The sequence below is a fragment of the Pelobates fuscus genome, chromosome 2, assembly GCF_036172605.1.
Source record: "Pelobates fuscus isolate aPelFus1 chromosome 2, aPelFus1.pri, whole genome shotgun sequence".
NCBI classification, from domain to species: Eukaryota; Metazoa; Chordata; class Amphibia; order Anura; family Pelobatidae; genus Pelobates; species Pelobates fuscus.
Genome location: NC_086318.1, coordinates 155,301,050 through 155,431,054, shown reverse-complemented (window position 1 = coordinate 155,431,054; position 130,005 = coordinate 155,301,050). Strand labels below are relative to the sequence as shown.

General features: G+C 42.8%; 3 protein-coding genes across 4 annotated transcripts; 2 read left to right on the top strand and 1 right to left on the bottom strand.

Annotated features, from left to right (window-relative positions):
* The first annotated feature begins 21,981 nt into the window (after positions 1-21,981).
* Positions 21,982-35,408, top strand: CAPN10 (calpain 10). Of its 2 annotated transcripts, XM_063442867.1 has the most exons (14): positions 21,982-22,038; positions 22,972-23,040; positions 23,851-23,981; positions 24,094-24,225; positions 27,282-27,478; positions 27,655-27,845; positions 28,163-28,304; positions 29,051-29,217; positions 29,632-29,855; positions 30,702-30,904; positions 31,918-32,167; positions 32,562-32,749; positions 32,841-32,886; positions 35,217-35,408. In XM_063442867.1, the coding sequence occupies exons 3-14, from the start codon at positions 23,856-23,858 to the stop codon at positions 35,241-35,243; spliced, it is 1,893 nt and encodes a 630-aa protein (XP_063298937.1). In that variant the 5' UTR covers positions 21,982-22,038; positions 22,972-23,040; positions 23,851-23,855; the 3' UTR covers positions 35,244-35,408. The 2 variants fall into 2 exon arrangements, with proteins under 2 accessions (XP_063298937.1, XP_063298938.1); XM_063442868.1 differs by lacking the exon at positions 22,972-23,040 and having other exon boundaries at positions 21,991-22,038.
* A 1,845-nt stretch (positions 35,409-37,253) lies between these two features.
* Positions 37,254-80,229, top strand: LOC134585652 (cytochrome P450 2J5-like). Its single transcript, XM_063441106.1, has 9 exons — positions 37,254-37,478; positions 44,988-45,150; positions 45,690-45,839; positions 55,918-56,078; positions 60,530-60,718; positions 71,734-71,875; positions 72,263-72,450; positions 79,127-79,268; positions 80,051-80,229. Exons 1-9 carry the CDS (start codon positions 37,254-37,256, stop codon positions 80,227-80,229), a joined length of 1,539 nt encoding a protein of 512 aa, XP_063297176.1.
* Positions 80,230-86,207: 5,978 nt separating this feature from the next.
* LOC134586226 (cytochrome P450 2A3-like) lies at positions 86,208-125,635 on the bottom strand. The gene is made up of 10 exons (XM_063441723.1): positions 125,614-125,635; positions 119,732-119,925; positions 117,965-118,127; positions 115,537-115,686; positions 114,052-114,212; positions 107,165-107,338; positions 96,260-96,401; positions 90,979-91,166; positions 87,594-87,735; positions 86,208-86,513 (listed from the first exon to the last, which is right to left on the bottom strand). The coding sequence occupies exons 1-10, from the start codon at positions 125,633-125,635 to the stop codon at positions 86,335-86,337; spliced, it is 1,515 nt and encodes a 504-aa protein (XP_063297793.1). The 3' UTR covers positions 86,208-86,334.
* Between the last annotated feature and the right edge of the window lie 4,370 nt (positions 125,636-130,005).

Here is a 130,005-nt window from a genome sequence, read left to right as displayed (position 1 = left end):
CGTACCATTACATATTGAAGAAGCATATATTTTGGAGTGTCTTTTAAGAGTAACAATGTAGTGTAGTAGATACTAATGTGAATGCTTGCATCCATAATCCATGAATCGGGTCTATCAGAGTCTTACCTTTGACAAATATTCTGGTATGACAGTGGGCTGGTAATGGGTAGATTCACTGTAATTCACTGTGTGAAGCCAATAATGTGTTACTTAACATGGCTATGTCTATCTTTTCAGTAAACATGTTGCATTAATAAATACACTCCTTACTATTGGCAGGTCTAACCTAATTTGCTTGATTATCAAGGCATTTGAATGTTTGTGGCCAAACTGGTTAAAAACAAACAAAAAAAAAGTGTAAACTACTCTGGATCCCAGTTAGGTGTGAGCATAATAATGAATGAAAGGATAATCACAATGCAATATAGTCAATTTTTGGGACAAGTAAGCAATATAGTATGGTTTTTTTTTTCTTTTCCCCCCCTTGCAGATATAGGCAGTAGACACCTGAGGGATCTTCAGGCTCTATCTTCTGCAGAACAGGCAGCCTAGTATTGGAGAGAATTTAAAGTCTGCTTCGGGTGCTAGAAGTGATGAAATGGCATGTAGGTGAGCGCTGGGCTGCTTCCTCAATGGAACACAAGTCCAGGTGACATTGTGTTCCACTGCAGGATGCTACACACTTCAGTCAAGCTTTCTGGGTGCTTTGGCCCCAAATTCAAACCAGAAATCTTTTTCCATCGCTATTTAAACCCAGCAATGATTTTGAGGCCTGATGTATGTAAGAAAGTTATTTGTGTGCTCCTTCCAACATACTGTGAGGCTTATTATGGTATGAAAGTAGTATTTTATACACTTAATAATGTAACCTATTTGTTCTTGTGTTTAATATTATGTTGTACTTTTCCTGTGCTTTTATGTATGTCCAATAAACCAAAATCCAGTGGAAAAAGGCAAAGGGTGGGCTAAATCCAAGCATTTTAGCTTCCTCCATTTGCAATTAGTCATTGTCTGATAGACCCAAATAAAAGTTACACAACCCATGAATAAAGAAAGCTGCTGATGAAACCTAAAGAGCAGATTTTTTTCAAATGTTTTACTGGTTTCAATTGAGTGTACAGTAGACATCCGTGGACATATGTCTGCAGGTCTACAGTCTGAACTGAATTTCGGGCACACCAGGAACTTGTACTTCTCAGTAGTACAAAACACAGATTAAGAAACCGTATACACACAACAAAATAAAACCTCCTCATTTGATTGTCCAGAAGAGCAAGAAAAGAAAATGTAAAGTTGAGGATTCCATCTCAGAATGCTTAGACAACTCCACATTAGATTCAAAGTCTCTGGATTATTCTTATAAAACCAAATTTTTTCTTAGATGATAATATACATTAATAAAGGCGGTCTCAGCCATGATAGAGGTATAGGAATCATCAACAAAAAGCTAAAGCCTTCCCCCTTGCATCCTAATTTTAGGAAGAAAATGACAGGCACCGTCTAAAGGATCATTCATCACCAACCGCTTAAAAAACATATTTCCTCTGAAAGAAGATTTATACATTTATGTTGTGAATGTAGGAAGTACACTAAAAGATGGACATGAAGAAGCTTGGCTTAAAAAAAAAAAAAAATATGTGAAAACTACACTGGTCAGTCTCATTAGAAACCACAAAAGGAAGCAGTGTACTAATTCACTTGTAGAATGAAGGTTTAGCTGTTGAAGAAATTTAGGTAATGTCATACTTTTTGAGTGTTGCTCTTACAACAGCCAGATAATCCATGGTTTGATTTTTGGTGGGTGAAATGGAACTTAGCTGTAGATTGCAACTGTAATAGGCATGCAAATCGGGACATATTCCTTTCTTAGGCTTGTTACTTTAGCTGAACTGTCCTGGAAAAATAGAACTTTATGGTCTTGATACATAATGTTGCAAACTGTGCAGTATGGTTGTTTTTGTCAGCAAAGTTTAAAATGTGGATAATAACTGGTCTGGATCTGGTGCTAGTGCTGCCTTCCTTTGGAGAGCCAGGACTCTCCCTCTGCTTGGATTAGAAATTCGGGAACAAGAAATAGCCAAACGAATAGCTCGCCTCCTCCCCAGTAACTGGGCAACACACAGTTCTGGGAGTACAACTGATTTTATTCTGGCCACATACCACTTTTATGCACTGACTCCTAACATGGGATCTCCACATCCAAAATTCAAGGGTTTTTCTCCCAGAAGTCTCTCTTTCTGAGAGATAATTGAGAAAACTATATAACTCAATTATCTCTCAGATACAGGAAAACATACAATATTAAAATTTATCACAAAATACATTTCAATAACATAGGAACCCCATGAAAGCCATATCACCGAATAACTTGGGTCTGAGCGCCCACTTAGTCGACTTAGCGCTCAGATCCCTTCGTTGGTTTGGGAACGCCATTTGAATGAAGTTTTGACCAGTCGGCCACGAGATGGTGCCCCAAAATAGTTCCATAGAAAACAAGACAACGACCGGTTATCTTTCGGGGGTTCTCACACAAACACCGACAAATGCTCCCCCTGGCTGTTAGGGAGCCAACGCCCCCCTGTTCGGTAGATCCTAGGTCCTGAACGCCGTTCGTCTAGTCGGTCGGGAAGTGGGACAGGCAGCGGTACAATCTTTGCCCGGGTTCGCAGATACACAAGGCCGAAAATAGTTCCAGGCGTTCAACCAGGTACCTCTGCCTGCGTTCGGAAGACAAAATGGCCACCATGCACTGGACCCACATGCGTTCGGTTATACAAACAGTGCCCACCAAAGCAAAGCACTCCCGTTAATCACCAATTTGTGGTTAACAGCCAGGGGAGATCGCGTTCGAGGAGTTATAAAAGGGGGGACCACACACCGTCCATTAGGGAGACGAACAAGGGGGTACGGACAACTGAACACCAGGGAATGGAGTTTGTTACAGTGCTCTTATACATAGTGGTGAAGAGTGATCCTCTTGATTACTTTTTCTTTGTTCCAGGGCATGCAAATGTTACAGTTTGTGCTGTAATTTTTTGCTATTAATGGAAAGCTTAAAATTGTTGCCAATGGAAAGTTTAATATCATAAAGTTTATGATTTAACATAGGCTTTAATGTTGTAAGCCTTTCCGGTACAATGGAAGAAGTAGGTCTGGAGGATATAGCTGGAAGAAGAGGAGTTGAAGATTCTGCCAAGTTTCTAGCTTGAGTCATTGAGTCATTGAGCCATCAGAATCCGTATCAGAGGTTGATAGCAGATGATTTGTTAATCTTCTGGTTTTTATTTATTTTTATTTTGTGACAATTTCTTCATATGCAAGTATTTTTCCTTTGTAAAATAAATTAAAGTAGACAGCATGCCGGAATAACTACAGTTACATGGTAGTAATCCTAAATAGCACACTGGAATAGACCCGGTCCTTTATGGTGGCATTGGTCACATGAGAAATGGGTAGGGCGGAGCCACAGAGGCAGTGGCAGAACTACCAAGGAAAGATCACTATTCTTGAACAGCACTGGAAGAAGGTTCTTCAGCCAAATGCATTTTCTTTTTATCATACTTATCTACTCTGTTACTGGAAGGTAGTGAGTGGTACCTATGTTGGACTATATAATTTTGATATTTCCACTACCACTCTAGTATAGTACCCAGAGATCTTTTATGTATATGTTGTTTGCTTTTAATGTATTTTGTACCAATAAAATATATTTCTGGTGGAACCATCTAATGTTCTGTATCCCAGATTTTGAAAAGTGGATCCTGTAGCCATAAGTGGCAACTTTGAGCCCTTTTTACTTTGCCTGGTATGACTATAGGTCATGTGAGTGACATTTCAACCCCATCCTTCTGCTAAACATGTTTTTGTTTTTTGTTCTGTTTCAGGCATTATATACTGCGTTGTGATATCCGCGTATATTTAATTAAGTATATGTTGCACTAAGGGTTTTTGATTCTTACTGGTGTATATATGTTGTTTATACTTAACACTATTAGTAAAGGGTCATGGAGTTATGCCCACCTTGCAAAACCGCTATTTAAAAATATGGCAATCTAGTTAACTTAGCACAGCACACACTTGGTAAGGTAGTCCGAGCTCTGCCACCAAGTTACTATGGCAACTCTCTGGCTCACTATGTGTGCACCGGACCAGAAGAATGTTTTGTAGTCTGCACTCTCTGGAGGTGCAGACTACATACTCTTTCACTGAACTACAAGGAATGTGGAAAAGTAAACAGGAGGGAGTAAAACACAATTTTATTAAAGGACACGGATGGGCCACCGAGGCTCCGCCACAACGAGGTTCCAACCTCCGGAACCCAGAGTACCTTCAGCATTCCTTCCGACCAGGGGCAGGTCGTGGCAACCACGTGGAACCACGGGATCCCCCTATGGCTGTTGGCCTTATGGTGTTATTTTCCATCACACACCCTTTCTCTATCATATGTGGGGGGCAGATTATCCCATTTTCTCGATGCATGGCACAAACTAACATCAGATGTTTGGGTCCTAGAGACCATTCTAGGTTATCACATCGAATTTGTACAACAACCGATCCAATTCTCACTACCACATCAGCTTGGTTTTTCCCCACGAGACAAAAGTCTAGTATCAGAAGAGATTCGCACATTAAAAGAAAAAGGTGCGATTTACCAGTTTCTGGCTACCGCCCCCGGTTTCCTAAGTAACATATTCTTGGTACCCAAGAAAGGTGGGGGTATGAGACCGGTAATCAACCTTCGACCCCTCAACGCCTTTGTCACATACCATCATTTAACTACATACACTGTATGATACACTGCCTCCAGGACCTCCTAAGACTGGGAGATTGGATGGGGAAACTCGATCTCCAGGATGTGTATCTCACAATTCCGATCGCCAAAGAGTGTCAACACCTACTTCAATTCCAATGGGAAAAGACTACGTGGCGCTTCCGATGCCTCTAGTTCGTCCTGTCCTCAGCCCTGTGGTGTCTCACCAAGTTGCTGAAGCCGGTGGTCGCCCTCCTTCGCAGCAGGGGTGTCCATATGATCATATACCTTGACGACATGCTAATCATGGTCCACGACACTCAGCTACTCTCCTGGAAGCTGTCCCTCCTTCAAAACCTAGGTTTCCTAAACAACTGGGACAAGTCAATCCTGCATCCTTCCCACACCATAGAGTTCTTGGGATTCAATATAGATGCAATTTACGGAACGCTCCGTTTACCTACCACAAGAATGAAACTCATCAAGAAGGAAATCCGGCGGACGCAGGAACTACCAGTCTTGACCCTGCAACAACTCGCAAGGATAATCGGCCTTCTCTCTGCCTCATACAGGCGATTTTTAACAGGATCCCTCCACTACAGAGCCCTGCAACAACTTAAGGCCACACACCTATGCTTGGGTCAATCTTACTCAGATTCTGTTCCTCTTGATTGCTCAGCAAAAGAGGAACTTGCATGGTGGCTTCAACACATGGAAGCATGGAACGGCAGGGCAATCTTCAGAACCACCCCTGATCTCATCATTGTCAGGATCGGGACAGGGATCCAACACGCAGAGTACAAACAGTAGCCAGATACGTATACCGGACCTTAGAATGGCCGGACTAACGTAAGTAGTACCGTATAGAATGGTCAAAGACAAGCCGAGGTCGAGGGTAACAGAAGACAGGTAAGCGAGAGACAAGCCGAATCAAGGGTAACAGAGATAAGCAGAGTAAGGTAAACAAGCCGGGTCAAAACCAAAAGGGATAATAGAATACACAAGCAATGAGTGACTAGAACAAGCTAGAACCACGACAGGGCAATGAGCTAATGAAAGAAGCTCTGTTAAATACCCTGTTCAGAGCAGTAACCACACCTCCGAGACGTCCTGATTGGTCCTGCAGCAATTGACTGACAGGTCGATCCGGGGGAGTGTCCTGATGATGACTTCCTGCCTAGATGGTGTAAAAGGCAGTCACTCCCTCGCGGCCGGCCTTGCATGACCGGATAGACCGCGGGGAAGGGAGTCATCAGACCGTTTGGATGGTGGAACAGCTAAGTCTCTACCTCTTTCGGAGGTAGAGACCACAGGTACCCTGACAGTACCCCCCCTCTCAGATACGCCCACCGGGCGGAATGAACCGGGACGAGATGGGAAGCGAGAGTGATACGCCCTGCGGAGACGGGGAGCATGAACATCCTCCTGAGGTACCCAACTCCTCTCCTCAGGACCATATCCCTTCCAATCAACCAGATATTGTACTCTCCCCCGGGAGATTCGAGAATCAATAATAGAGTTGACCTCATACTCCTCCTGACCCTCCACCTGAACGGAGCGAGGAGGGGCTATTGTGGAGGAAAATCTGTTACATATGAGTGGTTTCAGCAATGAAACGTGAAACGAGTTCGGAATGCGTAAGGTATTAGGAAGAGCTAAACGATACGCAACCGGATTGATACGGGTCAGCACCCTGTAGGGTCCAATATAATGAGGAGCGAACTTCATGGAGGGCACTTTTAAACGGATGTTCCTCGTGCTCAGCCATACCCTATCACCTGGAACAAAGACCGGAGCCGCCCTTCTACGTTTATCAGCGTGTTTCTTGACCAACATAGAGTTGTGCACAAGGATTTGTCGAGTTTGATCCCACAACTTCCTCAAATTGGCAGCATGAACATCAACCGACTGCACCCCCTGGGAAGGAGAATCCGAAGGAAGAATAGACGGATGAAAACCATAATTCATGAAGAAGGGGCTTGAATGAGTAGAATCGCAAACGAGATTGTTGTGTGCAAACTCCGCCCAAGGAATCAAACCGACCCAATCATCCTGGTGTTCAGAAACAAAGCATCGTAAATGTTGTTCAATTTTCTGGTTGGTACGTTCAGCAGCTCCGTTAGACTGAGGATGATAGGCAGAAGAAAAGTTTAATTTAATACCAAGTTGAGAGCAGAAGGACCTCCAAAAGCGGGAAACCAATTGGGAGCCTCTGTCCGATACAATTTGAGAGGGTATCCCATGTAGGCGAAAAATCTCCTTGGCGAATATCTCTGCCAATTCGGGAGAAGACGGAAGTTTAGGCAGGGGAATGAAGTGTGCCATCCTAGTAAACCTGTCAACCACGGTGAGGATAACAGTCTGTCTTTTAGAGATAGGTAGATCGACAATAAAGTCCATGGCCAAACAGGACCATGGTTTCTCTGGAACCTCCAAGGGTTGCAGGAGTCCACATGGAAGCGTATGGGGTTGTTTGGTTTTAGTACAAACTTCACATGCAGCGATGAACTCCTCAACATCCCTCCGTAAAGTAGACCACCAGAAGTCCTTAGAGATCAAGGCGTAAGTTTTGCGAATACCAGGATGTCCCGCCATCTTGCTATTATGTAAACACTGTAAAAGTTCCAGTTGAAAAGCAGGAGGAACGAAATGACGACCCGCAGGGGTCTGTTTAGGTGCGAGATGTTGCAACTTAATGATCTCGGCCAGTAATGGAGAATGAATCCTGAGATTCGTATTAGCAATGATATTGCACTTCGGAACTATAGAAGAAAGAACTGGTTCAGGTACAGTAGAAGGTTCATAGTGGCGAGATAATGCATCGGCTTTAGAGTTTTTAGAACCAGGTCTGTAAGTCAGTACATAATTGAAGTGAGTCAGGAATAAGGACCAACGAGCTTGTCTAGAGGATAAACGCTTAGCCTCCCCAATATATGACAAGTTTTTGTGGTCTGTCAAAATCGTAATAGGGTGTAGGGTCCCCTCCAACAAATGTCTCCACTCCTTTAAGGCTTTAATGACTGCTAACAGTTCCCTGTCTCCGATGTCATATCTGCTCTCAGCCCCAGAAAGTTTCCTGGAAAAAAAAACCACACGGGTGTAATGGTTTATCTACCGCTAATCTTTGTGACAGAACAGCACCTACTCCTGTCTCAGAGGCATCGACCTCGAGTAGAAACGGCAAAGTCGTATCAGGATGGACTAATATTGGAGCAGAAGCAAAAAGTTCTTTGAGCCTCTTGAAAGCAGCGAGAGCTTCAGGAGACCACGTCTTAGTTTCTGCCCCCTGTTTGGTCATATTGGTAATGGGCGCAATAATAGACGAGTAACCCTTAATGAAGCGCCTATAATAATTGGAGAAACCAATAAACCTCTGAATAGCCTTGAGTCCCTTAGGTAATGGCCAATCTAAAATAGACTGGAGTTTGTCAGGGTCCATCTTAAAACCTTCCCCAGAAATCACGTAACCAAGAAAATCTATCTGAGACTGATCAAAGCTGCATTTTTCCAATTTACAGTATAGACCATGTTGCAGAAGTTTCTGTAATACCGCTCTGACCTGTCTATGGTGAGTCTCAATCTCCCTAGAGTGTATCAGTATGTCGTCTAGGTAGACAATGACACAATCATGTTGAAACTCCCTAAGTACCTCATTAATCAGATCCTGAAATACTGCAGGAGCATTGCAAAGTCCAAACGGCATAACTGTGTATTCATAGTGACCGTACCGAGTATTGAACGCCGTCATCCACTCGTGTCCCTGCTGGACTCTCACCAAATTATATGCCCCTCTGAGATCTAACTTGGTGAAGATTTTGGAGCCCTTAAGACGATCAAATAACTCGGTAATAAGTGGAATAGGATAGGCATTTCTGACAGTTATTTTATTCAAGCCTCGGTAATCGATACAAGGTCTCAGCGTGCCATCCTTTTTCTTAACGAAAAAGAACCCAGCCCCGGCCGGGGAAGAAGACCTCCTAATGAATCCCTTTTCTAAATTCTCCCGAATATACTCCTCTAGAACCAAGTTTTCCTGAACAGACAAAGGATATACATGGCCCCTCGGAGGCATAGTCCCAGGTAGAAGCTTAATTTTACAATCAAATGGCCTGTGTGGCGGCAAAGAATCGGCATTCTTCTTGTCAAATACTGCCTTTAAGTCTAGGTAAAGGTCTGGTATCTGTCTTTCTGTGGACTGAATAGGAGTCTCAGGTATGTTAACATTAGCTAATGGAGAAACCTTGCATAAACACCTATCCTGGCAACCCTGGCCCCACGAGAGTATCTCCCCTAACTCCCAATCGATAATAGGGTTATGTTTCTTCAACCATGGGTACCCCAGAACTATGGGAACGGAAGGGGATGAAATGAGCAAAAGAGATAAATTCTCCACGTGTAGGATACCAACATTTAAACTAATGGGTATGGTTTCACGAAAGATAACAGGGTCTAGTAGTGGTCTACCATCTATGGCCTCAACGGCCAAGGGTGTCTCCCTTAGCTGGGATGGGAAATTGTTCTTAATAGCAAAGGCTTGGTCGATAAAATTCTCAGCAGCACCGGAATCTATCAATGCCATAGCCCTTACTACTTCCTTCTCCCAAGTTAAGGAAACTGGTAGCAGAAGCCTGTGATCTTTATAATTAGGAGTAGAGGACAAAATAGAAACACCCAAGGCTTGTCCTCTAGAGAGACTTAGGTGCGAGCGTTTCCCGGACGGTTAGGACAGTTCGAGAGTAAATGACCCTTGGCTCCACAATACATACACAAACCCTCTCTTCTCCTGTACTGTCTTTCCTCCTCAGAGAGGCGGGTATAACCTATCTGCATAGGTTCAGGAAGCAAAGATACCGTGGAGTCAGGACTTGGAAAAGCGGGGGCTAACCTAAAAGAAGGTCTCCTGTTCCTCTCTCGAGTGTTCTGTCTCTCTCTTAAACGTTCATCTATACGAGAGATGAACGAAATTAAATCTTCTAAATTCTCAGGGAGTTCTCTGGTAGCAACCTCATCAAGGATTACTTCAGATAGGCCATTCAAAAATACATCCATATACGCCTGCTCATTCCACTTGACTTCTGACGCCAGAGACCTGAACTCTAGTGCATAATCCACCATTGTTCGGTTCTCCTGTCTCAGGCGCAACAGTAATCTGGCTGCATTAACCTTTCTACCTGGAGGATCAAATGTTCTTCTAAAAGCAGCTACAAATGTGTTATAGTTATACACTAATGGGTTATCGTTCTCCCATAGTGGGTTGGCCCATCTCAGAGCTTTCTCAATAAGTAGGGTGATAATAAATCCTACCTTTGCCCTATCTGTAGGATAAGAGCGGGGTTGCAATTCAAAGTGGATACTAATTTGGTTTAAAAAACCACGACACTTCTCAGGAGCCCCACCATAGCGTACTGGGGGGGTAATGCGAGAAGAAGCACCCACTGTGGCTACCTCTAGACCTAAACTGACAGGAGAAACAGGGGTATTACGTATCTCCTCTGGTGGGTTATTGGCATGAGATAATAGAGCCTGTAGCGCAAGCGCCATCTGATCCATTCTGTGATCCATGGCTTCAAACCTAGGATCAGGAGAAGCCAGCTGACTGTTTGTACTTGCAGGATCCATTGGCCCTGTCGTAATGTCAGGATCGGGACAGGGATCCAACACGCAGAGTACAAACAGTAGCCAGATACGTATACCGGACCTTAGAATGGCCGGACTAACATAAGTAGTACCGTATAGAATGGTCAAAGACAAGCCGAGGTCGAGGGTAACAGAAGACAGGTAAGCGAGAGACAAGCCGAATCAAGGGTAACAGAGATAAGCAGAGTAAGGTAAACAAGCCGGGTCAAAACCAAAAGGGATAATAGAATACACAAGCACTGAGTGACTAGAACAAGCTAGAACCACGACAGGGCAATGAGCTAATGAAAGAAGCTCTGTTAAATACCCTGTTCAGAGCAGTAACCACACCTCCGAGACGTCCTGATTGGTCCTGCAGCAATTGACTGACAGGTCGATCCGGGGGAGTGTCCTGATGATGACTTCCTGCCTAGATGGTGTAAAAGGCAGTCACTCCCTCGCGGCCGGCCTTGCATGACCGGATAGACCGCGGGGAAGGGAGTCATCAGACCGTTTGGATGGTGGAACAGCTAAGTCTCTACCTCTTTTGGAGGTAGAGACCACAGGTACCCTGACAATCATAGAATCTGACGCGAGCACAATCGGCTGGGTTGCTCGCTGTGGTTCCACCTCTACAGGTGGAAAATGGTCCTCACAGGAAAAGAAGCTTCACATCAATGGCCTGGAACTCCTAACGGGGTCATTTGCCCTTCGGAGCCTCCTCTGAGACACAACCAATTGTTCCATCCTACTGCGCATGGACGATATCGCTGTCGTTTCCTACATCAACCACTTGGGTGGCACGAGATCCACAATACTCACGAACATGGTAATGGAATTTTGGCACTTCTGCCTGAATCACAACATATTGATACAAGCGGAATACCTTCCCGGATTAACCAACATCGTAGCAGATTGGAATTCCAGGCATCTACAGGACAACAGTGCCTGGCGACTGAACCGCACAATATTCCTGGGGCCCGATGCACATCAACCTCTTCGCCTCCCGATTAAATTCTCAACTTCCCTCATTCCCTCATGCGCTCAAAAAATTATCTGCAAAATTGGCTATGCTCCGGTGTTTAATTTCCTGTAAAAGGGTGTCGGACGTTCGATCTCTGGATATCGACGCACGTTCCTTTACTCCAAACAGTGTTATGTTTATTTTCATCAAACGTACAAAGTCGAAGACCACTTCAGTCTTCTACCCATCTTTTCCTCACAATACTAACCTCTGCCCGGTAGCATGCCTCAAAAAGTACGAGCTATAGACCCAGCCATTCAGGAAACCAACAACACAGGACCTGGTTTTGGCTCTGAAGAAACCTCATCACCCAGTATCCACAGTGACTCTGGCATGCTGGGTGAAATGGATAATGTCAGCTGCTAACATCGGCACATAAGTCTACGGAGCTCATTCTACTAGAGGCGCTATAGCTTCCAGTAACGTGAATTTGGGAAAAAAAAATCCACGTTACTGGACGCTCATGCGCAATGCCTGTAGGCTCATACGTCCTTTTGAGGAGGTGACAAACCTAGTCAATCGCACCGAAGGCACCATCAGTGACATCATACCATTTGTTTTCTTCCTGGAGCGTGCCCTGCGAAGAGTGCTGGATCAGGCCGTAGATGAGCGTGAAGAGGAAGAGGAAGAGTTGTGGTCACCATCACCACCAGAAACAGCCTTATCAGCATCGCTTGCTGGACCTGCGGCAATGCTGGAAGAGGATTGTGAGGAAGAGGAGTCAGAGGAGGAATGTGGCTTTGAGGAGGAGGAGGTAGACCAACCACAACAGGCATCCCAGTGTGCTCGTTGTCACCTATCTGGTACCCGTGGTGTTGTACGTGGCTGGGGGGAAGAACATACCTTCAGTGAGATTACGGAGGACGAGGAACGGGACATGAGTAGCTTGGCATCCAACCTTGTGCAAATGGGGTCTTTCATGCTGTCGTGCCTGTTGAGGGACCCTCGTATAAAAAGGCTGAAGGAGAACGACCTGTACTGGGTGTCCACGCTACTAGACCTCCGGTATAAGCAGAAAGTGCCTGAAACGTTACCGAATTACCGCAAGTCGGAAAGGATGCAGCAGTTCCAAAATAAATTAAAAAGTATGCTTTACACAGCGTATAAGGGTGATGTCACAGCACAACGGGAATCTAACAGGGGAAGAGGTGAAAGTAATCCTCCTCCTCCCATGACCACGCCGGCAAGGTCAGGACGCTTTACAGACGTGTTGTTGATGGAGGACATGCAGAGCTTTTTAAGTCCTACGCATCGCCACAGCCCTTCGGGGTCCACCCTCAGAGAATGACTCGACCGAGAGGTAGCAGACTACCTCGCCTTAACTGCAGATATCGACACTCTGAGGAGCGATGAACCCCTTGACTACTGGATGTGCAGGCTTGACCTGTGGCCTGAGCTATCCCAATTTGCAATAGAACTTCTGGCCTGCCCCGCTTCAAGTGTCCTGTCAGAAAGTACCTTCAGTGCAGCAGGAGGTATTGTCACTGAGAAGAGAAGTCGCCTAGGTCAAAAAAGTCTAGATTACCTCACCTTTATTAAGATGAATGAGGGATGGATCCCAAAGGGACTGACAGTGGGCGATACATTCGACTAAAAAAGACCTGATGAGGGGGACGTAACAGGGATTAAACTGATAAGAATAGTACTACTTAACACACCACTCCTATCTGGTGGCACATTAGATTGCACGCGCAGTGCCCCAAATTTGAAGTAGGAGGACCGACCAAGCATCTTTTTCCATCTCCCGGTTCCTAAAATCGATGCCATATACACGTCCCCTGATAGGGGACGTAACAGGGATTAAACTGATAAGAATAGTACTACTTAACACACATAATAACGCAGAGAGAGGAGTATGAAGAAGAGGAGTCAGAGGAGGAAGGTGGCTTTGAGGAGGTGGAAGACCAAACACAGCAGGCGTCCCAGGGGGCTTGTTGTCACCTTTCGGGGACCCTTGGTGTTGTAAGTGGCTGGGTGGAGGAAGAGACCTTCAATGACATCAGTGAGGACAAGGAACGGGACATGGCTAGCTTGGTATCCAACCTTGTGCAAATGGGGAGTATGCGGTTGTGCAAATGGACTGTTTGCGGTTGTTTGCGGTGCGTTAAACTGGGAGTTTGGTCTGTCACTGTGAAGCGGGCGTAACCCTTACACTACCTGATCGATACAACATCATACCTGATGTTTTAAAGCACGTTATTCCAAACAATTTAGGAATGTTAGGTGATTTATGCCCTTTATGGATTAAAACCAGACTCTGCATCAACTATGTAATTTTCCATGGGAGTTTTGCCATGGATCGCCCTCCGGCATGCCACAGTCCAGGTGTTAGTCCCCTTGAAACAACTTTTCCATCACTATTGTGGCCAGAAATAGTCCCTGTGGGTTTTAAAATTCGCCTGCCTATTGAAGTCTATGGCGGTTCGCCCGTTCGCGAACATTTGCGGAAATTCGCGTTCGCGAACGGAAAATTTTATGTTCACGACATCTCTATTTATCGCACTTTATAGAATTTTACTTATAGACATTGTCTGTAAACTACTATTATTCTCTTTTCCTTTATCTAACTAAAAGATTTTTAGTCCCTCTCTATGATGAGGACTTTAAAAAGGGATCTGACTAACAGTGCCTTATTTTTCTATCTTGATGGTCCTATTGAATGAAATGCGCTGCCTTTATGTGGTGATATCACACACTCACTCGGTTTTTGGAGGTAGAGTGGCATATAACATCAAACATGTCCCCATGAGTCCAGCAAAAAAAACAAATCATTAGAAGTATTCGGTAACCCACATTAAAGTCCAGACAAACCATACATGCCATTGATATTGGGTGGGAAGACAAAGCGTACAACTTACCCGTCTTTGGGTGGGCTAATACTCGCCTCCGTGTCCTTCATAAAATCATGACTTTACGTCATGTAATTGGTAAAATCAGGTAATTTTATTAAAGGACACGGAGGCTCATATTAGGCTAGTTTAAAGCTGTGAGATAACCATAGAAGAAATGTGTTCTGCTGGACGAAAGTAGAACTCTTTTTATGTTGATTCTCAATACCAATCAGCTGTGTGGAAAAAAAATTTCAATGCCGCCAACAAATTTCTTCCGTTGTCACAAACCACTTTGCCGATCTCCAGTTGGTGCGGAGTCAGCCACTGATCCACCTGTGCGTTCAGGGCGGACAGGAGTGGTGATCCGGTGTGACTCTCTGCTTTCAGGCAAGTTAACCCCAAGACAGCGTGCCACTGCCGTATCCGGGATGTGGAATAGTACCTGGGGAGCTGGGGGGGTGCCGTTGATGTGGAGCAAGACGCAGCAGCAGAAGAGGACTCAGCCGAGGAGGTTATGGAAGAGGATGGAGTAGGAGGCGTAGAGGAGGTGGCAGCAGGCCTGCCTGCAAGTCGTGGCGGTGTCACCAACTCCTCTACAGAGCCACGCATTCCATGCTTGGCAGCCGTCAGCAGGTATACCCAATGCGCAGTGTAGGTGATATACCTGCCCTGACCAACCGCTTCACTTGTATCTGACAACTCAGCAAAGGAAGCAGCAGCGGGTACAACATCATCATCATCATCACACAGTACGTCCATGTGTGTAATGCTGCCTGACTGAGACATATCCCTGTTATCTACATCCTCTGGCAATAATGGTTGCGCATCACTCATTTCTTCCAACTGATGATTAAATAACTCCTCTGACAGATCAAGTGAAGCGGCTGTGGTGCTAGTGTTGGTGGTGGCGGCAGGCGGGCGAGTGGTAACTTGAGAGGTGCCCGAAGCTAAGCTGGAGGAGGATGGTGCGTCAAGGTTCCGAGCGGAAGCTGTAGAAGATTGGGTGTCCTGTGTTAGCCAGTCAACTATGTCCTCAGAACTTCTCGAGTTCAGGGTACGTGGCCTCTGAACACTGGGCATTATTCTAGGGCCAAAGGGAATCACAGCACCACGACCACGACAACCCCTGCGGGTCATTTTTTTTTTGATTAGTGGTACTATGCGTTCAAGCTACTGTGACAACAGATATGAGTGGCACTGTGCACTGGCAGAAGTTGGCAGAGTAGACGCTGTAGGCCTGACACACACACGCTTGCAGACAACTAACTGCTATTCAATCTATTACAGTCAAAATTATTATTTTTTTTTTTTTAAATGTACACTACTGTTACACCAGATATGAGTTGCACTGGTGTGACACTGTGCCCTGGCAGGCCCTGAAACGCACATGTGTGAAGGAAACTGACTGCTATTATATTACAGTCAAAAAAGTTTTTTTTTTTTTTTTAAATGCAAGCTATTGTGACACCAGATATGAGTGGTGGCACTGGGCAAGTGGGCACAGTATACGCTGTGAGCCTGACACACACGCTGGCAGGCAGGCAGGCAACTGCAATTAGATTACACAGGAAAAAAAAAAGCAGACTGATGTTCTAGCCCTAAAAAGGGCTTTTTGGGGTGCTGTCCTTACAGCAGAGATCAGATGAGTCCTTCAGGATTGTAGTGGACACTGAATACACTAGCCTAGCTATCGATTTCCCTATTAAATCAGCAGCAGCTACACTGTCCCTCCTCTCACTAAGAATGCAGCTTCCGGGGGGCGGGGCCTAGCTGTCATGGAGGAAAGATGCACTTCGTGTGAGCTCTCTCAATACCTCACTTTAAGCAGCTATCAACAAGCGAATTTCACCCCAGAAGGGGATGACCCAGCAATGTTGCTCCTACCTGACCGACCCGACATGCTTAATAGCGGTCAGCAACTCGACAGAGTCTTACTTACCTCCGCGTGGCAAGTGTCGCGAGGTGCTCACCGGGCGGGAGAGGCGGCCGATCTCCCGATCCTGGGATGCCCAGGAGCAGCTACTTCCCGGCAGGAGCTCCGTTACCCCCCCCCTCGGACCGGTGGGGGTTATCCTGGTCCACCCCTGAGAGGCTGTCTGGAGCTAATGGACGCACAGAGCACAGCCACCCAGGCTGACATACTCATCTGCGACTCTCCCAATATGGCGGCAGCCGCGTGTCCTCCTGGTACCAGCAAAGCATGGCAGGATATTGAGTCTAAGCTGGATAGACTCTTTAATCAATTTTGGAAGCAAATAACAAGCAGGAAGCCCCAACAAGCTCCACCACAGCCCCAACAAGCTCCACCACAGCTAAGCGAAGCAGTCCCCATTAAAATCCACCAACGCAAAAGGCGTTGAAGACGGGACTGGAGGCACAAACAGAAATGCAGAGCCTGCCCCACGTCAAGCACTCGCCTCCACCTTAAGCCACGACAATCCCGCACCGGACGTGAAGCACCACCGGGACAGATCCGACCAACCGACAAAACAAGCTTCCACCACTTCAAGCTACGAACCCGGCACTCAGCCAGAGACTTGCCTTTGTTGTTCCAGGTATCAGGGACTCCCAGGGTCTGCACCTGGCGCCCAGAAGGGATCGGATGAGCACAAGCAGTAAACAGCAGCCTGCCAAGCATGTCCCACTATAGCTGATCCTCCACACCATGCCTTTGATCACATGAACTGCTCTCTGCACATTAACTAATCGTAAAGTAGCAAGTGTTTAAACATGTCATTATTTCACCTCCTAAAGAGTTTATTGTCGTAGTTCCTTACATGCCTTTACCTTAACCGTTCATTTATTATGTTATTCACTAGTCTCATCTCATGGGGCGACTCACACTTGATTTATAACTAGTGGTGGAGCTGCTGATATAAATACACAGTTGATAACGTGCAAGCTACACCCTAAACATGACAGCCATCTTTCACAACAATGAACTGCTATATACTCATACCCTCAGTGCAACTAGCCATGATATACGCACGTTCAGCCTAGCATGCTCAAATATAACACACTTTCGTAAAAAAAAAAAAAAAAAAAAAAGAATGCAGCTTCCGGATGAATCTAAAATGGATGCTGTCCAGGAGGTGGGAGGGTCTGCTGCTGATTGGCTGGAATGTGTCTGCTGACTGTGAGGTGGCGAGGAATGTGTCTGCAGACATCCATGGCGAGAGCGAACAAGCTATGTTCGCCAGGAACTATTCGCCAGCTAACTATTCGGGACATCTCTAGCGATAAACATCAAATGAACTTATGCTCCGTAAGAAACAGAATCATAGGACTAGCCAAGAATGCCTCTGTGAATCCTCGGCACACTGGCCAGAAAGCTTTTTGATGCAATTCACCATTCTGGCTTAGATTTTGACGTGAACCTCTCCATCCTTGTGACCCTTTATGACAAGTCTTACCTGCATTATATTTTGGAGCCACAGCTGACTGTGGCTCATTCTGGGACTCCTCTACTAGTGAGCTGTCTTGGGGGGTACTGTTGCGACCTCTGGCTCTTCAGGATGCTGCCAGATACTTGTCATTTTGGCTTGATTTCTGACATGGACTGCTCTCTCCCGGCGTCCTTTTATGACCAGTCTTACTGCATCATATTTTGGAGCCACAGATTTGTTGGTAACTTCCAAGACCTTTGCACACGTTCTGGCTTCAAAATGTGACAGACCAATTAAGATGACAGATCAGCCATCTGGTTGTCCATTGCCCTATTGTGTTCTTACATAGCCCAGAGAGTGTGTTTTACTAGTCTAACTGATTTATTTGGTTACCAACTTGACTTGTTTATCATTGTCCCAGATTTCTGCTATCCTCAATCTTAGCTAGTCCTATAATTTTTTAGATCTTAATATTTTTTATTAAAGAAGGGTAGTCGTTTAATTTTGTGTATTTCTGTGTTCCCTGACCTCAGCTTCTGCTAGAAACTATTCTGTTTTTGTTTTTTTCAGTTTTCTGTCCTTAACATTAAGCCTGGCCATTCTATTGAACAGGAATACGTTTTCTATACTGTTTGTCTTAGGTTTGCGTGTTGGTGTTATATTGACAGCGTGTAATGGCTCTTCCTGTGTAAGTAGTCAAACCGTTTGCTAATGACTTCTTACCTGGGCACCATGAGACCTGACTGCTCTCAGTTCTGAGCTAAGCACAAAGGTGCAAGGCTTAGCTTACTGGCTGAGAGCAATCAGTTATCACTCTCAGCGAATGAGCTGTCCCTGCAGAATTTAGCTAATCAAACTAAATTCTGACTCCTATTGGCAGAAGTGACGGGTGCCCGGAAGTAGGTTGTGTGGCCCTGGGTGTCCTTTGGGATCCAGGTAAGTTTTCAAATCATTCTAAAACAGTGTAACAGGGGATTTGATCAGTGTGATCATGCAGAGCAGGTCTTGGCTGCTGCTGCAAAATGATGCCCTGTTTCTGTCATTAGCGGACTGGTCTGAAACTGAGATGGGTAAGTTGTGGGGAGGGTGGGCAGGAGTAGTTAATGATGCTTTGAGTGTTTCTTTAAAGTGTGAAGTATGAGTAATAATGAGTATTTGTAAAAATGGTGATCTTGGTAATATATTTCTATTATATGGGTAAGTGGGGTAGTTGGCAGAGTATGCCTGTGTAGGTGGGCAGCGAGTAGTAGGTGGCAGAGGATAGCACATATTCATTGAGTAACTAGGACATATGCCTGATGGGGACGCCTATTCTGCCTTTGGAAGGAACCCTCCTTATTGTCTACCTGATGTCTGCTATTTGCTGAGCCCGCCTGACTCTGCGATCTGTATTCAGTCTGAGAAGTGCATTGTCATCAGACTTAACACAGCGAGCTGCAGGAGGGAGAGGTTTGTTCTCATAAACGACAGATACACAAACCCATACTGTTTACTACTACTACTATTACACAGGTTGATACACAAACACACAATAGACATGCACTTGGACATATTGCTACACATGCACACACTCTGGGTGTGTGTACTGTACATATAAGACTTTTTATCATGTTTAATCCTTTAATGACCACATGACGGTCTATGCCCTCGCACTCACGCAGAGCGGGGTTTAACGCCCGTTGACGATATAGACCGTAATGCATTAAAAATACCAGCAGGGTTAAATACCTGGTTCGAAGGAGCCCCAGTTATCATTGGATACCTGAGGGTTCCTACTTTTAGCTGGGAACACAATTAGCGGCCTCAGACTGAGAAATGAGCTACGTGCAGCATTCAGCGTGAGTGATACACATGGCCCATTAAATCAAAACGCTCCTAAATAACCTGAGAGATGTACTTTTTACAAATACATACTTTTGTGTAATGGTTTTGGATTCTGTGTGTAAAATAAAAGTTGTAATCTCACAATGCCACATTTGCCTTTTTTCAAGTTTGGGCTTTAAAATCATAATTCATTCCTTGCAATAATTGTTTTATAAGTTTGTAAAGTGAAGTGAAATCAAAGACATATTGAGCATTTAACAATCAGGACTAATTATAGAATCTATTTTGTGCAGCACTGATTCAGAAAGTGCCCCCAGTGGCAGTATGAGGGACTGCCACTAGAGGTGTTCCTAGGCCAGGGGCAACACTGTGTCGAAATAGGATTGTGATGTCCCGTAGCGTGCCGGTCCTATTTTTCTAAAATTGATGTGTGTATGTTGCCATATTCTGCTTGTGTTATTTATACTGCAGTTGCTTTGTATCGTATTTGTGCGTATATGAGCTATTATGTTGTATATGTTCATGAGTTGTTTGAGGTAACGTGTATGATACCTATGAATGTGGGCTATGTATACGGGCTGCTTATGGAATTGTGCGTGTGGATGGATTTGCCACATTGTGTGTTTGGTAGTGTGTGTATGTGTGGGTCTGTTTGGGGCATTGCATGTGAGAGACTGCATCTGTGGTTGTGTGCATGAATGTGGAACGCTAGTGGTGTTACGTTTTGCACGGACTGTGCGTGTGTTTGTGTGTGGGCTGTTCGTATTATTTGTATAAGGGGAGTGTTATTCTGCATTTCTGTGTATAGCTAGCAGTGTGGATGGCTTCCCTGGGGTCCAGTGGGGATCGGGTTGGCCAGGTACAGGTCAAAGACAGGAGCTGCAACAGCAGCTGCGGACTGCTCTACTCCAGTGTGAATTCCTATTCACAAGTGCTGGAATGAAGTGATCTGAGATCACTTCCTCTATGTGCTGAAATGTGTATCCTCTCCAAGTCATTAAAGGGGCACTGTAGTCACCAGAACAACTGCAGCTTAATGTAGTTGTTCTGGTGAGTATAATCGCTCCCTTCAGGCATTTTCATGTAAACACTGCCTTTTTCAGAGAAAAGGCAGTGTTTACATTGCCCCTAGGGACACCTCCAAGTGGCCACTCCTTAGATGGTCACTGGAGGTGCTTACTGGCTGCGTGGAGACACTGAATTTTTCTCATAGAGATGCCACCTATAGCTGTGTTCCTGACTCTATACCCTATAGTGATCTTTTAAGGTTTTGAGGCAGACGTTTGGCAACTTGAACCTTCAGCTCCCTCCACAGATTTTCTATGGGATTAAAATTATAAACTGATCATTTCTTTGTCCGTGGACAATCGTTCAAAATCAGCAGGGGATAAAATAAATTTTCCCCTCACTGTAGTTTCACTGGGACTTCTGATAGGCCAGAGCCTGTTTGGCTTTAGCAGTCCAGAGTGCTGTGCAAAGACACCGCAAGTGCCGTGCATGCCACATGTGCCTACCCCTTTCCTAGGCAGTAATGTAAATACTGCTTTTTCTCTGAAAAGACCGTGTTTACATTATAAAGCCTGCAGGGACATGCTGTAGACACTAGAACAACTACATTATTATTATTATGTTATTATTTATATAGCGCCATCAAATTCCGCAGCGTTTTACAATGGGTATTAAAGGGATACTCCAGGCACCAAAATAGTTTTATCTAAATTAGGTTGTTATGGTGCCTGGAGACCATTTTATCTCAGTGGTTAAACCCTTTTGGAATGGTTTAACCCCTAAGATGCTGCCACCAGTGAAAACACACACCCCCACCGCAACCACCCCCTCCTGAATTTTTTGTCAGCTGACGCTCTCAGGCAATCATTGACCCATTCACAAAACCGGCTTGAAAAATGTAAGTTTCTTACCAAGCCAGTTTAGGGAATGGGGAGTCACTGATTAAATTGCCTGGTGGCACTTCGCACTTCCTAACACTTAAACCGTTTAAGAAAAGTTTAACCCTTGAGTTAAGAGGGCATCCTGGCACCATAACATCTTTATTTATATGAAGTTGTTTTGGTGTCTGGAGTGTCCCTTTAAGCTGTAGTGTTTCTGGCGACTATATTTAAGGTAAGAAATGGTCAGGGTCCAATTGGCATCATAACTGCTTGATATTATTGAAGTTGTTATGGTTGCGGAATGCTCCTTTAAATATACAATTCTCTTGGATTCCCCACAATTCTCACTTTGTTAAATAACTCAGTCGAGTTTGAATTCAGTACACGTGGAGGGTATAATAAATAGACCTGTCTCGTTACCCATGATGGCATTGAAGTCACTATACTATATAGGCCCATCCTTGGGGGCGCTGAAGATCCCTCTATCTAGCAGCCAAGGGGTTACCGCACGCCCCGGAGATACCGCACGCCCCTTTGTGACTCTTCCTTGCAATCGGCGTTCAAGCTGGAGATCATTTATAGCAGCCAATCACCGTGCCGCTTTCATTTACTAGCTCGCAGTGCCGATAGAAGCGAGGCTGTGATTTGCTGGTGTCGGGATGCTCTAGCTGGAGACTGAGGCTGTGTGGGTGCCCTGCAGCCAGCGAGCAGTCCCTGGGTGGGTGATGGTCTGTGTAATGAGGGGGTTTATATTATCTTTAATGTGTTATTTGTTCGGAGATTGTATTAATGTAGTGCCATATACTATGTCAGTGGTAGTTTAAATGTGGTATGTGCTCGCAATGTGAATATACTCGCAATGTGAATATACTGTGTGTCTAATGGTAATAATTAATGGTAATATACTGTGTGTCTTATTAATGTGAAGAATACACTGTGCCTAATGTTAATATACTGTGTGTCTTATTAATGTGAAGAATACACTGTGCCTAATGGTAATATACTGTGTGTCTTATTAATGTGAAGAATACACTGTGCCTAATGGTAATATACTGTGTGTCTTATTAATGTGAAGAATACACTGTGCCTAATGGTAATATACTGTGTGTCTTATTAATATGAATATACCGTGTGCCTAATGGTAATATTCTGTGTGCCTAATGATAATATACAGTATGTATTAATATCGATATACTGTACCTTATTAATGTGACTATACTGCATGTTTCTTTATCAGTATGAATATGATGTATGCCTTTTTAGTTGTAATGTGATGAATTATGCCTGCTTCGTTGCGCTGTGTGGTCTATTCGCTGTGATTTGGTTATATTATGTTTTTGTACTTTTTTATTTTGAGGAAAAAATTGGTTCCTAGATCTGATCCCTCATCTTAATGGTAAACCCTAACCTTGAACTATGCTAACCTCAACTTGTTCATAGCTGCTGCTGAAATCATAAAATACTTCTATCTGAAATTTGGGAGCTGCTATGGGAAAAAAGAAAAATCTAAAGCAATCTAGATTTTATTTTTTTTGTGTGTGTTTTTGTCTGTGGTGTGTGTATTTTTTTTAAAATATATATATATTTTTTAATGTGTACGGTTTTGTAATCTAGACATTTGTAGTTATTTTCTGGTCTCTGTGTCTGCCAGGCAATGTCCCTATAGCATGGTCCTTGTACATACCCAGATATGATGCTGTGTCCGTGTGTCCTACACAAGGTAAGCTTGTTGTTGCTCCCTCTTCTGCTTTGCTCTTTAATGTTGTATAGTCAATGTGCTTTATGAACTTAACCAGTGTTGTGCCACTAATATTCTTGACCAATATGTTGCCAAAAGAAAAAAACAAAATACACCCCTTGTACAGCACAAAAAAAACAAAATTATCCCATTTAGGAGGGCACTAATTGGGACATTCAGTTCATTATAGCAAAGAAAAATAAAGTACCGTATCTTTAATAAATACATATATGATAATGCACGGAAAATATAAAAATAATAAATGTGTCTGACAGTGTAGTGTAAAGTATAAAAGACCCACTGATACAAATTTCATCATTATGAAGAGAATAGCTGCTATATCAACAATGCCTCACTGTAACCTGCTTGACACAAATGGGTTACATTAATCACACCAAAACTAGATAGAGCGGTTGTAAGATATGATCGTGTTTTTTGTCTTTGTATTTTTTTTGTTTTTTACTTCAAGCTAGTTACAGTGCAAGAATTATGTAGAGTTGGCAGCTGCCCCCCTCTTAATAATGACATTTATGTCAGGGCGTGAAATGAATGTCCACTGCTCCTAGGGGGACTGCAAGTCTTTCATTCTTTATACTACATTGTCGCAATCGCAGACACTTTTTTATTATTTTATAGAAGTGGCTGTTCTCCATTTGTTGTTAATGTTTTAATGTAATATTTAATAAAGATACTTTTTTTTTTCTTCTCAATTTAATTCTATCAACTGACCCATATTGTACCCTTTTAGGAATTAGATGTTACCCCTGTAAATTTTTATGTTTTTTAATACAGGTGACATGTTGCCTACCTCTTCTGGGCTCTTTGTGGACTCAGAGTTCCCTGCCAGTGTCTCCTCTTTGGTGTGTGGAGCTGGCACACCACTTTCCGTTCTTTGCGACCGCATTACATGGTTAAGACCACAGGTAAGCGTGCTCTGCACATTTAAATTAATGGGGTAAGGAACCTTCTTGCATTTTAAAATACCTCTTAAATTCTAGGAGTATGTCTAACTTATGGAATTGTAAATACTTGCAGGAGATAACTGCATCGCCACGTTTATTTCCATTGAATGCCAGAGATGGTTTGGGCAAACAAGGGATTCTTGGTGATTGCTGGTTTATATGTGCCTGCTCTGCGCTACAAAAATGTGAAAAGCTTCTCCATCAGGTAATGAAGAAAACCCCAAAACCCATAGGTTTCTTCTTCTTTCTTCCACTAATGCCCAACTTGAACCGAAAGTTTTTCTGATTACCTTTCACCATATAAATATCGCTATTGCGAAAACTGTAGTACATATTTTAATGTTCGCATTAGCTAATTATGATTTCTAAGCTAGAAACCTGACCAACCTTCATCCAGGTATATTCTGCTTTTTGTAAAAATTAATTTAAATAAAATAAAACCAGCATAATTACCAGCTCTTGGTAGAATTTCTTTTTCAGGCTTGGCGATGTATCCCATGAAATGATGAATGTAGGTATGAATGAGAATTGTGAGAAATACAAAAGTTTTCAGTTGGAGAGACAAGTGTTAGGATTTTTAAAAGTTCCAGAATTGGAAGAGAGAGAGAAAATTAAGTGTGTCATTGTTCCTACTCCAGATGTTAGACCCAAGATCCCTCTCTCTCCTTTGTCCTTAATCTTAAAGAAAAAAGAATACAATTTTTTTTATTTTTTTATTTTTTATTATGCAGGGGTTAACAAGCGTTTGATAACAGCGTAATTAAGAGAGAAATAAACAATTTTTTGTACATTTATGGCCTGGAAATGGCTGCACATTTTTATAGATTATTTTAAACAAGTTTATGCATGCGCTTCTATTTGTAGCACTCAGTAGTGTGAAATTGATTAGAACACATAATGCAAGTTGCCGATTTGCTCGACCATGAGTGTCAAACATGCTTAACTGTAGTTGGCATACACAATACTGAAAACTACGCTTAAAGAAATAAAATACTGATAGCGTATATGTTAGGTCATGCTTTTGTGATAGAGATATGCGCGTGTGTAAGTTTAAGTGAGTACGCTTAAAACATGTATATCTACGATAAGTGTACCTCCGTGGGCACTGTGAGAGCATGTTTATCCGCATTTACTGAAGGAACGAATAGGGATGATCCGACCGTGTGTTAGTCAGGGGCGGGTGTGATCGCTAGGTGATGATATAGAGTGCTGGTATAGGTTACAGCTTAGGTGCTAGACTGCGTAATTGTATATATGTAGAGTATAAAGACATTATATGTCGTGGGTTAACAGGCTAGGCATGCATGTGAGCGTAAGTCTTTCTCTGGGCAGCGTTAATTTTTGAGAGTGTGGATGACTGCCCGTATGCTCGTTAGTCACTCCATTCCTTCAGGTGGAAACTGTCAGCGGTATCAGGTGTTCACAGAGGTTGGCGGTCGGCCAGGAGCTAACCGGTTGCGCCCTCCAGCTCCGGGCCTGTAGCAAGGCCGGCATCTTGTAGCCATGGACTCGGGGACTTCTGAAGACCGGGTCCTTCCCTTTCGGGACAGGTCTGGAGGCCCTGGTGTTGGTGTTGCACTGCCTTCGGTGGGCAGGTCTCCACCTGCGTGGTTGATGCGTCGGGGTTGTTCCCCAGGTGGCCTTCGGCCCAGATGGGCTAGTGTGGAGAGTTGTGGACTGCTTTTTCAAAGCTTTGCCCGAGGGTAGCCCAGTCCCACTCTGGTCGCTGCCGCTTTGTCGACCCTCCATGCTCCAGCTCTCCTGCAGCTGCGCCGCCGCGTGTCGGGCCTCAATCCGTACCCAGAAAGCCTCGAACAGCTCATTCAAGCGGGTGGTCAGTGTATCGTTTGTGCTGAGGTTGTATTCCAGAGGCCCATATCCTCCATAGGATTGCACGTCCGCCATTTTAGTGTGGCGAGCGGCCTGCACGCATGGTGAGCTGTTGGGGCTAGTTCCCTCGTTTGGGGTCCACGGAGGCATGCTGATTAAGACGATTGGGACCGGGATAACCCCTACCGGTCCTGAGGGGGGGGGGGGCAGCTGGGTGCTGCGGATGCTGCGTGCGTTCATGGGCCTGGAGAGCGGCTGTCTCTCCCCTGCCCTGCTTGGTGTAGGCCCCAGGCTTCAGCTCGGTCATTCCAGAGGGCATTCTGGGCGTGTGAGGTATCCCCCGGTTCACCAGTTTCTGCGGAGCAAGTTGGGGTTCAAGGTGAGGCGATTTGCCCATGTTTTCAGCCGATAATCAGGCCCAGGAGCTCATAGCTAGTGTGTCTGTTCAGCTCCACAGTCAGGCTACGCCCCCTGTCCTTAATTTTTAAAAGAGAATTTTCCTTTATGTCATTAGTTTCAATGACCAATAGAGTACGGCTAGCGTGTCTTTCCTACAGACTATCATCTAGATTGTGGTCAGTAGATGGTGCAATTACATCACCAAAATTCTTGTTAGGAAGTCCAATTATCACTTTGTATAATGGATTAACTGGATTTCGTGATGCGTTTGATGTCATCTTGGTTATCTTTTATGGATAACCGTCCATCAAAACCTGTCATACTTTAAAGGCTTTTCTCAGTCTGACTGTTTCCTTTTTGGTCCATAAAAAAGATTTTGACACCCCTGAACCCTTGTTCACCCTCTTAAAATAATGAAACTTTGTATCAGATACTTAATATTTAAAAAGTATAATTACTTTTAATGTTGTCTGCCATTGGTAATCATGTGTCTGGTTTTCTTGTGTGAAGCTACATAGTAATGTGACAGCATGTGATTATATACATGTCTATTACACACATTCAGATAATGTTAATTTAATAATATGACATCTCTTCATTGATATTCTATCCATGAATATTCTATATTATTAACATAGTACTATTTATAGTTAGTTATATGTGGACAGTGTGTGTGTGTGTGTGTGTGTGTGTGTGTGTGTTTCTGGGCTGTGTGTTTACTTTTTCTTCTCAACCCCCCTTCTTACAAACATAAGATCTTATCTCAACAGTGTTTAAGTTAGATGCATTTTATTTTTTTGTATTCTGTTACAAAATGGAGTCACTTTGTTCTGATGGTGCCTTACAGTATACATTTTTAATGTCTTTCTTAACTCAAAATTACTGCCAGTGTAGATACCCTGACAGTTCTAATAATTATTTTTTGTAGTTTATTCTGCAATTTTTTTTTTCTGTTCAAGCTCCCTGCCATTGTCATTTCTTGCTTTATTCCCACATTTATAACCATACCTTTCATACTATCCTCTTTTGCAGGTATTTCCTGTGGGCCAGTGCCTCTGGACAGACCCTGGATATACTGGCAAATTCACTTGTCGGTTTTGGAGATTTGGCTATTGGGTGGAAGTGACCATTGATGACCGTTTGCCATGCCTGGGACATAAGCTCTGCTTTTCTCATTGTCAAGACCAAGGATCCTTTTGGCTGCCACTTCTTGAGAAAGCATATGCCAAGTATGAGAATATATGTCACCAGTGGATATTGATCTGATGTGACTCTAATCTAGATGGTGGTGTTTACTTATGATAGATGAAGGGTCTCATGTATTGGAGGATGGGGTTTGCATATGAATGTTTCCTTGGTGTTCTTCTCTAACCATAGTTATCTGTGCTTCCTAATTTATCTACAGACTTCATGGTTGCTATGAGAGTCTGTGGGCAGGGCAGGTGGCTGATGCTTTGGTGGATCTGACTGGAGGGCTGGTTGAAAGATGGGCTTTTGGAGCTGGAGAAGAGCATGTTCGGAGAGAAATGTTCAACAAGATGCTGGAGCTAAAAGAAAGATGTGCAATGACTTGCTCGGTGCTACACTACAGAGAAGGTTAAAGAATATTACAGCCTCCATGTCCTATGTCTTATATGTTGACCTTATGTTCTTGTCTTTACTTTGATTGTATGTACCTTTCACACATCTATTAAAACATTTGTTTCACTCTCCTCTGCATTTTTGCTCATCCGGACTCTTCGCCCTTCTCACCAGTGCCTTCAGTCATTGCATTGTTTCATTGTCTTGCTCCTTTGCTGCTGCTCCTTTTGTATGTTTAAAAGCGTCTATCAGTCCTTCATAGGCACTCTTTTACTTTCACTTCTATTAAAATGCTTTTTTGTTTTTGCTGTTTTTTTTTTTTTTTTGCATAGGAGCAAAAGAGCTGGGTGAATTTCATGCATTTACCATCACAGACATCCAAAATGTAGTGGCAAAGGATGGCCAAGAGTTGCTAATGCTTTGTGTGCACAATCCGTGGGGGCGATGCTGTTGGGATGGTTCTTGGAGCAAGAGGTTTGTGGATTGTCTAAAAAATTTTTTTAATTTTTGGTTAAAGAAAAGATTGAACATTATATATGACTACATTTATTTATAATGCTAAAGTTTTGTGAAGTCTCTTGTGGATCCATTCTTCCTGCAAGTAAATAAATTGCTAACTTGCCTCAAATCCAGAGATACAACTGTTACTCTATATAGCTCCCCTCCACCTTCCCTGGAAAATATCAGTATTGATGACATCCTGGCTTGTAAAATGCTTTTTATGGAGAATGATTGATTGGGAAGGTGCTTGCATGACATTGAAGCCATTACTTGTACCCCTGCTCAAAACAATCAGAAAGAGCACCATTCCTGCTAGCTGACCGGAGGCAACCTAGAATCTGTATAACCTTTTTTTTCCCGAGAGAGAGCAAGAGCACACAGTCTGGGAACTTGTATGATATTATGATATCCTGGAGCATTTCTACTGGTTACGTACAGAAGAGCTGGGCTCATTTGGTCTAAACACTGACCCAGCCTAGAGAGAGATTCTGATCTGTCTTGTCGGACACTTGTGAGTTAGTACCACAGCCAAATGCCTTGTCTGCCTTTTGACTAGCTGTATTATACATACGCTATGCATCACACAATAAGGGGGGGAATAACCAATTGCTTTTTTTTTTATAGGTTTCTTGATCAGAAGTTACTATTTTTAATATTTCTCATTTAAATTTACTTTTCATCAAGGACTAATTTTAGACCTTGTTCTTCTTCTCTCCCAGTGGTCATGGATGGGATATCTTGAGCCCTAAAGTGGTTTCCAACCTCCAGTCCAAGATGCAGGAAGGAGAGTTTTGGGTGGAGAAGTCAGAATTTCTACAGGATTTTGATGAACTCACAATGGCATTTCCAGTCAGTGAGAAGGGGCAAATTCTAAGTATCTGGTCAGGTGAGCAACTCTACAGTGAGCATTTTGAAGGCAGAAAGAACCAAGATTGGATTGGCCAGTGCCACTTGCAATGGGATCTCTTCCTTTTAACGCTATAAGCTACGAATGGCTGGGGGAAACGTCTGTAGGTAACGTCTATCATACCTGAAGGGAGCCATAGCGGCATATATTGAAGGGCCTAAAAACCAATCAATTCCATGTACTCATCAGTACATTATTTTTACCACGCGTTGTTCATAAACATAAATAAATTGGTAAATATAAGCAATACTTACTTTGTAATCTGTGCATTTTTATAAACTTATAAAGTGACCCCCGGAAAAAGCGTTTTCCAATTCAAGATGCATTTTAATCATTTATAGATCTCTTAAATTTGTGGCCATGCAGTTTAACCATTGCTGTCCTTTTTGTCAGGTTTGCCATTAATCAGCACTCAGGAGGTATATGGTTCATGGGTTAAAGGTCAGAGCGCTGGTGGATCCCGCAACAATGTCAGCTTTCCAGACAACCCCAAGTTCTGGCTTCGTGTGAAAGAACAGTGCCAGGTGTACCTGACACTAAATCAAAGACCACTGCATGGTACAGGAGCTACACAAAACAAAGATTCACTGTATGCTATTGGACTCCATGTCTGGAAGGTAACTATAAATAGAATGGTCAACTATGCCATTTGTGCCCTGTTTTGAAATGACAATATAATTTCACTTTACAAATTATATACTGCATGCCTTATCATGGCAATATTTTCATGAAGTCAGGATGTTTATAAGACCTAACGAACCTGCTATATTAACCCCTTAAGGACCAAACTTCTGGAATAAAAGGGAATCATGACATGTCACACATGTTGTGTTTTTAAGAGGTTAAAAGCTACAACTTATACTACTACTATAATAAACCTATTTAATATTTATGTAAAACCACAGAGCTCTGTTTTTCTGAAGTTACTTTCAGGACGGGTCCATCATTAATTGGTTAATTTGTGTTCTGCAGTCTTTTTTTTTACAGGTTACAAATTGTTCAAAATTATTATTGGTGTACTATCACCATATAACAACATAAAAAGATGTATTCTTAGTTATAAATTGTCTTCATTCTGTATGGTAAGAGCACCTGACTCCATGACATTTTTGTTGTTTTTTATTTTATTTCTCTCTTCTTCTTTCCTTCCTTCATGCTTAATGGATAAACTGTGTTATTCTTGAAAGAAATGATCTTTCAACTAAGATCAACTTAATCTAATTTTTTTTTATAAATTGTAGTACTATTATTTTGTTTAAACATGAAGATGTAATGAAGCCAAAGCCTTGTCATCCACCTGGTAGGATGCACACCGCCTTAGCAGAATAGAGTTATCAGTTTTGATAATGTGCACCCTGGAATTAATATATTTTTCTAATACTTTTATCATATGCAATGAAATAATCTTGTTTAATAGGACCCTAAAAAAAATGATCTATGTTTTATCTATTTATTCCCCCCAGGTTGAGAAGCGCAAGTTTAACCTGACTAAGACTCTCTCATCACCTCCCGTGGTCGGTACCTCCTCTCACTCGTATGAACGTCAATTTCACCTGTACTGTGAATTGTCACCAGGTTATCACCTACTTGTTCCGAGCACTTTTCTACGAGACACTGAGGCGGATTTCCTTTTGCGTGTCCTGTGCACTGGGCATGTAACTCTCAGGTTGTATAGAATTAACTACTGATTACTTCTACACAATGCTCTGTTGAGTTTGCGTTATTTAGTTATTGTATTATAATCTAACCTTCTCCTAGTTTCTATGCAAATTATAAGATACAGGAAGTAACTAGTTTTTAAGAGCTTAATGTAGTGGTCTTTGTGACTAGATGCAGTCCATGCAGTCTTACACTTGTAATTATTGCCATTTCAGAAAGACAACCATGTTTCCATTTATTTGGCAGTATACCTCTAGTAGCTATCAATCACACTGCTACCAGAGGTACTTTCCCCTAGAATGCCTTCTTTTCTAAAGTTATTCACAGACTGGGTCATGACGCAGATCATCGTTAAATTTCCCCATTCAGAATCATTAAGATAATCGTGAGGAGAGCTCGTTAGACCAGTGTGGTGATTGCCATGCATGCTCCGTGGGGCTGCAGTGTGAAGCATTGGATTGATACAGAGTGGTAGCCACAGTGAGGCAAGGATGCTACTAAATTATAGATCTGTATTCATAAAAAAAATATATATATATATATATATATATATATATATATATAAACACACACACATACACACATCACCTGTCTATATCTCTCTCTCAATAATCCGTATCGCCTCTAAAAAATTTTTTTTAAAATTAAATGGTTGATCCCTATTTTACATTATCCTAGTAAAGAGACAGGAGAGTCTATGCATCAAAACCACTACATTAATATGTAGTGAAATCGGTGCTTACAGTCAAATGTCCAGGTAAGTGTAGAGGGTTAGAAAATGCACCAAACAATTAATAAATTCACAACAAATGGTAAATTAAAATAAATGCAAAAAATACACAGGTTAAAAATGATATTTTTAGTAGTGGCATAGTTGTAGCTGATCAGTTCTGGATGCAGTAGATCTGATCTTTGAGCAAGAAGCAGATTAAGAATCCATCTGGGGAGATACATGTATCAGATGGAATTGTGTGTTGCCTGCCTGACTCTGCATGATGTTGGTTTGTTTGCATTATACAGTGAAATTGTTCCTCCACGGTCAATGGCACCAGCCAGTGAAGATGTTACCCAAAGGAGCTGGGACATTCAGACATTGCAAGGAAGCTGGAAGAAAGGCAAGAATGCTGGTGGGAGCAGGAACTTTCCATCTTACCACCTTAACCCATCTTTGCCTTTCTCTGTGCCCAAAGAATGCCAGTTAGTAAAAGTGACTCTGCGCCAGCAGTGTCAGGAGGACAAATGCCACGCAATCGGGTTCCATGTATACTCGGTGAGTTACTGCTTGGAAATTAGAAAATCTAATTGTGCACTACAAATTATATCATCTATATATATATATATATATTATAATTCCAGTGGTGTTGGAGGACATAAACTAAACCTTTTTAGCAAGTTTCCTTAATTGCTTTGCATCTCAACTTAGGAATGTATTAGACTTGTCAAATTAGCAAAACCTTTATTGCTAAGGACATTTGGAATTCACAAAACAGATTGAGTAGTTTGAAATGTTAATGGAAAATGTATTTATGCATGTTTGTAACTGTCATTTATTTATATCCTTTTTAGTTGGCATTGGATGAACTTGAAGTCTTATTGCAATAATTTGCGGTTTTAAGCAATATATTTACCTTCTTCCTACAATTTCTTTATCCTTCATCTATCAGGTCTCTGGAGATAAACAGAAGTCTCCTCTTGCTGTAGAGCCCAGTGCTAGCTGTGTACCTCACAGCCACTCTCAGGAAGTGTCCCAGGTCTGCGTGCTTTCCCCTGGCCAATATCTACTTGTGCCTTCCACTTATCTACCTGAGCAGGAGTCTGGCTTCACTGTAACCATAGCTACTAAAGTTGACCGGTAACTGTGCATTGTCTCCCATAACTGTTAGAACTAAATTTTATTTTTTTTCTGTGCAGCATAACAAACTATGCTTTGTATTTCTTCTCAGGAAACCAATTAAGAGCCAGGAAACCTTGGGACGATTCCTGCAAGAGGTAAAAAAAAGAGATTTGAAATTTTTGAATTTTTTGGGTGTGTGCTCGTTTTTATTTTGAGTTTAAAGTCGAGTTTTCTTTCTTGACTGTTTATATCGTTTAAATGTACAAGTTGTATTGTGGGGATTACGGTATTGATGTCCTTTCTTTCTAAATAGTACATGCGGTACTATTGCCGTGTATTGCACAACGAGATGTTGACTTTCCAAACCCGTATCCTCAAGCTGTCGCTAGTTGTCATACTGCACTAATGTATCTCTGGCATTGTCTACACTGCCAGCTTGCTATGCTGGAGACTTAAAGCCAACTGCAGCTTCGAGATACTTTGATGTATTTTGCTTCTCTGACTTAATCTTGTACAATGTTATTTACCTTGTATTGTGATGGATAACAGTCTTTAATAAAAAAAAAAAGTGTGTGTACAATATGAAATGTACAGCACACTCCAGTCCAAACAAGCCTTTAATAATTTAAAGTTTATGAAAGCAACTTTCTTAAGTCTAATTATGAGATTTATTTTTCAATGTGTTTTTTGAGAAATCTATATACACACACACACGAGTGACTTCTGCATTATCCAACCTTTAAAAAAAATTCAAAAAAAGCCAAGGCTGCTTTATCGGTGTTCATTTCAGTAAAGACCTGTTGTATTTTTGTTTGTTTTTCAAAAAAATTATTACTTTAAAAAGTTTTTTTTTGTAAATATGATTTTTATTTGGGTTTGTGTTAATGAAGGCAAGATACATTGAGACTCGCAGGTCTCTGTCAGCATTCCGAGCATATCAATCAATGCGCAACATGCGCGAAAATACATTTTTGTAATAGAATTGTTGTTTGGGCTCACAGGCCCTCAACAGTAATGGGATCGCATGTCCCTTTTACTTTAAAAAGTTATACGGAAAAGTAATGACTGATTTTCATTACATATACCTGCAGGTTGACAAAGGATGGTGCTTTAGTTATCCTTTATCCGTTTTGTCATTGGCAGGTAGCCCAAATAGACACATACAACCTCACAAAGCTGTCACTGCACCCATACATAACACAAACTGAATTCCCTAACATATATGGCCGCCACCCTTGGGAACTTTTTACTTTGGCACAGTACTTTCAAAAGAATGTCTACCCCTTTTCTTAGTCAGCTATGTGTGGGGTCTGTAGAAAAGAGACAGATGAAATTCTTAGGCAGGTACATATGTTAATCTAGACATCTCCTGGTGATTACACGGTATTAGTGTGACTGATCTATTCTTTAGACCATAGAGGGAGCTCAGGTCCTAAATTTGAAGAAAAAGCCGCTAAGTGATGGAGAAAGGACCATTTAACTAGCCCTCACTCTGAGAATTGCAGTGGTACATTGAAATAAAAATTCATGTAGTACAGGGATAGGCAACCTTTGGCCCTCCAGAGGTTGTGGGCTACATCCCCCATAATGCTATTACACCCATACTGCTGCAAAGCCATGGGAGCTGTAGTCCAAAACATCTGAAGTGCCAAAGACTGCCTATGCCTGTTATAGGATGTAGTTTACACTCGGGTAATATCTCTCCATTGTAAGGCTCACACCCCACACGCATATTTCACCACATATATTAAGAGCGGTGGTGTCTGCATCCTCAAATTACTGAACACTAGCTAAAATATTAATCATTGCAAAATATTTGCATTTACTAAAGTGCCAACATATTCGGTAGCACTGTACAATAGGTAAACAAGACAAGCAATTATTCTAAACAAAACATGTTTGACATACGAGAACAGTAGTTGAAGATGATCCTGTCCAAACAAGCTTACAATATAAATGGATAGTGGTCAAATACACAGAAAGAAATGAGGGTGTAAAATGATCTCTATATCCCTGAAAGAATGGGAGGAAGGAGCATAGTAGCCAGAACTTAATTGAGCATAACAGGAGTTGTAGTCCAGCAGGACATGCTGCCACTGTTGGCTCTGAGCTACCGCTGGGTGCGTGACAGATACAGGTTAAAACTGTGTAGCCTGTCTACTGTCTCTGGGGTTAGCATGATTTATGTGATGACACCAGGCACAAAAGTTGCACAATACTGATATTGATCAACATGAAGAGAGTTTTCCAGCCAGCTGATTGACAGTCTTACAAAGAGATAAAAAAAAAAAAAAAAAAGGTTTACATCTACATAATGAAACCAAAGAAAAGGCTGCAAGGACATATTTTTAATTACTCATATAGTGTAGAAGTTGTTAGGGGGGAAAAAACTTGCATTCTAGCAGATTCCTTCATTTACACTTTTATAACCCCATTAGGACATCTGACTGGTGGTACAAATCATTTAACTATTTTCCTCTCTTAGGTCTGTGTTATAACTGTGATGAAGTAACAAGAAGTGGATATCAAGACACATTCCATGCCACCAGTGCTGCTACGTATACGTGCAGAATTACAGATTCTGTGTTGGTTATGTCATTTATATCTGATATTTGTATTTCTGGAACTGGTTCTGTCTGGTGCTCTATAATAAAGGGAAATTCACTATTTTTGTAAAGCTAGTGTTTGCCTCTATTTCTTTATACATGTCAATAGAGGACCCTAGTACAATACTAGGAATTGCATGTATGTGGCTTGTTTTTATTTTTGTGTACACACATTTTATATTGGAAGTATATGTTATCTACAATAAAGAAAAAAATAATTACCTACACAATAACATAAATCCCTATGTATAATTAAATAAATGGGGGTTATTTAGGAACTGCAATGACCATTAGATGTAACGCCTCCTCCCACTACTCCTGGGCGGCAGCAATATCTATACCACACATCAGCCCCAATATATACAATAAAAAACAAAGAAAATAAGTTACCTACGCGTTAGCCCAGGAATAGTGGGAGTTTAAGCACAGGATTTAGTTTTGTGTATTTGTATTCGCTTTTGTATCACACAGCCATGTTACAATGCTGCCCTCCATCCAATGTGTTTCCTGTTAAGGGTTAATAAGTATGTAGGGATTTGGAGAAATACCCCCCTCTGTCTCATTACAGATTTCTTTGCCTGAAAGCTTACCAATAAACCGCAATCTTTAAGTTTGGATTCCAATATTGTTGATTGGGTAAGGCAGTGGCTGAGTGACAGGCAACAGAGGCTTGTAGTCAATGGAGTATATTCGAAGCATGGGCTTGTCAACAGTGGGGTACCTCGGGGATATGTACTTGGATCCATTCTCTTTAATATTTTTTTCCTGGCTAATCATGGCAGCATCTTGGCAGTCACAGGACAGGAATTAATTAGATTAATTATACTGATGGGTAGAAATAGTCCCTCCTCCCCTTACACCACAGTCTTTTTTTTTTTTCTGTCCTTAGCTGTTTCTACAGGACTTGGCACACTTTTTTCTTTTTTGGCCACCTTCCTGTTTGTCATGGGTTCTTTCCAAATGAAGTTCAGCCCAGTAAACAGCCTGCAAGAGCAGGACTAACTGGGTCAGGTTCAGTGTATGTACTGAACTGCTACGTGGGATAGGTATAGTGTTCTGAGGGAGACACGTCTACAAATTGTGGGGGTCGGACCTCCTTAAAAATTCCCCTTTGGTATAACCCCTATAAATGGGGCCAAAATATCCCCCTCATGTGGCATACCAGTGGGTTCCATACTATTATGATGCAGTCCTTTTTAGGGTACCATTGTTGGGACATTTTTGTTTCCTCCTATTAGGTCCCCAAGAGAGTTTTGTAATGTCTTACCTCATTGACTGTTTGGTTTTCCTGGGCTTCTTTTCCCGGTCAGTCCGCCATTTGTTTGCTGGAATGCGGAAGTGCGTTCCATAGAGAGGAAGTTACGCTTGCGACTGTCTCCCACGGGACCAGAAGGGACACGTTGGGGTCGCATGGGTGTGACGCGAACACTTGTAACTTATGGCGTTCGTTCCAGCGTCTGCCACTTCGAACCACTTCGGGAGTTTGAAGTGCTACTGTACCAGTCCAAAAGGGCACAAACAGTATTCTTTAAACAAGGTTTATCACAGGGATATAGTCACAGGGCAGGAGGCTGGCAAACAGGCCCCTCCAAAAACCAGTGGCAAGGTCACTTTCGCCACAGGCTGATACATTGAAAAACGTTCCGGTCAAAGTTTTTAAAGAGCTGTGCTTTACTACTTTCCTAATCGTGTATTTGCTTTTTTATGTGCACTTTGATTGATGATGGCTTGCCTCATTTTACATATCCAGGGTTAATTTGATAGTGGCCTAATTTCCAAACATACTTATTCATTAATCTTTGCTGGTTATCTGCCAGAGAGAGATCACCCAAATTAAAAGCTTCACTGTGCAACATGAGGCAGAGAAGGGAAAAAGGCAAAGATATTAAAAAAAACAACCAACCAACCAAAAACGAATGAAAGTGAGAGGGGCAAACTGGACGAAGTACAGTGAAAGGCGCAGTATACCACGAAGAATGATTAGTGAATTACTCCTAATTGTGCTTTTCTGCATGTTCATATGGGGCTACTATCGGAAGCATGGAGAAGATCACGTTTACCCACCAGGTCCCCCTACTCTCCCTATTCTGGGCAATTTGTGGACCCTAAGATTTCAACTTCATCATGAAACCTTCATTGAGGTAATCAAAATGGAGATATGCCAATTATATGGGGAAAGCAATAGAAACTAGAAGGGTTGTAAGCACCATATCAACTGCAAGTCATTGCATCAGTTATGGTTCTATGAGTCTATGGCCACTGTCTCAGTGTCTGTGTTTTGTGTATGTTCTTTTTCCATTTTAGTGTATACATTTCCAAAGACTGCAAATGTGAGTTATGGTTGCTGGGAAATACCTGATTTATGTCAAACTGCTACAAAATGGTTTGACCAAATATTGGGGATATTGCCCATAGATTCATAACACCATAACTACTATGATGAACTGCTATTATTATGGTGCTTAGTATGACTCTTTACTAGCAGCAGCTGTCATAGTAATAGCTTCCAAAATTGGTGTACAACTATTTGTCTCCTGCCAGCTATAATGTCTAGGTATGCAAATATATAATTATTAAATATTATGGTAGTAAAACGTTGGAATCTTATGCAGTTCTCTGTGAGAGTGATTAAAAAAAAGAGACAAAGGTACCAGAAACACATAATTGCATCCAAGATTACCAGAACTGGGATGACCATAATTATTGATAAATGCTTATTTTTTTGAGTAAAATATCCAGGTGCTTATCATGTTTAAAACACATGTACAGAACATTGGGTGAGTATGTTGCTTAGTTTATCATAAGGCTTGGTAAGTACAGGGTCACAATATTTTAGTACTGCAATCCGTAAACAATCTTAAATGTATATAGATGTCAATGACCGACTTTCTTCTCTAATGGACAAAAGTGATTCTTTTCACTGGATCCGAAGGTTGATCAGGTGATCATATTAAGCCTCTAAAACATCATGTAGGATTATCTTCGATTTCTTAGGGCTGCGTGAAATACACCAAGCCTATTAGTAATTAATAATGTAGGCAGACCACATTGTACTTAAAAAAAATATATATATATATTATTTGGGCCCTCCGATGCTTGTCCATGTGACAGATCAACTTATCTAAATATGATCCATGCAAAGATATAGAGAGAAATATTCAGACAATGAAAAAAGGTGCTGATTCGTGTGCAAAAATGGCTACCCTATTGTCAGAGTATCTGCTGTGCTTATATGGGTTGGGGACTGTCCAGCAGTTCCAACGCTGACCTCTGTGGCGTCCAGCGGTTCCAACGCCGGGCGCTGTGGCTCCGCCCCGTTATATGATGTGGCATGCGAGCACCCACGTGATGATGCAAATGACGTCACCGCAGTGCGTATGTGCCAACATCATGATGCCAATGACGACACAGCCTGCCAAAATGTCCGAATTCAAACCTTTTGGGGGCGTGGCTTAAAAATTAAAGCACCAGAATATAAAAGGCTGATTCACCCATAGCACTTTGTCTTGTTGAGGTTCTTATAGTCCCAATAGCGCATTATATTCTAGTATTGTATTTTTGGTTTTGACTTTGTTTTAAATAGTTTTTATTTCGTTGGTAACAGTCTAACCAGCATATAACAAGGGTGCAAGTTGTTGCACTGTAGCCTATGCAGAGGCTTATCACGGCAATTTTATGTGAGCTCGCATGTGCCTTCGCAGAGGCCAGGTATTGCATCGCCATATAGCAGTAATCATCAACACAACATAAGCATATAAGTACAGATTTACGTATGTATAATTGTTTGTTACCCGAGGTATAGGCTTCTGGCTCATTGTTGTGTATAGTGTGTGGCCATCGTTGCTGCTGCATTGGTTGTGTATAGAGTTATTATGGTGTATAGCGTGGGACGTGCCGTTGTCTAAATAGCAGCCTGGTGTGTGCTATGCGCGCCGTGGCCATCATCTGCACATGTGTATGTGGCCGTGCCTGTGAGTCGTTCACGTAATTGCTTACTGCAATGTAGGTGGCCCTGCATTTTTTTTTTTTGGGTCGCGTCAGATGTGAGTATCGTGTGCTTGCTGTCTTTAGGTTACATGTGATAAAGTAGTCAGAGGCTACTTGTCTATGTGGTCTGTTCGCGTGTCGTGTTTTGCCCCCAACGTCCGGTGGGTCGTGGGTGAGGCTGTCCGAGACTTCTGTCCCGGGGCCTAGTGTTGTGGTGTGTAGGTGTGAGCGCTTGTCGCATTCGTGTGGTCCGTAATCGCCAGGGATCCCTTTCCATATTTGTATGTCAGGGTGTCTGTGTGGGTCTCTTGTGAGGTATGTTCGTGTGGGGTAAGGTTCGGGAACAGAGGGTGTAGAGATGTGAAGAGAGGGGGAGGGGGGTAGGAATGTAAGTTGTGGGAAAGGGAGGCGGGTGAATATCTCCACTGTCTGGTCGACATCCACTGCCCCAGACTTCGCCCCGGGTTAGTCCCATCCCGTCAGCGCCCCAGTTGGTCACCTCCCGCATGTCCACTAGCCTGCTCCTCTCCGTGTCCGGGTGCGTTCAGGAGTGACACGAAGTCATCTGAAGTGGTGTATCTCAGCCAGTAAAACCATGTGTATTTTTCTTTTGCCTTTGCAGTGGTTGCCTTCAGGTCCTCAAATTTCCTGGTGTCCTCCACCTCCTCCACCCAATGTCTGAGGGGGGGGGGGTGCATGGTTGCTTCCATAAGATGGGGAGCGTAGCTTTCGCTGCATTTAGAAGCCTCGGTATCACGGAGCGTTTATACGCCGGCGTGGGTATTGTCGTGTGGTGCAATAGGAAGGGGGCTGGCGTCATTGGGAGGTTTTCGTCTGCAATTTCATTGATCACCCGCCCTACTGTTTCCCAATTTGGTCGAATGAGGGAACAGTCCCACCATATGTGGAGAAACGTTCCAACCTCCTCTCCGCATCTCCAGCAGGCGTCTGGTCTCGTGCTGTCCCTGGCATGGAGGTCCGCGGGGGTGATGTACTATCTTGTGAGAATTTTATATGAATTTTCTTGGAGCCTCGCTGAACCTGGAGTCTTCAAGGGGAGTGTGATGATTTTATCCCAGTTTGAGTCTGTGAGTGCTTCCTCGAGGTCCTCGTCCCATCTCCAGAGGCACGGCGGTGCCAGGAGGTACCGTCCTGGTTGCCAGCGAGGTGTAGATTTGGGATATCGATCTTGGGGGTGGTGCGTCGGCCAGGCATAGGGATTCGAACTCTGTACCTTCCCGTATAAGGCTCGGTTGTTGGGGGATCGAGCGTGTATAGTGCTGTATTTGTTCTCTCGCTATAGTGTGTAGGAAGGTGTGCCTTTGGTCTGGAAAAAGGGCTGCCGTTGGTCGTATTGTGCCTGTGGGTGTGAGCACATCCATCATTCGGGGCAGCGTGGTGTTGGGTACCGGTCTTTGTGTGGGACCCATTTCACTTGCCGGGAAATCTGGGTTACCCCTGAGGGGGAGCAGAGGGCCTGGGTCGGTCGTGAGATAGTATTTGGGGCCATTTTGGTGCCAGATACAGAAGGTGGCCTTCACGAACGGGTTTGTGTGTTGGATTCGCCAGCTCGCCTCCCGTGTGAGCCAGGGTAAAGCTCTAAGATCGCAGTCGGTGCTATCCTCTTCTAGTTGGACCCAGGGTTTATCTCGTGATGCTGTCGACCAGCTGATGATCCGAGTTGCGATGTAGTATTTCCTGAAGTCGGGGAGGGCCAGTCCCCATTTGAGTTTAGGAAGGGTCAGTTGAGAGTGTGCTATTCGGGGGCATTTGCCTTTCCATATGAAGTGTCGGACTGCCTTCTGGATGGATGTAAAAAAGGTCTTCAGTACCGTGATCGGTATAGTTTGAAAGACGAATAGGAATTTGGGGAGTAGAGTCATCTTCACCGCGTTGATGCGGCCTACCCAGGATATGTAGTGAGCTTTCCAGGTTTGGAGTTCCGCCTGCGTGGTCTTGAGGAGTGGTAGGAAATTGAGAGTGTATAGATTTGCCAGGTGTGGTGTGAGCCACACCCCTAGGTATCGCATCTTGGTGGTGCACCAACGGAAGGGGAAGCGGCGTCTGAGTGACTGTGTCTGGGTGTGTCCAACGTTTGAGGTTTAAGATTTCAGACTTGGTGTAGTTGATGCGTAAGTTGGAGACTTTGCCGTACTTCTCGAATTCCGTCATGATCGTTTGCAGTGTCGTGGCCGGGTGTTGTACGATGAAGAGGAGGTCATCTGCATAGGCCAGAACTTTGTGGTGTGCGCGGCCTATATCGAGTCCGCGAATCTCCCCTGTTGCTTGGGACCCGAGTGGTCATGTTCCTGAATCTGTATTTGTGTTGTGACGGTGGCCGCTGCTGCATGGCAAGGGGGGTGGGGGTCTTTGTCCTACAAATTAACTACTGTCAGAGCAATTGCCTTTATCTTAGACCCTTCCTGGGGATTGCTACTTCTCCCAGCCTCCCAGCCTTCCCATCGCCTTCCTTCCGCTTACTGTTTGGCCAGAGGATCCCTAGTGCCTTGTGGTGTCTGCAGTTTCATGCCTCACAATCTATCTCATCTTGGTCGGTCACCATCCGCTAGTTACTTATCCCCTGTCTCATTATCCTCCCCTTCCCTCCCCTCCCACTTCATGTTCGTTACTGTCCATTTTGTTTGTCCTGCATCGAGCCAACCCTCTTGGCTTTTATAAATCTTCCCCCCCCCTTGTGCTCTTTGTCTGTTTCGTTCCCCTCCCACCCCCCCCCTCGCTTTGTGGAGCCTCCTCCTCCCCCTCCTCCCTCTCGCCTCGTTTCCCTCCCAGCCCGTGCCTTAGCCCCTCTCCCATGCCCTCCGCCCCCTCTCAGGTGTCGACTTGTCTGACCCCCCCTCTCTCTCCCATATCCCTCCCGCATTGAGGACTGGTGCCCATGTGTTGATGCATAGATCTCCGGTTGTTAGGCCTATCACCCTATGTGTGAGATAAGGTTGCTCGTATGACTTTCTGCCCCTCGAGGTGGTTTTGACTTTGGCTTCTTTGACTACTCTTCCTTCTGTTACCCTTTGACTTGGATTTGACCCCTGACCTCGGCTTGTCCCTGTTCACTCTCTGTCCTTGTGACGTCAACCCGGCCATTCTAAGGTCCGGTACACTTGTTAAAGTTCACTATTTGTCTGCACTAGACCTGAAATAACTATAAAATCCCACTTAACACCACCCACAAACACCACCCACACCTAACCATAACAATATAAATATTACTATTTTAACGCTGCCACAACCAAGACCATTTATAAATAGGGTGCCTTGGTCCCCCAGGTAACTTAATAATAAAAACCCACCAAATACAACTTAGCACAAAATTTAAGCAATTGCAAAACACTAATTAGTCTCTTCAGGTGATGTGATCCTTAAAGGGACACTCCAGGCACCCAGACCACTTCTGCCCATTGGAGTGATCTGGGTGCCAATGCCCACTACCCTTAACCCTGCAAGTGTAATTATTGCAGTTTTCATAAACTGCATTATTTACCTTGCAGGGTTAACTCCTCCTCTAGTGGCTGTCTACTAGACAGCCACTAGTGGGCACTTCCGTGTGTATAGCACACATTTCGCTTTCTCAGGTTTTCAAAGTAAAACTTCTGCCCAGGGGGTCTCGGGCAAGGAAGATGGTGACTCACTCAAAATTAGATTTTGGCCCCAAGCAGGTACAATACACATCTCAGTATCATTGGATATATACCATGTGGATTACCAAGCCTGGCCCAAAGGTGGAGATAAGGCATACCTGTAGAGACAATAACTGACCACCCCCTTGTGTTCCAGACCAACATCAATCCAAATAGAAACATTTGGTTCTATCTCCTCTTATGTACTTTCCACAGAAATAATAATTGCATCTATGAATGTGTTACCATTTTTCCATTCCATAGATATGTAACACTTCTTACTTGTGACCCAATATAGCGGATATCACAATCCCGCCCAATGGCGTCGGGCAACTCATGTTTAGGCTTGATTATAAGACTGTGCTTGTCCCATTCTAAATATATTAAAATGAGGCTTAATTATTAATCTGTGGGTAAGTTTTAATGTTTCCTTTGGATATGATACTGAACACAAGGTTCATTTCCATTAACATATCAAAGGACCCCCTATCTAAGAGGGAATCTAGACATATGGCAAACTGAGATTTAGTTTATATTTAAACCAGACTTCCAGGCCAAATATGTGTGACTTCTCACACCTTACAGAGTAGCTCTGTTGAGGTCCCAGCTTCAAAGAGGAATTTAGATCGTAAACGTTCTGCCCTCCCATACAATCAAATTAACCCATTTTGGGATTGACAATCCTACCTTTACCAAGCAGCCAGTTCATCTATGCACTACACACATAACAATAAATGACAATATTCCATAGGGCAGCAATTAATTAGGCACCTTTGCCATGACACACATTACTATTCTATTACACTCTGCGTATAGGATCCCAGTATTTTCTGACACATATGTCTAGACAATATCAGCCATTTTTGCACTGCTAACTAATAATGTCATAATAATATTAGTTAAAAAAATAAGACAGACATACAGACATACATACTGACATACAGACAGACAGACAGACATTCATATACACATACACACACAAAGCTAATTTTCCAACCACCCTCCTGTCTCTGCAGGAGGGTGGCTGGGGCTGATGGGAGTAGTCAGCACGGCTCTCCCTCACTGCCGGGCGCGCGCTCGTCCCGCGCGGAGTGAGCTGGGAGGAAGTGACCACTTCCTCCCAGCAGCACTTGCTGCGGTTGTTTTTTTTTTTTTTGGTTGTTTTTTTTATAAAGGGGCCCGGTTGTGCTATACCACGGCCACAGCACTGACCGGGCCCCTGAAGATATAGTGCGTAGGCCACCCGATGGGCCCCATTAGTGTGCGTGCCCCGGCAAATCCGCTGCTACACACGGGCAGCCGGTCCCCCCAGGGCCCGTGACAACCATCATGGCTGTCACCCCCTGATGGCGGCCCTGTTATGATGTAATTATTAACTATCAGATGTTAAGGAATACATTGACGCACTTTCTTTTTACTATTCACTGGCACTTTTTTAAAGAAGAATATCAACATACAATTTATCCATTTGCTGACACCAGACACCTGTGAAATTATGAGGATTTGGCTTTCACAATTTAAGAGTATGCTGTCTACATGAACTGAATTACATTGCCAAACATTCCAGGGCAAAACATTCCTAATTCCACCTGCATTGGTTTTCTGAAGAGTGTAGAGACTGGTGCTCTGTTCTGCTCTCCTTGCCATCTTCTATTCTAGTACTACATAAGTGCACATTCTCCAGAGCAGCTATGTTATATTCCAGAATTTTGCTATTGTCCTATGATACAAATTACATGAAGGGACAATTGAAACCTGAAACAGGTAGACCCTGAAGTGTTGCTACATTCATAATAACATAATGTCTTTACAATGATATTACCAACAGAGGCATATATACACTGACTTTGCTCGAGTAACATTACTGATACTCTAGAAGTAGACTTGAAGAAGTGTAGAATTAAGGGTGATCAAGGCTGTGTTATATTTAGCATTTGAGTTAGGGGACATAACCCCAGCCCTCTAATTTGAAGCAGATTTTGTCTACCCTACTGCCCATCTTCCTAATTTCTGATTTCTCATTCATAGCTGGCGAAGATATATGGGAATGTGTACACTGTATGGCTGGGGCAGATACCAGTCATAGTTCTGAATGGATTCAAAGCTGTCAAAGAGGTTCTGAACTCCCATTCTGAAGCATACACTGGGCGTCCTCTGTTGCCATTTTTCATGGATTTAATGGGAGAAAAAGGTATACATATAGCTTGTATGCATTGTATTTAAACTTTTTTATTTTATTTAAATATACTAATAACATATCAGAGTGGATATTGGTTTTCTTCTGAAGTAAGCTTTCTACTTATATTTCATCCTATGTTTCAGCATCATATAATTTATGTTGGCATTTTCCCTTTTTGAGTGGTTTGACATCCTACTTGGGTCTGCTGGGTGCTACTCCTTGCCTTTACTGCTTCCAACACAGAGCCGTAAGTTCTCTGTCCGAGAACAGAGCATATCTCATTGATTGATAGTGATCAGCTGATGTGGGACTTCGTAAGCTCCTAAGCATCAGCTCCTGGCTTTCTTTCTGAAGTATTGGAGCAGAGTCTAGCACACATGTTGGGTAAGAAGTCAAACCATTCAAAAGCGGCTTTCAGAAATTTTACTTACTTGGCTGATGAAGAGCAATCTTAAGAACATTACGGACTTTTTCAGTTTCAAATATAAAAAAGTATCTGAAAATAGACCTAACCATAGGGAATAATTATGCTTCTGAAATAATCCCTCCAGGAGTTGTTCTAACGTCTGGACATACCTGGAAGCAGCAGAGACGCTTTGGGCAGGTGGCCCTCAAGAAATTGGGCCTGGGGAAAAGGAACATGGAGGTGCGCATACAAGAGGAGGTTCAGAGTCTGCTGGAAATGTTTGCTGCTATGGAAGGTATTGACTGGGTTAGTGATGACAATGTGGTAAATAAAGAAATTTAAATATTTATATGAACCATGTGTCTGGACGCAGGGTAAATTTCTTCAAATAGCTTTTTTTTTTTTTTTTTTGTAATTCTTTATTTTCAATGACAGAAAAGGAAACAGGTATATGAGCAGTGCATAGGCTTACGCAGAAGCTATGATTTGTATTTTACAGTGGTTTCACATTAATACAGAAAAGCAGAGAGTATGTTGTTAGGTGTAGATACCACTGTGTAAGCTTTCAACTTGTACTGTTTCTTTCTGACAGGTTTTTTGTTTTTAAGACATAGTACAATCAAGAAAACAAGAAAAATAAAACATAGATTTAACGTTGTAAACATAGAAGGTGATCGTGGGCCGGGGTACCGGTAAACCCGGACCAGTGGTGGGTGGAGGGGAGGGGGGGGGGGGGGGAAGCATCCTGGTTGTCCGTTCTTGTATAGGAGTACGTCTGGTCTGGTTATAGGACTCAACTGTTAATGTAATTTTCCCAGGGTTCCCAAGTCTTAGTAAAGGCTTTGGTGGAGCCACGAACTCTGGCCGTAAGTTCGTCCATGAGGTGACAGTCCTTGATCTTGTTAATAACTGCGGACACCGGGGGGACGTCTGGCCTTAACCACGTTTGGGCTAAGGCCCTTCTGGCTGCTAGGGTGAGTTTGTTAAACAGGCGTAGGTCTGAAATGGGCCAGTCCTCTACCGGTCTGGCCAGGAGGAACGTCCATGGGTCTATCGTGATGTGTCTATCCATAACTTGGGAGATTAATGATTGGATTGCCTTCCAGTAAGGTTTAATTTTGGGGCAACTCCACCACATGTGAATATAAGTCCCTTTTTCTCCGCAGTTGCGCCAGCAGAGATCATTGGGTATCTTGTTCATGTGGTACAGTTGCACCGGGGTGGTGTACCACCGGAACATTGTTTTATAGGACTGTTCCTGCATCGTAACGCATATTGAAGTTTTAGTGTTTGCCTCCCATATGTCCTGCCAGTCGGTGCCTTCTAGGGTTTCCCCTAAATCTGATTCCCATTTGTCAGTGTAGTGGAGGGGTCCCCATTCTTGGGTAGAGGAGCAGAGGTGGGAGTATAACTGAGAGATTATACCCCGTTGGTATCGTTCTGCGTGGCAGATTTTTTCAAAGAAGGTCTGCTTGGTTTTGGCGGCTGTTTTCACGGTCCTTAGGTTGGCGTAGTTCCTCAGTTGAATGTACCTAAAAAAGTCTGCTGGGGTTAGGGTAGTTCTGGTTTGTAGGTCCGCAAAGGGGATTATTGTATCTCCAACGTACAGTTGGTGGACCCTTTGTAGGCCCGCTCTTTCAAGGCCTTTAAAGTCCCAGGGTCGCATACCCGGGGCAAAGGCCCTGTTTCTTAGTATGGGGGTGAGGGGGGAGGTGGCGGAAGTGAATCCGTATTTTATGGCTATTTTGTCCCACAATTGGATAGAGTTAGTGATGGCTGGGCATGATGTTCGTGGAAGTGCCCTGAGTTCCCTGGGTGTCCAAATGTAGAATTGAGGGAGATCTGACTGCATGAGTAACGATTCCAGGTCTACCCATCTTCTAGTGTCTGGGGGGGTATGCCACATCGCTATTTGTGTCATTTGGGCTGCTAAATAGTAAAAGTAGAGGTGGGGGAGGCCTAGGCCTCCTCTCGTTTTGGGGCGATAGAGTATGTTGCGGGCTACTCTGTGCCTCCTGTTTTGCCATATGAAGCGGTCTATTGTCCGCTGGAGTGGTATTAGGTCTCGTTTCGTGACTGGTGTGGGCAGAGCTTGGAATAGAAATAGGATACGGGGTAGGACATTCATCTTGATCGAGTGTATCCTCCCGATCCACGATATTGTTTTTTCCGTCCAGGTCTCTATATCTGCTATGAGTTTGGCTATAAGCGGAGTATAGTTTAGGCTGTAGAGCGCTGTGGGGTCCGCCGGTAGTTTTATACCGAGGTACGTGAGTGAGGTGGGTGAAATGCGGATGTGGTGTTCTACCGTAATTTGATGAATGGCCGATTGTGTAAGGTGTAACGGGAGAGCGCTGGATTTTTCCATGTTAACTTTATATCCTGATAACTCGCCGTATGTCCGGAGGAGGGGTAGCAGCGCTTGCATGGAGGGAATGGGGTCAGTCATGGTGAGGAGTACATCGTCGGCGTACCCCGAGACCAGGAATTCTTGGTTCCCAATCATAGCTCCTGTTATTTCTGGGTGTTCCCTAATTGCCTGGAGGAGGGGTTCTAATGTGAGCACAAACAGTAGTGGAGAGAGCGGGCATCCTTGACGAGTGCCATTGCGTATATCGAAGTGTGGACTGTGGGCTCCTGTTATCTTTATTTGTGCGGTGACATTTGTGTATAGAGCGCGCACTGCCGTAATGTATGAGAGGGGTATGTTTATGTGTTCCAATAGCGTGAACATGTAAGGCCAACTCACCCGGTCAAACGCTTTTTCAGCGTCTAGGGAAAGAATTAAGGACGGTGTTTTGGCTGTGGTAAGAGTCCAGATTGTGTCTATGTTTCGTCTGGTATTTTCGAATAGTTGTCTGTTGGGGATGAACCCTACCTGGTCTGCGTGGACCAATTGTGTCAGGTACGGGTTGAGTCGAGTTGCCAATATCTTGGCCAGTATTTTGCTGTCATGATTGATGAGCGATATTGGTCTATAGGCCTCCGGTTGGGTGTGATCTTTGTCTGGTTTGGGCAGGAGTATAATGTGTGCCTGTGTCATGTCTTTAGTGGGGGCTGCTCCATGCATTAGGTCCTGAAATAGGGTTTCCATGTGCGGGAGCAGTTCTTCTCGGAAGGTTTTATAGTAGCTCCCCTCATATCCGTCTGGGCCTGGGGCTTTGTTACTTTTTAGGGAGGATATGGCTAGGTTGATTTCGTCCGTGGTGATTGGTGTTGAGAGTTCCGCAGTAGCTGTTGTGTGGAGCTTGGGTAGGTTTAGTCGGGTTAGGAAGTCAGAGGTACCACGATGGGGTCCTGTGCCAGCAGCGTCCCCTGTTGTGGGTTGGTTGTAGAGAGCTTTGTAAAAGGATGTAAAGGTTTGCGCTATCTCTGATGGTGAGGTTTTCAGCTTTCCGTCAGGGGCTCGTATGGATGTGATGTGGTGGTGTTGTGCTCTGGGTCTTAGTGTGCGGGCTAGGAGCGTGTCCATCTTATTGGATTTGTCATAGTATGTGCGTTTGGTCCATGTCAGTGCGCGGGCCGTGTCGTCAATTAGTAGTTGTCTGATGGCTAAGCGTGTGTCTAGTAGGTGTTGTAACGTCTGTGGATTCGAGTCTGTTTTGTGGCGTTGTTCTGCCGTACGTAGGGTGTCTAGCAATCGTGTAAGTCGTTGGGTTTTTAGTTTCTTTTTGTGCGTCGCTATTTTAATGAGGTGGCCGCGAATCACTGCCTTGTGGGCGGCCCACACCGTCGCAATTGGGACGTCTGGTGTCAAGTTGTCTGTGAAGTATGTATTTATTTGTTGTTTAACGTCGTCTACGACTTGTTGATCTTTTAGGAGGGACGTGTTAAGTTTCCATGTCCATGGAGTGGGGCCGCAAAGGCCTTCCAGGTATATGGCAATATCGGCATGGTCCGACCATGCTATGGACCCTATCTCTGTTTTTTGGGTTTTAGTGAAGCCGGTGTGGTTGGTTAGGAATAGGTCGATGCGGGAGTAAGTATCGTGGGGAGGTGAATAGTACGTGTAGTCCTTATGACCGGGGTGTTGTGCTCTCCACGCGTCTATGAGTTTTGTATTCTGAATAAAGTGGTGTAGATGTTTGTCTTGTGCGCCCAAGCCGTGGGATCTCATCAGTCCCGGGCGTGTGCTTCGGTCAATGGCTGGTGCCGGGGTGGCGTTTAAGTCGCCCCCTAGGATTAGGATTCCCGTTGGCAATGACAAGACCGTGTCTGACATATTATTCCAAAATTGTAATGAAGGGCTGTTGGGAGCGTAGACATTAATCAAGTGTATAGGCTGTGCGTGTATGTGTCCAGTTGCAATGACGAACCTACCCTCTGGGTCTGTTATTGTATGTGTGAGCTGTATTGGGCACCTCTTGTGGACTAGGATTGCCACTCCATTACGTTTTTGAAAGGCTCGTGCTTCTGCGGCTACGTGGTATATATGATCCCGGAGTGAGACCCGGGTGGCTCTGGGTAAGTGTGTCTCTTGGATGAATGCGATGTCTGGGCTTAGCCTTTTTAGTTCCCTGAATAGTGTACGTCTCTTGCGAGGCGCGTTGAGGCCCTTAACATTAAGGGAGGATATCTTCATGGTCATGATAGTGGTGTGTGGTGGTCTCTGATGAGGTGTTGGCGTTAGGCAAGGGTCTCGGGCGAGATCTGTTCCCACCCCTGCTCCTCAAGCCTGACATGTCAGTGACACAGTTGTTCGGTATAATGTAGTTAGATCGGTTGTCGCCCAGGATGCTGGATGGGCGGGGTTGGGGTGTATAACGTAGGTAGGTGAACTTGGGTGGATAGGAAGGGGAGAGGAGGAGGTGGTGGGGAGTGTGGAAGGCGGTTCGTCTGGTCTTATTCCTTGCCAGACTGTGGGGGGTATTTGGACCCTAATCTCCGGCCGTTTTCCTGCCGTCCGGGGGGTTAGGGACATGAACCACGTCACTAGGAGTATCCCCTTTACAGTCTGTTGCTAGATTGGTTGCAAGAGAAATGCGGCTACCAACCGTTGTTGTTGAGGTCGGGTTTGTAGCAATGTGCCGCTTGGAAGTAGTTGTTCACGAATCTTGGGAAGGGGGGGGGGGTCATCGTTAAATTGGAAGTGTACGTTTTTTCTAGGGGGGGTTATTTCTCTGTTTTTGATAGTTATATATATATATACATACATACACATATACATACATATATATACATATACACACACACATACATACATACATATACAAAACTATTTTTTATTATATATTTTTTTTTTTTTTTTTGTCTGCATTTTCCTTGTGAGCTGGGTCGTGGAGATTGTGCGTACTGACAGGGTGGATACATGTGGATCCCATTACGGGGCAAAGTGATGTTAACCGGACCAACTGCTAGTAGATCACGTTAAAACGTGAGCCGTGGACTGCATGATGCAATCAGTAGTGCCGTTTGTTAGTTTCACACATTCAATTACACAGTGCATCTTAGATGAAACAATACATTTATGCATTCTCTAATATTGCGGAGTTGTCTGGGTAGCGTTGCAATTGAAAAAAGTCGGGTCTCCTGGTCATCTGCCTCGCTGCGCTCGGACACGTAATCTAGTAAATTGAGCGTGTCCCCAGTGTCTATGTAGCTGTGTGGACCACTAGGTTTTTCGTATTTATTGTATTTTTTTAATTACATATGTGTATGTATTCATTTTTAGTGAGCAGTGGCCTACATGATGCAGTTAGTAGCGTCGTTTGTCGGTTTACATATTCAATTATACATTACATAGTAGAAGAATACAATACATTGGAGCATTCTCTAAAATTGTGGGGTTGTCTGGGTAGCGTCAGTATTGGATAAGAAAAAGTCAAATCTCTTGGTCATCTGCCTCGCTGTGCTCGGACCCAGTGTCTAGTAATTTGATTGCGTCTTCAGTGTCAAAGTTGCTGTGTGGACCCCAAGGTCCTTTCATATTTTTGTCATTGTATTTGTGTATTTATTTATAGTGAGCGGTGGTATGCATGATGCAAATTGTAGTGTCGTTTTTAAGTTTACGTCTTCAATCAAGAATGTTTTTTTTTTTTTTGTTTTTTTTTTTTTTTTCTTTCTTCCTTTGTGTTTTTTTTTTGTGTTGTTGTTTACTTTTCATTTATTTATTTATTTATTTATTTATTTATTTATTTATTTTTTTTTTTTTTCCTTTTGTGTTTTTTGGGTATGAGCTACGTCAAGTAAAAATAAAAGAAGCTGTGTCAAAGTAGAATGGCAGTATATCAGGTCTGATCAAAAGTCTGCTCACACGGAGCAGTGTCTGCGTTAATAGGAGCGCTTGTGTCTGATGCACTGTGTGAGTCTAGCGGTCATGGCTAAGTGTGCTATCTGTCGTGTCTGGTGCCAGGAATACAAATAATATAATACATTACAGGTCCGTTGAAAGGCAATTTGACCGGTCCTGGGGGATGGAAGTAGCACGTGAAACCATCGATGGGGTAGCATGGAACTGATGGAGGCTGCTACACCGCTGTGGTGATCATAGGTCAGCCCCTAGCTCTCATCCCACTGGAGGGGTACTCCTTAGGCCTGTAGTGGTGGTCCTGTGGCAAGAAGGAGCTTTGGGGTTCTTCTGCAGTAAAAGTCCAGGAGCGCAGGTGTGATGGGTAGTCGAGGTGTCAGGAGCTAGTGTTCATCAGATCTTCTCCGTCTTTCGTCGCCGACGTGTGTAGAGTGCAGATGTGGGTGCTCCGGTGGCTCATCGAGGATTCGTGGCAGACTCAGCTTGTAAGAGGGCTGAGAAGGGTGTGGGTGTGAGTCCAGATTGCCGGGTGGTGGGGTTGTGGTAGGGCTAGATTGTAGGTGTTCGGACAAGGAAGGCCTATTCTGCTGCTGCGTACCAGTCTCGTGGTAGTGCTTGTAGGGTTGGGAGCGCGGAGGTGGGTAGAGTGAGGTTATTAGGCGGTGTAATGCCCAGATTCCGTAGAAAGGGGGTTGGATTTGCCCCTGGAAGGAGGACGTGGGGTCTGCCTTGTTTGAAAACTTGCAGTTTAAAGGGGTGACCCCAGGCATACCTCACTGCATTAGCCCTCAGCAGATCTGTGACCGGCCGCCAGTCTCTCCGGCGTTGGAGGGTGAGCGGAGCCAGATCCTGATACAGTGCAAGATCAGTGTTGTCATACTTCACCGGGATCTCCCGGGCCCGTCTCAGCACCGCCTCCTTCGTTTGAAAGTGGAGGAAGCGCACTATGACATCCCTGGGCCTCGCGTTTTCCTCCCTTCGGGCGCGTAGGGCCCTATGCGCTCTGTCGATGTGCCAGCGATCGTCCGGAATATCTGGCAAGAGAGGCCGGAGGATGGAGAGGACAGTGGCAGAGAGTGGGCCCTCGTCTGCTTGTTCGGGCAGGCCACGTATGCGCAGGTTGTTACGGCGCGAGCGGTTTGCTAGGTCCTCTAGTGCTGCCTCCGAAGCCTCCAGCCTTGTTGTGAGTCTGTTGATGTGCTCAGTGGCTGTGTTATGGGCCGCTACAGTAGACTCGACCCGTTGTTCCAGTTCAGCAGTCCGGGCCCCCAGAGTGTGTATCTCGGCCATTACAGCTTTGGAACTTCGTTCAATTTCTCGGGCTAAGAAGTTCTTCATTGCTGCCATCTCAGCTATAATGTGGGCTGTCTCCGATGTAGGCGAGTGCTGCAGCCGGTCGGGCTCGCCATCCGTTGGTGAGGCTGAGGCCCTCGGGCTGGTCTGGCCGCCATCTTGGCGGGCTTGCCGCGAGGCCGCAAAGAGATCCATCACTGTGGCTGTCCCGTCTGTCTGCTTTTTAGTCTGTTTTCGCGGCGTGCGCCTATCCATGGTGGTATGTAAGCAGGGTGGGTATGGTGGTGGGTACAGATTCGTGGTTTTTACGCCGTTGTTAGCTTTCTGTATCGGGGTTAGTGAGGAGCGCTAGACAGACACGTCCAGCTTGGTTCCCGGTCAAGCCACGCCCCCTAAATATCTCAAATAGCTTTTTGATGTTTGTAATTGAATTAGATGATTCTTTTATTCCAAAAAAAAATCTGAGCCATCATATTATTACACATATTAGTTCTAATTTTGCACTTTAGTAACTTAAAGGGACACCAAAACAACTTTATCTAAAAGGGATTCTCCAGTGCTAGGAAAACAAAACATTCATTTTCCTAGCACTGCAGGCTCCCGCAGTGCCCCTCTTTCTCCAACCCCCACCGCCATTCCAAGTTGCTGAACAGGTTAAAACCCCTTCAGTGACTTGCCGAGGGTCAGGCTCCGCCTACTCTCCCCTGCCGCGTATTAGACCTCCCCGTAGGAAAGCATTATACATTATATATGGGGATTTCCTATGGGGATTATACAATGCTTTCCTATGGGGATTTCGGCGACGCTGGAGGTCCTCACATAATGTGAGGACGTCCAGCGTCGCTGAAAACACTTTTCGTGTTCTATGCACACGGATGTCCCTCTAGTGGCTGTCCAGTAGAGAAGGACTTAACCCTGCAATGTAAATATTGCAGTTTATGAAAACTATAATATTTACAGTTGCAGGGTTAAGGGTAGTAGGAGTTGGCACCCAGACCACTCCAATGGGTAGAAGTGGTCTGGGTGCTTGGATTATCCCTTTAATTAAGCAGTTTGGTGTATAGATTCTGCCCTACAGTCTCACTGCTCAATTATTTGCCATTTAGGAGTTAAATCACTGTCTTTATGCAGCACTAGTCATACCTCCCTGCATGTAATGTCCACAGCCTTCCCAAACACTTCCTGTAAAGATAGATCTAATGTTTACACTTCATTTTTTGCACATTCTGTATAATTTGAAGTTTCTTATCTCCTGCTATGTTAATAGCCTTCTAGACCCTACATGAGCCTCATGTGTGTGATTACAGTTAAGTTTATTTCTAAAGAAAGTTAACATCTAATTCAAAAGTAAACCTTTTTTTGCATGCAGACTGTGGGGATTTAAAGCTAGGGGAGGTGCGGCTTGGGCTGTATATGCAGAAGCAACAGTGATTTAACTCCTAAATGGCAAGAAAATTGAGCAGTGAAACTGCAGGGGCATGAACATTACAAAAAATAAAACTGTGCACCAAAACCGCTTCACTAAGCTAAAATTGCTTTGATGCCTATAGTATCCCTTTAAAGGCCCACTCCATCCACCATACCCACTACAACGCATGTAATGAGTGCCCTGGCATCCCCCCAAACTGTTTACTAATGTTTTGACAACTTACCAGGGGTCTACCAGAAGTCGGTTACTCTCTCCATTGAGAGCAGGATTCCTGGCACTATAACCACTGCAGCACACTGTGTTCTGCTCACTGAATAGTAAATTAACATTAGAACTAAACCAGAAATTTCCAGCCAATTTTATGATTTCAAATGACCAAAATATTTTTCAATAAAATGAGTGATTCCTACAGAGCAGTGGCAGGGGATTTTTTAAAAAAAAATGTTTTTTTAAATAGTTGGCACATTGTATTATCGTATTCACACGATTTAGTAGATCGTGCTCATGAGATGGTTATCTTGTGCGCACGCTTTAACTATTTTATTGACACAATCTACTAAATTGTGCACTCGGGGCTTGCAGGCAGCGGGGCTGGAGCTTCACTAACCTCCTACCTCATTTCCTGTTGCCTTGGCCTGCTCAGATCGCTGGACCTGCTCCCCACTATATAATTATCTTGTGGTGTACAAGTCAACTTTATCATGGCCACTAACTACTTAAAGAGGGTGCACGTGTAAACTATCTTGTGGAACAGATCGACAGTATGCACACAATATAAAACAAATACTTCCTGGGTACCCCTGGGGCTGGGTAGAATCCTCTAATAACTCCTTTATAATATTTTGGCCAATAATTTAAATTGTCACTTGAGTATATCTTAAGTAGAGTCCCCACTTCAAAACAGTCCTATTTGACATACCGTAATCCACTAGAAACTGAAAAAAATGAAGAAACACAAACAACATATGGTTGTTATTGAATCCAAATATGCAAAGCTCTAGCAGAACACGTCTCCGACTCGAATCTGGCATGACTGTACAGCTCAGTGTGCACAACACAGTTTCAATTTAATTTTACAAGTTCTCTTTAAATTATTAATTATCACATTATAAGATAATACCAAATTTCACAGTTTATTCTTTTACTGTAGTGTTTAATATTGTTCTTTTTATTTCTGGTATTTATAAAGTGCCAACACATTCTGCAAAACTGTGCAATTGGCAAAAAAGACACTACAATATTCACAGACCAATACAAACGGTAAAGGGGGCCATTAGGGAACAGCAAAGAGAGGATTTGTGTTTGCAAGTTAGTCTAGTTAAATTGACATCAATATGAAAAGATATTATGAATGTTTTTATATATATATATATATATATATATATATATTATTTTTTTTTTTAGGGTCTCCGACTGATCCTTCAGTTTGGATTACCCACTCTGTATCCAATGTTATATCTGCAGTGGTGTTTGGAAAGAGATTTCTCCTGGAAGACAAAGATTTTCAGAAACTCCACAAAGCTACAGAACTTGTCATAGCAGCTCCAGGCACCTTATGGGCCAGGGTGAGAATGCAATCGTATAATGCTTCAGGGACAGCAATGGTCAAGGCCATGGGTAGGCAACCTTCCGCACTCCAGATGTTGTGGGCTACATCCCCATAATCCTCTTACACGCATAATGCTGGCAAAGCATTATGGGAGGTGTAGTCCAAAACATCTGGAGTGCCGAAGGATACCTATGCTTGGTCTAGGCCATAATGGACATTTGGGAGGGTGTACTTTCTTTTTTCCCATGACTGTAGCTACAACAGCAAACAGTGTATTTGTGTCTGCAAGCTAGTGTACTTCATTTGACATCAGTATTAAAAAGATGATACTATTGATAGCCACAGATCCTTCAAACCACACAATCATACACCAAATTACTTCAATACATTTACCAGTACATGAGTCACAACATTAAAACCACTGACAGGACAAGTGAGTAACATTGATTATATTGTTCAAATGGCACCTGTCAATGGTGGGATATATTAGGAACAAGTGAACACTCAGTTCTTGAATTTCATGTACTGGAAGCAGGAAAAATGGGCAATCGAAAAAATATGAGTGACTTACTTAGACAAGGACCAAGTGCTGATGGGGTGTTCCTGGTATACAAGTCTCACTGATGTATCTGGGAAGCGAAGGCTAGCCCATCTGATCCAATCAGACGGAAGAGCTACTGTAGCTCAAATTGCTGATTAACTTAAAGGACCTCTATAGTGCCAGGAAAACAAACTCGTTTTCCTGGTACTATAGTGTTAATAGGTCTCCCCCAGCCTCATGGCCCCGCCCTCCCACCGGGCTCAAGAAGGGCTAAGCGCTGGGGACTCTCCTCCCTCATCCTCCGAATGCACATGCGCGGCAAGAGCCGCACGCGCATTCAATCAGTCCATAGGAAAGCAATGAGACAGCCACTAGAGGTTGGATTAACCCTAATGTAAACATAGCAGTTTCTCTGCAGGATTAATCCTAGATTGACCTGGTGCCTATAGTGGTCCTTTAACCCCTTAAGACCGCAGCCAAATGTACAAGTTGTGAACCAAAAAAAATGTAAACAAACCACAGATTTTGACTATATGTCTGTTCAACAATAATTTACCTCTTTCATATTAAATGCACCCACACTTATTATATATCATTTTGTTCAGGGGAAACAGGGCTTTCATTTAACATCAAATATTTAGGTATGGAACATAACGTAATATGAATAAAATATAAAAAAATGAGAGAAAATATGATTTTTTTTTAATTTTCTTAGTTCTATGTGACATTCTAACTGTGAATGTCATAATACTGTTTGCTTTTACTGCAATAAAATACACATATTTGTATTCAGCGATGTCTCACGTGTAAAACAGTACCCCCTATGTACAGGTTTTATGGTGCTTTGGGAAGTTACAGGGTCAAATATAGCATGTTACACTTTTCAGTTTTTTCACATTGAAATTTGCCAGTTTGGTTATGTTGCCTTTGAGACTGTATGGTAGCCCAGGAATGAAAATTACCCCCATGATGGCATACCATTTGCAAAAGTAGACAACCCAAGGTATTGCAAATGGGGTATGTCCAGTCTTTTTTAGTAGCCACTTGGTCACAAACACTAGCCAAAGTTAACGTTAATATTTGTTTGTGTGTGAAAAATGCAAAAAACTCATTTGAAAGCCAATTTTGGCCAGTGTTTGTGACTAAGTGGCTACTAAAAAAGACTGAACATACCCCATTTGCAATACCTTGGGTTGTCTACTTTTGCAAATGGTATGCCATTATGGAGGTAATTCTTATTTCTGGGCTACTATACGGTCTCAAAGCCAACGTAACCAATCTGGCGAATTTCATTGTGAAAAAACTGAAACGCAAGCCTTATATTTGACTCTGTAACTTTTGAAAACACCATAAAACCTGTACATGAGGGGTACTGTTATACTCAGGAGACTTTGCTGAACACAAATATTTGTGTTTCAAAACAGTAAAAAGTATGACAGCAAAAATATCGTCAGTGTAAGTGCCGTTTGTGTGCGAAAAAGGCAATAAATTTTACTTTCCCTGACGATATCATTGTTGTAATAAATTTTACGGTTTTGAAACACAAATATTTGTATTCAGCCATGTACAGGTTTTATAGTGTCTTGGAAAGTTATAGGGTTAAATATAGTGCTAGCAAATTAAATTCCCTATACTTTCGGCCTGGGTTGTTAGGCAGGTCCCGCTAATTGTAATTAATTAGGATACCTAATTATGTAAAATTATTACATAAATATATATGTAAAATTATTATATATACACGTGTGTGTATATATATATATGTATATATATGTATATAATTTTTTTACTATTATTTTTATTTATATATAGGTATACATATAGTGATGTATACGTATATACTTGGGTATATACATATATATTATTTCGTTCTACGTGTATTTTGATATCTATATCTATATATATATATATATATATATATATATATATATTATCAAAATACAGTTAGAATGAAATTACACACATATATATTTTTAATTATTTATTTTTTTATTTTAATTTTTTTTACGTATTTACATATTTTTTTATTATAATATATATATATAATTATAATTATGTATATATTTAATCAATATCCTTCTACGTGTATTTTGATATTAATATATATATATAATTATATATATAAATATTAAAATACACTTAGTGTATGTGTAAATGTGTGCGTATATATATATATATATATATTATATATAGATCATATATATAATATATATATAAATGATGTAAGTGTATTTTATTTTTAACTTTAATTTTTTTTTTTTTTTACATTAAGGGGTTAATAGGGGAGGAGAGGGGCAGAGACAGTGTCAGCCAGTGATTTTACATCACTGGCTGACACACAGGATCAGTGATCACAGTGACAGGCTGTCACTGTGATCACCTCCTGCAGATCGCGGTAATTGGCCACAGGGGGAGTGCCTGGGTGGCCAGGCATGCCCCCCACCGCGATCTGCAGGGGGATCCTGCCTGCAGTTACTATGTGTCAGCCAATAGGCTGACACATAGTAACTCTGATCGCAGTGACAGGCTGTCACTGCGATCAGATCGCAGGGAGAGGCTGTCTCTGCATTCAGATCGCAGAGACAGCCTCTCCCTGCGATCATACTCTGCAGATCGCGGTCACTGACCGCAGGGGGACTGCCTGGGGGGCCAGGCATGTCCCCCGACCGCGATCTGCTGCAGAGAATTCCGCCGGCTCCATGTGTCAGCCGATTTTAAAATCGGCTGACACATGGTAAATACCGATCGCAGTGACAGCCTGTCACTGCGATCGGAAGCTGCAGACCGCGGTCCCCAGGCACAGGGGGGCTGCCTGGGGGGCCAGGCATGCCCCCCGACCGCGATCTGCAGCGGCCATGTTCCGCCGGCCACGTGGGGGGGTAAGACCGCCCAGGACGTACCATGCCGTCCTGCGGCGTTTAGAGCCGCCCAAATAAGGACGGCATGGTACGTCCTGCGGTCTTAAGGGGTTAATGCTGGTCATGTTAGAGAGGTGTCATAAACACAGTGCATCGCAGTTTGCTGCATATGGGGCTGCGTAGTGGCAGACTCGTCAGAGTGCCCAGGATGAACCCTGTCCACCACTTTCAATGGATGGGTGGGTGTGTGGGTGTCGTTTACCTGACAACAGGATGCACTATGGGAAGAAGGCAAGGCGAACATAGGCAGTGTTGTGTCCTGGGCAATGTTCTGCAGGGAAAGCTTGGGTCCTGTTATTAATGTGGATGTTACATTTACACATATCACCACATACACCCCTTCATGGCAATGGTGTTCCCTGATGGCAGTGTCCTCTTTCGAGGATAATGCAAAAATTGTTCAGAAATGGTTTAAAGAACATGACAAAGAGTTCAATATGTTACTTTGGCCCCCAATATGCCCAGATCTGGAATGTGCTTGAATAATAAACCTGATCCATGGAGGCCCGATCCTGCAACTTGCAGGACTTAAAGGATCTGCTGCTAATATCTTGGTGCCGGATACCACAGGACACATTCAGAGATTTTGTGAAGTCCATGCCTCAGTGGATCAGAGCTGTTTCGGCAGCACGAGGAGAGCCTACATGCCTACATATTAATGTTGTGGCTGATCAAAACAGTAACTGATTCTCATCTTATCGATCCTAATCTTTTTTATTTTTTAAATCATTTTTACCTTTGTTGCTCACTTAGAAGATAGATACTGATGTCTTCTCATTCACATTGTTATCCTCATCACACAATGTATGCCAAATAATCAGTCACCATACTGCACAAATATAGTGTCTAAATAAATTCTAGCTCATACAGACATATTTACCAACATTCTTGTCCATACAGTTATTTCTACTTTGCTACTTTTTACAGTTGAACTTTTGCACATTTCATAAAAGCAAAGGCACAATTTATTTATTCGGTTGAAGATTTTAGAGCGTGTTATTCTGCTCCTAGATCTATGACTTGGTCCCCACACTTATGCGTCACCTCCCAGGACCGCACGAGAAAGCGTTCAAATACTTCCACATTTTGTGTTCCTTCATCCATAATGAGGTCAAAGAACATCAGGAGCTACTCAGAAGTGAGTTGCGAGCAAAAGAGGACATGGATTTCATAGATCATTATCTGATTCAGATCTCCAAGGTACAATCAGCCTATTAAACATGATAACTAAAATAACCATGGTCCATATATTCATGCTAACAGTTCTCTAAGTTATCAAGTCAAAACATATTTTTTTATAAGTTTGCATTTATGTTTCTTAGAGTGCGTATCTGTATTAGTTCCATGATCATTGTTAACAGGCTCATCTTTGTAAGCCCCCAAATTTTAAAGTTTAGAACTGCCCCAACGTGACATTTGTCTGTGCATTGAAAGATTTCTGTTGGGAAATATTATAATATAAACACTAAAACATCCATAATGTGTCTTGTATTTGTTGGAGGTGATGGCGGCAGGAAACTCACAGAATATAAGAATACACATACCCTATGCTAATCTCTTGCCTTTATCTCTCAACCCAATCACACAGGCCAGCCAACTAAGGGTGGATTATGAGACAGCGCTGTTTAAGTGCTCTGAGCTGGGTGTAAATGCATCTAATGCACTCACTCTACACTTTTTAGGGACAGTTCCCTGCTGTCCCCCTACACTCACACTCAGGGATGTACCTACAGCATTTGGCACCCAGGGCGGATCCTGAGCTTGGCACCCCCTCCCCCTCCCCCCCCCCCCCAAAAAAAAAACCTGTAAAAAATGTTTTTTGTTTTTTTACAATTTGTAAACTTTGCAAAACCGCTGTCAGCCCCTCCTACAAAACCCTTGTCCTGCCCCGCCCCTCCTACAAACCCCCTGTCCTGCCCCCTTCTACAAATCCTGTACTGCCCCTTCTACAAATCCTGTACTGCCCCGTCTACAAAACCCCCGCAACCCCCTTCCACAAATCCCCTGCTTATCCCCCCTTATAAAGACTCCTGTCCCAATGCAAAACCCCTGCCCCTTCTATAAAATCCCTGCAGCCCCACACACACAGTTACAGACAGATAGTCACACACTCAGTTACAGGCATACAGTCACACACAGTTACAGGCAGACAGTCACATGCACATAGTCACACATGCAGTCACAGACAGTCATGCACACAGTTACAGGCAGACAGTCACATATACATTGACACACACACACGACAGCAGCAGACAGTCACATGCACACAGTCACAGACAGTCACACACGGTTACAGGCAACATCAAATGGTCACAGGCAGACAGTCAAACATATATAGTCACATGCAGTCACACACACAGTTATATGCAGACAGTTACACACACAGTCAGTTACAGGTAGTCACACACAGTCATAGCCAGACAGTCATGCACACAGTTACAGACAGACAGTCACATATACAGTCACTCACACACACACACACACACACACACAGTCACAGGCAAACACACACAGTTACAGGCACACAGTCACATAACGCAGACAGTCACACATAAAGTCACAGACAGTCATGCACACAGTTACAGGCATATGTATAAAGAAGAAAAAAAATATACACAAGAAATACAAATGCACCTAACCAACTTAATGGTAGGAATATGCAGAGGTACTTAACTGAGTGTAAGATGGATACAGCTTCCCAAGAGGTTTCCCCCAAACGAACCTCAAATACAGATATGTGAATGAACAAAAATGGGATACAGCTGAATGACTAAAAAACAAAAGAATACATAGCACATAGTGAAGTACAATAACAGTAATTGGATTTAACCCACAATGATTGCACTCACGAAATAGTGTAGAGTAATGCGCCTTTAAGCCCACAAGGGGCTAAAGTAGTGTTCGCCTTCCACGGATAGGTTACTCTGTCTTTCCAAGAAATGGGAGTATGCCAGTTGGAATGTAAATTTTTTTTTTTATTTAAAGGCAATAAATAGCCTTAATCAAGAATCAATAGTGTGGGGATATTTATGGGATAACAATTGTAACAGAGAGAATTACCCACTATTTTTAATTCTCAGATCCCAAAGATCGTTATCGTTATAAGTGAAATGTATATCATATAATAAAATCACAATTGTTATAAAAATAGATAAATTTTTATTTCTTAACAATTTAAATAATAATACAGAGTAACATGCATGATAATAATCAATGGAATTTCAGTATAACATGAATATGCAATACAAAATGGTAATATAAACTTCCTAATGGTTAACGCAGTTTAGAATCTACACATTAGCCGTCAAGAAGATTTATGATGGGCTTTCTTCACAGAGACAAAGAAAAAGTTTCACACAGAGACAGAATTCCTCAGCGTGCAGCGTAAAGCCATAAAAACTTAGCTGGCAGTTAGAAATAACCCTTAAGATCTATTCCTATGTCATTTTAAATAAAATAACAGTTAACCAGTCCATTAGCCACTTCCTTGATCCATCCAATTAAGAGAAAATCTTACTATGTTATATAAGCAGAATTTAATTAATTTGTCTAATAGATATTTTATCTTATCTTAGAGCAAATCAATACAGCTGGATAAATGTCACGATATGCTAACATGTGATATGTCAGATAAATAAATTAATGGCTATTATTAATCCCAGCTGCAGATGGGATGCTATAACCATATATATATTCTTTAGTAATAAAGATTTCTAAATATGGAAATCTGAACGTGCTTTTATCCAGTCATATATCATGCTATTAATTTTAATTAATTTAAATTAATTAATGAATGAATAGATATTCTCACCAGATGTTCTCAGGTAGCTAAGTGTCAAGGGTCTCTTTCTCTGCATGGAGTGTAAGAGTTTCTGAGTGTCATAGGCCTCTCTGCATTGTCCCCGACTCTTTGCATTCATCTGCCCCCTCTCTGCATCTCTGAATGCCCGAATGCTTGAATGACCTCTCTCCCATTTCTCTTAACTTTTTAAAGGGAAATTTTCTCTGATCGTCAGTGGCTTATTACCCAATGGGAACACTGTGGGTGTGGTTCCTTTCTAGGTAACCATTTTAGTATTTGGGCTCTAGATGGCAGTCTTGTCTCACTAAACATACCTATCCAGGAAAGAGTTAACTTTTCCTGGTGGCTATTTTGACATCATTTTCGTTATCTTTATGGTTACTATAATTTTATATTTTCTGTCAGATCAAGAAGTTTTCTTGAAATTTTGTCCAGACTATATGTCGGCAAATTCTGCTATAATTTCTAATACGACAGTTTGTGAACTTTATTTCAACTTCCACTATAATGGGACGTTGTTAGATATAGAAATAAAATTAATTATTTAATCTTCTCTGTCACCTATGTCTGGGTTTAGAATTTATTCTATTCCATTAGCATTTTAGACAGTCTGTCCATCCCCCGTTCTCATGTCTTATCTCTTTGGTTTGTTTATACAAGACATTCTTAGCCCTGGCTCAGTTTTAGTGTAACAGAAAGGATAGAAATCTTGTGTCTTTTGTCTTGTGTCTGGTCTGTCCATTGTGACTTCAGAACATACACTTTTAATTTCTATCATAGCACAAAATGTCTGCCGATATAAATACCCTGACAATAGATAAAATTTAAAATTAACTTTTCGTCCATACAAATTGGACTTCCTCAGAGATAATTGTGCAGTTTGAACAATAATATAAAATACAAAGCATGCATAATCCCACCCCCGACAGAGTCCCTTAAATACAACCAGTCCGTGTGTTGATTGGAGAATTATCTCCTGGAAACAACTTTCCAATGAGGGAATATTGCCTCCAGATGGTTTTCACATAAAGAATTCGCAGCAAAAATCAGCTGTTATCCGTCCGTCATATGTTGTTACTTTGCGTTCCAAATGTCGGTTTCCGGTTGCGTTCCACATACGTATTTCCGGTTGCAGATGGCAACAAACGTCATGGACGCTGACGTTGCGTTCCAAGACAAGGTATATGCATTCCAAATAAAAAAACACTCAAATGGCTGGATAACTAGAAGTAATCTCGGAATAATGACAGCAATCAGTAAACAGACTCTCATATTACAAATTAAGACACATGTATAACAAAAAAATGCCATCATCCACACAGTTACAGGCAGACAGTCTCTCTCACACACACACACACACACACACACAGTTACAGGCAGTCTCACACACATACGCACAGTTACAGGCAGACAGTCTCACTCACACACACACACACAGTTACAGGCAGACAGTTTTACACACACACAGTCACACAGACACACACTCTTACTTACAGACAGTGGGCTGGAGGATGACTGGATTCCCTGAAGTCCTTCTCTGAAGCCTGTGGAGAAGCATAGATTCCATCTTGCTGCACCTCCTAACAACAGCGGGTAAGGGCCATATTAAGCCCCGCCCCCGCTGCCAGTTTGACTCTGCCCCCTATTTTGCTTAGCTCCGCCCCCACTTTACCCTTTGTGCGGCCAGTTCAGCTGCTCTTTGCGTGGGTGAGCTGTTCTGGACGCACGGCACCCTAACTACCTGGTGGCACCCAGGGCGGACCGCCCCCTCCCTTAGTACGCCACTGCCCACACGTCCTTTTCTCTCCTTCTCTTCTTCCTAGGCAGAAGATCCTGATAAGCATCCTGGAACAGAGAAAAAAGGTGGATGTAGTGAGTGTGAAAGAAAGGGGGCATGCCACTAGTAGAGAGACTGAAGAAGCAACAGCATTTGCACAGTGTGTAAACTCACCTTTACCTTAAAGGAACACAATAGTGTGAGGAATACAAACACTATAGTGCTGGAATAAATGTTTAGGTGTCCAGCCTCGCTCTCTGTAGAAATAAAAGGTGAGTTTACTCACCTTTTCTCCCATGCCACACCAGTCTCACCACGGCTGGCCCCACCTCAATGGCTTAGATCATCAATCTTAATTATCTCAGCCAGCTCAATGGTTTCCCATGGAGAAGCATTGAAACGATAGTGCGCATCCATGGCAAAACACCACCCTATGCCAATCAGCATCTCCTCATAGAGATGCATTTGTCAGGATCGGGACAGGGATCCAACACGCAGAGTACAAAGTGTAGTAGGTACGTATACCGGACCTTAGAATGGCCGGACTTAACGTAAGGAGTAAGTAGAGAATGGTCAGAGACAAGCCGAGGTCGAGGGAACGAGAAGACAGGTAAGCGAGAGACAAGCCGGGTCAAAGGATAACAGAGGTAAGCAGAGTGATACAAACAAGCCGGGTCAGAACCAAAGAGACAATAGACATACAAGAGCACTGAGTGACTAGACTGGCTAGAACCACGACAGGGCAATGAGCAAATGCGGCAAGCTCTATTAAATACCCCGGTTCTAGGAGGTAATCACGCCCCCGACGAGTCCTGGTTCGTGTTCAGGGTTTGAGTGACAGATCGAGCCGGCTTGGCGTCATGACGTCGGCTACTGAGCGTCACGTCATAAAAGGGCGTGGATCCCTCGCGGCCGGCGTGTAACCGACCGGAGGGACTGCGAGGAACGGAGGAAACAGCCCTTCTGAACGGGAAAACGTCTAAGTCTCTCCTCTTATCAGAGGTAGAGACTACAGGTACCCTGACAGTACCCCCCCCCTCAGAAACGCCCACCGGGCGGAAGCAACCGGGACGAGATGGAAAGCGGGAGTGAAAAGCCCTGCGGAGGCGAGGAGCATGAACATCCTCCTGAGGTACCCAAGTCCTCTCCTCAGGACCATATCCCTTCCAGTCGACAAGATACTGTAACTTCCCTCGAGAAATTCGAGAATCGATGATGGAGTTGATCTCGTACTCCTCCTGACCCTCAACCTGAACAGAGCGAGGGGAGGAAACAGTGGAGGAAAATCTGTTGCAAATTAACGGTTTCAGCAAGGAAACATGAAAAGAGTTAGGGATGCGTAAGGCAGATGGAAGTACTAGACGATACGCAACCGGGTTAATACGAGCCAGGACCCTGTAAGGACCAATGTAACGAGGAGCGAACTTCATAGAAGGAACCTTTAAACGGATGTTTTTGTACTCAACCATACCCTATCACCCGGAACAAAAACAGGAGCCGCCCTTCTGCGTTTATCAGCGTGTTTCTTGAACAACATGGAATTATGTAGGAGAATTTGTCGAGTCTGATCCCACAACTTCCTCAGATTGGCAACATGAACATCAACCGACGGTACCCCTTGGGAAGGAGACACCGAGGGAAGAATGGAAGGATGAAAGCCATAATTCATGAAAAAGGGGCTAGAACGAGTGGAATCACAAACAAGATTATTGTGTGCGAACTCTGCCCAAGGAATCAAACCGACCCAATCGTCCTGATGTTCGGAGACAAAACAACGCAAATATTGTTCAATTTTTTGATTAGTACGTTCAGCAGCTCGGTTAGACTAAGGGTGATAAGCAGAAGAAAAATTCAATTTGATGCCCAGTTGAGAACAGAAGGATCTCCAGAAACGTGAAAAAAAATTGGGAACCTCTATCAGAAATAATTTCGGAAGGTATCCCATGTAAACGAAAAATTTCTTTAGCGAATATTTCCGCCAATTCAGGAGAAGTCGGAAGTTTAGGTAAAGGCACAAAATGAGCCATCTTAGTAAACCTATCGACTACAGTGAGAATAACAGTCTGTTTTTTAGAAATAGGCAAATCAACAATAAAGTCCATGGCCAAGCAGGACCATGGTCTCTCAGGAATGCCCAAGGGCTGTAATAGACCACATGGAAGAGTATGAGGTTGCTTAGTCTTAGTACAGATCTCACACACTGCAATGAAATCCTTAATATCCTTTCGTAAAGAAGGCCACCAGAAATCTTTAGAGATTAAGGAATATGTCTTGCGAATTCCAGGATGCCCCGCCACCTTACTCTCGTGGAAACACTGTAAGAGCTCCCTTTGGAGTTCAGGAGGAACGAAGTGTCTTGCCACAGGAGTCTGCCCAGGCGCCAGATGTTGCAACTTCATGATTCGGTCAAGCAGTGGAGAATGAATTTTAAGACTTGTGTTGGCGATAATATTGCACTTGGGGACTATAGAGGACATCACTGGCTCAGACACAGTAGAAGGTTCATATTGGCGAGACAAAGCATCGGCTTTAGAATTCTTAGAACCAGGTCTATAAGTGAGTACGTAATTGAAATGGGTGAGAAATAAAGACCAACGAGCTTGCCTGGAGGATAATCGCTTGGCCTCCCCAATATAGGACAAGTTCTTGTGGTCCGTCAAAATAGTAACAGGATGTAAGGTCCCTTCCAATAAATGTCTCCACTCCTTTAAAGCCATGATAACTGCTAGTAGTTCCCTGTCACCAATGTCATATCTGCTCTCCGGGCCAGATAGCTTTTTGGAAAAAAAAACACATGGATGTAATGGTTTATCCACACCTAACCTTTGGGACAGGACAGCGCCTACACCCGTCTCTGAGGCGTCTACTTCGAGTAGGAAAGGCAGAGTAGTATCAGGGTGAACTAAAATTGGTGCGGAAGCAAAAAGTTATTTGAGGGTTTTGAAAGCAAGAAGTGCTTCAGTAGACCAATTCTTAGTGTCAGCCCCCTGTCTGGTCATATTGGTGATAGGAGCAATAATTGACGAGTAACCCTTAATGAAGCGCCTATAATAATTGGAGAATCCAATAAACCTCTGAATGGCCTTGAGACCCTTAGGTAAGGGCCATTCTAAAATGGACTGGAGTTTATCCGGATCCATCTTAAACCCTTCCCCAGAAATCACATAACCAAGAAAGTTTGTCTGAGACTGATCAAAACTACATTTCTCCAGTTTGCAGTACAAGCCATGTTGAAGAAGTTTACGCAAAACCCTTCTGACTTGTCTGTGGTGAGTCTCAATGTCCCTAGAATGTATAAGAATATCATCCAGGTATACAATAACGCAGTCATGTTGAAACTCCCTAAGAACTTCATTGATCAAGTCCTGAAATACTGCCGGCGCATTGCAGAGACCAAAAGGCATTACGGTATACTCGTAGTGCCCATATCGAGTGTTGAACGCCGTCATCCACTCGTGACCCTGCTGAATCCTCACCAAGTTATATGCCCCTCTGAGATCTAACTTGGTGAAAATCTTGGAACCCTTTAAACGATCAAAGAGCTCGGTAATCAAAGGAATCGGGTAGGCATTTCTAACGGTTATTTTGTTCAAACCTCGATAGTCAATGCAAGGTCTCAGCGTACCATCCTTCTTTTTAACAAAAAAAAAACCAGCCCCGGCAGGGGAGGAAGATCTCCTAATAAATCCTTTGCCTAGATTTTCACGAATATACTCCTCTAGGACTAAGTTCTCTTTGGTAGACAAAGGGTATACATTGCCCCTGGGAGGCATGGTACCAGGGAGTAGATTAATCTTACAATCAAAGGACCTGTGTGGAGGTAAAGTATCGGCCTTCTTTTTGTCAAATACCGCCTTTAAGTCCAGATACAGTGGCGGTATTTGTACTTCTGTAGGGTCGGTAGACTGAGTGGATGCATTAACTATGCAAAGCGGTGAGACTTTCTGTAAACACCTCTCCTGACAATTCTGACCCCATGAGATTATCTCCCCTAATTCCCAATCAATAATAGGGTTATGTCTCTTTAACCAAGAATACCCCAGGACTATGGGAACAGAAGGAGATGAAATGAGTAACAGAGATATGTCTTCCTCGTGTAAAATACCAACAGTTAAGTTAACGGGTATGGTTTCACGAAAAATCACAGGGTCAACTAAAGGTCTACCATCTATGGCCTCAACGGCCAAGGGCGTCTCCCTTAACTGAGATGGAATAGTGTGTTAAGTGACAAAAACTTGGTCGATAAAGCTCTCAGCAGCTCCGGAATCTATCAATGCCACAGTCTCTACTACTCCCCTTTCCCAAGTTAAGGAAACGGGTAGCACAAGCCTATGATCCTTATAATTATGAGTAGAGGACAAAATAGAAACACCCAAGGCCTGTCCTCTAGAGAAACTTAGGTGCGAGCGTTTCCCGATCGATTAGGACAATTTAGTCGTAAGTGACATCTGACTCCACAGTACATACACAGCCCCTCCTTTCTCCTGTACTGTCTCTCCTCTTCTGAGAGATGAGTATTGCCTATCTGCATAGGTTCTGGAAAAGGTAAGGTCTTGATCTCAGGGCTTAGAAATGAGGGAGCTAGTTTGAAGGAAGGTCTACAGGTTCTATCTCGAGTGTTCTGTCTCTCTCTTAAGCGTTCATCAATGCGAGAGATAAACGAAATTAAATCCTCCAAATTCTCAGGAAGCTCTCTAGTAGCAACCTCATCAAGTATTACATCTGATAATCCGTTTAAAAATACGTCTATATAAGCCTGTTCATTCCACTTAACTTCTGCCGCCAAGGACCTGAACTCTAGTGCATACTCCACAAGAGTTTGGTTATCTTGTCTAAGGCGCAACAGTAATCTGGCTGCATTGACCTTTCTTCCAGGAGGGTCAAAAGTTCTTCTAAAAGCAGCTACAAAGGCATTATAATTATATACTAACGGATTATCGTTTTCCCACAACGGATTGGCCCATCTCAGAGCTTTCTCAACGAGTAAGGTGATAATAAATCCGACCTTCGCCCTATCTGTAGGATAGGAACGGGGTTGTAATTCGAAGTGGATACTGATTTGGTTTAAAAAACCTCGACACTTCTCAGGAGAACCGCCATAACGTACAGGTGGGGTAATACGAGAGGAGGCACCTACAGTGGCTACCTCTAAACCTGAACTTACAGGGGAGATAGAATTATTACGCATCTCTTCTGGTGGGTTATTAGGACGAGATAATAACGCCTGTAGCGCTAAGGCCATCTGATCCATTCTATGTTCCATGGCGTCAAACCTAGGATCGGAAGGACCAAGCTGACTACTTGTACCTGCAGGATCCATTGGCCCTGTCGTAATGTCAGGATCGGGACAGGGATCCAACACGCAGAGTACAAAGTGTAGTAGGTACGTATACCGGACCTTAGAATGGCCGGACTTAACGTAAGGAGTAAGTAGAGAATGGTCAGAGACAAGCCGAGGTCGAGGGAACGAGAAGACAGGTAAGCGAGAGACAAGCCGGGTCAAAGGATAACAGAGGTAAGCAGAGTGATACAAACAAGCCGGGTCAGAACCAAAGAGACCATAGACATACAAGAGCACTGAGTGACTAGACTGGCTAGAACCACGACAGGGCAATGAGCAAATGCGGCAAGCTCTATTAAATACCCCGGTTCTAGGAGGTAATCACGCCCCCGACGAGTCCTGGTTCGTGTTCAGGGTTTGAGTGACAGATCGAGCCGGCTTGGCGTCATGACGTCGGCTACTGAGCGTCACGTCATAAAAGGGCGTGGATCCCTCGCGGCCGGCGTGTAACCGACCGGAGGGACCGCGAGGAACGGAGGAAACAGCCCTTCTGAATGGGAAAACGTCTAAGTCTCTCCTCTTATCAGAGGTAGAGACTACAGGTACCCTGACAGCATTGAATCTCAATGGAATATCAATGGAATCTCAATGGAATCTCAATGGGGAGTGTTCAGCGTCCTTATACAGAGCGTGGAGACGTTGGACTAGGAAGCATTTCTAGAGCCTGTCTGAGTGACTGCCACTAGAGGTGTTACTAGGCAGCCATGTAAACACTGCCTTACCATGCTTTTACTGCCTTTACCATGTGCACACTATGTGCTGGGAGCTAATGGAGTAGCTGATCTGTTTCACAGCAGCAGCAATATTTAATAGAAAGCTAAAGTTATCATAGCAGGAACACTACTGAAGATGGGATCATGTAAGCGAGAGCTAGGAAGATAGAGAAAGAGCTGGAGCATTAAAAAGAGCTGTGTACTGTGTGAGTATCTCTGTATTGCAGAGTAATCCATCACAGTGATCCTGGCTGTGTGGGATAGTTATGAATATCTCCTTATTGTACTCACCCTCATATAGATTCCAGGGCTAGCAGTTCTCACTCACTTTGGTTCTGTGCTTTTTTGGGGGGGTTTTGATGCAAGTACATTTATGCCAAGGGTTATCACCTACCTTTAGGCTCTTGGTCTAATCCTCTTAAGACCTATTAGCCTAACTTTTTTAATTCTTCTACTGGTCACTTCACCTATCTGTGGTTTTAATTTTGTGGCTGATACGTGTAAGTGTAGTGCTGTGCTAAACATAATTTATAAATTGTATAACATTTGTATAACTTTTCCATCTCTATTCCTATGTTCTAGACTAAATGTGACTCAAACTCCACATTTAATGAAGAAAACCTGGTCCATCTTGTGGCAGACTTATTCATGACTGGGACAGAAACAGTGGCAACTACACTACAATGGGCACTTCTCTATATGGTGGCATTCCCAGATATTCAGGGTGAGGACTGTGGGTGCAATTCATATCTTCTGTGTGTATGTCTTGTTTGCAAAGGGCCAATTTACTAAGATATTCCAGACAATTTTTATGCAGTTGATTAGTTATAATTAAGAACTTGCATGGTCTCCATGGATACAAAACATCTATGCCACAAATACATTACAAGATGCAATAACTATTTTTTTTTGTAGAGGGAAAGTATTTTTCTAATTAAAAACAGGAATAATTTCAAAATTATAAAAGGTCAATCAGTTCTCAATATATTACTTTTCTCAGACAGACACACAATGAGACAGTTAGTTTTGGAAATGTATTCTCATTTCAAGGAAGGTGAGGGATTTGCTAAAATGTGCATCTTTCCAAAGTAATACATATGCTTCTGTGCAGGGAAGGTACAGGAAGAGTTGGACGCTATTCTTGAAGGGTCACACATGATTAATAACGAGGACCGAAAGCGATTGCCATACACCAATGCTGTGATTCATGAGATTCAGCGCTTTGGAAACATTGTCTCCGTTGGAGTTGTGAGAAAGTGCATGGCAGACATAAGGCTACATGGCTTCAAGGTGCCCAAGGTGAATTACATCCAGACTTATTAAACCTATCATATTGCAAGCAATCAGAAAACAGAACATACAAAATAAATAATCAAGGGTCAAAATTTCCACTCACCAATGGCAATCAGTAAGTAAAAATGTAGCCCTGGCATGTAGCAATTCACCTCTAGTGAATATGCCATGGACCCTCCAGGGTTGCAGTGGCAAGTTACTTTTAAAGTCTGGCAAGTGGTATATGACTGTAAATTTCCTGCCCTGATATAATATCATAATAACATTAATATAGTTACGTAATAATAGAAAGGACAGTGAAATTTGTAGGAACTAAAACACAAATTTCTATAATAACACACATTTTCTTATGGTGTATACCTAGTAAATATATAGTGTATTTTCTCTTTTGCAATAGGGTGTGTACGGGCACACCCGATACACTCTTACACAAACCTCTGTCTCTATCTTATGCAAAAATATGCAAATATATAGATGAAATTCTAGATAAAGATAAAGAGGAAGACAACAATATCAGGAAAAACCTAATATGTGGTCATAAATATGGTCAGAGAGGTAATGTGGGCATGACCCAAGCTAATTAGAAAAAGGATACAAATAAGGTAATCTGCCTAACAAAGGTAGAAACACTCCTTACTGAAATTACCTTCTAAGTAGAATCATTCAAAGGTAATGGCAGGGGCGGAGCCTAGCATCCGGACGGAGCGGTCGTGCTGTGCCTCAGCTCCCGCTCCACTCGACGATTTTCGGGGGTGATACCCCCAAATAACGGCACGACCACGACCGGAAGGCACCTGACATGCTGGGGGAACTCGGGGGTACCGTCCGGTACCAAACTCTGACCCGTCACCTCTTGGAAACCGGGCAGAACACTCGGAGGCCTACCGGAGACCGGGCAGCAGGGAGGCGGCCGCTCCCCAGTCTGTCCGACCCGGCCAAGAATCCCTCGCAACAGTCATCTCCTACCCCCCCCCCTCTGGACCGATGGGGGACATCTCGGTCCAAACCCAACGACAGGCACCACAAGCATATCAGGCAGTCCTGTACTCTGCAACTCCAGACCGGCCTAACGCATGGGGAACCCAAAATGGCGGCGGCAAGCGACCCCCACAGTACAAACAGCATACCTAACACTGGGGAGCCCTGCGATATACACCAACGTATAAACGCAGCATTTGCAAGATTCTGGCACAAGCTGGAGCAGAGACTTCAAGCCCAGAGGGCAAGCAGGCTATCCCAGCCGACAGCTAACAAGCAGAACCGACCTAGCAGCATGCAGACAAAGGCGAAACCGCAACCAAGGCCAGACCGCAAACTTGAGGTGAGAGACACGAGGCAGAGGCACCCCACTCCGGGCACAGCCTCTACCCACAAGAATACCGCGCAACCACGCAGCCCACCCAGCCCGGGTGCCAGGAGGGATATACCTCCACAGCATCGACCACCCCGCAGGAGGAATGCCCGCCGCTGGCGGCGAAAGAGATCCGGCACCAACTGCACCCACAACGGGATTGCCTCGACCTCACAGAGTCATCGAGCCAGTGGTCAGAAGATGTCACCCCCCGAATGGGCCTGGGGCAGGAGGGGGCCCGCGCCCTGTGCCGATCACTCCAATGCATGGGACTGTTCAGCATATGCCTTACCAATGCCGACTGAAGGCATAGGATGACCCCCAGCAACTACAACCGCCGCACCGCGGCCTAGACTGCTGCCACGCCACACAGCAACGCAGCAATAATGGACTATGTCCTCCTACACCTAACGCTGTTTACTGTAACTTGCAGTTTACTAATCTATGTTATTAAGCATGCCTTTAGTTTAAATACTGCTCTTATCCTGTGTATTAATTACTGGTGGTATGTTAGACCCATTCTGTCTTCCTTTTGCTTTGACTTAGCACACTAAGCACTGACCATATGTCCTTGATTTAATCCTCTAAATTAGCATGGGTAACTAATGTTTTGTTTTTTTTTTTTCCTTGTTATACATGTGTAACCTGTCGCCCGCCTAGCATGACCTAGCGAGATACTAATCCGGATCCTACGATCCTTAGCTTGTATTTTCAAATTAGAGCTTAACTACGTTACATAAAAAAAAAAAAATTAGGCATTGATAATCTGGAAATGTACGTTAACTTTCTGTATTGTTGTACCAACCCTATAATGTAACTCGCTTTAACGTTTCCTCCGTCTTCTCTTTTGTACCCCATACTATATGCCTTAATAAAAATCAGATTGACAAAGGTAATGGCAAAACAACAAAAGATAATAATAAAAATAATAAAATTTATTTAACCCCTTAGTGACCAGACCGCTTTTCAATTTTCTTACCATTCAGGACCAGGGCTGTTTTTACATTTCTGCAGTGTTTGTGTTTAGCTGTAATTTTCCTCTTACTCATTTACTGTACCCACACATATTATATACCATTTTTTTCGCCATTAAATGGTCTTTCTAAAGATACCATTATTTTCATCATATCATATAACTGACTGTTAAAATAATTATAAAATATGATGAAAAAAAATGTTAAAAAAAACACTTTTTCTAACTTTGACCCCCAAAATCTGTTACGCATCTACAACCGCCAAAAAAACACCCATGCTAAATAGTTTCAAAATTTTGTCCTGAGTTTAGAAATACCCAATGTTAACATGTTCTTAGCTTTTTTTGGAAAGTTATAGGGCTATAAGTACAAGTAGGACATTGCTGTTTTAAAAGATATATTTTTAAAATGTATCAATAGTGACATTGTAACACTGTTATCTGTCATAAATCTCTTAATCACAACTCACATGTAGATATTTTTTTAAAGTAGACAACCCAGGGTAGTCAATATGGGGTATGTTTAGTCTTTTTTAGATGCCACAAACACTGGCCAAAGTTAGAATTTATATTTGTTTGTGTGTTAAAAATGCAAAAAACTATTATGAACGCTAACATTGGCCAGTGTTTGTGACTAAGTGGCTACTAAAAAAGACTGAACATACCCCATTTGCAATACCTTGGGTTGTCTTCTATAGCAAATGGTTTGCCATATTGGGGGTAATTTTAATTCCTGGGCTACCATATGCTCTCAATGGCAACATAACCAATAGACATGTGCAATTATTTCGGTCTGAATGTGAATTCGGACAAATTTCGGGGAATTCGGACATTCGGATGCTTCCGAATGTCCGAAGTGCCGAATTGCCAAAGTCCTGAAGTATTGAACCGAACTTCATTGCCGAAGTCCCGAATTTCGGAAGTTGTCAGGATTACTAGTTGATCCAGCATGCAGAATTATATCACACCTAGGACTAATGATAACGTATAACCGGACCTCAGAATTGCTGGACTTAACGTATCTAAGAATAGTCAGAATCCTTGCCGAGGTCAGGGATACAGAACGAGACACAACGATGAGGGAAAGCCAAAGTCAAATACCAGAAATAATACGATCAAGAACACTCTCTCGGATAACCATGACAGGGCACTGATCAAAAGGTAATTTGGGTTTAAATAACCCTCCTAGAGCTGTAATTGACTGTATGTGACCTCTGACCCCAAAACGTGCGTGCACGTCTATGACGTGACATCGCACGCACGTGAGCACCACCTTTGATATGGGCAAAGGCTATTTCCTTATTAAAAACAGAACCGCAGCGGCCAGCATCTCTGTTAACGCCGCACACACCGGAGACCGGGATGGAAGGAGGTTGGGCTTTGATTTGCTAAGATAAGTATTTGTAATTTCTGTCGATGTGACTGCTGTGTTTCAGTGCGGCCATGCCGACAGAAACCCGTGGCACCATGACGGAAGTGCCGAATTTCGGAAGTGTCGAAATGCTTTGAATTTCTGAAAAGTGTAAAAAAAAAGAAAGGGAGGGAAAATTATGTGAATGATGACAGGGTTAGGGATGGGTTATGGTAGAGATAGGGTTAGGGTAAGCTTAAGGTTAGTGTAGGGTTAGGGCAGGGTTAGGAGTAGGGTTGGGTTATTGTAGGATTGGCTTAGGGTTAGGGTAGGGTTTGCTTAGGGTTAGTGTAGGGGTAGGGGTAGTGTTTGGGTTAGGGTAGGGTTAGAGTTGGGTTAGGGGTAGGGTTATGGTTGGGTTAGGTTATTTGAAAACAAGAGTAAGAAGTTCCGTCCAATGGCCAATATTACAATAAGATATAAAAAGTAACTTTTAATATGGTCATAGGGTAGCGTTAGGGTTGGGTTAGAGTTGTGTTAGGGGTAGGGTTATGGTTGGGTTAGGGTTATTTTAAAACAAGAGTAAGAAGTTCCGTCCAATGGCCAATATTACAATAAGAAATAAAAAGTAACTTTTAATGTGGTCGTTTTAAAACGCAAGTAAAGTCAAACTAGCTTAACAGTGTAACCTAAAGTACAGTGAACACACAGGATGAGGAAGGGGATAATTGTACACAGGGTAAAGGTGGGGAAATATATACACAGGATATAACGGCTGGTAATATCTCTAAGTGAATGTTAAGGGTTTGGCAAAACAGGAACTCTAATGTCTTTCCACAACGAAGAAAGCTAACAGCTGATAGAGATACCAGTTACAGTGTTGCAAATGCTTCCCTGATATAGTCACTTAGGGACAAAGTATCAAAGTTACCCATGAGGTGTAGGGAACCTGAAAGTGTCTGTATAGTATATAACTATAGTGGGGTCACTAAAGGTATACACAGTAATTAAGTAAGATACAGTATCCCTACATATGGGAGAGAACAGCTGACATTTATATTAGCGGGAAATAATGACAAGAGATGCCAATAGAACCCAGAGATATGAAGAGTCTTAGAAGCTAGTGGAGAGATAAATATACTGGCTAGATCAGCAAGTCTGTGCCTTCAAGGGCACCTAATAGAGAGAAGATAAACTGCTACACTAGTTAAGATGCAGACTCAAAGTACAATTATTAGTCCAGTCTATGGTTTAGTAGCATAATATAGAGTATATAGGAAAGCCACCCTTAAGAGTCTGTCTACTGGTAGCTGATCGAGGGGGTTTCATACCCTGTGTGCCTAATATCGGCATCTATCTCATAGAATAAATCAGTGCTTTCAAGGGCACCTAGCTAAAAAAAGAGTTTACTGCTACACTAGCTAACAAGAAAAAACAATGGCAAGTAAAAATGTATATGTCCGGTTACAGACCAGGAGGCAAAAATCGCCCAAAATATATCGGGGGTCTGACCTTTCTGTAAATTACGGTAGCAAGTTGCAGACTACCAAGGGTTTATTAGCCCAATTTCTTTCAGGAATCTGACCTTCAGCTGCACTGTCAAGCTACTCGTAGGAGCCCCTGGGTTAGGGTAGGGTTGTTTTAGGGTTAGGGTAGAGTTAGGGCTAGGTTAGGGCTGGGTTGGATTAGGGTTAGGGTAGGGTTAGGATTAGGTTAGGGTTGGTTTAGGGTAGGGGTATGGTTAGGGTAGGGTAAGTGTTAGGGTTGGGTAGGGTAGGGTTAGGGTACGGGGTTGGGTCAGGGTAGGGTTAGAGTTAGGTTAGGGTAGGGTTAGGGTAGGGTTGGCTTAGGGTAAGGGTAGGGTTATGGGGTAGGATAGGGTTAGGGTAAAGATAGGATCAGGGTTAGATTATGGTTAGGGTAGGGTTAGGGTTAGGGAGCCCTACAGATTTTCCGAATTGCTGAGTCCTGAATTGCTGAAGTCCCGAACCGAACCGAAGTGCTGTGTGAAAAATTCAAAAAATTTCACTTTCACTGACAATATCATCGATCACCCGACGGCCCGGGAGTGAGGGGGGGTTTGAGCTTCCAGCGCTCAAATGTGCCGCGGACGTCGTTAATTACCGTTTTTTGTCTGACGTACCCTGTACGTCCGCGGTCACTAAGGGGTTAAACAAGATCCTAAAGTTAAAATACGATAGAGTAAAGTGAAATTAAGGAGAGCAGGAGAAAGTGTCTCGTTGTAATAATCAACAAGTATGAAGGGTATTGAGAAATCCCTACAAGGGTATAAAAAATCCCTATATAAAACCTAAGTGTGCTGCATACACAAAACAATATGTATAGTATAGCCTGAGAAGGGGAACACATCCGAGGTGTTTAGGATATCAGTTACACAGCAGGCAGCATACAGAACATGTAGCCTATGTAGGACAGTATGTGAAAAGATAGTCAGAGATAGGTAATAGCCAGTGGTGTTCTCAGATAGAGTAGTGGGAATAGACGTGCATCTAGTTGAATGGAGGTGTAAAAGATCCTATGTAGCTTGCCCTGCGTGTTTAACATAAAGAGCAGCAGCTAAGACAAACGGATAGACAAACTATTCTCCCCTCAATAGAAACGTGAACTAAAAGAATAAGTGCATCGGCACACTAAGATGCTCGACGCGCATTTCGGCAGTAAATCGTGCCTTTTGTCAAGAGCAAAAAACTTTAACTTTAGGATCTTGTTTAAATAAAGTTTATTATTTTTATTATTATCTTTTGTTGTTTTGCCATTATCCTACTTAGGAGGTAATTTCACTAAGGAGGGTTTCTACCTTTGTTAGGCAGATTCCTTTACCTTATTTGTATCCTTTTTCGAAATTCTAGATAATTACCTTTAGAGAGAAAGAGACCACAGTCAGGGAGTGTTATTTTTTTTTTTTTTTTGGTTCATTTATTTGATACCTATGTCTCCCTGTTGCAAGCAATTCATTTTTTTTTTTTTTTTATCATTCATCACACAGGGAACCATAATTCTTCCAAATATTTCCTCTGTTCTGTATGACCCTGAGCAATGGAAGTCACCCAGAGAGTTCAGCCCACTACACTTTCTGCAAGAAAATGGAACATTTGAAACCAAGGAGGCCTTCTTGCCATTCTCATCAGGTGAGAAGACATACACCGCTAACCAAATACACAAACCAATGTGTGTAATCTGTAAAGTAACACACCTCCCTGGTCCTAACATACAGCCTATACAGAAAAATCGACGGGGATACAGCTAGTCCTGTGAACTCTAACACAAAAAAATAGATGTCCCTACAATATTTTAATTAGTAAAACAATGACGTGTGATAATTTTGTGTGTGATACAGGATTAAGTCAAATTCCTACATTTAATGGCAAGATTCAATATAGTAAATATAATACTATTAAACAACAACAAGTAGAATTTACAGATCCATAATTACTCTAGAAGAAAATATGATGTCTAAATACCATAAAGTGCAAAACATAGATAGTAAAAATATTGATAAAAATGTAATAAAAACACAAAACAAATAAATTAGTTAATACATACATTTATACAATTATTAATATTAAAAAAATAACAAATTGTATATTATTACATCTCAAATATATGGAGTGTAATTATTTGTAGAATTTAAGACAAGCTCAAGCTAAAAAAAAAGTAAATTCAGAAAGTCTGCAAAATGCACAAAATTCCTTATTTCTGCCACTATAAAAACACAACATTGGGGTATGTAAAGTGGTACAAAGATGTAAAGGGGAGGAGCCACCAATGAAAAAATTACCTCCTTGTTCTACTGGTCATCGCAGTAAATAACAATGTGCAATAATTATGCTACACAGTAACAATCTCGTACTTAACTAGAATTGCTTTGATTATCCGTGTTCTTGGTTAATTAGTGGCTCTTGTCTCCTAGGACAACGGGCATGCTTGGGAGAGCATCTGGCCAAGATAGAACTCTTTCTTTTCTTCTCCAACCTACTGAGGACATTTAGCTTTCAGGTTCCTGAAGGAGAATGCCAGCCTAGACTGGACTATGTCCAAGCAGCAACTCTCCAGCCTTACCCATATCGGGTCCGTGCTGTATTGCGCTAATGGAACAAATTAATTATTATTTGCAATGAAGAAGACTTGATCTTTCAAAAACCTTTACAATCCCATTTATAACTGTCAGAGAATACACAGAGAATAGAAAATACATTTTAAGCTATCCTAACATCTATTCTAAAGCTTTACTAAATATTGTTTTGTTTATATTAAAATAATTCATCCAGTTTTGGGTAGCAGAGCATTTCTGAGCACAACTCAAAATTCCGGATTCCTCATTACACTCGAACACCAATTAAAAGCTATAATAAATAGACCTTATGTATTTCAACTTTTTTCAGGGCTTACTCGTGGGCTTATTTTAATGGACATATCCAGGGCCGGATTAACATAGGGGCTGATGGAGCTGCAGCTCCAGGCCCAGGCCCATGGAATAGGCCCATTTAAAAAAAATTAAAAATACAAAAAAAATATATATATATATATTTTTTTTTTAAACTTTTTTTTCCCCACTACTCTTAGGTTTGCCACCTGACTAGTATTTTAAGGCACAGCCAATATTTGAGGCTGCCTGGCCATGATGGTATTGCAGTAATACCGGCAATACAAATGCAGATATTTTTCTCAGTATAAACGGAGATTACTCTGCAATACCAGCACCTGCCAGTAGGTGTCACTGTGTATGGAGAGAGGCAGGGATAGGAAGTTACAGCATATCCCTCCCTGCCTCTCTCTACTCACTGATACTCAGGGGAGCAGCTACACAGAACAGAGAGTTCAGAAAGCAGCTCACAGCCTGCAGAGACAGACTACAGCTCAGGGAAGTGAGGGATGAGGGGAAAGGCAGCAGGGAGACCTTGGGACACTGAGACACTATGGGACACATGGTGATACTGAGACACTAGGGGACACTGGGAGATGTGGGGACACTGAGACACATGGGGACACGGAGACACTAGGGGACACTGTGAGACATGGGGACACTGAGACACATGGGGACACTGTGAGACATGGGGACACTGAGACACATGGGGACGCTGTGAGACATAGGTAGACACCCAGTGTCCCCTAGTCTCCCAGTGTCCCCTAGTCTCCCAGTGTCTGTGTCCCCATGTCTCCCAGTGTCCCCATGTCTCCCAGTGTCCCCAAATGTCTGTGTCCCCATGTCTCCCAGTGTCCCCATGTCTCCCAGTGTCCCCAAATGTCTGTGTCCGCATGTCTTTCAGTGTCCACATGTCTCCCAGCCAGTGTCTCAGTGTCCCCATGTCTCACAGTGTCCCTATGTCTCCCAGCCAGTGTCCCTAGTGTCTCAGTGTCCCCATGTCTCCCAGTGTCTGTGTCCCCATGTCTCTGTGTCCCTAGTGTCCCCATGTCTCCCAATGTCCCCATGTCTATGTCCACAAGTGCCCCCATGTCTCCCAGTGTACCCAAGTGTCTGTGTCCCCATGCCTCCCAGTCAGTGTCCCTAGTGTCTCAGTGTCCCCATGTCTCCGAGTGTTCCTATGTCTCCCAGTGTCGGTGTTCCCATGTCTCTGTGTCCCTAGTGTCTGTGACCCCATTTCTCCCAGTGTCCCCAAATGTCTGTGTCCCCATGTCTCCCAGTGTCTCCATGTCTCTCAGTGTCCCCATGTCTGTATCCACAAGTGCCCCCATGTCTCCCAGTGTCCCCAAGTGTCTCAGTGCCCCCATGTCTCCCAGTGTCCCCAAGTGTCTCAGTGTCACCCCCGTTTGGCAGTTCTGATCACGTGATTCGCATCAGTGGCCTACTCTTTTACCCCTCCCATTGGCTTCCTGCTTCACTGGACACTGCTATTAGGGGGCATGGATTTACTTGAAAGATGAAACCATAAATTAGATAAAGAGATTAGCATAGAGTGTGTGTTTTCTTATAGCTGCATCCTTTGCGTTTCCCTCCAACAGCAACTCCATCAGATACATAAAGCTTGAGAGGTATGACTGGTTTAGTGTTTTTGGTCGATAAGATTCTATAATTAGGCCCCATCATAATTGTCAGCACCGGGCCCACTGGGCTCTTAATCTGGCCCTGGACATATCCAAAACTTAAAAACCTAACAGCTAAAAAAAAATTCCTCCAATTATGAGTGCTGAATTTTAGATTGACGCTATTGAAAGGCAAAAACTTAGAAGCTAGTTTTAGCAATAATTTTGTGATTTGAAAGACCATTCTCTTTATACTAATGGTGGCAATTACTGCCATGGTCCCTGGGAATCTCTGCTGGTATTTATGGACAAATATCTCAAAAAAGTCTTTAAATATGATAACTCTTCCTCTGGTCAAATCACAACCAATAAATAGGTGGATATCATTCTACTGTGCTAAGTATTGATATTTTCATATGTGTGATCACTTTGGGGGTGCATTACCTATTTACCTTGTTGACCTTATAGGTGGATAAGGAGACACAACTTACATACACCCTTGCAATTTAACTTTGTGACGAGAAGTGCCAACACACTCTGTTTTACCTTTTTTGCTCAAATAGGTGGATGTTAGATGACCAGTTGTCACAAATCTAAAATGATCCTAAGCAAGATAAGGGTCAGCTACCTAAAAAAGACACAAAGGGACATGGTAGTAAGTGGATGTGCTTAGATAGCAATAGAAAGTAAAAAAACTAAGAACTACCAAAAGACCAGGGCAATACAATATGAAGTAAGCGACAAGCCTGTCCCAAAGTCAAGGACAAAGCTGGGTCAGGGAAACCAGAATACTAGCACAAGTCAGAAAGCATGGAAGGTCAATAGCTTTTCTCAACAACTCTTTTTTTCAACGTTTTATTGCATATAACAACATATCCAGCTTGGCATTACAATAAGATGCATTTTACAGACATAATAATAATGCATAATAGTAAGACAGTAATAATCAGATTGTTTTGCATGAGAACAGGAATGTCTTCACGTGTATACGTTCACTATGTATTACCTTATAGAGTATTGCTTTGAAGGTGATTATAAAGTAAAATAGACTATAACACCAAGCTGGCTTGGAGATCAAAAAGTAAAAAAAGAAAAACAATATAGAGGGAGAAAAGTAACTAGGAATAAACAACAAATTAACATGAGAGATCTATATATATTCTTCTTCCATGGTCATAAACAGTATAGTAGGTAATCCACAGCATGGATACTGAACAGCACTTCCTCCCCAGGTAATTGTCTCCCCTAATTTTGAACAACCCGTCACCTGAGGTATTTCAAGTTTAGAATAGTTTGCCAAACTGGTCAACCTATCCGTATCGGAAAACAACATCTAACTCTTGTAGTGACAGGAGGACTGGTCTAGTCAGTGCACATATATGAAATGTACATGTTGTGTCTATTCATTATTCATGGGGAGGTTATAGTGGTTAATCTACAGGTCCCACATTTTTAGATATTTACATTGTTTCCCCAAACAGGACCAATGGACCTCCTCCAAGGCTCTTGTATTTTTTACGTGCCTCACCTACTGTTCCACTGTAGATGTAACTACTTGATTCCACAACAACGGAATGAGAGAGACCACCTTCCCCATAAGTGAAAACTGAAAATAGGGGGGCAAACCTGGTGATAGAGGGAGTGGTAGTTTTGTCACCATCCCAAGATAGGGTTAATTAGAGGGCAAGTGGCTGCAGAACTTGTGGATTTGGCATGTCTGCCACAGTAGGGTATGTAGGGGGCTACAGGTAAAACCTTATTCGAAATAAAACCATGCCTTTCGTTGGTCGACTCTTGTCCATTCCCTCATCATATAAAAAACAACACAGCTAGGTAAAAATGGAAGGCTTGAGGTAGTCCCAGTCCCCCTCTCTTTCATATTCCTGTCAAAGTACCATATGCCAACCTAGGGTGTTTGCCACCCCCAGACAAAGGCGAGAAAGTCACTCTTCATTTTATTAAAGAAGGCACATGACAAATGTACGGATAAGGTTTGCCAGGGAAGCCCTTGTATGTGTAGGAGTAGGCACCACATTTTTGAATCTCTGTTCCCCAAGGATTCTTGGAAGAACCGGCCTAATGATGACTTTTGTAAGCTGGAGTTGGCAGATGGAGTTGTCCCCACTACAGTCTTGCTCCGTTTGTTCACAATGTGTTTGCCTGTAGGTATGGTGATTGCTCACAGTGCTGCAGAGAACAGCGCTCACATGTCTATATTCTTTGGCTGCAAAGTCGCATCTCCCTCTCAACAAATGTTTATTCATTCTTGGCAAGGACTAAAACCTTGTCTTACCTCTAAAGACTCCCACTTTCTGTGTGGTCTGACCTCTGATGTCACATTCTGCAGTAATAGAACAGAATACATTGCCAGCAGAACCCAATAAACCAATATGGAAACCACAATAATGTTAGTGCAAATGCTTTATTACCTAGCATCAATCACATCTCAAGCTGTGCATCTGAATAGCTGAATGGGCATGGAGCACTTTTAAATGATGCAGAGGGATAGTGACCGGCATCAGTAATGTGAATCATTAAATGGATACTATAGTGATAGGAATTTGAAGCTGTATTCCTAACACCATAGCTCCCTCGCCCCCTTTCCACTAGTGGCCACTCCCTGGCAGAGTAAGGGATAAAAAAAACCCCTTGCTGTACTTACCCAACCACAGTGCCAACCACACCGCCTTCTCTGACGTCACCTGGCGGGGAGTGGGGCACTAATGCGTATGCATGGCAAATGCCACAAGCGCATTAGACCATCCCCATAGGAAAGCATTGCTGCAATGCTTTCCTTTAGGGTTTTGCTTGATACTAGACTTCCTCATGCCATTCATTTCTCATGCAGTCTTAACACTGTAATGTAATTATTGCAGTTTCTCCGGAAACAGCAATAATTACAATTGCAGAGTTAAGTGGACAGGGACATTGCACCCAGTCCACTTCAATGAGCTGAAGTGGTCTGGATGCCTACATCGTCCCTTTAAACTATTAAACATGACATTTTAAATGTTATAGCCCTAAATATGTATTATTTTCCAAACCAAAAACCAGCCTTTTTTAATTACATCTACTGAATTTGATCTCCCTATCTTTAGAGTTCTTGTTTTAAATAACCACTTACAGTGCTATGGGTGACATCTTCCATTCCTCCTATTAACTTTGTAGCCCTTATATGCACTTTATTTAGTTCCATAATGTCCTTTTTGAAAACCTGTCCAGTAAGTAGGAATCCTACTTCATATCATAGGGAGTAAAATCAATAAGCTAATCATGAAAGTTGTTGGAGATTCTTACTTGATTTATTAATAGGTTTCTTTACTGAAGTATATGGGTTGTATATACAGCAGAACTGTACTGTTTAATGGGTGGCACCTCAGAATCATGAAGTGATATGACTACTGGAAAGGCAGGCACACACGGCATCCTTAACACCATCTTATAGCTGAACAGGCTGGGGAAACCCTCTATCGGGTGGTAGGGTGTGTTGTTGTTTTAAAGGATCACTATAGGGCCAGGAACACAAACATGTATTCCTGACCCTATAGTGTTAACACCACCATCTATCCCCCCTGGGCCCCTCATGCCTCCATAAATATTGCATAATCTTACTGTATTTAAGCCAGAAGCTATAGATCTGCATGCTGTTTGCCTAAAAAAAACAAGCAGTCTGCTGACATCATCAGAAGTGGTAGCCTGATCCAATCACAGTGCTTCCCCATAGGATTGACTGAGACTGGCAAAAAGGCAGATCAGAGGCAGAGCCAGCAAAAATCAAACACAGCCCTGGCCAATCAGCATCTCCTCATAGAGATGAATTGACTCAATGAATCTCTATAAGGAAAGTTCAGTGTCTGCATGTTTGGATGTATTTTAGGCAGCCATGACCCAGGAAGGATCTCTAACAGCTATCTGAGGAATGGCCAGTGAAGTTATCACTAGGCTGTAATGTAAACACTGCATTTTCTCTGAAAAGACAGTGTTTACAGCAAAAGGCCTGAAGGTAGTGATTGTACTCACCAGAACAAATTCAATAAGCTGTAGTTGGTCTGGTGACTATAGTGTCCCTTTAAGACGTGTTCAGGGTATGTCATCTTAAGTCTAATACATTTCAAGGGTAAAATAATAACATACTATAAACACATGTGTCTCTTTCTCTTGAATTGTCTTCACATGTGTTAATAAGATAAGAGTCTGTCCAAATTTGGATGGTCAGCGAGGTATGGCACAAATCTGGTATGGATGAGGCCTAAATGTTGTCCCAAGTATCCCATTCATGTTAACCTCGGTGACTCCCTGAGGAAGCTGGAAAGTGAATGCATGCAGAAGGTGGGTGAAGAAAATGAACAGTTCCATCATTGCCAACTGTCTCCCTAAACATATGCGTTGGCCTGTGAAAACAGAGAAGGTAGTTTGTGAAGATGTTCATACATAAAAGTTTTTGTTGTATATACTATAAGAATTACAACCTAAATAAATATACCAATTCATGTATCAATGCTTTCTTTATGTAGATTTAAGAAGTTGATCCCAAACAACTTAGTTGGCTCTTGGCTCAAACATAGCCTTTTAAACAACCCGCATTTTGAGTGTGTGATTCATAATACCTTTGTGTCCACCCAGGTCTCTCCATTTCCACTCTCCTATACATATCATTCTCTCCCATCCCCCATCCTGTGTATCTTGTCCTCTTGACTCTTCCTGCTGCACCCCACCATACTTTTGTCCTTGTTGCCTTAATAGCCCCTTGGTCTGTCCCACTGCTCCTCATGTCTCTCTATGCTCCTTGTCCCACATGCATTTCCTATCTCTCTCCCCAAACCCTTATATGTCTCCCCTTTCCTGACCCTCCTCATAAGTGTCCCCATCAAACCTCAAAACAGTTCCAGGTTTAGCTGGACAGATGCACACTTCTTGTTTGCTCTTGCTGTTTCACATGTGGAGACACCAGAAATCAAATCCTTTTAAGGCAGTGGTGCCTGAAAGGTAGATCCCCAGCTGTTTTAAAAAGACAGCTTCCATGATGCTTCGTCATTCAAAAAGCATGCAAAGCATCATGGGAGTTGTAGTTCTACAGCTTCTGGGGATCTACCTTTTGGCCAACCCGTGTCTTAAGCCATATTGTAAGCGTGTCATCAGACTTGCTCACTCTGTATAAAATTGGAAGCATGATGTAACTCTCTATTCCCTTCTCCTCATGTGTCTCATTTAACCCCTGCCCACTTGGATATATTTGTCCTCTCCTCTGCCCTCACATGTATATTCATCCCTTTCCATACCTTCCCCTTATATTAACCCCTTAAAGACACATGACGGAAATATTCCGTCATGATTCACTTTTATTCCAGACGTTGTGTCCTTAAGGGGTTAAGCTGGGTATATGGAACAAAATTATTTCTGTAACGTAAACTGCATTTGCCCCCTTTATTTGTGGGTATATGGTGTGCTGCTTTAAGGATGTCCGTTTTTACCTGTGGAGAATGGCAAAAATGCCTCTTTGCTCTGAAAGTTTCCGTGTTCGTCCAGGAAGTTGGATGGACAGAAATCATTGGGAAATTTCCAGTAGTTGGGGTCGCAGAGCGCAGAGGCCAAACATGTCACAATAACTGTACCCTGAAAAAGAACATTGTGTGGATGGTTAGTTTAGAATTATGGGCTAATTTCAGTTTTTTAGTTGCTGGCAAGCTGTTAATGTTTAAAATGGTTGTTAGCAAAGGCTATTTCTATAATACAGAAATTCACTGTTAGTGACTGGTAACTGGTGCAAACAATAAGATATAGGAAATGCTATGCTAGGTGGTAAAAATGACAACCTGGTCGGATGCGGCTGTGAACTCATTTAACTATATTCCTGCTTCAAGTTGAAAAGACAAGATAATGACTGCAAACTCCCAATGCATCTTTTAGAAAATAAGGTACTCCCGTACTAAAGTACAATTAGACACGACAGCCTATCTATAAACATGGTGTAACTCAGCCATGGTGGGAGGGGGTGCACAGAGCATCACTGGCCCTGCTGTCCAAATTTGTAGCATGGAACTTTTGAAACCGAGATGAAGATTTCATTATCCTCTGCCTGGTCTTCAGGAAGGGAGTTGCCTCTCTGATACAGGCAGTCAACGCCACCCTTATGTGCATATTTATTTTTGACAATATTACACTATTTTCTCCCCTCCCCCCTTCCCCCCTCTTTTTCTCTATATATATTTACTAAAAAAAAAATCCCAAAATACTGAGGGGGGAAGTTCTTTTCAAAATAATACAGTTCTGTAAGCGCTTCACTCATTACTCTATATTCTGGGTATAGGGGTTTATCACCAAAACAGTTGTGTTTTTTGGGAGAGCACCCACAGAGTGTTTTTAAGCTGCTTGTCACTTTCACAACTATTTGAATTTGTAAGCGCCTTTTACATCACACATTCTGTTCTATTTAGTGGGTGTAAAGTTGTCTACAGACACCCACTGCCGGATAACTATGCCACACGCAGAGGGGGATGCAGGAAGTTGTCTCTTCCTCTCCACCACTAGACTCACAAATACTAACTCTAGTCTCCTCCTTCTCGATGCCCAAAAAGGTAAGCTGAAAGAGAGATTTAATGACTGTGTACATGTAACCATATGTGACTATGTGTGGGACTGTGTGTATGTGATTGTTTGTGAGTGCGACTGTGTTCATGTGATTGTATTTGACTTCTTTATGTGTGTAACTGCATTTGAATGTATGTGACGATGTGTGTAACAATGTGTCTAGTTATGCTTCTGACATTGTATGTGTAACTGTGTGCCTGTGAATGTGTGTGATTGTGTATTTATGTAGGTCACTGTGCATGTGTTTGTGTGTTACATAACAAAGACGCCGCAACACCAAAATAATTTTAAGACATTTATTCCACCTGTGTGGAACCTGCAACATTTGACCCAACTGATTCCTTTCTTGTGTTGTTTCTATTTGAAAGGAAATTGGTAACCTTCTGCATCCAAATCCCATTCAGTTGAGTGCCGGTCTTTCATATGGTTTGTATATGTATGTTACTATGTGTGCCATGTTTGCATGTGACTGGCTGCATGCCAATGTATGTATGCATGTGGGGTGGACACAAAATAGGGTAATAGGTATAAGACATAGAAGAGGTAAGGGGGTTTGGGAGACACACAAGATGGAAATGTGACATAAAGACAGGAGTGGGTGTGGATCAACAAACAAAAGATACAATTCGGGGGGGGGGGGGTGTCAAGTGACCTAGTTATACCTCTGAATTCAGCTATTCTTGCAGTTTGGTTTTCAGTTCAGTAGAATTTTCTGTTTAGTGAATATACTTTTAAAATGCCATAACCTGAAGACATAGCAGCTCTTAAAGCTGTAAATATATTATTTATGATAAAGATTAATAATCTATTTATTTGCTTTTGGAGTCCTACTATAATTATCTGTGTCCTGTTCAGTATTCTAGTGCAGCCTTTCTCAGATCTTAGTCAATGCTACTCTTCATAGTGTTTGTATTATCCTATATTCAATAGGGCATAAGCAAAAAGAAGAGATGAGAACTAAAATAGAGAAAACAATCCCACTCAGTGGGTGTAATCCAATCTCGTTCTCAGTTATATACCTCCAATTATAAATGTCACATGTAGAGAGGGGGGAGGGGGGGAGGGATTTTTTGTTTAAACCTTTATTAAGTACAAAAAATAAGTATAATAAAAATTGGCAAATAGTTAACCAATGAGTAATAAAACCTAAAAGGTAGGTAGGTAGAGCATAGTCAGCATATTTCTGTTCGTGGAGTAACAAGTGTGTCCAGGATACAAATGCCTGGATAGGTAGTGGATGGGAGGAAAGATAATAGGAGGGGAGAGGGAAAGGGGATATCTATATGTGGAGCATATATATATGTAGGAAAATCCCTTAGTGTTCTCTAGTATTCCTGCATACGTATGCAGGAATACTAGAGAACACTAAGGGATTTTTCCTACATATATATATGCTCCACATCCCCTCAGGGCAAGTGCACCATTTAGTTTTGCCATTTATAGCGACTCCCTGTGCTACCTTTACCTCTACCAGGCATCTTCTTATACTTCAGTATATAGATATCCCCTTTCCCTCTCCCCTCCTATTATCTTTCCTCCCATCCACTACCTATCCAGGCATTTGTATCCTGGACACACTTGTTACTCCACGAACAGAAATATGCTGACTATGCTCTACCTACCTACCTTTTAGGTTTTATTACTCATTGGTTAACTATTTGCCAATTTTTATTATACTTAATTTTTGTACTTAATAAAGGTTTAAACAAAAAAAAACCTCCCCCCCCTCCCCCCTCTCTACATGTGACATTTATAATTGGAGGTATATAACTGAGAACGAGATTGGATTACACCCACTGAGTGGGATTGTTTTCTCTATTTTAGTTCTCATCTCTTCCTTTTGCTTTTGACTTTATTTGGGGTTAAGCCCCTGTATACCTCTGGTAACCTACCCGGAGTCTGTGAAGCTAGCTAGCCTACTTTCACTCCCTCCTTCCTCTTTATCTCAATAGGGCATAAGTCAATGTTCCCATGACACTAAAAGGGCGACTTGCTTAAAAGGTTAAAGAGCAGAAGCAAAACCTCTTGTCCTGTTTGCAAAATGGTAAATGCTAATTGGTGGCCAGTATCAGTGGAGGCAGAAACGGCTAACATGCAGACACTAAAGACAGTGTGGACCATGACAACCTGTGTATTTTTAGCTACAAACATCTCTGTATGTACTTATCTCTGTTCTTTTGGCTCTCCCACCATACAAACCAATATAGATATATATAACTATATCAACTAGGTTTAGCTGGGAGTGTTCAAATGAATAAAGTTTCTTACCTTTTTCAACTGATAACCTTTGATTTTGACATCCTGTGCGCATTGCCGAGGTAAGCCTACAGGTGCTACGTTAGCACATCTTTGGATCTCATGGATCACGGCATATGTATATGGTACTTCCTTGCGATTTTCATAGTGAAGCTCTTGGTAGGTTTCAAAATGTGCATCCAGTTCTTTTTGAACCTTTGCTGTGGTGCCATTGTGTAAAGAAACAAAGGAAATGGCTAGTAAAATATTCCCAATGTTACACAACAATATTCCACTTTCAGTGCTTACTATTGTAAAATGACCATTTATTTGTTTGGTACTTTTTAACAGTATTGCAATGTCATGTAATTCATGAAGAAAACTAAAGTGGGATGCATATCTGGGATGGTCATACAGCTGTGTAGGCTTTTTGATTGGCACAAAGTATTTTTTTTAAAAAAGTAAGAGAAAAAAACAAGTATGGAACAACTGAAGGCCACAAAATCTCAGCTGAAGCCTGCCCTTTGAGAAAAACCGTGTTAACCTGGTACTTGTCTGGCCCCGATGACCTTTATTTTAAGCTGATTATATTTAAAGAAATCTGTCACCATTTACCTGGCCCTACGCTCCCCCACCGTGATCTCTTTACAGAGGTGGGTCATACAGAACACCAACTTCCAGTCTGCCCACACTCCTCTTCTGCTCTTTGTTGATTTACCGTGCTTGGGGACACTTCCTCAAACAGGGCAACCCTCCTCCATGACGCTACCAACACATTGGCTTAGTGTCCAGCATGCCTATATTCCGATAATCTCTAGCCAGTGCTAGTAGCGTCGGCTAGGGATTAACAATAGCAACAACAATGCACGTGTTGTAGTTGTTATAGGTGGAGAGCAAAGACACATCTCTTCTGCTCTCCCTGTCTCTCAATTCCTTGGTATTGAGTGTCTACCGAGGAATTGAGAGACAGATGGAAGACATTTATTTTTTTGTCCAAATCCATACATTTACGAGCAACACTGTAAGCACAATGTATAGATGGAATTTCAAGCTCTTTTAGAAGAAGTAGTTTTGCCCATAACAGGTTCCCTTTAAAGTGTACTTGTCAAGAAATATACAATTCAGCATTAAACTAAGCAGCAGAAATGCTAGGAAATGTATAGATTGTAAGTAAAACCTGTCTCCCACACCAGTCAATCAGAGATCTATTACAACAACTGAGTGACATCTGTTGCTGTCTTGAGTATGTAAGATAGAGAGCAATGTGTCTTCCTGCCTGGTTCTCCAGTAATGCAGCTTTGGTAATGATATAGTTTAGCATGACAGAGCGGGCAGGGCTTTCTTCAGATATCTTGGGGCCCCTTATCAAGCCACTGGCTAGTCCCCCGATGGCTATCAGGCACTATACACATCCCCTGATGGTGGGCCTGAGCACAGGTGTACTCTCTGTAGGCAAATACTCACTGTAGCAATTGTGTATTTGAAGTAATAGAGAACAATTCTGCCACTGAGCAAAATAGTCTAACATCTAGGATTTCTGGCCTGAAAGCCCCCCCATCTCTTTATAAAAAAAAATAAAACAAATACCACCAGGAAATAATCGAAAACATTGTTTGCAATCAGAGCTAGATATGTTTTAAAAATAAATGAATTAATGATCCAGGATTTCAATATTCAATGGACAGATAAACTGTCTAAAGCATTTGTGAATAAAATTAAAGGGACACTCTAAGCACCAAGGCAACTTTAGCTTAATTAAGCAGATTTGGTGTATAGATCATGCGTGTGTAGTATTACTGCTCAATTCTTTGCCATTTAGTAGTTAAATCACTTTGTTTACACAGCCCTAGGCATACCTTCTCTGTAACCCACACAGACTTCCTAAAACAGTCTAATCTTTTTTAGCTTCCCTTTTGGCACAATGTGTTTAATCATACACAGGAGGCTGCTGCAGGCTACTAGAGCAATTTTGATTTATAGTTGAGTAACAGAGCAGTAGATTAAACCTTCTAAAGTAAACGCCCAGTACCGTTAGATCTGATCGATAATGAAAACATTTTATTTTTTTAATGTAAGATGTGTGAGTCTTATCCAGTTAAGTTGAGGCTGCATAAACAGAAACAAGAGATTTAAAACCTAAATGATTGAGAATTGAGCTGTAAATCTGCAAGGCCATGATCTGTACACCAAAACCACTTCGCTGAGCTAAGGTTGTATTTGTGCTTAGATTGTCCCTTTAAATTATTATTATTATTATTTTTTTAATACTAGACATAACATTATCTAGAACATTTTCAACCAGTTTCTGGATATTACAAACGTTATCACCCCAAAACACAACCAGTTTATTTGGTATTTGTGTTTTTTGGAAATGCGCAAAAAAAAGGTAATTTATGACGATGTTGGTATATCTGGACTTGTAAATGTAAGGATTTTTTTTTTCTGTTTTACAAAGGGTAAAGTTACCACATGCAATAGTGAACATTAACATATATATATTAGCTTCTGAGTTTCAACGCATATGTTGTAAATTGTCACAATTTTTATATTTTAGGAAACGTTGTAAGGCCTAGGAAGTGGGTTGGTGTAATACTAGGTATGGTATTCTATTTGGTTTGTGAGCGTCCATTCCTAGGTCCTGGATTGGTAAAGAAGGTGTGGTCCATATCGGGTGGATTGTACCAAGTCAGCGTTAAGCTTGAGGTCGAGGTTTTCTAAGGAGGGAATGTCCCCTGTATGGATCTGTGGTTCTGACAAGTGATCTGTGGGGACGGTCGGTTCGTCTTGGAAGTAGTTAGTCGGGAGGTTTAGACTAATCTTGAGGTGTAGTAGCCCTAACCTAGGGGCTGTCGGGGGGGGGGGAAGGTGTGCGCCTTGTTGCAGCACACACTCCTCTGGCGTACTGGCGTGCCAACACCATCCCTGGCATGCTCTTGGGGCGTCACCAGAGTCGCGTTACTTAAGTCATGGAGAAAACAACAGAACTTTTTAGTATTAGAAGGTAAAAAGTAATAGGAGGAAAAGGAGAAAAACCATTGGTAAACGGCAAATTGCAATATTTAGCCTGTGAGCGGGTTGGGGTAGGAGACTTCTCTCCCCATTCCCGTCAAGTGGCCTGAGTGTCCATTCTCTGTGTCCTCGGGATGAAAGGTTCGATCGTCTCTGGGTCCCAAGCGGGAGAAGCGTTCTGGGTGGTCTTGGTCGGTAGACCCAGTTTTGATAGTAGCGCGGCAGCTTCAGCTCCTGTAGTGATTTTGTACGTTTGTCCTTGTTGTGTAACTAGGAGGTGGCGTGGGTTTCCCCACCGGTATGGTATTTCCACTGAGCGTAGCTGGCTGGTGAAGTCGTTGAGGGTTTTTCTCCACTGGAGAGTGGCTCTGGTTAGGTCCTGGTAAAAAGTCAATTGGGACTCTTCAAAGTCGAGTGGTGTTTTGCCCTTGAGTGCCGACATTATGTGTCCCCTGTCTTGGGGAAGGACGCAGCGGATTATTACGTCTCCAGCAAGGGGTGTGGATGCCCGTGTTGGAGTGGATAGTCGGTATATTCCGGCAAAGGTGAGTTTCCTTGCCACCCCGGGGGGAAGTAAGGACTGCATGAGACGTTGCACATAGTGTGGTAGATCCTCCTTGGAGACTGAGGCAGGGATACCACGTATTTTGATGTTGTTGCTTCTGTGTTTGTCTTCCTGGGCTGCTATTTGTACTTCCAGATTTTTTTGAGTGTGTTGCATCTGGGAAAGGGATTCTTGCAGCGAGGTGATTTCTTTTTGGATCCCTTTTACTTCTCCCTCAGTGTGTAGTACTTTTTCAGTAATTTGTTGCATGCTGGTTTTGAGGGTGGGTAGATCTGCAGCCAGTAGGCTTTGTATTTCTTGCAGCATTTTTTGCATGTGTTGTAGGTCATGTTTAGTGGCCAGTTCAGTGATATCTCGCTGGGGTGTGAGTTTTGACTGTGTAACCCTTTGAGGGCTATGCTCCACTGAGGTAGGCTCTTGAGGGGGAACAGGGCCTTGTACGGCCGCCATTTTGGCGGGTGTTTGTTTCTGCAGCAGTGTGCCTATATCAGGCTGTGCTGTACCTGGTTGGGGTTTCTGCGATCTGCGTCCCATTCCGAAGGTTCCGTGATCGGAGTTGTGCAAGGATGTGTCCCACGCGTCCTCCAGGAAGTCCCCGTCAAATAAGTAATCCAGGCCGTGGTGGGCTGATGGGAGGTAGGCCCGGGCTCTAGATTTCGGCTAGGATTTTTTTAAAATTACCATTCACAACTTCAAAATGACTGGGCATGCACACCGTATATGCAAAGTATTTCCAATCTCTGATCCACATATCCATTACAGTGAGGACTGTAACTTAAAGATTTTTTGTTTGGTAATTTTATTAAAAAGACACTAAATGCACCATAACCACTACAACCCCCCCTCCATCCTCCTCTCCATCTCCCCACCCCTACCCCCAGAAGAAGCAGAAGAAGAAGATCCTCTAGTGTCCTAAGCCTCAACCTATTTTTCCTACCTAAGATTGGACAGATTGTGTTACTTATACCTTAAAGGAAAACTATAGGGTCAGAAACACAAGCTTGTAATTTGACCCTATAGTGTTAAAACCACCATCTAGCTCCCCTGCCCCCATTGCCTCCCTAAATATAGTAAACCTTGCTTGTATTCAAGTCTGCAGCTGCTGACTCTGCCCTGTCTGCCTCTGTGGTGGTCTGAGCCAGTCACAATGCTTCCCCATATGATTGGCTGAGACTGTCAAGAAGACAGATCATGGGCTGGGCCAGCACAAGCCAAACACAGCCCTGGTCAATCAGCATCTCCTCATAGAGATGAATTGAATCAATGTATCACTATGAGAAAAGTTAGGTGTCTCCATGCAGAGGATGGACACCCTGAATGGCAGTGTTGCACACTGTGCAGCACTGCCCCAGGAAGAACCTCTAGCAGTCATCTGAGGAGTGGCCAGTGGAGTTATCACCTTGTTGTAATGTAAACACTGCAGTTTCTCTGAAAAGACAGTTTAATACAAAAAGATTCTACAGGGAATGATGTCCCTTTAAAGCACTGCAGCAGAGCAGTCAGGCTATGAGTGTCTGAATAGGCCTCAGTTTTTCTCAAACTGCTCCAAAATGGTTTGACAGAAAAATGGAGGTCTTTGCTCATAGACTTAAAGAGTTGCAGTGGATATGGCACTTAGAGCTCCCCTTTAAAACCATGTAATACTGTCAGACTGTACTATTTTCTGTTTAAAATCTGCTTTGTGGATTATGTAGTCTACCTTTCAAGAAATATTCCTCCTAGTATTTTTTCTATATTCACCTTGAACATCAGGATGTAATACCATAAATAACAGACCCCAAAGAAAAGTAGAGGTGAGGGTTTCAGAACCAGCCAGAAAAATGTCAAGCACGATTTGCATCAGGTTCATTTCATTGAATGGTGAAGAGGGATCGTCTTTAGTCTGCAATACATACAAGAATAAAATACAGCTCACGTATTTCACATTTTACACACAATCAAATATCTTGGTTATCTAATCTACTTTATATAATTTCCCACTAATCTTGTGTTCAGATCAAACAATGGATCCAGTTCATTATATTCTTTTAATCCTGTTTGTTTGGGGTTTTTATAGGGAAATAAAAGATTTTATAAATCATGAATGTGCCAGATCCATGTATTTCCATAGGAACCCAAAATATGTACATGACATTAGCTTGGTCACTTGTTCTTCAATTACAAAATTAGCTTGGTGACATAGTCCTCAAAACATTTTCATTAAAATTTTTCAAGAAATAAAAATCCGCTGCCATTGATTGTCCCATTAGACAAAGATAAGTTACAGATAACCAAAAAAACTGACATGGAATGGATTGGGAAACAATATTTCACAAAATGTTACAGGGGGGGCCTCCCTCACAATGTGGCTTAGGTGTGGGTAGCATTACTTGGTAGAATAAGAGTGAAGGTGTCCTTGGATATTGCTCGCCCCACTCTCCTTCATTACTAAATAACAATATATGTGTAGAGTATGATATCCTTAACAGTTTCCCCAGGCTGGCTAAGGACCAAAGGAGAAATAGCGATACCAGGGCGTAAGCGCAGTGTGAAAGGTTCAACAGTAGAATAAACATAAATCTTGCCTGGGGTCTGTATGTTTTTTTTTTTTTTGCTGTGCGTACGTTTACAGACAGGATTGCTTCGCCCCGACAGCTGGAGCAAGTTATGCAGTGACAATAATTGACATGGCCAATCAAACAGCACATTTGTATGTTTTTAGAGCAAACGGGTTAGGAAGATCAGTAGTAAAACATTTCTTGTGGATCATTTGCTACAAATTATAAGGCACACTCAGTAGGGGTATATCGATTGGAGACAAGAGTAGGCCCCCAGGGAGGTCCCAGATAGGATGTGGTAAAGCAATCTCATGCTATGCAGGATTCAGACACGGCAGAGAGAGGAATTCAATTCAAAATAATAGGCAGTGGATCTAAAGATACGTTTGCACGGCATCTTAAGAGGTTTTACATGTTATGAAATGAATAATTATATAAACAGGCTAACCCAACACGCCTCTGCTTACCACTAACACTGAGCCTGAGAGTTCTTTTTAAATAGGTTGGTCCTGACTAACTGATTCTGTTTCCTGTGAGTGATTAACACGTGTGCTACCAACGGGTGCTTTGACAAACAAGCAATCAATGTGATTAAGCAACCCTCTTCAGACAGAGAGTGGTAGGTTTTATGACAGCTATGCAATATTCTTCTGTGCATTTAGAAAGATTACCTAAAAGAGGGGTCCAAGGGAAATCTTTATAAACATAGTATGGCCACTATCTATTTATTTAGGGAGTAAAATGTACCTCCCACGGACAGTAAATATGTCACCTTCTACTGGAGGACTTAATTTAGGCATGGGACCTGAGCTGTACCTGCAGATTATGGCATATTGTTCAGCGTTTGATTCTCCAAGTTTAAACACAACAGTGACCCCACACCTAGTTGGAGTTCCATGCGATACAGAGGATACTACCAGATTGGAGGGGGGGAAGGGGGGATTATTTAAAAAATTGGTCAGAGGGAGATGCAATGGATTTTTAATTTAAACACCATGCAGCCCAATGGTCTTAAAGGGATACTATAGTCACTTCAGCTCAATGAAGTGGTCTGGGTGCCAGGTCCCACTAGGGTTAACCCTGCCTGCTGTAAACATAGCAGTTTCAGAGAAACTATGTTTCCATTTGGGGTTAAGTCAGACTCTAGTGGCTTTCTTCCGGACAGCCACTAGAGGCGCATCTGCAACGCTGGAGGCATATTATGCCTCCATCACGCAGAGCGTCCAAAGGAAAGCATTGAGAAATGCTTTCCTATGGACACTTTGAATGCGCGCGGCACTGTCGTGCATGCGCATTCCGCTCTGCTGGTAAGGGAGCCCGGCGGTGGAATAAAGTGAGCAACTGAAGGGGTTTTAACCCCTTCAGCACCACGGGAGGGGGACCTACTACAGGGAGTGCAGAATTATTAGGCAAGTTGTATTTTTGAGGATTAATTTTATTATTGAACAACACCCATGTTCTCAATGAACCCAAAAAACTCATTAATATCAAAGCTGAATATTTTTGGAAGTAGTTTTTAGTTTGTTTTTAGTTATAGCTATTTTAGGGGGATATCTGTGTGTGCAGGTGACTATTACTGTGCATAATTATTAGGCAACTTAACAAAAAACAAATATATACCCATTTCAATTATTTATTTTTACCAGTGAAACCAATATAACATCTCAACATTCACAAATATACATTTCTGACATTCAAAAACATAACAAAAACAAATCAGTGACCAATATAGCCACCTTTCTTTGCAAGGACACTCAAAATCCTGCCATCCATGGATTCTGTCAGTGTTTTGATCTGTTCACCATCAACATTGCGTGCAGCAGCAACCACAGCCTCCCAGACACTGTTCAGAGAGGTGTACTGTTTTCCCTCCTTGTAAATCTCACATTTGATGATGGACCACAGGTTCTCAATGGGGTTCAGATCAGGTGAACAAGGAGGCTATGTCATTAGATTTTCTTCTTTTATACCCTTTCTTGCCAGCCACGCTGTGGAGTACTTGGACGCGTGTGATGGAGCATTGTCCTGCATGACAATCATGTTTTTCTTGAAGGATGCAGACTTCTTCCTGTACCACTGCTTGAAGAAGGTGTCTTCCAGAAACTGGCAGTAGGACTGGGAGTTGAGCTTGACTCCATCCTCAACCCGAAAAGGCCCCACAAGCTCATCTTTGATGATACCAGCCCAAACCAGTACTCCACCTCCACCTTGTTGGCGTCTGAGTCGGACTGGAGCTCTCTGCCCTTTACCAATCCAGCCACGGGCCCATCCATCTGGCCCATCAAGACTCACTCTCATTTCATCAGTCCATAAAACCTTAGAAAAATCAGTCTTGAGATATTTCTTGGCCCAGTCTTGACGTTTCAGCTTGTGTGTCTTGTTCAGTGGTGGTCGTCTTTCAGCCTTTCTTACCTTGGCCATGTCTCCGAGTATTGCACACCTTGTGCTTTTGGGCACTCCAGTGATGTTGCAGCTCTGAAATATGGCCAAACTGGTGGCAAGTGGCATCTTGGCAGCTGCACGCTTGACTTTTCTCAGTTCATGGGCAGTTATTTTGCGCCTTGGTTTCTCCACACGCTTCTTGCGACCCTGTTGACTATTTTGAATGAAACGCTTGATTGTTCGATGATCACGCTTCAGAAGCTTTGCAATTTTAAGAGTGCTGCATCCCTCTGCAAGATATCTCACTATTTTTGACTTTTCTGAGCCTGTCAAGTCCTTCTTTTGACCCATTTTGCCAAAGGAAAGGAAGTTGCCTAATAATTATGCACACCTGATATAGGGTGTTGATGTCATTAGACCACACCCCTTCTCATTACAGAGATGCACATCACCTAATATGCTTAATTGGTAGTAGGCTTTCGAGCCTATACAGCTTGGAGTAAGACAACATGCATAAAGAGGATGATGTGGTCAAAATACTCATTTGCCTAATAATTCTGCACTCCCTGTATAGTGTCAGGAAAACCGATTTGTTTTCCTGACACTATAGTGATCCTTTAATGATGATTTTGAGCTATGTCATTTTTTTGTAAATATACTTTTTTTTTTTTTTTTAAACATTCAGGCTTAACGAAAGGCGAACTATTGTCTTGTGATCAGGTAGTTAATAACAAGGTAGGAGATAGCAATACTAGTCAACAAAGGGATTAAATCTGTAGCATAATTACTAACATAGACAAAAGGCATCGCCACGGAGATTTGCACTTTACTATGATAAAACAGGCGTAAACTATCCAGCATGGCACATAGTGTAGGAAGCCTGTTGCAAAGGCAATGAGGCATACTCGAGTGCAAGTATAAATGATAAGTGATAATAGCTAGTGTTAGTGTGTGACTCGTTTGCTATAGCTTATACATCTTTCATGGTGCTACTGGGTGTGTGTTATTAGGTACATTACTGAGAATGGTGTGTGAGTACAGTGATAAACCTATATCTAAGCGTTTGCATGTTAGGACACAATATTAGATTGACAGGTAAGTAAGAGATAACTTAGATTAATAAGCATGTTAGACAAGGGTAACCCATTATGGATAAGACCCTCAGGTCCAGGCAGGTCCTTGGTTGCTGAGCGAGTGTCCTTGTGGACTTGGGCATGGGCTATTGGTAAGTGTCTCTATCCCACTCCGCAGGGCGAGGCAGCGCGATGGTCTCAGGGTGCTCGGTTGTCGGGCAGCGAGGAGGGAGCCTGTGTAACCCACTCACGGTTGAAAGGCAGCAGTGCTATACTCGGTAGTTCTTCCTTGGCAGAGATTCTGACAGCTGACTTGTTTGCCGGTTGCTTCCAGTGGTTTCTGGACTTGCTGAGTCTGCTTGCCACTTGTCTTCGGCCTGAGGCCTTAAAGGGAACTCGTGCCGTCTTGCCATGGATCCCGTTGGGAGGATCATGTGCCCAGGGTAACTTCGAGTCTCCCCGGGTGTATGGCTGGCGTAGGAGGGGTGTCTCCAGGTGAGTACCCAGCCCAGAAGAAGGGTGGGTGGCTGAGACTGCGGCTTCGTCCATGCGGGTATCTGGGCCTTCTGGCTTAGTGGAACCAGTCGCCAAGGGAGCTGCTGTCTGATGCTCTGCTCGTGCTGCGATCCAGCACCAGAATGCCTTGCAGATCTTATTAAAGGCTGCGTTAAAGTTGGCTTCCCAAGTCGTTGTGGGATAGTTCTCCGTTCCGTCGGCCATATTGGGTGCGGCCCAGGAGCGGGAGATTGCGGCGTGTCTCTGGGAACCGTTCTCATGTGTCTGTGTATCCCCAGCAGGGACCGGGATGACCCCCGCCGGTCCAGAGGGGGGGGAACGGGCTGCTTGCTTGAATTCGGCGGCCCCAGGGCGGAGGATCGGCCGTTTCCTCCCCCAATGAGTGCCCCCACGAGGGTAGGCCTCAGAACTGGTGCTCGGCTGTAAGTCGGCTGGCGGGTCTCCGGAGTCATCTGGGAGTGTTCCCCATCGGTCAGGTACGATGTGCTTGCTCGCTGGTTGCTTTTTTGGGGTCAACATCCCATTTTGTGGCTGGATTGTGAGAGGAGCTCACCAAGCACACGTCTGTCGGCCATGATGGTCAGGCCCCGCCCCCCGTAAATATACTTTTTATTTGTTTTTCTTTCAGCAATGTACAATGAGGCTCGCAGGCCTCAGTTTCGCATGTATTCATATGACTTAGGGTTGTAGTAAGTTAAGTTTATGCATAGATATGTTTGGGCTCGCAGGCCCACAAGTATGATGGACACACAGGTCCCTTACATTGTATTTTTTTTTTTTATTGTATTTTATTGTAGTTTGCACATGCAAGTTACAACTGTTTGCAGTATGAGATAGGTAAGAGAGTAAAACAGTGATTACATGGTTTAAATGAGGCAATACATACATTATGTAACCTAAGCGGTAAGTATGGGCCTAGTGGGGCATTAGATATTTGTGTCATGGGCTATTTCTGCTCCTGATTGATTATATAGCCCTTTGCTAGTTGGGTGCATGTGTAGGTATAGACTGTCATTAATTTAGGAACTGTGGAACTTAGAGCATATTAAACTTTATAGAGAGGGAGCAGTGCTCCAGGGATGGGTTCTTATACAGGGTTCTTCACTAACTTATGTGGTCTGTGGGTCATTGGGTGAGTAAGAAACTCTCCCGTGGTTTCTCTAGTGTGGGCTCCCTGGGCTATCCAGGAAGTGTTGCTGCTGGTGCCGTAGTACTATAGGGGGTCAGCGTTGTGGAGCAGGGGGTAATAGATTTAGCCGCTGGAGGAATGTCGTCTGGTCTCCAGAGGGGGCTAAGGTGAGTATGTCATCCCCCCTCTGAACTGCTAGGGAGCCCTCTATTCCCCATCTGTATTTAATTGCGGCGTCTCGCAGCCGTCGTGTAATAGGTGCTAGCTGCCTGCTCGCCATCAGCACACTGAATGGGAGGTCTCCGTAAATGGCAATGGTGCACTCCTCAAAGTGGATGTCTCCTAGCTCTCTCGAGCGGGACATTATGGCAGCTCGAGCTGCAATGTCCTTAGTCACTGCTATAATGTCTCTTGGTGCATCCGCGGGTGCAGCTGCTGCTTTACGGATCCGGAACGCTGAAGTGATAATACCGGAGTCTGCAACTCTCTTTGCGCCCATAGAGGTCAGCAGTCTCTGGAGAAAGGGTAATAGGGCATCTCCTGCAATTCGTTCCGGCACCCCTCTAAGGCAGATATTCTTCCTCCTGTGCAGGGATTCCAGCACTGTCACAGTCCTGTTTAGTCTCTGGACTTGTTGCGCGAGGTCCCGGGTCTCATCTTGGGTGGTCCGCAGCTGCTGGTCTCTGGTTACTTCCTTGGACTCCACCTCGGTGACCCTCTGGGACAGGGACCCCAGCTCCGCTTGAGCAGCATGCAGGTCTGCCTTCCATACCTGTCTCATTTCCAGCAAGAGATCTTTGATATCCCGTTTTGTTGCTGGCGACGAGTCTTCACCTGATTCAGACTCATTATAGGGACCTGGCTTCGGCCGTCTCCTCACTCAGCTCCGCCGACACCATCTTTGGTGCAACTTGTGTGGTAGGCCTGTCGAATGACAGCCTGATATCAGGCATTTTTGGTGCCTCCGGAATGTGGAATTTTCTGTTTTTCCGCCCCATGATGTCAGCTGTGAGGGGGTGTTGGGGTATAAGGCTTGTGGAAGTTGTTTAATTTCGGGTGTCTGCTGTTCTTTAGTTTCTTTTCGCGGAGCTCCACACAAGCATGTCCGTCTAGTCTGCTTGGTAGCCACGTCCCCCAGGTCCCTTACATTTTATTTTCAGGAGTGTAAACCCGTGTATCCCGACCTTTGATCTGGGTCTCTATCTTCGTGTTCTCTTCCAGGGATCTCTCTTTCTTACTTTCCTCGGTAGTCTACTGGAAGATAGCCCTCCTTACCTGTCCCCGTCTTTTCTTTTGGGCTCCCGAACCCTGTGGCCGCCTGGCTCACTTGGGTCCTAGTGAAGGTTCTGTGTGTGGGGTTTATCAGTGAGGCTCTAGTCGTGGTTCTCGTGTGTTTTCCTATTGTGTTCGGTCTCATCCCCTTCTTCCCGCCTGTGTCTGCGCCCGTTTTTTGGTCACTTACGTGACCCTGTCGGCCTGTAACCTTCTGGGGTGTAGTCGGGCTAACCGGTCCCTGTGTTGGCTGTTCTACGCCTGTCAGGTCTACTTCCCCTTGTCTGTCCTGGTTCTGTTGTCTGTTTCGGGGTTTTCCTTTTTATTTTCCTGTATTTTGTCTTCTGACAGTGTATTGTGAGTTTCTAGTCTAGTGTGTCCTATTGGTTGCGTTTGACAAGTTTTAACCTTGGGGATAGTGGGGACGGGTAGTAGTGTGGGAGAGGGTGGGGGGGAGGGGAGTGGCGGTAGTGGGTGGTCAGTATCTGTCGTCTAGTTGGTCTGTCGGAGACTCTGTTGGAAGTCTTCCTTTGCCGTCTCTAGGATCCAGTGTGTCCATATGTCTGTGTATTTCGTGGGGGTTGCCAAGGCTGTCATGTTCAGCTCCTCTATAGATCTGAGCTCCTCCATCTGGTCGAACCAGGCTTTAAGAGGGAGGGTTATCTTTTGTTTCCAAAATTGGGGTTTAGTATTCTAACCATCATGGATTTCTTATACTTTGATCTCGGGATGAGTGTATAATGTAGTAGCATTTCAGATGGTCCCGGGGGGATCCCGGGGGGCGGGGGGGGGGGAGGGCGCATCCGATAACTTCTCCAATATCTTGTGTATCCCTGTCCAGTAGGGTTTGATCATGTCACATTCCCACCAGATGTGTAATGTGGTGCCCACCTCTCTCTCACATCTCCAGCACATTTCTGTGTGGTCTGTGTCGATTTTGTGCATTAGGTATGGTGTTTTGTACCAATGTGTGAGTAGTTTATAGGCTGTCTCTTGGGTTCTGCTGTGTGTCGAGCAGTGTTGTGTGAAGTAGCAGATGGAGTCCCATTCCGCGCCTGTGAATGATCTGTCTATTGCCGCCTCCCATTTTCCCATGAATAGGGGTTTCTCGGTGGGGGTCCCTGTTTGAAGTGTGGAGTATAATAGGGAAATTCCGTGCGAGATTGGGTCTGGGTGTTGGCATAGTTGTTCAAATGTGGTTCGATCTCTATTGAGTACTGGTCCCTGTGGCAAGGTATGGACATATTTGGTCAGTTGAGCATATTTGAAGTGGTACATGAATGTCGGGGGTGTCTCTCCCATTAGGTCCGTCAGTGGCCTGCATTTTTCCCCCCTAATGATGTGGTGTAGGCGTGGGGAGGGGGCTGGGAGGATACCTCTAAACGCTTTCGGATGTAATCCCGGTTGGAAGTCGTCATTATGGGTCAGCGGTAGAAGTGGGGAAGGATATGGTGCCAGGTTCCCTGCTCTTGCAGCCCTCCTCCACACGCCTAGTGTGTGTTTCGTGTATATAGACATGCCCTCCCTGCCCTTGGGGTCTCGGCCCCAGGGTAGCTCTAAGATCAGTCTACCAACCTCCGTCTCCTCTACCGTCTTCCATAGCTTGTGTACTCCCTCTTTCGTCCATTCTACCACCCTCTGGAGGTGTTTGGCCACATAGTAAAGGTGAAAATCTGGGAGGGCTAGACCCCCTCTGTCATTGGGTTGCATAAGTGTGGTTAACCTTATTCGGGGTCTGCGGTTGTTCCATATATAGTGAGTCATTGCAGTGTTAAGGGTAGTAAAGAGGGTTTTGGGTATCATAATAGGTAGAGCAATGTCATTTTTTAACTTAGAATGTACTCAGCATCCTTTTTAAGGTTTTTTATTATTTATTGATTTTTTATTCCTATTCCTATATAAGTCTTTTATAATAGATTTTATAACTATTAGCTCTTATATCATCATTACATTTGGTTGACATTAACATTAACTATTAGTTCATCACTGGCTCATATTCCCTGGGTGGGTTCCTATCAGCACTCATTTCTAAATGAATGCACTTTAAATGGCAAATACGAGGTTGCTTAATATAATGATTTTGAATTGCACATTAAAACAAACCGGTCTATAATGAAGGGTTACTAACACATTTCCCCCTCTTTTCCCCCTAATTTTCCGTTTGTATATGTTTACATTGAGTTGTTGTATTTTAAAATATATACGGACTTTTAGATATCTCGTAAAGAAGTGGCATTTGCCCAACTCCAATATGGACGCCAAGGAATTAACAATAGCAGACTGAGAACACGCCCAACCCGTGACGCGATATGTGACGTCACGGGTCATGTAGGGTGCCATGGGATCGGAATAGCATTGACAACAACAGACTCAGCTGTGTACAACAAGTTAATTGGACGACCACACAGAAGGAAGAGCATGATATTTAAACTACGAACAGCAGCAAGTACATCAGCGACTGAGAAAGCTGTCACAGCACAGCGAAACGCGTTTCGGCAGGAATATTGGAGATTTTTCTTTCAATTTTATATTTTCATTGTTCACTTTTTATTTGTACGTTTTTCATACTTACGCTAATAAATTTTGTTTAATTTGAAATCCATCTTCTACCTTGCTGCTTAAAGGGACACTGTAGGCACCCAGGCCACTTTTGCCCATTGGAGTGGTCTGGGTGCCAACTCCCACTACCCTTTACCCTGCAAGTGTAATTATTGCAGTTTTTTATAAACTGCAATAATTACCTTGCAGGGTTAAGTCCTCTCTAGTGGCTGTCTACAAGACAGCCACTAGAGGGAACTTCCTGCTCTATAGCACAGGTTTTCTGTGCTAGAGCGTCGCTGGACGTCCTCACGCTGTGTGAGGACCTCCAGCGTCGCTCAATTCCCCATAGGAAAACATTGAAAATCGTTTTCAATGCTTTCCTATGGGGTGCGCTAATGCGCATGCGCGGCATTGCCGCGCATGCGCATTAGGTCTCCTCGACCGGTGGGTGGGATCAGTCTCGCCCACCGGCCGACGTAGGCAGAAGGTGGAGCGGCGGGGGAGGAGCAGGCAGCGACGTGGGACATGTCGCTGCCTCAGGTAAGTCGCTGAAGGGGTTTTCACCCCTTCAGCAACTGGGGATTGGGGGATGGGAGGGAGAGGAATCCTGCAGTGCCAGGAAAACAGATTGTTTTCCTGGCACTGGAGATTCCCTTTAAAGAAGGGTTGTAGCCCCCTTAAAGGCACACACACCTCTACACCAGGAGCCATGTATTGGGCTCCTTACCAGGTGAGAAGCCAATTTTCTTCCATTATATGCACAGATTACTGGAATTTATTACACTAGCGGCACCTTGCTTCCCCTGTTCCCCTTCCTCGATGTATGTATAAGGATTTACTGATGATAAGAGGATCAATTGGGTACCGTGTCACCATAAGCACGTAACACGTAAGTCTTTGAGATCTGAGCCTATCCTGTAGGGCTCTGTTACATGAGTGAGACCATATAGATTATTTACGCACTGGATCCATCACATACGTTACTTGCACTATTTGCACTTATATCTGTTTCAGATACATTGTACTGCGATACGTATGGGTAAGCCTATATATTCTTTAGCGCTCCACATATACACCAGTGGTGGTTTTTTACTATTACTATTATTGTACTATGTGCACACCTGTTTTTTGTTATGAGGTTTGAATGAAATGTTTAGATGTTATGTATGGTGGTTGCTCTGAATAAAAAGCAAACCTTGGAAATGTGCTCCAGGTAAAAGTCGATGATATCTTGAGGTTCTGTAGAAGGGTTACGTTGATGACTCTTGATCTCTTGCATCACAAGACACTTTAGAAATTGCAGATGTTTGAAAGTTGTCTGTTGAGGTCCTGGAATATGATGCATTAGCCAAGGAAAGGAATCATAAAGCTAAATGAAAAAATAAATAAATAAATCAGCTCTTAATTCCACCACATTCTGTCATTACGTTGTCCATGTGATATTGGAATGTGCTTAAAGTAAGAAAACCAAATACAAGCCTATACCAGGTACAGAATTAAGGAGAATACATTATTGTAATGTGGGGATTGTTTATGATATAGAAAAGTTGTACTAATGCTTGGTGGGGCAATGCTTTCTAGAAGAAGTAAAAATAACCAGCTACAAACGATTTGTATAGGCCACCAATGTGTAAACCCAGGTATGGGTCTGATGGGGAGCAGTAGAATATGAGAGAATTGGATGGTAAAGAAGCAGAGGAAGATGAGATGCTTTAAAATTATAGAAGAAAAAAAGAGAGAAAAAGAGAGAGAGAGAGAGAGAAAAAGAGAGAGAGAAAAAAGAGAGAGAAAAAGAGAGAGAGAAAGAGAGGAAGGAAGGAAGGAAGGAAATAAAGAAACCTTGATAACCAGCTACTTAGCCATTTCCCAGCAAAATATTTCACACCTTACTAAAGGATTTTGATGACTTGTGGACAATAGAAGTTAGATTATGGCAATATAAATTCCAGGGACCTGAATTCTACGACACAATCGTACTATGATCTGCACATAGCCACCAACTTGTTTTCATTTCTTGTCGGGGTCGTCTAGTGGCCTGGATAAATATAGAGCCCAATGGTCCATTGGTATAAGTTTTTAAGGGACACAAGCTATCTTCTGCCGAACTGGAGATATTTTAGGATATTGCCAACAGGAAGGTATGTATGTTCCTATGCTTCTTCATTGTTTTCAGCATTAAACGGAGAGACGTTTACCCATCTTAAATAAACAAATGTCAGGGTACCTGTGGTCTCTACCTCCGAAAGAGGTAGAGACTTAGCTGTTCCTCCATCCAGACGGTCTGATGGCTCCCTTCCCTGCGGTCTATCCGGTCATGCTAGGCCGGCCGCGAGGGAGTGACTGCCTTTTACAGCATTTAGGCAGGAAGTAGTCATCAGGACACTCCCCCGGAACGACCTGTCAGTCAATTGCTGCAGGACCAATCAGGACGCCTCGGAGGCGTGGTTACTGCTCTGAACAGGGTATTTAACAGAGCTTCTTTCATTAGCTCATTGCCCTGTCGTGGTTCTAGCTTGTTCTAGTCACTCAGTGCTTGTGTATTCTATTATCCCTTTTGGTTTTGACCCGGCTTGTTTACCTTACTCTGCTTATCTCTGTTACCCTTGATTCGGCTTGTCTCTCGCTTACCTGTCTTCTGTTACCCTCGACCTCGGCTTGTCTTTGACCATTCTATACTGTACTACTTACGTTAGTCCGGCCATTCTAAGGTCCGGTATACGTATCTGGCTACTGTTTGTACTTTGCGTGTTGGATCCCTGTCCCGATCCTGACATTACGACAGGGCCAATGGATCCTGCAAGTACAAACAGTAAGCTGGCTGCTCCTGATCCTAGGTTTGAAGCCATGGATCACAGAATGGATCAGATGGCGCTTGCGCTACAGGCTCTATTAGCTTGTGCCAATAACCCACCAGAGGAGATACGTAATATCCCTGTTTCTCCTGTCGGTTCAGGTCTAGTGGTAGCCACAGTGGGTGCTTCTTCTCACATTACCCCCCCGGTACGCTATGGTGGGGCTCCTGAGAAGTGTCGTGGTTTTTTAAACCAAATTAGTATCCACTTTGAATTGCAACCTCGCTCTTATCCTACAGATAGGGCAAAAGTAGGATTTATTATCACCCTACTCATTGAGAAAGCTCTGAGATGGGCCAACCCACTATGGGAGAACGATAACCCATTAGTTTATAACTATAACGCATTTGTAGCTGCTTTTAGAAGAACATTTGACCCTCCAGGTAGAAAGGTTAATGCAGCCAGATTACTGTTGCGCCTGAGACAGGAGAACCGAACACTGGTGGATTATGCACTAGAGTTCAGGTCTCTGGCGGCAGAAATCAAGTGGAATGAGCAGGCGTATATGGATGTATTTTTGAATGGCCTATCTGATGTAATCCTTGATGAGGTTGCTACCAGAGAACTCCCTGAGAATTTAGAGGATTTAATTTCGTTCATCTCTCGTATAGATGAACGTCTAAGAGAGAGACAGAACACTCGAGAGAGGAACCAGAGACCTTCTTTTAGGTTAGCTCCCGCTTTTCCAAGTCCTGACTCCACGATATCTTTGCTTACTGAACCTATGCAGATAGGGTATACCCACCTCTCTGAGGAGAAAAGACAGCACAGGAGAAGAGAGGGTTTGTGTATGTATTGTGGAGCCAAGGGTCATTTACTCTCGAACTGTTCTAACCGCCCGGGAAACGCTCGCACCTAAGTCTCTCTAGAGGACAGGCCTTGGGTGTTTCTATTTTGTCCTCTACTCCTAATTATAAAGATCACAGGCTTCTGCTACCAGTTTCCTTAACTTGGGGGAAGGAAGTAGTAAGGGCTATGGCATTGATAGATTCCGGTGCTGCTGAGAATTTTATCGACCAAGCCTTTGCTAGTAAGAACAATTTCCCATCCCAGCTAACAGAGACACCTTTGGCCGTTGAGGCCATAGATGGTAGACCACTACTAGACCCTGTTATCTTTCGTGAGACCATACCCATTGATTTAAATGTTGGTATCCTACACGTGGAGAAATTATCTCTTATGCTCATTTCGTCTCCTTCCGTTCCCATAGTTCTGGGGTACCCATGGTTGAAAAAACATAACCCTATTATCGATTGGGAGTTAGGAGAGATACTCTCGTGGGGCCAGGGCTGCCAGGATCGGTGTTTGTGCAAGGTTTCTCCATTAGCTAATATTAACATACCGGAGAATCCTACTCAGTCCACAGAAAGACAAATACCAGACCTTTACCTAGACTTAAGGGCAGTGTTTGACAAGAAGAATGCCGATTCTTTGCCTCCACACAGGTCATTTGACTGTATGATTAAGCTTCTACCCGGCACTATGCCTCCGAGGGGCCATGTATATCCTTTGTCTGTTCAGGAAAACTCGGTTCTAGAGGAGTATATTCGGGAGAATTTAGAAAAGGGATTCATCAGGAGGTCTTCTTCTCCGGCCGGGGCTGGGTTCTTTTTCATTAAGAAAAAGGATGGCACGCTGAGACCTTGTATCGATTACCGAGGCTTGAATAAAATAACTGTCAGAAATGCCTATCCTATCCCACTAATTACCGAGTTATTTGATCGTCTTAAGGGCTCCAAAATCTTCACCAAGTTAGATCTCAGAGGGGCTTACAATTTGGTGAGAATCCAGCAAGGTCACGAGTGGATGACTGCATTCAATACCCGGTATGGCCATTACGAATACACTGTTATGCCATTTGGACTATGCAATGCTCCTGCAGTATTTCAAGATTTGATTAATGAGGTACTTAGGGAGTTTCAGCATGATTGTGTTATTGTTTACCTGGACGACATACTAATACACTCTAAGGAGATTGAGACTCACCATAGACAGGTCAGAAAGGTATTACACAAGCTGCTGCAACATGGTCTATATTGCAAATTGGAGAAGTGCAGTTTTGATCAGTCTCAGGTAGACTTTCTTGGATACGTGATTTCTGGGGAAGGTTTTAGAATGGATCCTGTAAAACTCCAATCTATTTTAGACTGGCCCTTGCCCAAAGGACTCAAGGCTATCCAAAGGTTTATTGGTTTTTCCAACTACTATAGGCGCTTCATTAAAGGATACTCCTCTATCATTGCGCCTATTACCAATATGACCAAACAAGGGGCTGATACTAAGTTCTGGTCTAAGGAAGCTCTTGGTGCTTTCAAGACTCTCAAGGAACTTTTTGCCTCGGCTCCCATTCTAGTCCATCCTGATACGACCCTGCCTTTCTTGCTTGAGGTCGATGCCTCTGAGACAGCAGTTGGGGCTGTTCTGTCTCAAAGGTTAGGGGTGGATAAACCGTTACACCCTTGTGGTTTCTTCTCGAAGAAATTTTCTGGGCCTGAGAGCAGATATGACATCGGGGAAAGGGAACTGTTAGCAGTCATTAAAGCCTTAAAGGAGTGGAGACATTTGTTGGAGGGGACCCTACACCCTATTACGATTTTGACGGACCACAAAAACTTGTCCTATATTGGGGAGGCTAAGCGCTTATCCTCTAGACAAGCTCGTTGGTCCTTATTCCTGACTCACTTCAATTATGTACTGACTTACAGACCTGGTTCTAAAAACTCTAAAGCCGATGCATTATCTCGCCAATATGAACCTTCTACTGTACCTGAACCAGTTCTTTCTTCTATAGTTCCGAAATGCAATATCATTGCAAATACGAATCTCAGGATTCATTCTCCATTATTGGCCGAGATCATTAAGTTGCAACATCTAGCACCTAAACAGACTCCTGCGGGCCGTCATTTCGTTCCTCCTGCTCTTCAACTGGAACTTTTACAGTGTTTACATAATAGCAAGATGGCGGGACATCCGGGTATTCGCGAAACTTACGCGTTGATCTCTAAGGACTTCTGGTGGCCTGCTTTACGGAGGGATATTGAGGAGTTCATCGCTGCATGTGAAGTTTGTACTAAAACCAAACAACCCCATACGCTTCCATGTGGATTCCTGCACCCCTTGGAGGTTCCAGAAAAACCATGGTCCTGTTTGGCCATGGACTTTATTGTCGATCTACCTATCTCTAAAAGACAGACTGTTATCTTCACCGTGGTTGACAGGTTTACTAAGATGGCACACTTCATTCCCCTGCCTAAACTCCCGTCTTCTCCCGAATTGGCAGAGATATTCGCTAAGGAGATTTTTCGCCTACATGGGATACCCTCTCAAATTGTATCGGACAGAGGCTCCCAATTTGTTTCCCGCTTTTGGAGGTCCTTCTGCTCTCAACTTGGTATTAAATTAAACTTTTCTTCTGCCTATCATCCTCAGTCTAACGGAGCTGCTGAACGTACCAACCAGAAAATTGAACAATATTTACGATGCTTTGTTTCTGAACACCAGGATGATTGGGTCGGTTTGATTCCTTGGGCGGAGTTTGCACACAACAATCTCGTTTGCGATTCTACTCATTCAAGCCCCTTCTTCATGAATTATGGCTTTCATCCGTCTATTCTTCCTTCGGATTCTCCTTCCCAGGGGGTGCCGTCGGTTGATGTTCATGTTGCCAATTTGAGGAAGTTGTGGGATCAAACTCGACAAATCCTTGTGCACAACTCTATGTTGGTCAAGAAACACACTGATAAACGTAGAAGGGCGGCTCCGGTCTTTGTTCCAGGTGATAGGGTATGGCTGAGCACGAGGAACATCCGTTTAAAAGTGCCCTCCATGAAGTTCGCTCCTCGTTATATTGGACCCTACAGGGTGCTGACCCGTATCAATCCAGTTGCGTATCGTTTAGCTCTTCCGAATACCTTACGCATCCCGAACTCGTTTCACGTTTCATTGCTGAAACCACTCATATGTAACAGATTTTCCTCCACAATAGCCCCTCCTCGCTCCGTTCAGGTGGAGGGTCAGGAGGAGTATGAGGTCAACTCTATTATTGATTCTCGAATCTCCCGGGGGAGAGTACAATATCTGGTTGATTGGAAGGGATATGGTCCTGAGGAGAGGAGTTGGGTACCTCAGGAGGATGTTCATGCTCCCCGTCTCCGCAGGGCGTATCACTCTCGCTTCCCATCTCGTCCCGGTTCATTCCGCCCGGTGGGCGTATCTGAGAGGGGGGGTACTGTCAGGGTACCTGTGGTCTCTACCTCCGAAAGAGGTAGAGACTTAGCTGTTCCTCCATCCAGACGGTCTGATGGCTCCCTTCCCTGCGGTCTATCCGGTCATGCTAGGCCGGCCGCGAGGGATTGACTGCCTTTTACAGCATTTAGGCAGGAAGTAGTCATCAGGACACTCCCCCGGAACGACCTGTCAGTCAATTGCTGCAGGACCAATCAGGACGCCTCGGAGGCGTGGTTACTGCTCTGAACAGGGTATTTAACAGAGCTTATTTCATTAGCTCATTGCCCTGTCGTGGTTCTAGCTTGTTCTAGTCACTCAGTGCTTGTGTATTCTATTATCCCTTTTGGTTTTGACCCGGCTTGTTTACCTTACTCTGCTTATCTCTGTTACCCTTGATTCGGCTTGTCTCTCGCTTACCTGTCTTCTGTTACCCTCGACCTCGGCTTGTCTTTGACCATTCTATACTGTACTACTTACGTTAGTCCGGCCATTCTAAGGTCCGGTATACGTATCTGCCTACTGTTTGTACTTTGCGTGTTGGATCCCTGTCCCGATCCTGACAACAAACCAGTACTATGTACCTTATTTTATATTTTGTTGGGTATTTTGGCAGATTATATTTTGTATATTTGTTACTTCTTTGAGGGTAATGCTAATTTTTCTTTTCCCCATCGTTTGTATAGTTTACTTATTTCAGACAGAACATACTATGTCTCTGATCATTCAATATCATTCCATGGAGAATGCCACAAAATGCATATATTGTACATATATATATATATATATTTTTTAAAATCCTGCTGCTCTGTATCTGTGGTTAAACTGTTACTCTAAGCACTGTGTGTTTTGAAGTGGTCATGGTGCTGGATGTCTGTAGGTGCAGCGTTTCAATTTGAAACATATTTAATGTTGCTGAAACTCCGCCTCTCCGGTTACATTATCAGCCAGTCTGTAATGAAAGTCTATATTTTTAAAGATGGAGAAAGTTCCTCTACCACCTTACCTGACCCAAACGAGTACCAAAAAAACTGGTTACAGAATCTGAGGATTCAACAAGATCATGGAATAGCTGATCTTCTAAGGAGAAATGATGTCCAAAGCTCACTGCTGCAATCACATTGCTCATTGTGTTCATTAAACAATATTTAGGATCATGTGCTCTTCCTGAAGATGGAAACAAAACATATTGATGTGCAGTACTAGTCAGTATTTCATAATCACTATCATATAAAAAAGAAAAAGTCTATAACTTGAAAATACAAAAACATACAACAAAGCACTTTCCATTTTCTATCTGGCAAACAACAAGGACTGTGACATCTCAACCAAATATATTCTCATTAGTGTTCTAGCTTACCTGTCAGAACATTCTGATTGGTAAGGTTACAAGCCAACCAATCAGTGCTCTTATGAAAATTCAAATTAGAGAGGAGTGTCACGAGGCTGCTGTCTGGTAGCCAGGCATGTAAATGGGACAGGGGCCTTCTGCCCCACTCTTCACCATCGTAGGCTGAAGGCACCAAAGCTTTGTTTGCTCTTGAGGGCTTCAGAACTCCCTGTCTCATAAAACGCGGTGGCACCAACAACCACATCGGTGAACTTCTCATCTCACTGGAGAGGGTTGAGCCCAGCATTGTAACATTAAAGACCACATTCTGCTGGATGCGACTAGTCAGCATGCTGTTTCGGGCCATGCCCCCTGCCAAGGATTTTTAACTCTTTGCTTTCTAGCGGTTAGCATTGCCAGCGCTGCCAGCAGGCAAAAAGTATTTCAAATGCTCAATTCACTTGCAAAAATGCAAGTGAACATTAATTTGCTCATGTGTGTCCTGCCAGATACATTTGATTCTGAGTTTTGTGAAAACTTGTGCTTTTTTGAATCTTCCAAATCTTATACTTTTTGTAAGGTTTAGATGGAAAAGCACAAATTTTTATCTGAACACTGAATCTGGGCGACTGCTGCAGGTGTGCCCAGCTCAACGGAATTTCAGCTGTATTTGGCTTTAGTAAATATGAGAATTGCCAATGTTAGGATTTGGTAATTTTCACAGGATATTGCCCATCCGGGTGAAATCTGGTGTTTAGTGATTAACCCTGTTATTGTCTTTATTTACTTGCAGTAGCCTTAATTTTGTTCTTTATAGTTGTCCACCCTTCAGATCCATTGTCCCAACAGGGTGATGCTTCTGTGGGTTTATTGGGCCATAGCTAAGGTTTGAATTAAAAGTGAATATAACATATAACAGTGAGGACTTACCTTAACCCTGCAGATGCTTACTGAGCACCACGGGTAGCAGAGGCTGAGTGAGCATCATGGGACATGGAGTTTGCAAACATCAGAAACATAGTTATGTGTCACTGACAAAGAGTACCCTGTTATAGAAAATATGTCTGTATTGTTTAATGCTTTAAATAACACTTGGATATGACGTCTACTGGCGATTGTGGTTGTTGATTTTTGTCATACTGATCTCAATAACTTATTCACCTTTCAATGCAGTAAATATATCCACCAGTCTCTGAGCCTCCAGATGGATTTTCCATTCCATGCCCTTACTTCCCAGACCTAAATTCCGTAAAATCTGAATTCCAAGCTGCCTCTGCTGCTTCCAGTTATGTCCATTAGCAACAATGATACCTAATTACAGTGCACAGAATACATTTTGGTAAATTATTATAAATCTCTTGAGACACCTACAAAGCATACTCAAATTATAGAAGCAGAATTAAATTTTTATACATTAAACATATGTTTTATTCATCTCTGGGCAAAACAAATAGTCTACAATGCATAGTTGATGTAGTTAAAGGGACACTATAGTCACCCATAACACTTAAGCTCAATGAAGTGGTCTGGGTGCCAGGTCCCTCTAGGGTTAACCCTGCCTGCTGTAAACATAGCAGTTTCAGAGAAACTATTATGTTTACATTTGGGGTTAAGCCAGTCTGTAGTGGCTGTCTTCTGGACAGCCACTAGAGGCGCATCTGCGACGCTGGAGGCATATTATGCCTTCATCACGTAAAGCGTCCATAGGAAAGCATTAAAAAGGCACTGCCTCGCATGCGCATTCCGCTCCGCTGACGTCAGATGGGGGAGTTGACGTCGGCAAGGAAAGGAGAGGTAAGGGAGCCCGGCGGTGGAAGAAGGTGAGTAACTGAAGGGGTTTTAACCCCTTTAGCACCACCCTCAGGGTACTATAGTGTCAGGAAAACCGATTTGTTTTCCTGACACAATAGTGATCCTTTAAGCATGAATAAAGAGAGAAAATTCCAAAAGGAGAGAACTAGATCTCAGAGTACACTCCGAATGGGGTTAACCGAAAAACTAAGGAGCTCAGTGGAATCCTCCATGTATCTTTACAAGGCTACAAGTAGCATTCATCCAAATCTATTTAGTTGGGATCCACTATTTGTATCGCTAGCATTTTAACTATAAGAGCGTTAGGTTGTAGATAGTGTTTTCATAGAGAGTCGCTTGTATTATATTATAGGTGCCCTCGAAGGCACAGACAGCATAACCGTACATTAGATTTCCCTAGTGAGTTGATTTCACTGCAGATAGGTGCCCTCGAAGGCACAGACAGGGAATATAAGATAAAGTTACATGTGTGACATGTAATGATTCCCTCTTATTCCAGAAGTTTGGTCCTTAAGGGGTTAAAAGGAGTGTTGGCCTACTGTTATTGAAAATGCGATAGAATACGGTCATGCACAATGTAACAATATATTGCAATATTATGATGCATTATGTTTTCAATGTAACGTACTGCCTTGGAATAAATAAAGAATTAAAAAAAATAAAAACTTTGATTCACTTACCAGATTCCAAAGCTGAGGTCCCTCGACCCTGGGTCACACTCCTTTTCTGCCGACATTAGCCGCTTGGGAGACCTAATGCGCATGAGTGGCAAACATCGCATCGCATTTTCCCCATAGGAAAGCATTAGATGAATGCTTTCCTGTGGGGTTTTGCATAATGCTGGATGTCCTCATGCAAAGCGTGAGGACGTCCAGTGTCGTTACATGGAGTCGTACTCTGTGAAACTGCAGCAAGCGCCACTAGTGGCAGTCTTAACCCTGCAATATAAACATTGCAGTTTCTCTAAAACTGCAATGTCTTGCATTGCAAGACAAAGGGAAAAGGGACGTTGCACCCAGACCATTTCAATGAGATAAAGTGGTCTTGGTGCCTCGTGTCCCTTTAATGCACATGTAAAAATATACAAATATATTTGTTTCACACGTGTGGGTGTGCATTGCATTATATGTAGATATTGCAGGATATGATATTTAGAGGGATGCGTTGTTTTCTGCTGATAACATAAACAAGCAGCTAGTCCCAGCTATTAGCCATTGTAACAGTGAACACCTGTTCTTTGCTTAAAAAGGCAATTTGTCTTTGGTGGTAGTGTTGTTTATTCTCATCTGAAGGTTTTGTGAACTCTTTTCCTGGTTACTAATTTGTATCAATCGCTTTCAATTTGTAGCATATTAAACACAGAATAATGGGCAATCGGTCTATCGTTGTCTATTTGAGTGTTTACTGCTACACATCATCCCTCTTATTGCACTGGAAGCCAAATGGTTTTCTTTCTGACAGCTCACATTCACTTTATATCAGACACTATTCTAACTATTACTTCTTCCTGTTGTCATAATGTCTTTCTGCATTGAAGCTACAGAAAAATGTACATAGCCAGAGGCTTTTTACCTACGCAATAGTTATTAGCCTTTTTTTTTCCTCTCCCCATTATACGTCTTTAGAATGTAAGCACACATTCCCAAATTTGCTTTCTGAAACATTGTTTTTTTTTTTTTTTATTGTTTTGCTATATGAGCATCAAAGAGGAGTTCAGCTTTCTTGGCAGCTAGTTTTTTATAATTTTTTTTTTTAAAAGAATTAAATAAACCTTTACCTCTTCCATTGGCATAATATTTAAAGAAAGGTCTCTCAGCTCGCATGGAAAGTTGCTCAGATTTGGCAATCAGTCCTTCACGTATAGATTCATAGCCATGAAGAACAATAATAGGAGTTTGCCCAATCCAGATGGTTATGATATTCCCATAAGTCTTTGCCAACTGTGTAAAAACACAACATATGTATCACTTGTACTGTTATTTGTATGCAGAAGAATGGTGCTCCCTCCCAATCCCATGGGTTTTGCAAGCACTACTTTAAATTAACTGAATTTGGGGATATAGAAACATTAGTTATTCATTAAGAAAAGAGTTCCACACAAAGCAATACATTGGTGGTTTAGTACTTCATATTTAGTCATTTTCATAAGACTTACTTTGTTAGAGGGTCCCTCTAAGCACCATAACAATGCTGCACCGTTGCAGAGATTACAGAGCAAAGAGTACCCTTCACTAAACCCTCTTGTCCAGAGTGGCTTATAAGTGCAGAAATTTGTAAAAGACTACCACCTAATAGCTATAAGACTGTACTTGCAAAACTTGGACTGACATCTGTCCCCTCGCTTGGCTGGTTCTGGAAAAATCATGAGCATTGGGTGTATGCATGTGTTATTGACAGCTTGAGAGATCACCCCACACAGATTGTGAAATTGGGTCTGTGCATAGGCTGATAGCAGCCATGATATGCATGTTATAAGGACACTGTGCATCTTATGCCATCAGTGGAACTGTGGCTACAAGACGAACTACATATCCTAGAAACTCCTGCTGCACATGGCTTTATAGAATTAGAAAAAGCAATTTAACCAGAGTTTAAAGACTCCTGATGAGCGGAGGCTACTCCTGTTTAAGCAGGGGTCTGTCAGCTGTAGCACATGACTGTATAAGTGCTGCATTTCTAGGAAATTGAAAAAAATATTTTTTTTTCTTAACTTTTTTTATATTATCTATATAATGCATTAAAATGGAGTAAATTTCTGCATATTAAGGTATAGGCATTGACTATAATGCTAAATATATATTGGTTGCAAGAGTTCCTCTGGTTTGTGTGATGTTTGAGCAATTTGGTCATCAATTGCAGTTCCTCTTTTATCAAGCAGGGATTACTCCCTAGATTGCCTTAATCTTGGCATATACCAGGTGTTTATTTTTAGCTGTATCCTGTCCTTGCCACCTGGTCCATCACGCTGGATGGTGAGGCAGCAAAGCTCTCTCTTGACTCCCCACACATCCATAAGAATATGCAAGGCCTCTCTTGCCCCCTTTTGAACTAGTGGGGTTATCCAAGTCTATCTCCAGCATACTTGTACCTCAACCTCCTTTTCACATGAACCCTAACCTCCATGCAAGTGGGTGCATTGGTATTACTGTGGAATATAAAATGGAGGCCTTGCCTACAATGTTAGCAACATTGTGGTAAGGGAAGCCTCAGTTCCCCTTGCGACCTTTCTAAGCAAATTTGATCAGATTTGTGCTGTTTTTGCTGCAGACTCAAAATGTAAACAGCAGGTGCATATCTTCCCCACACCCTTACCTCCAGGGCTTTGTCACTAGACCACGAAAGAGATAATCAAACATGCAGCCAATGTTTGAACCATCTTTTATTTTCATTATTTTAACAGGCAGATGCTAATTTGAAACTGCTACATCAATAATGTCATGCTGGGATCAGGGTAACAAAATTGACAGTAAATATTCTCTCGATTTATATATTCATTATCAATTTCTTCTAATTAAAAAGGAACACCTGCTTATCACCTTCATACCTGCATGATAGTTTTATGATGGAGTTGAAACTTCAGAGTCCATAGATTTCCAAAGAATGGTACTGGGGTTGGTCCAGGTGGCAACTGTGCAGAGGTAATCCGTAATTTTATCAAATGGAGAAGAAGTAAACCTAAAAGCAGAGCCAGAAGCACTGTAGTGGTGCCCAACATCCTCTCTGGTCGCCTAGTTTTTTCTAAAAAGAGAGTGAGTAATTATAACTCAGAAATGTTGAGTTAGAGAAAGACGTAAATCTGTGAGATGTTATTGCTGCTTTAACAGTGATAGACTGGAGGCTTGTTTTTCAGATCTTTAAGCAGGTACCAAGGTGCGATTTCAACAATGCTTCTCTAAAAAACTAAATGGCAGGGCAACTGCACCCAGACCACTTCATTAAAGGGACACTATAGTCACACAGACCACTTAAGCTTATTGAAGATTAGTATTCCTAACACTATAGAATCCCTTCAACATTAACTGATCTGAGTGACTATAGTGTCCCTTTAAGGAAGAGCTGTACAATTCTACTCTACATATCCTATAAGGCTGATGGGAAAGTACTTGCATTAACTAGGAAATACTTTATCAGCTTTGGAGAGGAAGGCTAAATTAAAATTCCAAAGTGGCAAATTATTGTACGAATCATATGGAGGCATTGAGCAAATGTTTAATGAGTTGGTATCTTGTCGCACAGCATTTCCACCACATATTCCCAAAACAAAGTTATTTATGTTGCTAGTAAAATTGCACAAGAAACTCTGAATTTAAATGTATATATTTATATATGTAATAGTTGTATGATAATTTTATGTCTCACATAAATAAAACATACAGAAATATTCTGGGAAGATGACCATAAATCTAATGACTTCATATCCTCTGTATTTCCCTATGAAATTAGACTTGATTCCATCTATCTACAAACCTGGTCTATTGAAAAAGCCTCCGAAGCGGAGAAACGCGTCTGGAGACGACCTGACTCCTACTACTACCAGCTAGCATCTAGACCGTGCAGAGGAATGTGATTTGAATCTAAAACAGCAATACCATGTTGCTGTCTTGGGACGCCAAGAGACTCACCTAATGTCTGCACTGCATGTAGCTTATATATTAATTTACCATAGATGAAGACACAGACTGTCTATTATAAATGAAAACTTTAATTAACGTGGGATGAGCATGGCCAGGCATGCAAACTAAGTCTTAGCTTCCTCCCCCCCCCCCCCCCCCCCCATCCTAATTTCTCATCCCACTACTTTTCTATCCCTGCTTTTCCAAACCTTGTCTGTCTATACTATTTTATTTCTTATTCTCTTTAACCTCAAAGGGAAGATCTAGCACGTAATGGTGACTGAAAAACAATCCGAGACGCCTATAAGGGCTGCAGGAAAAGGGCAGATGAGAGGCCTAACATTGGTACCCACTAATGGAACAAGTGATCGCGAGATTAGTGACCAGACATATATATATAGCTGGAAATACAAAGATATTGAGCCCATACACAGCATCAGATACTATGTGAAGTAGATCGGGAACTCAGAGGCCCCAGAAGGGACATGCAGGTCACCTTACATTGACGGTGCCAGATGCCTTTATCTTACATGTTATTTTTTCACGTATTATGTTAAACATAAAAGCCTGTATTGACTGGGATAGAGCGAACATAGAGACGGCTCAGAGAAATGTACCTTAGCCATACTAGGAAAATTGAGTTGATCACTATACTCGTACATACATTAGGATAACGATAAGTTCCTCTCTTTGGGTATACATGGACTATGTTTGCAAATGTTCAAGTTGCATGCTGATTCTTATTCCTGGAAAATGTCTGTATCTTCATGTCAATACAGATTTACAGTTTTATGAAGAATGTCTCACATAAAGTGAACTCATAATTAGTGAATCTCTATGTTTTGATTAAGAAGGATATTATTATTATTTTATTATTTATATAGCGCCAACAAATTCCGTAGCGCTGTACAACGGGTGGACTAACAGACACATAATTGAGATCAGACAACTCGACGTACAGGAACAGAGGGGGTTGAGGGCCCTGCTCAATGAGCTTACATGCAAGAGGGAGTGGGGTATAGTGACACAAAGGGTTAACGTAGGGGAATTAAATAGTTTGTTAGAGAAGGGTTTATTGAGTGCTTGGTATGTCATTTTTGACAGTTGCAGGAAAGGAGTCATGGGGTGGGGGATGAGAAACCTGCTGACAGTGTAATTGATACGCTTTAATGAAGAAGTGAGTTTTCAGAGATTTTTTGAAGGAGTGGAGGCTGGGTGAAAGTCTGATTGAGGAGGGAAGGGAGTTCCACAGAATAGGTGCAGCCCTGGAGAAGTCTTGAAGGCGAGCATCAGAGGTGGGGATCCGGGCAGAGGATAGGCGTAGGTCTTGGGCTGAGCGCAGTGGTCTCGACGGGACATACTTGTGTATGAGGGAGGATAGGTATGTTGGAGCAGCATTACGTAGGGATTTGTAAGCAAGCGCCAGAATTTTGAATTGGGCCCTATATCTATATATTTTAAGATATACTTTTTCTCTGTTTCTTATATGGGATCAACTGGATGAAAATTCATCATTGGACTTTCATATATTTCTACAATTTTAATTCTGCAATGTGCTACAGATATCAAATATCTGGATTTTGATTCTTAGCTAGTTATTGTGCATGAGTAATATATTGAGAGGAGAAGGGTTATCCAGTGTTTTTTAGGTGGGATTCTTGCCTGAATGTCAGCTGTATAAAAATGTTAGACATTGCAAAGATCAACTCTGGTTAGCCTTGCACAGGTGGGTGGCATCTTAATTCCTTTTGTTGGATGCAGAGAAGGTATAAACAGGGAAGAATGATCCTATTTGTCCAAATTGCTTGTCAGCTTAGGGTTTCCCCTCCCATTTGTTTCTATAAATAAAGTTTTATATACTAAGCCCCAAGCCCAAAGTTGCCCTTTTTCACCAGTTTAATTTGCTTGTTTATATGAACGCCCTGCTGCAAAAAATTTGATTTACAGGTTAATCGTAGATCGATTAAAAGGGACACTTAATAATCCAAATAAAAATAAAAAAATAAATAAAGAAAATCACTATTAGTAGATATACCCCCAGTGAAAACATGCATGTATTTAATTATGTATGTTTTTCATTGAGGGTATATTGAAAAACAGCTTGTAAAAGCTGCAGATCTCTTTTCTAAATCCAAATATTTTTCCAGCCCTCCCCTTCTTCCCAGCACAGGCTTTCTGTGGCTGTCCAATCACAGACTTCCAAATGAAGCTCAATGAGTCTCTGCAAGGCATGTGCTCTGTGTAATTGCTGCCTCTTGAATTTAGCTCCATTGAGCTAACCAAACCAAGAAGTAACAGAAGCAGTTGTCTGATTGACAGCCAAGGGGATTGTAACATAGTTAACTTATAAAAGTGGTAATTGCTGTTGAAATCTGCACTTTTTGTAAATTGAAAAAGAGAACACACCCTTTACACATTTAGGAATCTGTAGCAGTGGCGTACTAAGAGGGGGAGAGGTGGCAGATAGATCTCTCGGTGACCAGCAGGAGGGGGGTTCCCCTCCTTTGCATGTAGCATGGCCGAGCAGGTGTACCACGGTAGAGGAGCCTCTGGTCTGACAGGAAGTGCTGACTGAGAGCACAAAACTGCTTCCTGTAGGACCAGGTACAGGAAACAGAGGGTCCTCTGCGTGGACTGCCCATCTCAGGTGAGGCTGAGCAGGCACGAGAGGGGGGACAAAGAAGGGCACACGAGTGGAGGGGGGACTAAAGAGGGTACAAAGGGGGGGGGGCAAAAAAGGGCACAGGAGGAGAGGGGTCTAAAGAGGGCACAGGAGGAGAGGGGGCAAAAAAAGGGCACAGGAGGGACTGGGGGCACAAAGAGATATACAGATGGTCTGATGGGTGACAAAAAGACACACATAGGGTCTGGGGAAGAGGAAAAATAGACACACAAAAATGGTTGGGGAGAAACAGATACACAAAGGGGCTGAGTAAAGAAAGAGACACACTGGGAGGGGACAAACAAACACAAAGAACGGCTGGGTGACAAACAGGCACACAGAGGTGATGGGGAAAAAGAGACATACAAAGGGGGTTTGGGAGAGAGACAGACACCTGCTGGGTAAAGAGGCATGCCAGCCACAGCTGCCAACCAGCTTCAGAATCCAGTCTGCCAGTTGCAGCAGCCAGACATTAACATTAATTAAGGTGATTTTATTTCACATTTTGAGAGAATTCTTTGCAACTTCTGATTATATGGTGAATGTCATAAATGCTGCATCATGTCCCTTTTCCTTCCCATGAAGGTAAACTCTGAACTGACATTCTCCTACAGTCTGCAAGTTGACTCTAAATCCCTGAAATATTTTGCTATCCATATGACTCCTAACCTTATACAGTAAGGTAATGTTGATAGGACACAGCACAACCAGTAGGGGGCGCATTTGAATTTCCCTCAAAGTGGGGATAGCCCACTAGTATTTCTAGTATTTCTATTCAATTCGGCAATAAAAAAAAAAAAAAAAAAAAAAGCTTTTAATGTATCACTGCTAAATTGTCTGCCATTTAGGAGTTAAACCAATTGCAGCACTAGCTACACCTCCCCAGGCTGTTACTCACACAGCCTCCCTACACATTTCCTGAAAAATAATTTACAAATTTTAACATCCCATAATGCACAGTAAATATACACCAAAACAGCTTCATTAACCTAAAGTTGTTTTAGGGCTTATCCCTTTACATTGAGAAGGAGACACAAAAATGAGGAGCTGTTGTGAGAGCCAAGTTCACAGCTGTTTTTTTTTATTATTTAATAGTATTTTTCTATTTTTATGTTTTTACAGGCCCTAGGTGTTTTACTGTAGTATATTGAACTGCACAGGGTGTTTATATGCACTAAAGGGATATTTGTTTTCCTGGCACTGCAGGACCCTACCCTACAGTTTAGAAAAACTGCAATAATTATAGTTGCAGGGTTAAGAGTGGTGGGAGTTGGCACCCAGACCACTCCAATGGGCAGAAGTGGCCTGGGTGCCTAGATTGTCCCTTTAACCTTTCAGGATTGTGGTGAGGCTGTCTGCTTGTAGCAACTAGTGGTTAGCAGGTTCTGAGGACACTTTTGTTACATTTCAGCAACAGTTAACATTGAAAACTTGCTTAGTTCATATTGTAGATACAAACTTTAACAAAGTTCTTTGCTTTGAATACTTTGCTACTATTTTGTACACGCAAGGCTAGAGTTGAGTAACTGATATACTGTAATGGAATGAATAACACTAAGAAGATATATAGATAACCTAAATTGCTTATAACATGGATTTCTAATTTTCGGCTAGATAAATGTGATTGTCCTTAAGTAGAACTCTTACTTATGAGGTTTGTGTGTGCCACCAGTGTGGTAGATCAGAGTACAAACCTGAACCCATATTATATATGTATTTGTACTAGATTGATGTAAAGTGGGTCACCTATTGGGAAATCAGCTGCTGTAATTCACAGAATACATTTTCTGATAAGATAAGAGCCACATCACACCCTGTCTACAATTCATATCTAGCATTAAGATCTGCAAACGTGGATTGTAAAATAGGAGTTTTATTTGGGTCAGGTGTGCACCCTCAGCCAATGGGCTGAGCCCTGCACTGCCGAAATGAGCTCAGACAGACATCTTTCTGCCCTTTCTCAGAAGTAGTAGAAGTGGGGAGTAGCACCATTCTAAAACAGTCTGACTTCTCACAATTGCACCATAACGATAGCTTGTTATGATTTTTGGAGTGTTCTTTTAAAATATTCAAATCCGCTATCTAGTTTTGTAGAAAACCTTTGCTCTAAAATATATCGGTTTGTCATAACTCGATCGGCGACCCCCTTACCGCACTTCTGGATTTCGTTCATCGTCAGATGTCCGTCTATTTAATCTGACTCGTGGCACTATTGAATCGCTCACTCAAATTGGTTGAGCTCAAACTTACCTGTAATTCCTGTGTACCAAACCTCAGCTTGTGACCTCGATTCTGCCTACCTCTCCACTCCTGACCTCGGACTACAAGACCAACTCTATTGCTTAATGTACCTGCTAAGGTAAATAATTATACAAAACCACTCTCTTACTAAAGTGGACTTTAGTGAATATTCCCTTCTGCATACTTAATTTCTAATTCCTCAACATTAACTTGTGGGTTAACTTTGGCAATAATTCATATTAAATTGAGCATAATATTTTTACCTAAACCAAAGGACTTTATTGACAAATTTGTTGCACATACTAATTTCATTTCAAGTGAACCTGCTATACTGCAATTCTTCTAACGTCACTCATCTCATCATCAGAGACTCTAAAGTTACTAATTCTTTCTTCAAAGTGTTCGAAAAGACGGTTTGTATTTGTAATTTCTTTTCAATCAATTTCCAATTGCATAAATAATTTAAAGTGACTTTACTTCTGATCAAATTGTTCCAACTTCCTACATATCATATTAAACGGTTTAAATTCCATTCTCAAAGTACTTAATTCACTACTCAAAGTCATCAGGTTTTCAGACACCACCTTTCAAGATAATTAAAGTGAAATTGTACCTTTCTAAAATTCTTAAAGTGAAAGTTTATTTTTGGAAGAGATCTTAAAGATACAGTTTTATTTATGTTTTCGGTTAAAGATCCTTCAAAATCTTAAAAAAAAAAAAAAAAAAAAATCAACTTTAGTGACATAACAAAGAGTTGAACCTGCAGTTGAGTTCCAGTCTTTCTTTGATAATTGATAAAGCCCAACACTGTTATTCCATAACAATATATCAAAAGAAAGTCAAACCAATAATAAGAGTAAAATACATTTAAAATATGTAATACATCAGCTATTTTGGCTTCAGTTAAGCAACACGTGTATTCTACAGACACAAATTCCTTGTCAAACAAGCACATGTAGCACAAGATCAAGCAGATGAAATATGTTTTGGTCAAGTCATACGAGAGATTATAGAGGAGCAATCAAGATCTAACCTTGCAGGATCCCAGTCTGTAGATTTCTGTCAAACTGATGTTTGCCGATTGAGGTTATTATAGTATTTGGGTGTAGGACCACACATTTGATTAGCAAAAGTCATCCAGGTACTCGTTTCACCAGATTGTTGACATTATAATTGATGGACAGGTGCCAGCCTCTTAAAGGATTAATTTCAGCTTGTGCGTATATACTGGAAGCATTTTAAGAAAGTGCACATACTGGTTCCTGATTAAGCAAGTTAATTATTATAATCGTTAATTCATTGAAGTCAAAGTAAATGAAATTTATATTTTATATACACACGTGCATACAGCTGGAGTTTTGATGTTATTGGTGGGAAAATAAGAGTTTTCCAGATGCCGACACACCTTTTCCAGGTGCCGTCTAAGGGTTGAATCTTGATATCTTTCTTATTAGGCAATATGAAGACGTTGAAAACCGAAAAAAAAGGAATGTGCACACTCTCCCAGGGCTGGCTTAAGAGACCATTGGGCCTGGTGCTGACAATTATGATGGGCCTAATTACAGAATCTTATCGACAGAAAAGACCAAAACAGTTATACCTCCCAAGCGTCATGTATCTGATGGAGATGGTGCTGGAGGGAATCTCACAGGATATAGCTATAAGAAAACACATACCCTATGCTAATCTCTCTTTCATCTTTCAAGTAAATCCATACCTCCTAACAGCAGTGTCCCGTGAAGCAGGATGTCGGTGGGAGCGGTAAAAGGGTGTGCCACTGATGTGAATAACGTAATAGGAACCGCCCAAAGGGACAAAAATACCCAAAAAGGGTCTGCACAAAGAATTAGGTTGTCAGTCTGTATGTCAGGCTGTATGCCAATCATGCAAGATGACCAACCAAGTGCATACAGCACCCTAAGCTTGACATAAATGCGTCTAATGATGAGCTTGATAAAGACCCGGCAGGGTCGAAACGTTGCTGTTTTTGCCACAATAAAGCTGCTATTTTTTGTTATCCCGGAGTGCCTGAACTGTTATTTATTCAGCACCCTGAGCTTGGCATAAATGCGTCTAATGATGCGCTTGTTCTACACTTTCTAAGGACTGTCCCCTAGCACTCGCTGGTCCCACTCCACTCCTAACCTTCTTACTAGCAGGCAGAAGCTCCTGTTATACCATCTGGGACAGAGAAAATGTGTATGTAGTGAGTGTAGAAGAAAGAGAACATGCCACAGTGTTAGAGAGACTGAAGCAGCAAGAAAATTTCCACAGTCAGCTTTACCTTAACTAATTTCTTTGTCAGCCAGTCCACAACAGTTTTGTTCCCCTACATCCCTCTTACGTTTCCCTACTTAAGCAAAAGCATGTGAAGAGTTTATCGTTTTTTTAATCAAAGGGCCTATTCCATAGGCATGGGCCTGGAGTTGCAGCTCCATCAGCCCTTATGTTTATAATCAGGCCCTGTCCCAAACCCCTATGCACATTTAAATAACTTGAGGTTTCAGTACCTCTTCGAGTTCATTGCCAAAATGTAAGCTAACCTGTCAAGTCAAGGCAAACCACTTAGGCGAGTCTTACACTAACAATTAACCTTACAGCTTTCAGTTTAAAGGGTCAAAAAATGGTCTTTTTATGAACACCTACATTCTTCTTTACCCTTAATTAGACAAACATGGGGTGGGTGGCATGCTGTGTAATACAAAAACAAATTCAAATATACAAACCTCAAACCTCAACCCTGTGCTCAAACTCCCACTCATGGGTGACAGTAGTGGAAATGCTGACCACCTTCTTGGCAACATAAGACGTCAGAAAATGGTTGACAAATGGTTGGAAGTACAAATAAATGACCTTTTTGTGCATTAAACTTACAGAGCTCACTGTAGTCATGACATTTTTGGTAATGACAGATGAAGATTGCTGGAGGTGTGAGATGCATGTTGTATCCTGCAACATTGATGAGTATCTATTGAAGCAGGAAGGTACATTAATAGAGATATGTTCACACCTAAGGGGCACAGTTCTGTTTTCTACAAATCCATTGTAAACAGCTCCAGGGATACCATACCTAGTTACATAGTTACATAGCTGAAAAGAGACTTGCGTCCATCAGGGTCAGCCTTCCTCACATATGTTTTTGCTGTTGACATACTCATCATTGTCCTGGAAGCTCAGCCTAGATACTGCAGTTCACTGGGAAATATTATTGTTAACCAGTCCAGCCCTGGAAAACACTTAGATTGCTGGCTACCATGTCATTCATGGCAAATATAATGAGCTAGTAATGTACTAGTGTCCCCAAACTTTTATGAGTTGATTTGGGAACACCCCCTGGCAGTCAAGTCGACAGTCAGGAGGGGTTCGTGATTCTCTTTCCATGAACGATTGGTCATGCAGAAGTGAAGTGCTTCTGTAGGGAAGCATTTGTCAGTGTTTCCCTATGAGAAGCATTCTGTTGGTAATCGACACAATCACCACATTTAATTAGCGCATATCACCGCACATGCACCAATCTTCACAGAACAGGAAGTGGAGACTGTCATTGCTAACTGCCTCCCTGGGGCAAAGTGGAATATCAGTAAATGGGGACTCGCTGGATAAAAATTTAAGCAATATAAAAAAAAATTAAATTCGAGGAAGGGGGAGGTTGGTATTGAATATTGTTTTAACATTAGAGTGTTCCTTTAAGGTTTTACAATGGATTCAAGCTACATCTAAAAGGTTTCCTCTCTTTTTAGGTGTTCTCAGGTGCACTTATAGCTTTATCACCCGTGAAGACTAAGGTAGTATCACCTTGCTAGTTATATTACATGCAGGGGTCAAGTCCTGGGGAAAAAAGTGTGGGAACTCAACCCCTCCAAAAAAGTATACGCTCGTATATATTTATATTTCTCAGAAAATACAGTGCAACGTTTATTGTAAAGTGCCGGTTTACAAAGACATCTTCAAAATTCACATGCAATAAACAAATAAATATAGAATAGTTGTAACAAAATAAGTTAACTATGCAATAAACGAATAAATATAGAACATATATATATAGAACAAATATGAAACTCTCTCCCAGTCAGTCTCTTGTCTCCATGTCAGTGTCCTGTCTCCCAGTTCCTCCCCTTCCCTCCCCTTGTCTTTCGCCATGACATCCTAGCTTGAGTCTCGTGAGATGCCATGACATATACAGTGCCCGCCCCCCAGGACTGTTTGCACGGCCCACCGGCCTAAGCCAATACCATACTGAATGCTGTGTCGGCTGGCGGCTGCTCCATGTGCAGCCGCACAGCTCTTCTTGCGTCCGGGCGG

Bases quoted from the DNA above. Each gene is read 5' to 3' on its own strand.
- CAPN10 (XM_063442867.1), top strand. From the start codon at position 23,856: ATGTTGCCTACCTCTTCTGGGCTCTTTGTGGACTCAGAGTTCCCTGCC. The intron at 23,982-24,093 runs GTAAGCGTGCTC...AAATACTTGCAG, and splicing joins TTACATGGTTAAGACCACAG to GAGATAACTGCATCGCCACG. The intron at 29,218-29,631 runs GTGAGCAACTCT...CCTTTTTGTCAG, and splicing joins AATTCTAAGTATCTGGTCAG to GTTTGCCATTAATCAGCACT.
- LOC134586226 (XM_063441723.1), bottom strand. From the start codon at position 125,635: ATGAACGAAATCCAGAAGTGCG. The intron at 114,213-115,536 runs GTGAATAAGTTA...TTCCATCTTCAG, and splicing joins TATATTTACTGCATTGAAAG to GAAGAGCACATGATCCTAAA. The intron at 86,514-87,593 runs GTAAAAACGGAC...CTGTTTTCACAG, and splicing joins ATTTTTGCCATTCTCCACAG to GCCAACGCATATGTTTAGGG.
- LOC134585652 (XM_063441106.1), top strand. From the start codon at position 37,254: ATGAAAGTGAGAGGGGCAAACTGGACGAAGTACAGTGAAAGGCGCAGT. The intron at 45,151-45,689 runs GTATACATATAG...TAATCCCTCCAG, and splicing joins GGATTTAATGGGAGAAAAAG to GAGTTGTTCTAACGTCTGGA. The intron at 71,876-72,262 runs GTGAGGACTGTG...GCTTCTGTGCAG, and splicing joins GGCATTCCCAGATATTCAGG to GGAAGGTACAGGAAGAGTTG.